This window comes from Ictidomys tridecemlineatus, chromosome 5 (genome assembly GCF_052094955.1).
Source record: "Ictidomys tridecemlineatus isolate mIctTri1 chromosome 5, mIctTri1.hap1, whole genome shotgun sequence".
Taxonomy (NCBI): domain Eukaryota; kingdom Metazoa; phylum Chordata; class Mammalia; order Rodentia; family Sciuridae; genus Ictidomys; species Ictidomys tridecemlineatus.
Genome location: NC_135481.1, coordinates 97425034 through 97544188, shown reverse-complemented (window position 1 = coordinate 97544188; position 119155 = coordinate 97425034). Strand labels below are relative to the sequence as shown.

Genomic DNA, 119155 nt, shown 5'->3' with positions numbered 1-119155 from the left:
GCCCTGTCCCCTGGGGGCTGGTGGACTGTGGTGACCAACCAGTACATGATTACACAGTAATGGAAGGTGGTTCTCCCACACTGGCCCTCATCCAGACAGGCCCACCCAAGTTGAAAGGTCTTGAGTATGGTCTAGGAGGGGGTCCTTCTGAAGAGCTGAAGGGCATTTGAGCAAGGAATGGAGAGATATGGGATGTTTTCCATGTGGGAAGAGGAGTCTCTGGGGATTGGTGCATTTCACCACATACGAAAGAGCTGGAGATACATAGGTGAGCATGAGACACACCATTGCCCTCTTAGATTTTGTACAGTCCCTGAGGCAAACAGATAAGCAATTGGGTAATTGTGATACTAAGGGTCAGATACCATGATGAAGGGTCAATCTCAGTATCACAGGAACCTGGAACAAAGAGAAGGGCTTGGATCTGAGGCATGGGGGGTCTGCAGGAAAACCCAGCCCAAGAGGCAGGAAGAAAAGGCAGAAGACGTCAACCAAACATCTCTTTGCTGGTTGGTGACTTTGGGTAACAGCTGGCTATAGAGCATGCCCAACCTATAAAGTGAAAAGGCCCTTGACGCAGAGCTGCCCATGGCTGCTCTCTGGCAGCCAGGAAAGGGAAGGGTTTAGTTCTTAGGCCACTTTTCAGCCACATTGGCCATTCCCAGGCTTGGAGCTCAGGGGCAAGGTCAGGGGTGTGTATTCAGGGCCACTGAGACACCTTACCAGAAGCAGATATCCACTATAGAGAAGGAAAGGTCACAGGAGGGGGAAGAGTTCAGAAGAAGCCACACCAAAATGGGAAAATGAGTCAGGAAGCTGAAAGCCAAGAAATTGGGATGGGTTAGGGCAGGTGTTTCAGACAAAGGCTGTGACTAATACAAGGTGTGGGAAGGAGCCTTGGGAGCCTGGCAGCAGAGCACGCAGACCGGAATCCATGGCTGCTCAGGTGCAGTTTCCACAGGCCAGCCCCTGGTGCTCCCGGGAAAGGTTCGGCTCCTGAGATCAGGGACTCCCCTTCCCACACATGACCATCCAGAGTTTGTCAAGCACTCACTCTGCTCTGGCAATAGGTTCTAGACATCAGTCCTGCCCTCAAGGTACTTGTACTCTGGTTGGGAAGAGAGCTCACACTCACTTAAAAGACCTTTGGAGAAAGATCTAGGTTGGGTCCCCATTGCTATTCCTTCCTTGGTAGCTAAATGGCTATTGGCAAATTACTTATATTCTCTAGGCCTCCATTTCCCCGTCTTCAAAATGGAAATAATTAACAGGCTGGGTGTAGTTCAGTGGTAGAGTGCATGCTTTGTACACGTGAGGCCCTGGGTTTGATTCCCAGAACCAGAAAAAAAAAAAGTGTGTGTGTGGGGGGATAATTAAAACCTGCTTCATGTTGTTGTGGACAGAGTTAAGGAGTTGGTGTGTAAAACACAAGACAAGGCATGCTGCTTCACACATAACAGGTACTCAATAAATATCACTTTCTGTTCCTGAAACAACAGCAAAGGATTGTCACAATGAACACTTAGGTGCTGAATTGTGAAAACTGACTCTGCTATCTTCTTAGCAGGTGGATCCACTCAGAGGACCTCCACCACAGCTGAGCACTGGTCACCCGGGGCACCATGGAGGGAATTAGTGTGTGCACATGCGCGTGTGTGCACGAATCTCACCATCCTATTGTTCCTCTGCAATTGGCAGAAGCATAAACTTCTCTGTTTCTCTTTTGTCCATGTTGTCAAGGACTCCACTCTATAACTGTAGCATTTTCATTTCTCTAATCAGAATCAAAACCTGAATTAGAAATCAGGTCCAAAGTTGGGCATGGTGGCACATGACTGTAATCCCAGCAGCTTGGCTCAGGAGACTGAGGCAGAAGGACTGTGAGTTCAAAGCCAGCCTCAGCAATTTAGTGAGACCCTGTCTCTAAATAACATATAAAAAAAAGGACTGGGGGTGTGGCTCAGTGATTGACCACCCCTGGGTTCAATTCCTGGTACCAAAATATAAAATAAATAAATAAATAGAAATCAGGGCTGATGTCTCCCAAGGCTGGTGCCCCAACACCTGGCTAGTCCTCACACAACCCTGGGAGTAAGCATGTTCTTCTTCTCACTTTCTAGTGGAGGAATTAGGCTCCAAAGCGAACATCTTGACTTAAAGTTACATGGCTAGTCAGCAGTGGGACCACAATACAGAGGAGTAGAGATCTGGCACAGGTACCCTGGCCTGGAAGTGAGCAAGAATAAACTACGCAAGCCTTGAGTCTTCTTGTTTTTTTCTGCCACCTTGCCTACCCTACCTTATTCATCTCAAAACCCAGAAGCTTGGCTTAGTGTCTTTTTAAAATTCTTCTTTTTGTGGAAACAGGGCCTGGCACATGCTAGGCAGGTGTTCTACCACTGAGCCCCAGCCCCAGTCCAGAAGCTGGGTGTGGCCTGTGGTCTAGTGTCCAGAGATTGAGGTGCCCTTGTGGGAATCATACACATTTCCTAAAGTATTGAGGCCACACAGGAGTGAAGAAGGAGTGCTTTGGCATTGCTGGCCATCTGTGCCATTCACACACATTTAATTTAATGTTGAGGGAATGGTGGTACTATATCCCCAGCACCTGGGCAAGAGCTTAGAGCACAGTAGGACTAAAGTAATATGTATCAAATGAATGAATAAATACATAATGCACACCTCTATATAAGCACAATGACAAGCAAATATGTTCAACACATAAGCACTCAAAATATTTAATATAGACAATCATATACGATACAGATAAATACACACATTAGTGCATAATACACACACATGAATCCAAATCCCAAAGAGACACAAACACGTGCACACATATACACAGATGTCATGGGCAAATGCATGATCCACCTCACAGCACAGAGCTTCTCACCTTCATGCACATGCACAGTGACTCTCCCTGATGACCGTGGGCCCAGGAAGAAATATATCCATCTTAAGAACCCTAGCATGTTGGAGCTCGTCAGAATGCTTTTTGCAGCCCCCGCTTAGCTGGCTGGTGACTGGCCCATGGATCCTGGACCTCCAGGCTTAGAGCTAACTGGGCAGGGAGGCAGCGTCTCTGGCAGCCCCTCGTGGGTGGGCAGGCAAGCAGCAGACCAGAGGTCACTGGGGTGAGACCCAGGATTGCCCTGGCCTCCCTGCTTCTGGCTGAAATGTGAGCTGTAGGGGTCACCTCCCAGGCCCTCTCCTCCCCCACAGTCCCCCACCACCCCTAGGCCTAGCCAACTCATGATTCCAAATCCTGCCAGGTCCTTGTAGCCAGGAAGCTGGGCACAGAGGGCTGTGACAGTGGTAGTGGTAAAGAATCATTGAGGACTAAGGGGGGATAAACACAAATGTCACCAACTTGCAGGGTTACATATAGAAGCCTGTCCAGGTATTCACAAACAGTGAAGGACCCACATATGCAGAGACATATCAGGCATACAGACTCATAATCCCACAGAAATACATGTTCAGACATATTTCCAAACATCCCTGGACACACACACACACACTCACTCATGCATACAGAGATTCTCAAAGACTGAGCCCATACAGAGTGTCCTATTTGGATGGTCGGTGGGCACACCACTGGATGTGTATCTTCACAGTCACACACAAATGCTCATGCACACGAACAGACACAGACCCAGTCACTACACCCCTCCCTGCTACATGGGAGCATTTCCTCCTCAGCCTGGGACCAGGAGATGCCAGGTTAGACCACTCCACCCCTGCTGGGCTGGCCTAAGCCCGCTCTTCCCCAGGAGGAAGCAGGGCTGGACCCCCAGCCAGGTGCCCTGAGGTGCTTCCTGTGGGCCGCCCACAGCTGGGCTGCCCTGCTGGCTGCGTGGGGGGCTGAGGGTGGTAGACAGGGTGGAGAGACGGTTCTGGAGTCACGTAGCTTGGGTTTTGTCTCTGCTAGTTCTCCGGAAACACAGGCACGCGCACACGCACACGCACATGCACTTTTCAAGAGTGCACGTGTGCGTCCAACATTGGCAGGCGGGGCACTCTCACAACCTCGGTTTTTTCGTCTATAAAATGGGATCACAGATCCTTTCACTCCCGAGGACCGTGGGGATGGCGTGACATGGCCACGCAGGGTCAGACCAAGGTGCTGCCTCCTAGGGATGCAGCGCAGCTGTCCCCGAGAGGCAAAGTCCCGAGCCTCGACGGCAGACGTTGGGCGGCGCACCTGGAGCCACCACCGGAGGTGGCCAGCCCAGAGAGGCCGGCTGGGTCCTGGCTCTGGGTGGGCTGGCCCGGGGCGGGCTGGGGCCCTGGGGTCTGTGTGGCGATCGCCCCGTCCACTAGCCCCAGGCACGGCGCGCTCCGCTCCGCGCCGCCGCCGCCGCCGCCGCCGCCCCTCGGGCCGCGCTCTGCGCTTGGCCGCTGCCGGGCCTCCGGCGGGAGGCGCGGTGGGCGGGGTGGCCTGGAGCCCCGCCCCGTGCACAGCCTTGAAACCGCGTCGCCGATCAGCTTCAGTCCCAGAAGAGAGCTGCTGTCTGAGCAGGAAACTGCATCCTCAGACTTCTTCTGCCCAGCCACGAGACGACTTGTGGTCGCATCGTGTCCCCGAGGACCCTCCCAAGGACTTGCCTGCCCCACGCCGCCCCGACCCGCCGGGAGGCTCCTCACCAGGTACCCAGCCACAACCTTACCTGCTGGCTCCTGACTCCCTGAGCTTCCAAAGGATGCTCGGGCCATCAGCGGGGACCTCCGGGCAGCAGTGAGGGGGACATTCAGCCCCTCACTCAACTCTTCTCCTGTGCCAGGAAATCCCCCAGGGGGACTAGCATGGTGATTTTCCCTTGGAGCCCCCTGGCTCAGGACTTCTGAGAAGATGCTAGCCCTGAGGCTGCTCACTTGCTTCCTGCAGCTCCTGGCTGGGCTGGCGCTGCCTGCTGTGCCCCCCCAGGTAAGAACACCCCCCATCCCCGGCCTGGCTCTCCTGATCTCCCGCTCCCAGCACTGGAAGCAGGGGGCTCTGAAATCACAGACCTGCTCCATGGAGCAGGACCTCCTAGGATGTACACACATTTCCCAGGGGCCAGGCTGGACCAGTGTCCTCTGGGAAGAGCTCTCAGACTGGGCTGTCCCCAGCTCCAGGGGGCTGTCTTGGTGGGGGCAGGGAAGCCACAAGGAGGAGGGAGGTTTCCTGTCTGGCCCCTGGAGCCCTAGTGGCTTTGCTAAAAGCATCTGTCCACTAATCCCAGGCAGTTCCCTGGCCTTGTGGTCAGGGTCGAGGCCCGGTGACCAGCCAGGCGCCCCCAGGACCTCTGACCTGGCCTGGTGGGGAGGAAGCTGGCTGAAGAGACTGTCGGTGGGGAGGAAAGGCCCTGCCCCCACAAGGGCTCAGGGGTGAGCTGGGGATGAGACAAGGGGTCCTGTGATGCCCTCTCCTCTGGGTGGGTGGCTGGAGGTCCTGAGTGCAGGGCCTGGGGAAGTGAGCAGGGCCCTTTTCCCAGGAGCTGGGTGAGTTTGGCTGGGAGCCAGCTTGGGCAGTGAAATCCTGACAAAGCCAATGAGCTCCCTTCCCACTGCACTGCCCTGCTGCCCTGGGAGTCCCCAGCCGCAGCCCAGGAGTTGGTGGACTGGACAGTCCCCTGCTGAGCAGCCCAGCCACCAGCCTGCCTGCTGCAGGGCTGGCCAGAGGTGTAACGTTACCGGCAGCACCAGCTCATGGCGCCGCCTGCTCCAGCCCCTCAGTTCCCACCAGCTGATCACCTCCCCCTGGGCTCTGGCACCCAGCCAAGGCGGGCTGTACAGGGCCCAGCAGGGCTGGCCTGGGGGCTGGGTAGAAGGGAGACCCCACAGGATCATAAGATCTTTGGGACACAGGAGGCCTCCAGAGGCCTCCAGCCTCCCATCCTTTTCCAAATGAGGAAACTGAGGCCAGAGAGAGGTGGGACTTACCTAGGGTCTAATTGGTTTTAGTCACGTGTAGAAAGAGGCAGCTCTGAGACAGGGCAGAGTGTGTGCAGAGGGTGGAGAAGAGTTCTGGGGGCCTCTACCTTCCTGCCATCACGTGGGTCCCAGAACACAGAGCCCCAAGGTGACCTCCGTCATTTCTGCACCTTTCTGTCCACAGCAGCGGGCCCTGTCTGCTGAGACCAGCTCATCAGAGGTGGAAGGTAAGCAGCCAGGCTGGGGTCCATGTGCTCAGCCCCTCTCCTTCCTCCCAAGCCCCAGCAGAGGATGGGATGGGATTGGCACGCAGAGTTGGGTACTGGCTGGAAATAAGTTGGGAGAGTCTATAAGCTACTGCTGATGAAGTTGGCAGGACCTGAGCAGTCTACCCATTGAGACCCAGCAGCATGGGGAGATGTAGCAGCCCTGGCCAGAGTCACCCCACTCTTGGGCTGGCTAGGAGGTTCCTAGCTTGGGGTGAGGGTGCAGTCAGGGTCTTGGAGGTTGGGGTAGGCAGTGAGTACCAGGGGCCAGACTGGGGGTCTGGGAGCTGGATGCAGTGGGCAAGCAAGCAAGAGGACCGGGTGGGGTAAAAGGCTTCCCCACAGCCCAACCCTGGTGGAGCTGCAGGGATCTGACCAGGCCTTTCCATTGATTACAAACAGACAGAACATGAGTCGCGCCCTCCCTGGCCCCAACACTCCCCGCCCCGGGTTGCATCAAGAGGGAATCTTCAAAGGGCAAGGAGACATTTGCCAAAGAGACATACGTGCAGAAGACAAGAGGCCCATGCCAGGCCCCCTGCCTTTCTCCTCCCTTCCTGCCTCTCCAAGACGTGCAGAGTGGCCACACACCACTGCTGAGGCTTCCCACCATGCTGTGGGAGGGGGGCGTGTAGAGACGTGCACACCAGACACTCGTGTGATAGCCATTCATGGGCTGGGACACCCTCTGTTGGCTTTCCCGCCTGGCTACTTGACTGCCAACCCAGCAGCCAGATTCTCTCACGCTGATGCCTGAGACCCAGATCCCTTGGCCACTGAGCAGGGGCGAGTTAGCTATCCTTGGCTTCAGTGACACCCCTTGCTATGCCCTCTGGAACTGCCTTAATATTATGCTCTCTGGGATTTGAGGAGGGACCAAACCCCAGCCCCCCAACTCTACACCATGTTCATTTTGATGCTTTGAGTGCAGTTTTGGCAACAGGTGCCAAAGATGTCTGAGCTTCAGTTTCCTCATCTGCAAAATGGGAGCATTCGACTACACGATACTGAAGGTTCTTTCTTTTTTTTCTAAGACTATAGGATTCTCTGACTCATGGAAGATACACAAAAATATACACCAGGATGTTGGGTGGGGAGGTTTGAGAGCATAGATTCATATAGGTCAGCTCAGCTGTCATTCTCATCCATCAGGGAGCTTGTATTGTGGCCAGGGAAGCACAGTGAGCTTTGGGCTCCAGTGTTCAAAACCTGAAAATGACATCTCTTCCTGCTAACACCGGAGCAAGAAGATAGCATGGTGTGGCTATGGCCATTGATTTTTCATTCTTCATGGGCATTTACTATCATGTCGTTTGACCACGGGGCTGTGAACTAAGAAAATATTCACATTATCCACTCTTTACAGATGAAGAACCTGGAGTTCAGAGAGGTCCTTAGGATTGCTTAAGCCTCAGGCACTTTGCAGTATATCTGGCAGAACCTGCCACCAGGCCCTCCCAACTGCTGGGTAGCTGAGCAGGCACAACCAGGGTGTCCCTTGTGGCTGGCTGGCTGTGTGCCCCATTAGTGAGGAGGACACCTGCTGGGCTCCGGCTGGTGGCCAGCGGCTCTGCCCAGCCCAGCAGCCCCTCCCCAGTGGCTTCTCCAGAAGCTTGTTCTCAGGATTAAACATGTCCCCTTCCTGGGTGTCCTCTATTCTCCATAAAATAGAAAGTTAGGAACAGATGGAGACGCACCCACAGGGCTGGAGAGAGCTGAGCGCCTAGGAGTGGCTGCAGGAGTAGCCTCCTTGGGGGAACACCCAGCCCTGGCCAGGTGCCTGAGGGGGCCTCAGCCTCCCCTTCCTCTCACCCCACCCCCACCCCAACCCCTGACAGACCAGGGGCCCGCAGAAGCGCTCCCTGGAGCAGCCCAGTGGAGCTCCCTCCTGAGGGGCTCGGCCCACACGTGAGAGCGGCCACCGCGCCCCCTCAGCTGGCCCCTCACCCAGCCAGTGTTGTTCCTCCTTCACACCCAGACAGGGGCCTCCAGAGATGAGCTACTCTTTCTTGGTAGCTTCCAGGTAAACCAGGCCCCTCTCCTCTGCCTTCTCCGCCCTTACCCAACAGTCTCCCTTCCTGGGAAGACAGATTGCAGGCTCTCAAAGCCCTGGTGCCTGGGTGCTGTGGACGCAGAGCCCTACGATGGGTGTGGGGTGGAGGAGAGGAAATCCCTTCCTCTGCAGCCCCGGCCCAGCCGGCTCTACTCAACCTGGCTGTGGCCTCTAGAGCCCCGCTGGGCGGGAATTTATTTATGGATGACAGGAGGCTGGGGTGCTCCCTTCTCTGCTCTTGTCCCCCTCCCTCCTGGCTGGTCCCAGAACAGGAAACCCAGCCTTCTGCTGTGCTTGGGCCCTGACTATCCCTCTGCTCTTATTTATGTTTCCACGGCAGAGATTAAATGTTCAGAGTCGCGTAGTGCTCACGAAGGTTCTAGACTAAACATACAGCTCATGGAGCTGGCGATAGGAAGGTGCTCTCTGACCCTGTACTGCGGAGGCAGGCTCCCCCTGGGCTGCAGGGTGCCTATGGGGAAAGAGGACTTGTTTCCCTCTTGGGCCCAGGGGGAGTGTCCAGTGGCCTGGAGAGGGAGTGTCAGGGGATCCCCCTCCAGCCCTGGTCCAGCCCAAGTGCCCCCTGGGCTGAGCAGGGAAAGATGGAGCAGCCCACACTCCAGTGAGCCGGGTCTGCTGCGCGGTGGCGGCCCCGCCATCTCCATGTGGCCCAATACTGGCTCTGGGTACTTTCCACCAGCTCCCAGCCTTCCTCAAGGGCCTCTGCTGTGACTGAAGTTTATTTTTCTTCTGAGATTGCCCTGAGACTCAGGTCCTCTCATAGGCTCAGGGGAATGGACTTTGGCCCCATCTGCCTCCTGGGAAAAGCCATGAGAGGAAGTGAAGGGGCTGCTGGGAGAGGCCCTTGCTCTATGCCAAGGCTGCAGGGCTCCCAGGTGACCCAGCTCCCTGTCCTCCTCCAGCAGCGGAGGATGACCATCAGATGTGGAGCAGGATGACCCGGGCCCAGGGATGTTTCTGTGCCCACATTCTCAAGGCTAGGCCGGGCTGGGTGGCACGAACTGAATCACACTCTGTCAGAGTGAGGGAGACCTTAGCAACCACCTCTTCCCAACCTTCTTTTTCCCTAGCCGAGGAAACTGATATACCCAGAAAGGTTAAGTGACCTCCCCAAGGTCACACAGTCAGTATAAAGCCAGGGCTAGAAACTGGATGTCCTGGCTCTGTCCACTCCCAGGGAACCTCTATTTGGGTCCTGGCACCAGACCTTCCCTTAAAGGAGTAGTGTCTTTTGAGAGATTCCAGACCAGTCCCCCAAAGATCCCACTTACCACAACCAGGACAGTTGAGGGTTCAGGGATGGCCCCCGGTAATCCTCAATGAACTGTCATCTAATCTGTCAGGAGTCATTTAGCCTGTGTTTACCAGCCCTCTGCCTCACTCCCGACTTCCCAGAGCCTCAGTTGGGCTGTAAAGGAGATAAGAGCCACCAATGATAAGAGAGAGGAGGAGAAGCCTGGGGCCAAGCTGTGCTCTGTGGAGGAGCCTAAAGAATCTCTGGGGAAGGCAGGGAGGAGGTGGGAAGGGGACCCTGGGAAGCAGGGGCAGGGCTTTCCTTGGGAAGAAGTGGAAGGGTGGGCCCAGGGTTGAGCTCAGCTGTAGAGCACTTGGCTGGCCCGCCTGAGGCCTGGGGCTTCATCCTTAGCCTCGCAAAGAAAAAAAGTAAAACAAAAAAAGAAGGAAAAGAACATCACCCTCCTCCTGCAGCACACAGCACAAAAGCCCAGACCTGGGGAAGGACGTCATGTGCCCTGGCTCCGTGTGCTGGCTCTGGCTCCGAGCGGAGAGAAGGCTGGGCCACATTGCTCCATGTGGTCTTGGTTGCAGGCAGAGGAGCTGGCACTGTGTGGGGCGGGACGCGAGGGAGCCCTGGTAGGCTTCTGGGCAGAGGACTAAGGGGAAGGCCAACCCTCCCTGCAGGACTCCAGAATGGTTTTCAGCACGTTCCCCACGATGGGAGGAAGTACCAGGTCAGGCCTGAGAAGGGTCAGAGGACTTGGGGAGCTGCCAGGCACAGTCCTCAAAGCTCCAAGGAACCAAGACCTGCATGGCTACCTGAGCAGAGAACAGAGCTGAGAGCTCAGGATTAAGAGATTCTGTTCTGCTGGGATCTGTACCCAGAAGAAGAGCCAAGGGTCCAGCAGGCATCCCAAAGGGATCCTGTCAGAAGCTCCGAAGAACAGAGGTGGCTCAGATGGGACTGAGGGCTGAGGGAGAAGGACACATGGGCTACCCTGGGAGCCAGGCCTCGGCTTCAGGGAGCCACCTGCTGGCCTGACCCACCCTCCTGCCTTTGTAGTGATACCCTTCCATGAGGTGTGGGGCCGCAGCTACTGCCGGGCCCTGGAGAAGCTGGTGGACATTGTGACCGAGTACCCTAGTGAGATGGAGTACATACTGAGCCCGTCCTGTGTCTCCCTGAAGCGCTGCACTGGCTGCTGTGGGGACGAGGACCTGCACTGTCTGCCCGTGGAGACAACCAACGTCACCATGCAGGTAGGGGGCCCTCTTCATGTGCCTACCCAGGAACATGCCCACTAGAAAAGATGTGGAGAGAGGAGGAGGCCGGCCAAGGCCCCGGCCAGGGACCCTCGATCCCCTCCCCAGCACGGGGTGCTCCTTCCTTAGCCCGGCTCAGCTCGCGGCCACTCAGCTGCACCCTCACCAGGCAGTTTTGCCTTTTTCTTCCTGCAGATCCTGAAGATCCCCCCCGAGGGTCCACCTTCCTATGTGGAGCTGCAATTCTCTCAGCACGTGAGCTGCGAGTGCAGGTAGGTCCTGGGGTAGACCTCGGGGACGGGGACGGGGTCCAGGCAGAGGTGGAGCTGCAGGCCCTGCGGCAGGCAGCGCTTGCTTCCCTGCTTAATGGAGCCGGGGCAGCTGCCTTTCATTCTCTAACCCCACCAGCCAGTTTGGCCTGGGGAGCTGATCCCAGCAGCTGGAGTACAGCTGCTGAGATGCCACAGGGGAAGGGGAAGCCTGGGTCCCTCCCAGACTTGCAGGGGCTTAGCGCACGTTGTTCCCCTCCTCTGAGATGGGAGGCAGCTGCCACAGGCCCCTGGAGGCAAAGGCATCGCAAGGCTGGGCTTGGTTCTGGGCCAGGTTGCATGCATGCCCACAGGAGGAGGCGACTGCACTGAGAAGCAGAAGGAAGGACGAACTCTGGTGGGAGCAGAGGGGCGGGAGAAAGGATGCGCTGAGGTTTCTTTAAAGTTGAAGCTCCTGCCACCTCACCCTCGTCCAACCCGCTAAACCTGGGCCAGCACCTGCCTTGCTGCCTGGGTCCCAAGCACTAGGAACAGCAGGAGCAGCAGGCCTAGTACTGACATCCAGGTCCAGAAAGAACGAGACAGTCTGAGATGCTGCTCTAGGTACCACTAGGCCATGGGGCGAGGCACTGGACTGGCCAGGCCTAGAGCCCCAGTGTGGGGTAGGAAGAGGCAGAGGACAAGCTTTTATCATGCACCTACTGTGCCCAGCCCCAGATGAGGCATTTGATTGTGTTTTCTCATTTACTCACATATGTTTATTACGTGTATACTGTATGCCAGGCACTGGCCTAGATGCTTGGGATACAGTGACCAGCAAGGCAGACGAGGTCCTGGCTCTTGTGGCTGCCCTGTCCCCACTGTATAGGTGAGGAAACCCAGGCAGATGCAGCTAGTGAATGTGGAGGAGGGATTTGAATTTGAACTCTGGCCTGTCTGATCTTAGGCCTCCCCTTTTTTTTTTTTTTTTAAAGAATTTTTTTTTAAATATTTATTTTTTAGTTTTTGGCGGACACAACATCTTTGTTTGTATGTGGTGCTGAGGATCGAACCCAGGCCGCACGCATGCTAGGCGAGCGCGCTACCCCTTGAGCCACATCCCCAGCCCAGGCCTCCCCTTTTCATGCTGCCTCTCTTGGTCATCACCACATTCTCCCATAGCCCCAGGACCACTTAGGCTCAGCCCTGCCTGGTGCCTGAGGCTCTGTCTACCCGCTTTGAACTTGAGCCCAGACTCCAGGCCCTCTTCACCATGTCAGCATTGGGGGCCCTGTTTCTGCTCAGCCAGCTGTACAAGCAAAAGCTCAGTCACGAACCCTCCTGGGTACAGTGCTGTACAGTGCCCGTCACCTTCTACATTACCTTTGCCTTTGCACCACTCTTGTGGCACGAGCAGATGAGGAAAGCGAGGTTTCTAGAGTGTCTCTGACTTGCCCTATATGGAGAGCAGGCATTCCCAAGGCAGGAGCAGCCCAGGGCAGAATTCCCTCCCTGCCCACAGCCCAGAACTGACTGTTATCCTGCTGCTCCCTTCCCTCCCCCCACTGTTCCCAGAGAAGACTGAGGCCCCATCCCCTTCCAACAGGCCTGGCAACAGGAACACCTTTCTTCTCTCTTCTGGGCCAACAGCCACATCCCCGGGAGGCAGAGCTGGGACATGCCTGGTGACCATGCAGCTTGTGTTCACCTCCCGTCACCACCCTCACCCACTGCCCCTGGTGTTGCCAGGGAGGGGTGGGGGTTGTGCCCTGACAGGCAGCCTTGGCTGGCAGCAATCATCGCCCCTGTCCATGGTTTCGTCCATCAATTACCATCCTTGAGGAAATTCCCAGAATGCACCCTGGAAGGAAGGGGAGGAAGTTAAAAGAGAAAGTAAAGAAGCAGAGAGTAGACTCAAAAGACCCCAGATTTGATGCCAAGAAGCTGAGGCATGCAGATGAGGAGCCCTAAGGGGGGATTTGTACCTCTCTTGGGGGCAGTCACCAGAGCCTAGGGTAGGAACCCCAGCCCAGAGGCCTCTGGCCATCTCTCCCTCACCAGCTCCATGCTTCCACCTAGTGGCCACATTGCCAAGTGCAGAACCAACCCGAGGGAAATCTGAGGGGAGGTGGTGTGGGATGGCAGGGGGCCCCCATTACTGCTCCCCTGATTCCCCTCTCCCCTCTCTCTGTTTCCCTAGACCTCTGCGGGAAAAGATGAAGCCAGAAAGGTGAGTGGCAAGAGGCTGGGGCATGGGGCTATTCTCCGACCTGCCAGCCCCTGTCCTAGCATGAGGGCCCCAGACGCTTTGTCCTGATGCTTTTGGCTTATTGCAGGAGGAGACTCAAGGGCAGGGGGAAGAGGAAGAAAGAGAAGCAGAGATCCACAGACTGCCATCAGTGAGTGAGTGGGAGCCCAGGGATGGCAAGGAGGCTGGGCCCAATGGGGGGCCTCTCCCTGCTGGCAGGGGTCAGTGGTCCGCCTGAGGACAGACAAGGCTCAGGGACTCTTGGGGACCAGAATAAGGGCTGCACCTCCCTCAGGCCCAGAAAACATCAGGGACCCTCTGTTCTTGCCTTGGCTTAGCCCCTAATCTCTGTGAGATCTTGAACAAATCACGTCTCCTTTCTGAGCCTAGTTTTTCTCTTCCTAAATTGATGGGGCAGGAAGTATGCCAAGCGCTGGGTCATTTGACAAATACTTACCAAGCACTTCCTGCGTGCCAGACCCATCAGCCAGCGAACAAGGGCTTAGGGCATTTACATTCGAATGACACAAAGTTGGCCAGGGCTGCTCCTCACAGCCCTGGAGAGGTGCAGCCCCTATTGGCTCCCAGTTGTGTTTCTACTCTAGGGTCCCTTTGCTTCCTCTTCCCCTCTCCATGTCCCTTGCCTATTTTGGCTTCACATTGGGGACAGCAGCTGGAGTCCCAGAGTTGAGTGTGGCTGGGAGAGAAGGATTAGAGAAGGGAATACCTAAATTTGTGAGAATAAATAGTAAAAATAAAATATTGTACATGCACCGTAAACCAGGGTTTCCCTTCAGGGCCTAGGTCTGCTTCTAGCTGCAGGACAGGAAACCATTTCACGCTGTAGGAGTGGAGCTTACCCAAATCCTGACCCCAGAAGCCAGGTCCTTCAAGAGTGGAGATCTCTACCCCATCTGGGAAGACAGGGATTTGGCAAAGGCCCCCTAAGGCTTATGGCCCTCATTTCTACCATGAGCCCGCATAGCCATTAGGGCAGAAACTGGCAGCGAAATCAAGTGAGCCAGGCAGCCCGAGGTACAGAGCGTCCCATCACGCCATCTCCCAGCCATCAGTCGTCAAACATTTCATTAGGGCATTTTCTGAAAGAATTTCCAGAACTCATGGACTTTCTTGCTCTCTGTGGTTTGACCCTTTCTCATCATAATTACAAACAGTTGCAAAAGGATATAATTTCTGGCACATTGTAAATAATAATATTTTAGTGTAAAACTATTGTAAGAGTGAGTCTATAACTCACTCCTCAGATATATAACTCACTCTTCAGATATATCCTATTGAATATGCTATCCTCATGTAATCCTCATCATCATCCAATTTTTAAAGCAAAAAATATATGCATAACCTCCCTTAATATTTACTTACGTATAACATTACTTCTATTTGCCTGGGACTTTACATTTATGTTTTTGTTTTTGGTACTGGGGATTGAACCCAGGGGTGCTCAACCATGGAGCCACATCCCCAGCCTTTTTTTGAATTTTATTTAGAGACAGGGTCTCACTGAGTTGCTTAGGGCCTCATTCACTAAGGTGAGGCTGGCTTTGAACTTGCAATCCTCATGCCTCAGCTTCCCAAGCTGCTGAGTTTATAGCTCAAGAGTGAAACAGCTCATTTCTGTTTCACTTCCCCTACAGAATTGCTGCCTAATATAATATTACTTTTAATGCTCAAAAGTCTTTTATTGGGCTGGGGGTTTAGCTCAGTGATAGAGAGCTTGCCTAGCATATACAGAGTGCTGTGTCTGATACCCATACTGCAAAAAGAAAAAGAAAAAATTGTTTACCACCTTGTTAGATTTGGCTGCCACAAAATGGTATATAAGTCCAAACTATTTTTAATATCCTGTGAGCATGAAACCAAATTCAATTTTCTCCTGGAATAAATTATTGAAATAATTATTGGTAGTACCACTTGACCAAAACAGCACAAATACATCATACTTTAATAAATGTAAAGCCTAAAAGTACAATCCATCTTATTGGGGATGCATCTCAATGAGATGGATGTGGCTGCCTCTTTTCAATTAGTTAATGACTCTGTTGATGAATGTTACCTCCTGCCAGACTGAGACGGGATTCAGCATAAATTGCATTTCTGTTTATCATTTTTTGTAAATGAAAAGGTTGAGGAATCAAACTCAGAAATAAGTAAATGGGACTGGATGCCACTCAATTACTTGAACTCCTTCCAAGTTATTTGCCAAAATCCCCAGGGTGATCTGCTAACAAAAATCACTTCTGATGATATATCGGCTGACAGCTAGCTTAGGTTGCTCTTCAATTCTGTTCAAAAATGTAGAAATAGCCTAACTTGCCGGGCTCGGTGGTGCGTGCCTGTAACCCCAGCAGTTTGGGAGGCTGAGGTAGAATGATGGTGAATTCAAAGCCCGTCTCAGCGATTCAGTGAGGCCCTAAGCAAATCAGTGAGACCCTGTCTCTAAATAAAATATTTAAAAAGGGGCTGGGGATGTGGCTCAGTGGTTAAGTGCCCCTGAATTCAATCCCCTGTACCAAAAAAGAAAAGAAATCCCCTCACTTGCCAAGGACTCGGTGACCCAGTCCTTTGATGTATTTCTGGTCTCAACACCTACACCAATATTCAAGTTGTCCTTCCATTTCGTGTCCTCAGAACACTTTCACCTTGCTGCAGAGCACTTTCACAGGATTTAGAAAGGACCAGATGAATCCCTTCCCTTCTACAGGGAAGAGGGGTAATGAAGCAGACCTCAGTCACTTTTTCACACAACCAATCTTAAGGCCATATACCCACAAAGGCTGAAAACGGATTTCTTTAAAATCATCATTTTTAGGCTTCACGGTCATCTAAAGGCACCTGTTCCCCTATTTGGAGGCTGCTGTCTTAGGGTAATGAGAGGTGTTCTTACATGAAGTCAGACTGAGTTCACCGGTGACTTTGACCCTGACTAGCTGTGTGATCTTGGGCATTTCTTGACCTCTCTGGGTCTCTCAGATGTGAAACTAGGTTCCTTTAGTTCCATGCAGATGAGGGAACATCATCCCACCAGGAAGGCAGTTCTTCAGACCTTCCTCCTGGGATGTTGTGACAGGCTGGGCACGAGGCTGGGCACCTGGGTGAGTGTTCAGGGAAGGGTGGCCCGCAGCTGCTTGATGGCCTTTGTGTCAGCAGGGTCCCAGGAGCACTGCATCCTCCCTGTGCACCCTGTCCAAGCTTCCCCTCTGCGTCCACCTCCCACCCCCCACAGTGTGCTGACACCCCTGCCTGTCTGTGTTTGGTCTTGGCAGGTGCAGTGACACTGTTCCTCGGACGTAACCACCCCTCGGAGGAGCGAGACCCCGCCCCCAGCTCGTGTATTTATTACTGTCACACTCCTGGTGACCTCCCTGCTGGTACCTGTCCTCTATTTATTAGCCAACTGCATCCCTGTTGAATGACTCCCTCCCTCCAGGACAAGAGGAACGGAGGGAAAGGACCCTCAGGAATTCAGTGCCTTAAACAGAACGTGAGAGAAAGAAGGAAGCCAGACACGGACCTGTGGGAGCTTCGGCTTGGGAAGAAGCGAGACATGTGGCCTTGCAAGGGGCAGGCCAGGCCCCAGAGGGGACCCAGAATCTGTTCCTGGGCCCAGCGCTCTGCACAGGGAGCCCAGCTCCTGGCCGAGGGCAGGGGTACAGGCGCGTGCTCCGGCCACCAGGGCCCAGGCTGGGTGGGAAGGAGGAGGGTGGGTGGAGGGGATCCAGACGGGTCCTCCTCTTCCTGACAGCGGCTCTTCACCCTGGAGACCAGGATGTTCAGTGCTGGAGAACGGCGCTTGCCTGGGGGCTTTTGCCACTCCTGCCCTCCCACTTTGCCACCTGCTTATTTTGGGAACATTGTTCTTTCTAGCCAGGGCACCACCACTCTGCCCCCCCGTCTCAGGGACTTAGGCTGAGTGGGCCCCAGGCTAGACAGCAAGCAGGCTGGACCAGGAGGAGCCCAGCAAAATGGGGATGAGGTCACCGGGAGAGAGGCCCTTGTGTCTTAGCCCAGTGGCTGCGGAAAGTGGAGCAGATTCCCCGAGGGCCCTGTGCCCCACCAGCTGCCCCGCAGGGCTGTCTGACTGCCAAGCCAGATTCTCTTGAATAAAGCATTCTAGTCTGGAAGCAGCCTGTCCAGGGTCGTGTGTGCTGGGAGCAGTGGGCAGGAGCGGAAAACGGGCAGAGCGCAGGGCCACCTCGGAGCCTCAGTTTCCCATCTGAGAAAACCTGCCCAGGTTGCAGCACAGCGAGGTGGCGTTCTCCTGCCTCCTTCCTTTGACAGCGGAGAAGCGGAGGCCCAAGAAGTTGAAATGACAGATGGAGCCAGAGGACATCGAACTGGGTGGGACTCAGAGGCCAGGACCACGTCTCCAACTCTGCAAGTCCTCCCACTTGGACACATTCTCAGAGTCCCCAGGCTCCAGTCTCTGTGTCCTGGGTCATCGTGGAGACCTTTTCTATATAGGCTATTCCAGGGCTGCCCTGGGGCTTGCTCAGGCCCACTCCCACAGCACCCTAGGTCCACACCTTCCCCAATGAGGGGCTCCCAGATGTAGTCTTACCCCAAAGTTGGGGAGAGGCCTGGCCCTAGCCACCTCTGAACACCATAAAATTCAATGGTCCCCTTCTGCCCCAGAGCCACCCTACCCCACCCAGCACAGGGCCTGGCCCTCTAGACCCCGGGTGAATGGAGCTCCCAGACTCCTCAGGCTGCAGGGACACCTCCTGACCTGGACCCCAGGGCACTGAACCGCAGTATCTCCACCTGCTCAGGCTGCTAGAAGCAGGGGTTCTCTGCCAATTTCTTCTTCCTTTACTTCCCAATTTCCTCTGCCTACCTCCTTAGTACCTTGGCATGAAAAAATGTTCCCCTCTATTTTTGAGTCCAAACCACTTACTGTTGGACTCCCATGTGCTTCTGACCCTCAAGTTGTATGTGTCCTTTTATGTCATGGGTATTGGTAGAAGGGGGTTCCCCGTTCTCTCCTTGGCCCCAGTTCCTCATTTGAGTCTGAAACACATAGGACCCGCCTCCGACTTTGGAGGGGGGCCATGAAGGGCCTGGCAGGGTGGAGCGACCTTCTCAGGCCCTTGGCGGTCTCTTCACTGCGGCCTGGGCCTCTCAAGGACACTCTGGTCTGAATGTGCTCCTGGCTGGTGATCACAGGGAGGGTGTGGGTCAGCCCCAGGGGACACTCTTAGCAGAAGAAATGCACTTTCCTGCTGCTCTACGCTTTGTCTGCAGCTGCTCTGTTTGCCTTTGACCGACTGAGAGTAGCCTTCCCCTTGGCCAGGCCTCCAGCTCAGCTCGGAGGACCCTGGCCCTGCCCTGGGCATCATCAAGACTTTCAGCTCCCTGAGGTCTCTCACACAGAGGGCAGCCTCCTGTAAAGACCCAGACAAACCAGGGCGGCTCCCGGAGATCAGGAGCAAAATCCCACATCCTTGGCCAGGAGCCCTGCAGCAGGAACAAGTAGGAGAGGAACTGAAAGGAACTGGCGGGTCCACTCAACCACATTGTCAGTCCATTCAGATCATTGGGTCCTAAAGGAAAGGGATCTTTTTATTTGTTTGACACCCATTAGGGAGCCTCCGCCTGGGTTACAGACACCGTCCCAGGCACTGAGGTGCCAGTGTGGAATCAAATGCATAAGGACTAGTTCTCACCGTCACATTCCAGTGGAGAGACAGACCCCAAGTGGGCGTTAGAGGGTATGAGGTGGCTCTTGGCTCTTTATATGCTTAAGCTGGTGACTAGACTCAGAGCTAAGGAAGAAGGGGCTTTTGAGCACCTCCTTCCCCCCCCCCCCCAATGCTGGGGATTGAACCCAGGTCTTTGTGTGTTCTAAGCAAGCAGCTCTACCACTGAGCTACATCCCCAGCCCTGAGGACCACAAATTCTAAAACAAAGAAATGATTTGGGGCTGGACACATTTGCCCATGGGATTTGTTAAGAGAGGGCTGAAGTCATTCTGTGACATGTAGACACCACCCAGCTCTCCTTCCTCGGCTCTATAAGCAGCAGCCCAGGAAGGGGAAGTGGGGAGACAAGGTCGCTGGAGTCCTGGGGTACAGCCCTTTTCCTTCCTGTCCCTGGGGCTGGATTTTCCCATGTGCCATCTGGATGGGGAGCCAGGGTTGTACAGAATGGAAGAGGGACGGAGAGGGAACCCTTTGGGGCAGCCAGCAGGAGCAGATGAACATGATAGAATGTCCTTGGGCTGTTTGGCCCATGTTCTCCTGAGAAGGAGCCCTGTGGGGTACAGCGGAGTGAGGGTGTCAGACAGGGAGCTGGAAGTGATCTCCCACATCAGGGGACGGTGGTGCAGCGTGGGCCTGCAGTGAGCCCACAGAGGGTTGGCTTCCTCGTCATGCAGGTGCATGCATAGCCAGAGAAGAAACGGCATAGCTGAGAAGGACTTCCCCCGATCCCCCGCTGTCCTCTCCTGCATTGTGTGTGAAAGAAGAGAAAGGGACTGAGAAAAAGGCAGGAGGGGTACAGGGGCAGGACACACCCCTCGTGGAGCCCCTGCACCAAATCCAGGCCCTGCCTGGGGCAGGAAAAGGATCTTAAACTGGATGGACCAGCTTAGGAGAGGCTGGTCATTTCAATACATTCAAGTGTCAAGGACATTAGAAGTTTTGCCCAAAATTCTTTAAGGAACAGAAAAAGGAGCAACAACACAGTTCACCTAGAAGTAATGATGGGAGATAAACAACACAAAATAAAAAACAAGTTTGTACCCTACTGTTTACTCAATAAGCAGGTCACCCATGTGAAATGAATTAACAAGAAAATACCCTGTTGCCAAAGTGTGGTTAAGGCATATTAGGGATGGACGTGACACTTTGGTCCAGAGGTGATCTCTCTGTTCCCTCTCTTTGCATCCAGGAGGGCCTGGTCCCTTTGAAATGATTCCAATCCTAGCTTTCAAGAGCACTGGTGCACCAGGTATGGTGGTACATGCCTATAATTCCAGCGATTTGGAAGGCTCAGGAAGGAGGTCACAAATTTGAGGTCAGTCTCAGCAATTTAGCAAGGCTCTCAGTAACTTAGCGAGATCCTGTCTCAAAATAAAAAGTAATAAAATAAAATAAAAAGGCTGAGGATATATCTCAATGGTAAAGTGTCCCTGGATTAAATCCCCAGTGGAGAGAGAGAGAGAGAGAGAGAGAGAGAGAGAGAAACACTGGCAATTCTGCTATGGTCTCTTGAAACACAGCTCTATATGAAGTCAACCACCAGCTGAGTTTGCCATGTTGGAAGGAAGCTCAAGTTGACCATGTGGAGATGGGGAGAAGAGGTCAAATGCTCAGTCATTGTGGCCATCTCAGCTAAGATCCCAGACCTCACAGAGCAAAGCTGAGTGGTTCCCCCTGAGTTCTGATTGATTTCCTAACCCACAGAATGATGGGATACTATAACAAATCGTATTGGGCAGGTGTTCATGCAATAATAGGTAACCAGAACAGAAAAACAGGGAAGGTGAAGAGACAGCATTCAGAGGAGGGTACTGTATACCTCCATCTCTCTGTGGAGGTGACACTTCTGACATGACATTATAGTCATGTGATGATCAGGATAAGAGTCATCCAAACAGAGAGCACTGCTGATGTAAAGGCCCAGAAGGGATCTCCGTGTGGCTGGCACAGGATGAGTGAGGGAGGAAGGGATATGAGCTGTGTCGAGTTTGCTGTAATATGAAGGGAAACCACTTGAAGTTCTCCAGCAGGAGAACAAAGTGACATTAAGTACATTTTGGTTGCCGGGAGAGTACTGGGGATTTAATCCAGAGGCGTTCAACCCCTGAGCCACATCCTGAGCCCTTTTATTTTTTATTTTGAGACAGGCTTTCTCTAAGCTGCTTAGGGCCTCACTACATTGCTGAGGCTGGTCTCAAACTTGCCATCCTCCTGCCTCAGCTTCTGGAGTCTCTTGGATTACAGGCATAAGCTACTGCACCCAGTGACATTAGGTACATTTTTAAAGGATCACTGTGTCCACTATGTGGATAATGATCTCTAAGGACACAAGAACGGAGGTACAAATATCACTTAGAAGGCTGTGACAAATCCAAGCAACCAATTATGGTGGATTGTTCTAGGAAGGACCAAGGATAGAGAAAAGTAGGGAATTCAGTGCATAGACTGGTTACTCTGAACATTCACCCATCCAGGAGTATTTTTCAAGTCTTCTAAGTCTAGGTATTTTGTAGTGGATATGTGTGTAAAGGGGCAAAATAGATTAAAATCCAGAAGTCTTCCAGCCTTCCCCAAAGAAAAGTCTATTCTGCAAGAAGTAAAGAGGTCGTAGCTGAGAGGCTGTTGATCAACCTAAGAACTAGGAGAGAGGCCAGTGGGGAGAGGGAAATAAACAAAAGTCTGGAACTAGAGAAGGAGTCAGGGATTTTGCTGCGGAGCCTATGATAAGGTAATATGGGGAGTGCCAGGCACGGTGGCCCACACCTGTAATCTCAGCTCTTGGGAGGCTGAGGCAGGAGGATCGTTGAGTTCAAAGCAGCCTCAGCGAGTTAGCAAGACTCTAAACAACTTGGCAAGATCTGTCTCAAAATAAAAAAGAAAAAGAGCTGGGGATGTGGCTCAGTAGTTAAGCACCCCTGCTTCAATCCCTGGTACCAAAAATTGAAAAAAAAAAAAAAAAAGGAAAAAGATAATATGGGGAGTGAAAGAAGGACTTTGGGGGAGTCCTTCTGCTTTCTTAAGGCTGAAGGCACTGGTGCTCTTTAAAAGATACTCACTCCATAAGCCCAGGTTAGAGCTCAGGGGGAAAGTCCTGGCCACACATGTGGAAGGCCCAGGGCTCAATCCCCCAGCACCAAAAAAATAAGAAAGGAAGGAAGGAAGGAAGGAAGGATCAGATTGTAAAAGAAAGGAAGAAAATTGGGTGGCATGTGAGCTGTGTCTTAAAGAATACAAAGTCACTTTGGTGATGACAGGGGGAAGCCCAGTTCCAGGTGGAGATAACCCACTAAGTCCAGAGGTGGGGACTCCCACAGCTGGACAGGGGTCTTAGGTAGTTCGCTTGACTGATGTCGGGGCGTCTGGCCTTTGCTGGGTGATGGAAAGCGCAGAGGTTTTGTGTTTATTTGAAGAGAAACCTGACATGGAATTCTGGGCTGAGAGAAAATCCCCACATTTTCACCTCCTCATTTTACAAACGAAGAAGCCGAGGCCCCGGTCGTCCAGAAGTGAGCCAGAATTTTCAAATGTGTCCACAAGAACCGAGAGAGAATCGAACCCAGCTCCGGCTCCAAGGGCCAGACCATCTGCGAGGTGGGTCCGGGTGGATCAGCAGAAAAGGCCCCTCCACACTCTCTGGGGGGACATGAAGGGCTCCAGACTGGGCGGCGACGGGACGGAGGCTTGGTGTGGAAAGATGGCTGTCTGTCAGCACCAGAGCCCAGCAGCTGTTTTCCTGGAGGAGCGTGACCCTTCTCTTTCCTGAGGGGAGCCTGAGCACGCCCCTCCCCCTGACATTGGCTGTGACTGAGGCACATGAGGCCACACCTCGGGGGCTCTAGGCCAGAAAGATGGTGTGTTTCTAGTCCCTGAGGAAATCGAGGGTCAGGCCAGGCAGGAGGAGAGGAGGTGGAGGCTGTCACAGAGTTGGGTGGCGGGGACAGGGTGCTCCCTCCACATGGACTTCCTTTTCCCACTGCGAGATCACTCCACACTGTCCCCAGTCAGGCACCCCCCTGCTCCCCCCTTCCCTCTCCTCTGTCCTCTAAGGCCCAGCCCCCAGCCAGCCAGCCCAGGCCACCCAAGTTACCACACAGGCACCATGGTAACAGGAGCCTCAGCTGCTCCCAACCACCCAGCCCACGGTGACGGTGACGGTGCTGGTGTTTACAGACATGGTGATGCCTGGTGGCCCCAGCCCGGAGTGGTGAAGCCGTCCTTCCCTGAACCCCTGGAGCCTTCCCACTTGCCAGACAGGCTGGAAGGAAGTCCTGAGGGGGTGAGAAATCCGCCAGAGGAATTCCCGCCCCAGCCTCCTAGAGGGTCAGGGGCTGACAGCTGGCCTCGGCTGGCTGCCCACTGCGTGTGCACACACAGAAGCCCAGCGCTGAGGGAGGGAGGCGCAGCGGGCTCAGGTTCACATGTGGTCCACATGTGGTCACCGTGCACCAGTGCCGGGCCTGTGGGGTCATGGAGCTCATGATGCAGGAGAGGTGGTGATGCAGGAAGGGGGTCCAGCCAGGGCAAACCCTGGAGCTGCTCCCCCACCCCCTACTCCTGTCCCCAGAGCAGCTGGAAACAGGGAGCTGAGGAGTGGCTGGGACTCCAGTCACATCCAAATCCAAATCCTGGAGGCCCCCCCACCCCCAAGCCTATAGGATCTTTTCTTAGAGACTAGCCCTGACCAGTCCGGATGAGCTCCAGCAGCCAGGGCTACACAGGGCCTTCACCAGGCTTTTGTTTTTATGTGTGTGTAGATTTGTCTGCCACCCACCTCCCTTCCCCCTGAGAATAAAACATTCCCATCCTCTTAGGAAAGATTAATTGTTATGAAGCTAGGATAACAAGTAACTCTTAGTACCGATTATAAAACTGGTTTATATGGCCACTTGGTTAAGTAACCAGGCTCCCAAAACCACACAATCAGTCATCGCCCCATGCTTCTGAAAACAACCAGTTGGCAGTAGCCTAACTCCAGTGACTGTGCTCCCAGGGCCAAAGATCAAGCAAAAAAGTTGACCAGTCCCTGAACTCCACACTTCCCCAAAACCTCCACAGTAATCCCCCTTATCTGCAGTTTTGCTTGCCAAGTTTTCAGTTACTTGTAGTCATACAAACAGTAAATACTAAATTGAAAAATTCCAGAAATAAATAATTCCTAAGTTTTAAATTGCAAGCTGTTCTGAGAAAAGTGATGAAATTTGTACCACTCAGCTCTGTCCCACCCAGGATGTGAATTATCCCTTCCAGTGTATCCACATTGTATGTGCTACCCACCTGTTAGTTACTTAGTCGCTGAATTGGTTATCAGATGTACAGTAGTAGTATCACAGTGCTGGTTTAAGGTGTTTGGTACTATCCACAGTTTCAGGCACCACTAGGGACATTGGAACCTATTTCTACGGATAAGGGAGAACTGCTTTATGAGACTGATTCTCAGCTTTGCTCAGAGATGCTGTGCCTTGCAAGTGCAGCTCTCCCACGCTTTAGCAAGCAGTAAATGCAGCCTCTTGTTTCAGATAATGAGTGGACATGTCTTCCTTCAATATTTCCACCCCAAATCTTTCTTTTTTTTTTTCTAGTGATTTTTTTTCCCAAAATCTTTCTTATAATCTTTATTACAAATTCTCCAAAAATCCAGAGAAAAAGCAATGTACTTTTTTCCCAGCATTGCTACAAAATTGGCCTAGATGGGAGCAAGAAGCCTTTTCCCCTGCTCTCTCTCTCATCCTTCTCCTCTTCCCCCAACTCCCAACTCTATCCTGGGGAAATGCAGTAGATCCTCCTGTGTTCCCACATAGTGCATCTACAAGACAAATAAGTCTCTCTTTTGATAAAGAGGATCATGTTCTTTGGCATAAATTTTACTATGCAGCATTATATCAAAAGACTTATCAGGATGAAGACAGAGAAGAAAAAAAAAGGGCAGAGGAAATATCCTGCCACATGCACTTAATTTTTGATACCTAAATGAGATTATAATATACCTTTTATTTTTTTGTTTTTTTTTTTCTTTTGATGCTGGGGATTGAACTCAGGGTTGCCTTACTATTGAGCTACACCCTCAGTCCTTTTTTAAAATTTATTTTGAGATAGGATCTTATTAAGTTGCAGAGGGTCTTACTAAATTGCTGAGGCTGGTCTTTAACTTGAGATCCTCTTGTCTCAGCCTCCCAAATTGCTGGATTATAGGTGTGCACCACTACACTGGACTGTAATTTTCTTTTTAAATCTAATGTAGTGTATAGACAGTTTCCCATGACATTAGATAGACTACAATATTATTATTATCATCATTATTTTGGTACCAGAGATTGAACTCAGGGGCACTTAACCACTGAGCCACATCCCCAACCCTTGTTATATTCTTATTTTGAGACAGGGTCTCCCTAAGTTGCTCAGGGCCTAAGTTGCTGAGGCTGGCTTTGAACTTGCAATCCTCCTGCCTCAGCCTCCTTTGCCGCTGGGATTACAAGCGTGTGCCACACAGTGCCTGGCTTACAGTATGAATTTTAATTACTGAATTGTATCGCATCTTTTGGGTATCCCATAGTTTGATTAATTGATCCGTTATTGGATATTTCGTTTCTTCTTTCTGTTGTCATAACTACAGCGCTGTGATGAGCATCCTTGTGGAGATGTCTTTGCAGAAATCTCTCCCTTCATAAAAATAGCAACAGTGGCAAAATCAAAACCATCGCTCACATGCACATTCTCCCTCTGAGTGTCTTATTCTGGTCCTGGGCTTCAGATGGATCCATTTTGAAAGACACATCAAACTTCCGGTCTCTGTCTCGGATTTTCCTTGCACCATGGTAACCCAACCCTTGCTAGTAATTTCAGGGATTTTGATGGCGCCAGCAGCATTTTCAGTTTTCATCTTGCTCAGCTGTTCACGTTACTCTTAGCCTTAAACTCTCCGTCCTTGCCTCCGCCTGAAGACTGCATGAAGTCTGACCCCTGCCTGCTCTCCAGCTCCTCCCAGGCCGTTCCTCTCTTTTTAATTTCTTTTCTCACTTGTCTTCTCTCGCTGCCTGAAATATTTAGTGCCCACACCTCTCCAGGGCCTTTGCTCAGGCTGTCTCCTCTGCCAGGAAATCCCGTTCCCTCCTGCATCAAAACTCCTCAGTTTTGTTGACACACACACACACACACACACACACACACAGTCATCTGAAACTCAGCTAGAAGGCACTTCCTCAGGAAAGCTTCCCAACATGGCACTCCTTCAAATTCCATCTGATTCTTCATTAGAGTCTGGCGGAGCACTCTCTGCTCTCATGTGGCTCTAACTGCTGTATTATAAAAAATAAGTATGATTCTGTAAATAGTTTTAAGGTGTTTTGTTTTCTTTTGTCTTGTTTGGGCCCCAGGGATTGAACCCAGGGGTGTTTAACCACTGAGCCACATCCACAGCCCTTTTTTGTATTTTATTTAGAGACAGGGTCTCACTGAGTTGCTGAGGGCCTCACTAAGTTTCTGAGGCTGGCTTTGAACTAGTGATCCTCCTGCCTCAGCCTCCTGAGCCACTGAATTACAGGCATAGGCCATACCACCCAGCCTTTAAGTTATTTTTAATATCACAAATAATATGTCAATTTTATTCTTTAAAAACATATGTCACTACCGATACCGCAAAGATCTATTTGATCTCTCCATCCTCCTCAAGAAGACCCTCCTCCCTGGAGAGCACCCTGTTAAGGGTTTAGTGTGGTCAGCCTGGTACTCCAAAATCTGGGTTCTAGAGCCAAACTGCTAAGATTTCACTCTTCTGCTCCCGGCTCCTAGCTGGGTAAGCAAATACTCAATCTTTCTGCAGCTCAGCATTGTCATCTGTAATGTAAAGATGAATAATAGTTAAGAGTAGTGTAGTGTTAAGATTTAAATGAGATGTTCTACGTCAAGTGCCTGGGAGAGTACCAGGCTGATAGGAAGTGCTGAATAGATGTTAGCTTCACTGCACGTGATGGTTAATCTTATGCATCAACTTGACCGGGACACAGGGTATCCAGATATTTCATTAAGCATAATTTCTGGGGCTATCTTTGAGGGTGTTTCTGGATTTCAGAATGTGAATCAGGAGTAAAACCCATCGCCCTCCCCTGTGTGTGTGGGCATCATGCAACGCGCAAAAGGTCAATGAGGAAAGAGAAGGTAGAAGGAAGGAGAATGCACTCTCTCCCCGCCTGCTGACTGCGACATCCAGCTTCTTCTGACTTTGGACTGAGCCTTTGGTTCTCAGGTCTTTGGACTTGAACTCTACCACCAGCTTTCCTGGATCTCCATCTTGCAGATGGCAGATCATGGGACTTTTAGCCTCTATAAAATTACACGAGCCAATTCATTATAAGGAAATAACACATCAGTCTATTTATATGTGAATGAGATATATGTGTATAGCACATATAATCTTTACATTATACATAGATTAATATTAATTATATATTATATATGTGTATATATACAAAATCTACATATTATCTATGCATATTTTTTTAAATATATTTTAAGTTATAGGGGGACACAATACCTTTATCAATTTTTATATGGGGTTCTGAGGATAGAACCCAGGCCTCCCATGTGCTAGGCAAGTACTCTACCACTGAGCTTCAGCCCCAGCCCATATATTATCTATATATTATATATGAATATGGATCTATGTGTATAAATACATGTATATATGTATACCTATATACAAGCTATATATACATATACATGTATACACATCCACAAAATTGACATATTATATATATATATATATAATCTACAGATTTTGTATATAACACACACATACATATATGTACATAGGCATGTGTGTATATAATCTCCTATTAATTGTTTCTCTGTAGAATCCTGACAAATAACCATAATATATAGGTAATACACAGTGTTGTTTTGTATATGTATTTTTAAATATATAAATATAAATGACATTATATTGTAGGTGGCATTTGGAAAGAATCTCACTCAAAAATATACTTTTGAGATGTGCGTGTTCACGCACATAGATTTAGTTCTGCTGAATCCACTGAATAGCCCTTATCTAAGAAGCTTAGGACCAGAGATGTTTCAGATTTCAGATTTGGGAGTATATATAATTAGATGTTTAGAGATGGGACCCAAGTGTGATATAATTTTATGTTTTGTATATATCTTATGTTTATAGAGTGAAAGTAATTTTATACAATATTTTAAATAATTCTGTGCATGAAACAAAGTTTCATGTAGAATTTTCTACTTAAGGTATCATGTCAGCTCTCAAAAGGTTTCAGATCTTGAAGCATTTGGGATTTTGAATTTTGGGGTTAGAGATGCTCAACCTATAATAATAATTCGATAGATGAATATACCACATTTAATTAACTTGAGATGCTTCCTTTTTCTATATTGATGTTATATATGATATTAAATTTAGGATTTGTTTCATTTCTTGATATTTCGAGCAATGTTAAGTGAATACCCATATATATCCTTATGTACCCGGGTGTTTAGTCAGACTTCCATTGCTGGGACAAAGTACCTGAGAAAATCACAACCCCAAATCCTCCCTTCTGAACATTGCTGCATTGAGAACCCAGCCTTCAACACAGGAATCTTTGAGGGATGCTTCATATCCAGACCATGACACTGGGCAATTGTTTTTCTAGATTAAATATCCAGAAGTGAAATTGATATTTGGTGTATTTCCACTTTAAATGGTTCTATAAATCAGCCTCCCAAATAGACCAATTTATAATTGCTTTTCCACCAGTAATATTTAAGAGGCACGTTTATCTGCAACCATATAGTATTCTTTGACACTTTCCTCTAAAAATTTAAGGCTGTTTTCTTTTTTAAAAAACAATTTGGAGTTTTTAACATGGATTTATTTTTGAATCTGGCATGTAGTAGGGATTGATTTTTTCCATAAGTTGAGGGAAATGTCCTATGAAGAATTCATCCCTCCCCTGGCTTGAAATGCTTCCTTTATCCTATGTGAAATCCCCAAAGAAGCATGAATGTATTTTTGGACTCTATTCTAGTGTTTCATGTACTTGCCATATGTTTTAAAAACCGATGCTTAATAATATGTCTTTACATCTGATATGGCAAACTCCCAGCCTCACGTTCTATTCTTTATCGAGGGGTAATTGTTTCCTATTTATATACTGTAAAATTGCCATGAGATATTATGTGTTCCTACGTTTATTTTTGCTTCTCTTACGAAAAATGTGAGTTTCATGGAGGCAGAAATTCTGTTCTGTTCACTCTTTTTCCGGTACTTAAGGCAGGTTCAGACCCATAGTAGGATCTCCGTGTTTGTTTATTTGTTTGTTTTTGCAGGTCTGGGCATTGAACCTGGGATGCTCTATCACTGAGCTACACCCCCAGCCCTTTATCTTTTTTTTGTTTTGAGACATTCTTGCTAGGTTTCCAAGGCTGGCCTGGAATTTGCAATCTTCCTGCCTTGATCTCATGACTTGCTGGGATTATGGGTATGTCCCATCACAACTGGTCATATGTTTTTGTTGAATGAATGAACAGACATATGAATTTTAGAAGCATCATCCAAGCTTTATGAAGAGTTCTTTTGGTGTATTGATTTGGGTTGCATTGATATTTTAAATTAACTCAGGGAAAATTGGTATCTTTACAATGGTTGCAATCCCGTTCTTGAACATAACACGTTTCATTTTATTTGATCCATTCTGTCCAGTTTTAATTTCACCACGAGGTTCATATATTTCTAAGTTGTTTATTCCTAAGGATTTAATAGTTTTTGTTACTATGATGAATGGAATGTAAAATTATTGTTGTATTTTCAAGTTGTTATTGCTGTATAGAGGAAAGCTATTGATTTGTTAATATTGATCTGTGTCCAGCCACTTTGCTGAACCTACGTACTGTTCCAGATGGATAATCACCTTGTAAACAATGGCAATTTGGCTTCTTCCTTTCCAGTCCTTAAGCCTCTTGTTTGTTTTCAGTTTCTTTTTGCATTTGCAGCAACTTACAATACATGGTTGAAGAGAAGAGGCGTTGATGGGTTCGTTTTGGCTACAAGGGGCATATCATTCAGGATGGGTCAAAGTACAGTACAGTAACAAATAATCCCAAAGTCTAATAGTGACTTAACACAACAAAAATTATATCTCATTCACAAGTCATGTCCAATACAAGTCATAGGGTAGAACAGGGAGTTCTCGTATTGCCAGAGGTCCAGGATGATGGAAGCTGTCTGTCTCCACACACAGGTATTTCCATGGTGACAATGGCAGGAGGAAGGGATGAGGTGAATGAGGCACTGGTCTTTGAAGTTTCCATCCCAAATGACAGATGTTTTGTCCATGAGTATTCCAAATCAAGTCCTGTGACTAAGCTTAACTTTCAAAGGAGTTAGAGAAGTGTGATGCTATCATAAGCCAGCAGGACAACTGGACTGTAGGAATACTTCTAACACTCCATTACATGCAGTGGTTGCTGGCCGGCCATATAGCTTAGTCGGAAGACTCCTTTCCTTGTATGCACAAGGCCTTAGGTTCAATCCCCAGCACCACATACAAAAAAGTGTATTTGATGGTTGCTCTGTTTCTGGTAGATAACCACTTATCAGGTTAAGAAGCAAATTCTTGAGCTTGTTTAGAGTTTGTTAAGCAGGTGTTTGTCTTTATTATGAATGGGCATTAACTTTTTAAATTTTTTTTTTAGTTGTAGGTGGACACAATACTTTTGTTTATATGTGGTGCTGAGGATCGAACCCAGGACCCCACATGTGCTAGGCAAGCACTCTACTGCTGATCCACAAACCCAACCCTAGGGCATTAACTTTTTTTATTAATTGTTTAATTTATATATGGCAGCAGAATGCATTACAATTCATATTACATGTATAGAGCACAAATTTTTCATATCTCTGGTTGTATACAAAGTATGTTCACACCAATTCGTGTCTTCATACATGTACTTTGGATAATAATGTCCATCACATTGTACCGTCATTTCTTCCTTTTTTTTTTTATAGTTGTAGATGGACAGCATGCCTTTATTTTATTTGTTTATTTTTTTATGTGGTGCTGAGGATTGAACCTAGTGCGTCCCACGTGCAAGGCAAGCGCTCTGCCACTGAGCTACAGCCCCAGCCCTCCACCATCATTTCTAACCCCCTGCCCCCTCCCTTCCCTCCCACCCCTCCGCCCTATCTAGAGTTTGCCTATTCCTCCCATGCTCCCCCTTCCTACCCGACTATGAATCAGCCTCCTTATATCAGAGAAAACATTTGGCATTTGTTTTTTTGGGATTAGCTAACTTCACTTAGCATTATCTTTTCTAACTCCATCCATTTACCTGCAAATGCCACGATTTTATTCTCTTTTATTGCTGAGTAATATTCCATTGTATATATATATGCCACATTTTTTTATCCATTCATCAACTGAAGGGCATTTAGGTTGGTTCAACAGTTTAGCTATAGTGAATTGTGCTGCTATAAACATTGATGTGGCTGTGTCCCTGTAACATGCTGTTTTTAAGTTCTTTGGGTATAGACCGAGGAGAGGGATAGCTGGTTTAACTTTTATCAAATGACTTTATACTGTCCCTTTGAGCCTGCAAATGTTATCTTCCTCCCTTAATTCATCAAAGTATTTATATATATCTTGTCCCTGCCAAGAACATTCTTCCTCCACTGCCCTCTCTGAACACTTTTTCTGGTTAATTCCTTCTTATTCTTTAGAGCTTGCTCATTCGTTCAGCCAATATTTCTTGAGCAATATTATAGACCAGATGCTGTTCTTGGCACTTGGGTTACAACAGTGAGCTAAGCAGACAAAGCTCTTGTCCATGTGGATCTTATGCCTAGGATAGAAAAAGTAAGAAAATAAATATACAAAAAATAAATAAATAAATTATAGAGTATGCTACAGTGTTAAGGCCAATGGAAAAAAAGTAGAGCCAGGTGTTGGCGGCCCACACCTGTAATACCAGTGACTAGGGAGGCTGAAGCAGGAGGCTCACAAGTTCAAGACCAGCCTAGGCAACTTAATGAAACCCTGTCTCAAAATAAAATATGTTTATGACTGGGCATGTGGTAGAGGACCTCTGGGTTCAACCCCAGTACCAAAGAAAAAGAAAAAAAAAAAGGAACTGGGGGGAAAAAAAAGGGTGACCAAGCACTTTGGAGGTCATATTAGGGATAAGTTCTTGGAAAAAAATGAGAGTCCTTTCAGGGTTTTGAGCAGACGAAGGACAGCAACTGATTTGTGCTTTGAGAGGTTCTCACTGATGCAAGGTCAGTCACCTTTAGGATGGCAAAGGTAGAACGCGAAGACAATTGGAATTTGCTACACTAAGATAAACATGATTAACATGATTTTTAACATTATGTAGTTTATACATGTATCCAAATATTACATGGTACCACCCTAATATGTACAAATTTTATGTTTTTAATGTATCAGTTAAAAAGTAATTAATTTTAAACCCTCCTACAGTAAAGGAGTCACAAGATATAGAAGTTTTCACCAAAGTCTTAGCAGTGGAGAAGGTGGGAAGTGCTGGGATTCTGGATAAATGTTAATGGATAACCACTTATGATGTTATGTATTATATATGTGACTATACATAATATATAATAATGAAATTTATATATATATATATGTGTGTGTGAGTGTGTGTGTGTGTGTGTGTGTGTGTATTGGTACTTGGAATTGAATTCATGAGCACTTTACCACTGAGCTACATCCTCAGGCCTTTTTATGTTTTGTTTTGAAACAGGTTCTCTCTGAGTTGCTTAGGGCCTTGCTAAATTGCTGAGCTGTCTTTGAACTTGTGATCCTCCTCCCTCAGCCTCAGGAGTCTCTGGGATTACAGAATGGATCATCCTGACAGAGGAATCATTAGGATGAAAAGAGCAGACTTCAGGTAGCTAGCGTTTCAGGGGAGGCTCAAGAGTTCTTTTTTTTATGTTGATTTTTTTTTTTTTTTTTTTTTTTTTTTTTTTGGTGCTGGGAATTTAACCCAGGGTCTCAAGAATGCTGGACAAATGAACCACACCCTAGCCCATATATTTGATTTTTAAACTGAGATAATTGAGATATCAGAATATTTACCCTTATAAAATGTATAATCCACTGGTTCTTAGTATATCCATAAGGTTGTACAACCATAAGTACGATCTAATCTAGAATGGTTCATGACTCCAAAAAGGAAACCCTTTATCCATTCCCCCTTTCCTGGTATGAAGGGATCTGCCTATTCTGGAAACTTCGTGTAAATGGCTCCATACGGTACATAGCCTTTTGCACCAGGCTTCTTTTATTTAGCACACTGTTTTTAAGGTCCGTCCATGTTGTAGCACACATCAGTATTTCATTCTGTTATTTTTTTATTTTTATTGTTTGGTGTCAGAGATTGAACTCAGAGATACTTAGCCACTGAGCCACATCCCCAGCACCGCCCCCCAGCACTTTTTTGCATTTCATTTAGAGACAGGGTCTCACTGAGTTACTTGGGCTTCACTAATTGATGAGGCTGGCTTTGAACTTGCAATTCTCCTGCCTCAGCCTCCTCAGCCACTGGGAATACAGGTGTGTGCCACTGCACCCAGCTAGAATGTCATTTTTTTTAATGGCTGAATAATATTCCAGTAAATGTATATATCACATTTTATTTATCTATTCATCAGTTGATAGATATTTGAGTTATTTCCTCTTTATAAATAATACATTATAAATAATGCAGCTATCAACATCAAAGTGCTAGTTTTCAAGTCAGCATGTGTTTAGTTCTCTTGAGTACCCACCCAGGAGTGGATTACTGGGTCATATAGTAACTCTACATTTAACTTTTTGAGGCACTGCCAAACTGCTTTCCAAAGCAGCTGCACCTCATCAGTGATGGATGAAGATTCCAATTTCTCCAGGTTCTTGCCAACCTTCATTATTGTGTTTTGTTTTGTTTTTTTGTTGTTTGTTATGGCTATCCAGCAGGCATGCACTTGCACTGTGGGTTTAATTTGCATTCCCCTAATGACTAAGAAGGTTGAATACCTTATTGGCCATTTGCATATCTTCTTTGGAGAAATGCCTATTCCAATCCTTTTCTCTCTTTTAAACTGGCTTATCTTTTTATTATTAAGTTGTAAAGACTTCTTTGTATATTCTGGATACAAGACCTTTATCTGATTAATGATTTCCATATTTTCTCTCCCATTTCATAGGGTGTTTTGAGAGTTTAGTTCTGGACATGTTGAATTTGGAATGTTTTATTAGACTACTAAATAGTTAAAGAGGCAAAGAGGTGAGAGCTGAGAGATATAAATACAGAATCAGCGGTACAGGAAAGGATAATATTTAAAAATCACGAGACAAGGTACGATCTCTCATTAAGAACACAAGAATAGAGGGAAAGAAAACTGAACCCTGAGACACTAACATTCAGAAGCTGACAAGGAAAAGGAAAGCCACCAAAAGAAACTGAGAATCGATGGCCAGGGAGAAAGGAGGAAACCAGAGAGGGTGGGCCTGGAGAGCTTGGGACAAGAGGAGGAGGACACAACCACCTGGTTCAGATACTCCCAGTAGGTCAAGAACACTGGCGAATGAGAAACCACCACTGGGTTTAGCATCCAGGAGGTGATCAGTAACTTGACCAAGGGCAGTTGTGGAGGAATGTGGGAGAGGACAGCCCCACGGAAGAGGGTTCAAGAAAAAGTGGAAGTGTACCTATCGTCCCAGCTACTCTGGAGACTGAGGCCAGAGGATGGCAAGTCGGAGGCCAGCCTGGGCAACTTATCAAGACCCTGTCTCAAAACAAAAAAATAAAAAGAGCTGGGGATGTGTCTTAGAGGTAAAGCATCCCTGGGTGCAATTACTGGTACAAAAAAAAAAAAAGAAGCGGACAATGAGAAACTGGTAACAATTATCTAGATCTCTTTTAGGGAATTTTGCTGCAAACTTATAGTGGTAGATAATTGGGACTGTCACCCGAAGGGGAAAGAAGTCCCTCCAAGGAGGTAGTTGAATGGCAACTTGGCTCCAAGAGGAGAGGGTCTGGGGTTCTTGACTCACACCACTGAAAAGAATTCCAGGACTTGTGGAAAGCAAAGCACAAGCAACTATTCATTGAAGGATTGCAAAGGTCCACACACCCTAAAGACAGGGTGTGGACACCCCTGCTTCTCAGAGAAGAGGAGATGAGGAATACACCCAAGGCGGAGCTCTCTGGCTTCATATATGACAAGTGCAGTTTCCCAGGCAAGCTTTGGTAAACATCAAATTCCATGTCAATCATTTGATATTTAGGATTCAGAAAGTTCTGGTTAAGCAGTCGAGCCACTAATCAGTTCTGGGCACATTGTGTGGGTCTTTGAATCTGGTGACATTTAAGTTGATTCTGTTGTTGTCCTAGTTGATCTGGTTCAAGCATACACGGAGATAACTGAGACATCAGGACAATTACCCTTACAAAATGTATAATCCACTGGTTCTTAGTATATTCACAAGGTTGTACAACCATGAGTACTATCTAATCTAGAATAGTTTATGACTCCAAAAAGGAAACCTATTATCTATTCCCATAGATAAGTTCCATATTCATGGAACTTTTGTTTATTTAACTAAAAAGGCAAGCGTGGCGGGTCCACTGGTAGGTCTCTGTCTAATTTCCCTGAGAACCCACCTATCTCAGAAGTAAGGCCCAGAGTATCTTTTATTTTATTTTCTTTATCCCCCCCCCTTTTTTTAAGAGATGGGTCTCACTCCAAGATGGCCCCAAATTCCTGGGCTCAATCCATTCTTCTGCTTCAGCCTTCCAAATTTTGCAGTTTTGCTTTTAAGAAGGGAGAGATGGTATTGTTTATATCAGATGGGAATGAGCCAATGGGAACCAAACGTTAATGACATAGGAAAGGGAAGAATTGCTCGAGTGGCCTCCTGGAGTGGTGATGGCGTGGGACTCATGGAACATGGGCTTCGATGGGGTGCAGGCCAGACCTTCTATGGAAGAGGTGAGGAAGTTGTGTGCATGCAAACCTGGCATGGGGCTGGGTAGGAATCTGTGGCCCACTGTCTTCAAGGGAAGGGGAAAGCAACAACTCTGAGAGTGAGGATGGAGAAGTGGAAGTGAGGAGAGGGGAACTGTATGGAACTGTATCCAGGGGACAACCAGAGCAGTAGGGAAGGACAGTGCAGGTACCCCCCTCCCCATTAAGGGCTCAGGTGAGGCTTGTGTTCTCAAACAAAAGGCTCAGTTCATGTATCACTTTCTCCTGAAAACTTTCTTTCTTTTTTTTTTTTGAATTTTTAATATTTATTTTTTAGTTTTCAGCAGACACAACATCTTTGTTTGTATGTGGTGCTGAGGATCGAACCCAGGCTGCACGCATGCCAGGCGAGCGCGCTACCGCTTGAGCCACATCCCCAGCCCTCCTGAAAACTTTCTAACCCTCAGACTAGGTCATAGATCCTTGTGCCCCTTCTCCCTCATAATAAAACCAAATCTGAACTCTGTTATTCAGTGTGCGCTTAACCACTGAGCCACATTTCCAGCCCTTTTTAATATTTCATTTAGAGACAGGGTCTTGCTGGGTTGCTTAGGGCACCACTAAGTTGCTGAAGCTGGAGACAGGAGATCCTCCTGTCTCAGCCTCCTGTGCCGTTGGGATTACAGGAGTGTGCCACTGGCCCCGAGTCCCCGGCCACTTTTATTTCTTATTTTGAGACAGGGTCCCTCCAAGCTGCTGGGGATCTCTCTAAATTGCTAACGCTGGCCTCAGAACTTGCAATGCTCCTGCCACAGCCTCCAGAGTCTCTGGGATTACAGGTGTGCACCAGCGAGGGGCTATTTTTTAGCTCTTAAACCCGGGTGTCCCTCTGGAGACTCAACCCCAGGAAGACATGCGCAGAGCTGTTTAGACCCTCACTGCATCTAGCCCCTCAACAGCTAGCCTCTAGGGCAGGGTACACTCTGGACATCTGATTAAATAGCTGAATGAGCGAGTGAGGTAAAGAATGAGAAAAACCTTAGAAGTGCCATGAGTGCTTTCGAGTCGACCCAGATTTCTGAAGCAGCCCGGCTCTCATCCCTGGGGGACAACAGACCTCCTCTCCCCACCCCACCACCTCCCTCTTCTAACTCCCAGCCCCACCCCCAAGCGCAGCACCCAGGAGCGCGGACCCTGCGACTTTAAGGGCCGGCAGAAGCCGAGCCGGGCGGTGATTGGTGGTTTATTCTAACGGGTGGAGGATGAGCTCATCGGCAGCCAATGGCCGGGCCGCACCGGGATAGACCCCCCGCACCTGACCTGAGGGCTGCAGGCAGCGGCCGGCTGAGCGCCCTCGCCGGCGGGGCTGAAGGGGCGGAGGCCGTCGGGGAGATCGGCCCCGCGGACCGGGCGCCTGGCTCGGGCAGGTACGGTGTTTTCCCGCTCCTCCATCCTCCCAGGCGATGAGGCCCCTTCCTCCCACCTCCTCAGCCCAGCCTTCCTCGGCCGTCCCTGGGGGACCGTGCACCCTCGTGCCGGGGACTGCACGTGCCGGTTGCGGTGCCCAGGCGTGGACATGCGGCTCGGAAGGCGGGACCCGGCCCGGCAGGGCCTGACCCGGGCAGCACAACCCCATCGGCCTGGGTGCTCCCAGAGCACAGGCCTCAGAGCAGAATGTCCCCTGAGCTAGGCAGGGCGGGGACGGGTGGCCTCCCTCATCCTCCCGGCTGCATCCTGGCCAGGGACCAGCTCCTCGCTGTCGGGGCAGAGGGGGGGCGGTGTGGGTTTCCTACCCACCCCTCCATGCATCCTGTTTTCGTCTCCCTCTCTGAACAGAGGCCAAACACACCTGGGCTTGGAAGTTCCCTGTTGACCCTTTCCCAGTGACTCCTGAGGTCAAAGGTGGCAGAGAGGCTACAGGAAGGTGCAGAGGCAGCATGGCTGGCCTCTCTCTGAGACTCTGCCTCTGCCGCAGCCTCTGCTCTTATCCTTTGCCCATCTGTGACACACATTGCTGAGGGAGGAGCTGCTGTCAGGCCCTTGGAAGCCACATGGCTTAGTGGCTTTCAGGCGGTCAAAGCCATCCAGTCCATAGGCTGGGTCACCCTGCCCTTCCTGCCCTTTGTCAGCAAACTCCATCTATAGTGGCACCAAATCTGCCACTCAGTTTTCTTATCTACCCATGGACTTCAAGGCTGGGCTCTATACCCAGCTCTCTGCTGGTTCCTGAAAGGTCCTCACTCACTGGCCACACTGACCTCAGGACCAAGAGAAACAAAACAAAGAACACACAGTCCATCTTGTCCTGGGAGAGGCGTCACTGAGCTGAAGCAAAGGGCAAATGAGATTTCCATAGGGGCACAGGGAGTGTCTGTGACAGACAATAATGATAGCTAGCGGGGAACAGTGTGAGGAACTGCTCAGAATGTGTGGACTCCACTTGTTTAACACGTGCTACACACCAGATTTGTTCTGTGGAGGTCCCATGAGGGCAGCTCTGGGTCACAGATAGCCTCAACCTTCTCCGGTGCTCATCATATAATATATGCTTAAGAAATATTTGTTGAGCTGAATTTTTCAAATATGTATATTTTTTTATTCCAGGGATCGAACCCAGGGGTGCTTAACCACTGAGTCACATCCCTAGCCCTTTTTATTTTTTTGAGTCAGGGTCTTGCTAAGTTGTTGAGGCTGACTTTGAACTTGTGATTCTCCCACCTCAGCCTCCCAAGCTGCTGGGGTTACAGACAGATGCCACGTGCCCAGCCTTTTGAACTGAATTTGAATGGAAAAAAAAAGCTGTGTTATTCTATCATAACCACCACTTGGGGAGGATCTGGCTCATTGGGGGGAACTTATGCACATTAGCTCTCATCGTTCTGGCTTTTGGAGGTGAATAGTCTCCCCAACTTTCAGGGTACAGAGAGTAGTGTCACTCCCAGCTAGGTCCTCCCCAATGCATTTGCTAATTCCAGATCCCAGCTGCAAGGCAGCCATGAGTCTGGTGGCCTTTGAATGCCTGCCTGGCCCAGGTCTGGAGCCTGAGCCCTGTTCGAGAGCACGATCCCAGGCCTGTGTATACCTAGAGCAGATTCGAAACAGGGTGGCTGTGGGAGCACCTGACATGACCAAGCGTGACTACCTGGTGGATGCGGCCACACAGATCCGGCTGGCCCTGGAGCGTGATGTTAGTGAGGACTACGAGGCAGCCTTCAACCACTACCAGAACGGTGTGGACGTGCTGCTCCGCGGTGTGCACGGTGAGGGGGGTCTGGGCAGCGTGGGAGGGGAAGGGCCAGAACAGGGCTTGCCCTGTCATGCATCTGTCCTGTTCTTTGTTCCTCTGCTGTTTGGCAGGGCACTGTGCTAGCCCTGCAGGGTGTCTGTGATGGACAATAATGATAGCTAGCATCTATTAAGCTGTTCCTCTGTACCAGGCTCCCTTCTAAGGGCTCTACCTGTATTTAACCTCACAGTAATAGAAACGATCATATTGGTTGTTGCATATAATTATGAATATGTAGGAATGTTTTCCTTTCTTCTTATCTTTTTTTTTTTTTTTTGAGATGGGGTTTTGCTGAGATGGGGGTCTTGCCCAGGCTGGTCTTGAATTCCTGGGCTCAAGAGCCTTCCTCCCACCTCAGCTACCAGAGTAGCTTGAACTATAGGCATTTGTAGCCAGGCCCCACAGAAACTTTTTTTTAGACTCATTTTCCAGATAAGAAAACTGAGTCATGGGCAATTAAATAGCTTGCTCAAGGCTCCACCGCTCCCAGGGGGCACAGCTGGGGTGGAAGCAGTTTTGGCTGCCAAGGCTGTGTGCTTGGCTTAGCATACTTGGCCACCCCTGGGTCTGAGTGGGTTGCTGTCCCCTGGAGCTTGCACTCCAGGGTCATGTGTGGCTAAGAGTTGATAATGGCCAATTAGTGGGAAGAACAATGAGGAGGAAGTGTGAGAGGATTGGGAAACAGGCCAGATGGGGCTAATGGGGGCATTTTCTAGAAATGAAAACCCTAACTTGAATGCTGAAGAACAGCACGTGCATTATCCGGTGGAAGCCCAAGGTGTTCCAGAGGGAGGGCCTGGAGAGGAGAGAGAGGCCTGCTCAGGGCAGAGTCCTGGGAGAAAGGCTAGTGCTGCGGCCAGTTTAAGACCCCTGAGGGCCTGTGAACAGGCCACAGGCAGGAGTTGCCCCCACTCAGCTTCCTATGCTCTTGCTAAAGAGGCCCCTCCAAGCCTGGGCTTTGGGCCTGTCTATGGAATTCTGATCTGGTCTCTACCCTGATGCCCTTTCACACTGGACCTCAGAGATGGAGGGCGCAATGCTCTCCAGGAACTTCATCTCCACTCTGAATAAATGGACATGGGATCCCCACCCTGACCCTTTCCATGGAGTAATAGTGGCCAGAGAGGTGGTGGGTGCCAACTGTAAAGTATAGGTGGCTAACTGTACCATAGCCCTCCTCTTCCTCCTCCTCACTTGGGGTCAGCAGATCTGGGGACAGAGGCTGCTGAAGCAGTCTTGGAAATAGGAACCATCTGCTCTGGAGGGTGAAGGGTGGGCAGCTAAAGCTGGGGGAGGGCCAGGGGTGGGAGACAGGGCCAGTCCCTGGTGACCCTCGTTTCCCTACAGTGGATCCCAACAAGGAGCGACGCGAGGCAGTAAAACTAAAAGTCACCAAGTACCTGCGGCGGGCTGAGGAGATCTTCAACTGCCACCTGCAGCGGACACTGGGCAGTGGAGCCAGTCCCAACACGGTGAGGAGACCCTCCCCAGGCCCCTTATCAGGGGAGAGCCCTGAGGGAGAGAGCTGAGGCCCAGAGTTGGCCAGCCTGTGGTGCCAGAGCTGCCCCTCCTGTTCTCCGGCTTCCTCCTTCCCCCACACCCTCACAGCTCATTCATTCTCAGGCACTCACTGAATCATCCCTAGTCCAGTCTCGCGTTGTCACAGGGGACTTTACAGACACAGCCACCCCAGCTTAAATAGGGCTGCATTCACGTGCTCACATGTGTGGAGCCTCTGGCCCGTTTCTCTTATGAATGAGGCTCCTGGTCTCTGGAGCACACATAAACACATGAATGCAAATGTACACATGTCTGCCCAGGGCTTTCCCCATGTGGCTTTTGCTAACCCCGTGGGTACTTGATCAGGGTTTGAAATGCATGCACAGTTCCTATGCCTACTTGTGTGCACAGGCAAACGTGTGCACCAACTAGGCTCACTGGATCTTGCAGGCTGCCTTAACCCAAGGCAGATGGCTTGGTCTTCAAACCATGTTCCCTTAACCCACATGTGCCCAGGTTATTTCCCATCCCTTACCCTGAAGCATCTGTCTCCTGTGGATGGGGCTTTTGAGAGACTTCTGAAACCCTGAGAACTTTGGGAGGCTTGGAGGGCAAGGCAGAAGCTGAGCCAAATGGTCAGCCTAGCCACCCTGGACCAATGTGGGCCCCCACGAGTCAAGGCCAGCTTGTTAACTCAGCCTGTCCCTGTGAGGTGGGGTCTGCCTGGACTCTGGTCCTACTCACTGTGGTACCCACTGCTCTCCCAGCTGCCAGGAACCCCTGAGGCAAGTCAACCCTGAGCCCACATGTGCCTGTCTCCCTCCTCCACAGGGATTCAGCAGCTTGAGGCTCCGGCCCATCCGCACACTGAGCACTGCCCTGGAGCAGCTGAGGGGCTGCAGGGTGGTTGGGGTCATCGACAAGGTGAGTGGATGCCCAAGGAGTGGGAGGGAGACACGGGTGTAGGTGCCATCCATGGTGGCAGAGGGGAGAGGTGGGTAGGATGGCCGTGGGTCTGAAGTTCTGCCTGCACTCCTCCAGGGGCAGGTGGACAGGGTCAGAGGAGAGAGCAGCTGAGTCCAGGGGCCCCTCCTTTCCCACTCTCACGCTCCAGTCAGGTCCTGAAGAGGGTAATGGGGGAAGGAGGAGAGGCAGCCAGCACCCTCTCCACAGTACTCTGACCCAGACACAGAAAGCCAGCAGAGACCACAGGGAGAAGCTGCTCAGAGCACAAGACAGGCACTTGTGTCCTGCCCACTCCCACTCCTCACAGACCCCCACCTACTCTCAGTCTGCACCCCAGGGGTGCAGCCCACCACACACAGCTGAACACTCCCTGTGACTGGAACGTGCTCATGCAAAGCTCTTCAGCAGAGGACCAGGTGGGCCTGCCTTGTCCAGGGCCTGGGAACTCTTCCCTTTTCTTCTGGCACCCCACCGTCATCTGAATTTCCTTACTTCAGGGCAGACAGGAAGACAGGAGATGACATCTCAACCCTCACTCAGGGCATTCATTATTAAAGTGGGGAATCAGTGGGACAAACATGTCAAATGAGAGCTGAGCCAGTCAGATTCCCCTCTGTCCTCCATCCAGGGCTCCCTGAGTATCCCTAAAACAATTTTTTCTCAGACTGGCCTTTTATCAGAATCACTTGGAAAATATAGATGCCTGGACCCCACCCCACATCTGTGGTGTTAGAGGTTGAACCCAGAGCTGAACCCAAGATTCTGCAACTTAAAACACTTGTTGGATGATTTTGGTGATTCTGGGTTTATAGAGAACAGACCAGTGTGGGTTTCCCCCCATGCAACAGGTTGGCATGGCTGCTGGTGGGAGGAGGGGTTGTGGGGAGCAGACCCCTGCCTGGCAATGCACAAGGTGATCACAAGCAAGTCCCTCAGTGCTCTGAGCTTTGGATTTCTCATCTGTAAAGTGGGGTGGGAATTCTCTCCACAAAGGATGATCTGAGAAGGAAAATGAAATCATTTGAGGGAAAGGCCTGGCACATGCAAATATATTCCATGCATGTCTGATGGCTCCCAGTGCAAGTGACATGAGTGAGTGAAGAGGCACAGGCTCCCAGCCCCAGGCTTTGCTACAGCTGCTTCTCCTAGGTCCCTGGAACAGACCCCAGACTGTCACCAAAGGCCCAGCCAGCTTCCATCTGCCAGTCCCCCTCCGCCTGCGCTCAGTGGATATAGCCCCAGCCTGACCTTGACCAAGCACAGCCACTCCCATTGACAGGCTGGGGAGGCGACCATTTCCCACTAAACCATAGGTGTTGTGATGAAGGGTGTTCCAAGTTAAATAAGTTTGAGAAACAGTGAGTTAAGGTTCCATTACTTTTTGGGGGGATGATAGGAGTTCTCTGAGCTTTTAGGATACAAATGTATACTTGGAGTCTTGGAGACTCCAGAAGGGAGGCGTGACACGCATCCCTCAAATTTGAAGGATGTGCAGATTGAAAGCACAAATTAAGGCCAGACTTAACCACGCTGTCTCCAGGTCGCCCTCTTTCTTTGTGACCCTTTCGTGCACACTCAGTTTATGGATTCAGCTCCCTCCTGAGACCCTGCTAACTTTTCCTGTGTCATACCCAAGACAGGAACATCACTTTCCCCAAATTAGGAAAGGTGTTAGGGCCACTGGGCCCATTCCATAGCTCTGCCCAGGCAGATCTGGGTGGCAACGCAGTGCCAGCCCATGGCAGCGGCAGGCCTAGGAAGGCAGCAGATGCCCTGAAGGTGTCCAGTTTTTTTTTTTTTTTGGGGGGGGGGTCCCTAGGGGCTGAAGAGAAGCTGGCAGGGGTAGGGGGAGCAGGGAGCAGGGAGGTGCGTGGGCCAGGGTTTATGTAGACAGCCAAGACACCCAAGGGTCCATCTTCAAGGAACCTGGGGACCAGGGAGATGTCACTCAGTTTTTGCTGAGCTTCTTCCAGAATCCAGCCTCTGAGTCAGGCATGAAGAAGAAAAAGGTTATTCAAGTCACTTCTTGCTTTATTTGGCTCAAACACAGGAGTGTTTTTGTTTTTGATTGTCACCAATATTTTAAAACATGCAGATTTCAAATAAGAAATCCAGATTTCTGGCGTCTCCTGAAAAAAATCAAAATACTTGGAAATTCAGGGTTTGCATTCCTACCTGGTTGGAGAAGCTGAGCACTTCCAAGGGGGTGCAGGCCCTCCTATTCGTCTTGTCCCCTTCTGTGCCCCCCACCCACACACTTTCACATACTCAGTGGGCCTTTGAGTTTGAGAACCTATTTGAATCTTTTGGATTATTTGCTCCGTTCAAGATTCCTCCTAGGACTTAGATTTGGGCATCTTTAAAGAGAGGGTTTATTGTGTTTCACCAAAGTTTTAATCATCTCTGTGTCCCAAAAAACTCAGTAGCGTTTTTTTCTAAAAAGAAAAAAAAGTCACCTTTTAAGAAAAGTAAGAAGAGGCACCCCAAACTGCCTTCCATCTTTCCAGTTATCAGACTCACCTGACATTCATGAGGCATGTTGTCATTTCCAGTGCAGTGGCAAGAGGTCCTCACAGTTGCTGTTCAGTATAGAAGCCATTAGCCACATAACACAATTTACGTTAACAGTAATTAAAATCAAGTATTCTGTCTTAATGGCACTAGCCACATTTTAAGGGCTAACTGGTCACATAAAGCTAATGGCTTCGACACTGGACAGTGCAGATATACAATATTTCTACCATGGCAGGAAATTCTATTGAACTTGTTGCATCATAATAATTGTCTGACAGAGAATGAAACTGAGGTTCATGGAAGTTGAGTACTAACTAGATAGTACTCGGTCCCTCAGGCCACTAAGTGAAAGAAGAAGGGGATTTTTTTGTTTGGTTGCATTAATGGGAAAATGCCCTCTTTGCTGCCCTTTAGAATATAATGAAATAGAAAGGAGTTTAAAACTGGAAAAAAACAAGTCAAAACTTACTGCTATCTAACTCCAAGATAATTGCTGTTAATGTTTTTGGCCTAATTCTTTCTAGATAAATAGTTAGGCTTTGATTTTTTTTTTTAACACAAAATCTTTCAATGTGTGTGTAAAGTGGCCATCCTGGCTTTGCCTTCACTGATGGTTTTTTGGACAGTAAATCAAGAGGGCCTTGCCCAGGACAAGGTGGTGGGGAATCCCACTTGGCATGGGATGGTGGGGAATTATCCGGGGTGTTGGTACTTGTGGGAAACTCTGGTCTCTGAAATGATCCCAGAATTTTCTGCCTTTCTTTTTCAAACATTGCACAAGTTTGGTCAAGGAGCCAAAACCAGGGTTCTGTCTCTGGCTGCTGAAGGGGAGACCTCTGGTGGTCAAAGGGACACCTCCCAGGCAAAGGGCTGGCACTCATTTAGTCTGCTGCTTTCTTTTTACTAATAGTGGGGAAAATGAGTCCCAAAGGGAAGGAACCTGCCATGGTCACCTAGTCATGCCCCCCGCTGCAGTGAGGTCTTCAGGACTCTGGGATCAGCCTGCCCTGAGTCAAATCCTGACTGCTACTTTTTAGCAGTGGGACCATAGGTGGGCAATATCACCTTTCTGAACCTCAATTTCTTCATCAATAAAATGGGCCACTAGTAACTGTCACCTGGTAGGTTGTGGGAATAAAGTAACCTGTGACAAGTACCTAGCGCAGAGTGAACTCTTCATAGCCAATATAGATTTCTTCTACAATGCCTTTTGATAATTTTGATATGGATTATGAGGGTTTGTACTTCGATTGACTGCTTTAATCAAACCCCCTAATGACCCTCTGGAGGAGGAACTGCTATGAACCCACTTTGCAGTTAAGAAGAGCAAGGTTCAGAGAGGCTACATGATTGGCACCGCGATAAACGCCATTCTCGCAGTCTGTGTAATCCCAGAGGCTTGCCCATGTGAGGCTTCATCAAGCCCATGATGCAGAGAAGGTGGATATTTGTAATTCCGTTTGGTGGTAGAAAACATTGCCTCACTTGTCCAATATGTAGATGCGCAATGCACTTTCCCCTACCCTAATCCTGGCTGCATTGTCACCACTGTCTGGCCTTAGGGTCTGGTTCCCACTCATCATCATGGCCAAGGAGTCACAACACCAGGGTGCTGTCTTGCCTCCACATGCCCCTTATCTAGGCTGAACCCTCTGCCTTCTTGTCCTGATACATCCATGTGCCCCCTCCTACAGCTGGGCCCGCCCTGTTGAGTCAATGACCCAACTCCAAACAAGGTGTGGACCAGCAACTGGCTGAATGCTACCTGTAACCAAAACTAACACCAGGAGGGGCTGCTTTCTGAAGACAGCCTCCAGAGAGAGATTTTTTCATTCAGGCTGGCCTTGAACTTCTGGGCTTAAGCAGCTTTCCTGCCGTAGCCTCCTGTGTAGCTGTAAGGCACAACCACACCTGGCTTAAAGAACTTTTTTTCCTTCTTTTTTTGGTACCGGGGATTGAACTTGGGGATGCTCAACCACTGAGCCACATCCCTAGCCCTTTTTTTTGTATTTTACTTAAAGACAGGATCTCATTGAGCTGCTGAGTGCCTCACTTTTGCTTAGCGCTTCGCCACACACACACACACCCTCGAGGTACATGAATTGTCATGTACCTTGACCAGTGCCTCCTGGACTTTGGCAGGTGCAGCTGGTCCAGGACCTACTCCTGGCTAGAGAACTTTATTTTTTTTAAAAGGAGGTGCTACAGGGCAGGGGGAGAGACCCCAAGAAGATTGCCAAGCCCAGGCATGGTTCAGCCCACATGACCTGGAGCTGTACACTCAGAGCCTCAGCTTCCTGACTTGTAAAACAAGGATCAGAGGAAATGAGGTCCCTTCTGGCCGTGACACCTTCAGACCCTGCAGAATGGGGGGCTCTGGGTGAAGTCTAAGTGAAGGGTTGATCTCCTTATGTGAGGCCTGGCCAAGCATGGGCAAGAAGGGGGAGAGAAGTTCTCACATCCAAGTCCTCCTAGCCCCAGCAGCTGGTACTGGGGCCACTCACCAGGCATGTGTGAAGTACCCACTCCATTCCTGTGCTGTGCTTGGCTCTGGGAATACAAAACTAGATAGTGTGGTCCCTGCCCTCAGGGAGCTCAGAGTCCAGGGAGCAAATATGTAATGAGACACGGTATGACAAGGCTTCCCCGAGGGTGAGCACAGAATGCACTGTTGATGGACTAGGAGCCCCAGATGCTGGAGGAAGTAGCCCCAGAGCTGAGACCTGCAGATCTAGCAGAGTAGAACAGAACAAGGTAGATGTCAGTTTAGAGGTGGAGGACATCTCTGAGCCACCAAAGCCTGCCCTCCCTGCCCTTCCCTGAAGGATCGGCTTGGTGGAGAAGCCTGGTGCGGGGGCGGGGGGGGGGGCAAAGAGCCCCAGGAATTGTCATGTACCTTGATCAGTGCCTTCTGGACTTTGGCAGGTGCAGCTGGTCCAGGATCCAGCAACTGGAGGGACCTTCGTGGTGAAGGCAGGCGCCGCCCAGCTCCCGCCATGCTGCATTCCCCTTGGAACTTCCTCAGAGTTCTTGAAACCCCTTCCTTCTGGGGAACCCCATCCTCAGAATGTGCATCAGGAGCCCATGCTCCCTCCAAATCTAAAAGCTGCTTGTTTTGCCCCTGAACATGGCCCCGCCTCCTAACCAGACACACACACACACACACACACACACCCTCACCTTGGCCAGGAGGGTGGAGGACCTGATTCCTGGGGGAAGAAGGGGAAGCCAGGTCAGAAACTGGAGAGGCATTTGCTCCTCAGAGTGGCTCCCACTTCTCATCTGGATTCCCCTGAAGCAAGGGCTAAGATGATCCCTAGAAGTGGCAGCCTCTGACCAGTCCCAGCTGACCTGCCCACCCTACTCCCTCCCCAGAGTCTGCCCAGGTGCCACGTGGTGAACCGGGAGCGGCTGACCATAATCCCGCATGGAGTGCCCTACATGACAAAGCTGCTACGGTATTCCGTGAGTGAGGACTCCATCTTCTTGCACTTGGAACATGTGCAAGGTGAGGGGGCCCCTCAGCAGCTTGAGCCTTTGGTATTGTTGACACCTACCCCCTTAAAATACTGAGCCCTGGGGAGGGTTATGGCTTTCACTAGATGCACAGTACAGATCAGGGATCCAGGCTTTCTGGAGATTGGCGGCAGGACCTGGCACCAGGCACATCTGGTGTCAGAGGGGCTGGGAGGATGTCTGCACGTAAGCAGATGAGACAGCATTTATACACTGTCTCCTTGGTCACCATTTCCTCTTGTCTTGGCTCTTCTCATTTTTCTGGTTGGTGCTCGTCTCTCAGAATGGCCACACAGGATGGTGGTGACTGAAGCCTTAAGGACAGGAACTGAGCCATGTAACTGATATTTTTTGATGATTATAGTGATTTTTTAAAAATGAGGTACATCCTTGAGTCATGACATAGAGCCATCATGGATTCCTGCCTGGTCTTTGAATGTCATTACATAAGTCTTCCTATGAAAAAGAAAAAAAAAATTAGAATATGTTGAACATTGGTGAACCCACCACGCAGAACAAGGCCATCAACAATAAATACAGCAGTCTTGGGGTTCAGCACCTATGCTATGCAGGCTGGGAGGCTGGGCCTTCGAGGCTGAGTGGCAGGCAGGGACAGAGGTGAAGAGGTTGAACAGGGAAGGAGCCCAGGCAGGTGGAGGTCCACACCCAGCATGGAGGGGAGGCGGGAGTGAGACCAGACCCCGTGTCCATGCCCTTCTTCTCCCTTCCCACGCTCACTGCTCCCTCTGCCTGGCCCAGGAGGCACTCTCTGGTCCCACCTGCTCTCCCAGACGTGCCCCCAACATTCTGGGCTCAGGTCTGGCTCCACCCAGGAGAAGGTGAAGGCCCAGCTCAACACCAGCCTCAGCCTCAGTCTCCTGACCCCAGCACAGCTCCCCCCAGGCCACACCCTCAGGCAGGCCAGCATCCCTCCGGAACCTCCTTGGACTTCTCAGAGTCTTCCTGCTGCCAAGGAGGCCCCCTCCTTCAGACCCCAGAGAGAAGCGGAAAGTGAATCCACAGGCAAGACCAGCACTTCCTGCTCCTTGGACCTAACAAAAGCCCCCAGTGGCTTGAACCTGCAAGCCAGGCGGGCTGGCCAGAGGTCAGACCCTGGGCCCCCTTGGGGGATCCCTTGGGTTCGCAAGGGGGCTGGCCGGGTGCTGGGGGCCTGTGGCCTAGGCAGAGGTCAGAGCCACCCATCAGAGGGCAGGGCCAGCCTAGGGGACAGTGGGGCTGTCTGGAGCGTGAAGGAGGAGAAGGTGAAGCAGTGGGCAGCTGAGATGTTGGTGGCACTGGAAGCACTACACGAGCAGGGGGTGCTGTGCCAGGACCTCAACCCCAGGAACCTGCTCCTGGACCAGGCAGGTAGGAGGCCCAGTCTCACTACTCCTGCCCTTCTCAGGTGGGATGCCCCCAGGGTCAAGGTGACCTCTTAGGTTATGTGCCACTTTCCCCTACCTCCATCCAGCCTTTCATTGGACACTGATGGAGTCTGGCTGGCCTTTGTCCCCATGAGACTGGGGTAGCAGCTCCCAGGAATATCCTGTGAGCCTCTGGGTCTCAGGGGCTGTGCTCTTGGGGAGACTGTCCAGCATGGCAACCTTTGGCTCCCACCATGTGACTGTGTTGGGGGAAGCCCTGGAACCACCTCCCCCATGCCAGCTGCTTGGTGATGGTACCCTCAACCATTGTCCCCTGTCATTCCTTCCTATTCACACTGGACATGAAGGTCACATCCGGCTCACATATTTTGGCCAGTGGTCAGAAGTGGAGCCCCAGTGCTGCCGGGAGGCTGCGGAGCTCCTGTACAGTGCCCCAGGCAAGAAAGCAGGGGGTGGGGCTTGGCCTCTGGTACTTCTCTGTGGATTGATTCTGGGGGCTAAGGATGACAGAGGGGATGGAGTATGTGGTAGGATGAGAAGAATGGAGAGGGCCCTTTTGAGTGAGGCAGGGATGTGTGTGTTCCTGTTCCCGCAGAGGTGGGTGGGATTTCTGAGCTGACCGAAGCCTGTGACTGGTGGAGCTTTGGGTCGCTGCTGTATGAACTGCTGACGGGAAAGGTGAGTAACTGGCAGGGTGTGGAGCCCTGGTGGGTACTGCTGCATCCAGTCATTCAGTGACTGGGCAGAGGCTGCATGGTTCTCTAAGATCTGGCCATGGGGCTGAAAGTCCTGCCTCCCCTGCAGGCCACCAGGGATATAGGAAGTCACTTCCACCAGGCCATGGGCACACAACACCCCACTGCACTAGCAGCTATAGCAAATGAGATGGTCAGCTTCTATGAGTGTTAAGTTGGGACAGTTAGGGAAGGCTTCTGGAAGAGAAACCAGGCTAAGGTTTGAAGAGAGGGTGGAATTTGACAACCCTCCTTCCCTGGATCATCCGAGCTTCCTCTGCCCACTGCTGGCTCCTCCTACCCATGCCCTTAGGGGCTTCTGCCCCAGATCTAAATGGGAGGATGAGAAAGAGAGGGGGCGGGCCTTTTATCTAGGGCAATAGCTGCCCTGTCTTGTTTGGGTTAGCCAGGAGCTCAAGGTTCCCCTACAACCCTCTTGCTCAGGATGATGACTGCCTTTTGTCCTCCCTTGGGATGAGCTCAGCACCATATCTGGGGCCGGTTAGGTTGGAAAGCAAGGAGAGGCCAAACTGCATCTGAGCAGGAAACAGTCGGAATGGATGCAGTGTGACCTGAAGTCCAGACCTGACCTCCTGGCTCCCTCCTGTTTTTGTCCCCTATCTGGGGGTCTCTGAGAGTCCTGGCTGCAAATATTCACCACCACCACCCACCACCACCACCACCACCACCAATCCAGCTCTCCTAGTATCCCACCACCTCTGCAGGCTAGGGTTCTTGGCCTTCATCCTGGAGCTCCTAGCAGCTAACCCTTACCTCCAAAGAGACCCCCTCTGCTCTCCAAAGCTGCACCTTTGGGCATGGAGAAGTCTATGTCACCACACCCTGCATAGCATACAATTCTTACCTTGGCCCTGGAGGCAACAAGACATGGTCAGCTGTCAGATGAGTAGCCCATGGAGGCTTTTCTCTGTAAGGAGACAAGTCCCAGAGCCATTCATAATAGTATGCCTATCCCGATTGCCACCCGAGATGGGTACTTGCAGCCAGAGGGACCTGGGTTCAACTCTGAACTCAGCACAAGTCCCTTTTCCTCTGAGCCTGCTTCTTGTCTTTAATGATAAGGTATGTCAGGGATCCAGAACAGGGTCTGGCACCTAGTAGATCCTGAGCAAAAGGCAACTCTCAATGTCATCATTATCATCATCCCTATGGAATGTGACATGAGGGTGGGGGTAGGTTCCTGGCTGCCACTGGAGTGTAGACTTTCCTGGGGCTGTCTACTTTTGTCCTTCCAGGCACTGTCACAGAGCCACCCCTCAGGATTCCAGGCTCATACCCAGCTCCATCTGCCTGAGTGGCTCAGTCCCTCAGCAGCCTCCCTGCTGACTGAGGTGAGGTGCAGCCCAACCTAGAGGTGGGTGGGTTCTCGGCCTATGGTTAAAGACTGGTGGCACAGCATCCCACAACTATGTGTGACACATGTGTGTTGCGTGGGTCGGAAGGGCAATGCATAGAAATCTTATACATTGGTGACTAACTGCCACCAATGACCGCCCATACCCTCTGGGGAAAACAGGGTTTACAGGCAGGGCTAGCAGGGAATGAGCCACCTAGGGCCCTGGTGAGTGAGACCTTAGGGGTGGGCCCCTGCCTCAGTAGTGGGGGCAGGGAAGGCCTGTCAGAGTACTGACCCCTGGCCTCTCCCAGCAGCTGCTACAGTTCGATCCCACACGGCGCCTGGGTGCTTCAGGAGGTGGAATCAGCAAACTCAAGTCCCACCCTTTTTTCAGTACTATCCAGTGGAGTAAACTGGTGGGGTAATGGGGTGAAGTGGGTGGTGGAAGCAGCTGGCCAGGTCTGGATGTCCTGCCTGTCAGAGCTGGCCCCTCTAATCAGTGGGCTGCAGAATGTGGGGTAGCTGTCTTTCCTGCCCAGCTCCCTTCATGGGCCTCAGGAACAATTATCACCACTGCCCCAAAAGGGCCAGCCCCTGAAGAAGCTGCAGAGGGGCAGCAAGGCTTCCCCTGCTAATAAGCAGCTTGACCAGCCTTCCACCCATCAGCCAGCAGGCACATGTTGAGTACACCCTATACTCTCATGGACCTACCACCTTAAAGGGCACCTTCTGTGGTACTGGCTTTGAACTATGGACCGCCTGCTGAGCCCACAGGAGATTTTGTGATGTACTCCTTCACTACCATGCTGTGCCTGACTTGGGACATCTCTGGAGACTCCTCCCAGGATACAGATCCACTGGCTGCTTGGTAGACCCAAACCAGGGCCCTCCCTGGCTGTCTTCTTAGTTATGCAGCAAGCAGCTACTAGTTGCTCCCATCAGAAGCTGTTCCCATAGGGGTAGGGAGAGTGGGAAGCAGGGGAGAAGGTGCAGAACTGGATGATCCACTCCTCACTCCTGTCCAGGACCCTTATCTGATGATTTCAGACTTGGGAGAGCAAAAGGGAGGGGAGAAACTAAGAAGATAAGGCAAAATGGGATGGGAACAGGTGACACAGTTTGCCACTTGTATCAAATTTGAAAACAATAAAGAGCTTTTTTAGCTGGGCATAGTGGCATGTACCTATCATTCGAGTGACTCAGGAACCTGAGGCAGGAGGATTATAGTTCAAGGCCAGCCTGGCCAACACCGTCTCAAAAAAAGCAGTGTGTGGGGGTAGAGTGAAGAGGCTTGAGATGTGGCTCAGTATTTTGTAGAGCACTCGCTGGGTTCAATCCCTAGTTCAAGAACAACAAACAAAACAAAAATTTTCTTCTCCAGCTGCCAGCTGGCCCACCTAGCAGGGGAACCCTTCCCAGGTTCCAAAAGGGGCTGAAATAGCTAAGACAGGTGTGCCTATGAGGATTCCCTTCTCAGGCACTGGATCTATTTACCATACTGCATTTTAGTTGAGGTTCTACTCAATTCACTGCCCACTGTGACTTCATTTCTGTTTGGAATAAGAAACCATGAAACACATTAAATTATTACTCACTTTTAGCCAGAAGCAAGATGTTTCTAGTCTCTGAAGAACTGGGGTAAGTGGGCACCTCAAAAGAGCCCAGGTATGAAGGTCCTTCTCACACCCCACCAACTTCCACTAAACCTATGCCCTCAGCTCCTTCCTGTCACTGTCTCCACTACCACCAGGTGGCGTCTCTGGAGGACCAACTCTCTGTCCTGGGGAGGTCCAAGGCTCCCCAGCTTCTCAGGAAGACTCTGGGAAGAGGATGGGGAAAAGCAAAGCCTGTGTATGATCATCTATGGCTCATGCCCAGGCATTTGCCCACCCCTAATAAAGTCTGCTCTTCCTACTGTGTCCTTGCATCATTAATGTAGTCAAAATACCTGCTAGAAGGGGCAGACTGCAAAGCTCAAGAATGAGCTTGGGTCCTGCTAGAAGAAGCTGCCTCAGGTCTCAGTGGAAGTGGAAGTGCAGTGTAAAGGGCACTGGACTCTGTGGGAAATAAGAGAGGAAGAGAAGCCTTGAAAGAGGGTCATGGTACCTGGCAGGTGAGGGGGGACTAGTTTAATCTTCAGTGACCCCTCAGGAGATGGTAGCTCCTGAGAAAACTGAGACTCTAAGAAAATTGACTCTATAGCAGCAGGACCTCAGAATTACTGTTCCTTCTGACCCACTCCCCAGTCAGGCCAAACTACTTCCATCCACTGCTTCCTAAAGTGCAGGTCACTTCTGAAGGGTCCCTTCCTGCCAGCACACACTGCACACTTGGCATTGTTAGGCCCTCAGTTTAGAATACTGTGGTCCCAGTACTAATAAGGCTTGAGGTTGATCTCTCCAAAAAAAAAATGTGCTTTGGTTTACTAGAAAATTAATAAAGCTTCTGGCACCAAGCCCTGGACTTGACACATAATTCTAGCTCTCCCTTTCACTGAACCATTTTCCTACCCACCAGCTCTAGTTCTGCCCTCTAGGACCTACTTCCTTCCTGCAACAGACCTCCAGACTGCTGGCCTCACTATAGGCAGGATCAGCAGACAAGGACTTTGTGTGGAAAGATAAAGCTGTTTAAGCATGGATTCAATGATGCCAGTCACCAGTCTAGCATAGTTATCAGCTCTTTTCACTGACCCTCAAGGCCCCTGCTCTGCGGAAACTTCCCCTCATTTGCTCATACTGACCTCATGCATCTTGGTACATGTGACAAGTCCAAGTAAAACTATAAGAGATACTGCCACAATCCATCCCAGAAATAATACAGCCCCCCAAAGTGCAGCTGTCCCCTGGTATCTTGAAGGGGGATCACAAAGGTGAAAACTGTAATTTCTTGTCAAGAGTCCAGCTAGCCATGGGGCTGGGGTTGTAGCTCAGCGGCAGAGTGCTCGCCTGGCATGTATGAAGCACTGGGTTCCATACTCAGCGCCACTTAAAAAAAAAAAAAGTATTGTATATATATTTACAACTAAAAAAATTTTTTTTTAATTAAAAAAAAAATAAGAATCCAGCTAGCCAGGCTTATAAGGTTCGCTAGAAGCAAGCTGGGGCACTAAGAGACTAGTGTGCTTCCCTGGCTGGCGGACTTCCAACTTCTGTCATATTAGTACAGTTTAACTTAAGTCAGAAGCATGGGACATTATGAGACCAGTGCTATTGACAACCATTAATTAGTACAACTGTCAGTGCTGAAGACTTACAATACCTCAGTAACCAAAAGGAGCACAGATGCAGGAACCCTGTTTGAGAACATGTGTCCTTTAATTTTCATTCAAAATCAGTTTCTTTAAATACTTTAGTTACAAGTTCTGAATGGTAAAGACAGAGTAGCAGATGCTGCAGGCACTCAGTACCGGCCCCTCCCCCCACCCCCAACCCTGGCCTTGCTTCTTGGCTCAAGATAAAAAAGGGCACTCTGCACTAACTAATGGCCCCGGTGTCAAGTGCCAGCAGTCTCAGGCATGGATGCAGTTGGATACAAAACCATACAGCAAAGTAGCTTTCACAAGATACTTGCATTTAACCATGCTCCAAAGGAATTCCAATGATTGTGCCCAGACTCAAAGGGCAGTACCTTAGAGATGATACCAGTCACTTCATCACTATGTACTAATATCTGGAGGCTGGGTCCCACCACAGTCCATCCTCCCCTAGATCTGTGTCCTATAGGGCAAGAGCCAAGGCCTGGCTCCCTATGGGCCACAACATGGGAAGGAAGAGGACAGCATCCTCAGTCCAACTTGAATCTAAAAGCTCGAGTCAATGTGAATAAGTCAGAGGACACCTCCTATCCCCAGGTTCCAGTCTTCACTGTGACCAGGCTCTGTCCCACTGCCATGATGTGCTAGAATCTGCTATAAATGAGGACAATGTGCTAGATGGTTCCTAGCATCCTGGAAAGGATTGACACAACCATAACTGTGATTATGCCAAAGTGGGTCTTACTGGCACGAATATATGACTGCGAGTGTGAGGGCAGGCCTGAGTTCTGCTCTCACTGACATTTACAACATGTTGCCTCAGGGGGGTACTCTGCCTTCTCCCCCCACATCCAGATCCCCTGGCCTGTGTTTCCTGGAAGAGGTAGAAGAGGCATCTTGAAGTCACTGACAACTGAGAATGACGGTGCCATTTAAGAAGCAAAACAGCACCTCTTTGCCTGTGTTCAATACCTCCACACAGATGGCATCAAGTGAGAATGTGCACAGCTGGGACAGAGGCTGCTCTGAGCCTGGGAGGCAGAGCACCCCCCTAGGCATTTCTGGAGAACAGATTTTCCAAAGATGAAAATTTAATCACATGGTCCCAGTGGTTTCCCTATAATATACTGGCAATGGGGAGAAGCAAAACTCATCTGTGCAGAGGCTAAATGGAAGAAAGGCAGGAATATTAATGAGCATCCATTAAGGCTCTCTCACTCTCTCTCTTTCTCTTAAGCCTAAGGAAATAAGATATTCAAAGGCCAGAGAAAGATTCAGAGGGAGAGAGCCTGACAGGAACACCAAGAGAAGACCTGCAACTGCTGGTTACATAGTACCCTGGCTTCCTTGCTTGAGGCCAACAGCAAATACCTGCCTGTCACAGGCTAACCTGGGACCCATGAGGGGACAAGGAGAAGACTGGTTTTAAGTTCCTGCATGGTCGATTTATAGGGTGTGGAGCTTTCTCTTAAAGGTCCAGGAGGAGAACTCTGGGATCCTCTACTGCTGCCTTGATTTTGCGGAGAAAAGTCACAGCCTCTCTGCCATCAATCAGCCGATGGTCATAGGTCAGGGCCACAAACATCATAGGCCGCACCTCCACCTGTAGAGGGGAAAGGTCAACAGGTCAGTCACCAATAGGTCAGAGAAAGCTCTGTAGAGGGAGGGAGATGGGAAAGTGCAGCCCTCAGGCAAGCTCTTAGTTCCAGAGGCTTTCCTATTAATGTGGCCACTGCATACTTATCATATTTTCAAAGGCCAATCTTTACCTTTAGTGCAAAGCTCCTCTACTTAGAAACAAAGAATAAACAAAGAGAAAATAGTCGCACAACTGCCCTTAAAATAAAACATCACAACATAATCTGCCTTGTCCACCCTCCAACTCATCTGTTGTCTACAGAAAGCCTTCCTCCTCTGTTTGGGCTGCCTGAAGCATTGCAATTACACATCCTCCACCCCTCCCCTCTGAAGTTCTAGGGATTGAACCCAGGGCCTCAAACCTGCTAGGCAAGTGCTCTACCACTGACCCACAGCCCCAGCCCATAGTTACAATTTAAAAGAAAAAATATTTAACCTGGGGTGCACAAATTCTCTTGACACTATGCAAAATTGGGTGACCATTTTCCAGGCAGAAGATCCATGGCTTTTCAATTCACAAAGGAAGTAATGATCCCAAAAGATTCTAAACCCAGGAGTCTGAGAAAGTTTTTTTTCCTATCAATATATCTTTTAAGGGCTAGCTAAAGCCCCTTTATCATCTAAGGCCTTAGAAAATTTCCAAGCCTTATCAGACAACTTCAAAGCTCCTAAATTCTTGTGCATTCTTGTCTTCTGTTTCCCAGGGACAAGGTCCATGACTGCAACTCTATCCCCCACTCTCTATAGCACCTAAACAATGAAACATTTTAATTGGTCCTAGAGGAAGGGCAAGTCTCCTCAATGGTTCTCACATATGCTGAGATGGAATTAAGAATCTGCATTTTTTTTTTTTAAGAATTTTTAATATTTATTTTTTAGTTCTCGGCGGACACAACATCTTTGTTGGTATGTGGTGCTGAGGATCGAACCCAGGCCGCACGCATGCCAGGCGAGCATGCTACCGCTTGAGCCACATCCCCAGCCCAAGAATCTGCATTTCTAACAAGTTCCCAGATGACATTGATCCATAGACCACAATTTGATAGTGAGTGCCTTAGCTGTTAATTATAAACTAAGAAATGAAACTTAGGCCTAAAATTATAGTGAATGCTCTATAATAAGCCTTTAATTGGACTGCACTCTCATCATCACCCAGCTATTAGGTAGGACCTTATAAGCAATAGTTCCTACCTTGCCTCCCACAGCCACTGGCCTGTCAAAGATGGCGTGCATGCCCAGGATGGCAGACTGAGGGGGATTGATAATGGGTGTTCCAAAGAGCGAGCCAAAAACGCCTCCGTTACTGATGGTGAAAGTACCACCATCCATATCTTCAATGGCAAGTTCATTCTTTCGGGCCTAAAAACAGAGAGTTCACAATTGAAACATTAAACAAATACAGGTTCCTTCACCTAAGAAAGTAAGTCCATATCTGAGGTAAGTAAGCTCATATCTGAGATCAGTACTACACGCTCCACCTTCAGCATGACAATTGCTTAGTCTTTTCTTGAAGAAAAGACTGTGTTAGTGCTCAAAAAAAAGGCATGATTGCATAGAATTGACCTTTTCTTCCCCCAGCAGGTCTCACTTCATGAGATTTCAGTCAACTAAGCATGCTATGCTTAATCTTCTCGGGCACTACTTTCCTCAATGGCTATGTATTTCTTAGGGAATAAAGTGAGGCTCCAGCTCCTGGAGCTCTGCCAGCTGGCTCTTCCCTCACCTGCCCAGCAGCTCTCATGCACACTTCTTTCTACCTTACCTTCTCTCCCAGTTCACTAATGGTTCGTTCTATATCTGCATAATTCATAGTTTCCACATTCCTGATGACAGGAACCACCAGGCCCTGAAAAGAATGAAAAAACATTTTCAGTTGCAAATTAACAGTACCCTTTCTAGTTACAAGTCCTCTACCCAGGATAATTTTATTAGTCACCATGATTAAAAGTCTAAGATATTTAAATCCGACATTAAAAGAACATGGTATGGTTTTAAAAAAAAAAAAAAAAGGTTACTTTTACTTAATACCTCCATTCCCCACCTCCTGCCCCAACATACCCGAGGCGTGGCCACCGCAACACTGATGTCAATATAATCCCTATAAACCACCTCTTTGGTTGCATCATCAATCACTATGAGAGACAGAGAAAAAAAAATGTTACATATAACTCCCCAGGCCAAGGCTAATAAGCTAATATTTCTATTAACAGAATAAAAATCTGCAGTTCTTGATACAGTGTGGGCTGACCAATCAGCATAAAAATAATTACATTACAAATGGCAACTGGCACACTACTTACTCCTATCCCAAGCAATGATAATATTTCCCAAGTTCCCTAACTGAGCATACTTTCTGTGGCAGCCCTCAGAAGTGCTCAATACACAGGCTACATGGGATTAGAGAGCATCAATTTCTTGTTATTACCCCTCTTAAGCCCTCCCTTAGCACGGGATGGCTAATGTTAACAAAAAAATGCCACTCAGCAAAGAAGAAGGGGCACAGGCACGCTGCCCATTCTGCTTTCAACAAGGGGAAGAAGGAAGCTTCTCTTTAGGAAATGGAGGGGGAACTAGTAGTCTGGCTTTTTTTTTTTTTTTTTTTTTTTAAAGAGAGAGTGAGAGAGGAGAGAGAGAGAGAGAATTTTTTTTTTAATATTTATTTTTTAGTTCTCGGCGGACACAACATCTTTGTTGGTATGTGGTGCTGAGGATCGAACCTGGGCCGCACGCATGCCAGGCGAGCGCGCTACCGCTTGAGCCACATCCCAGCCCAGTAGTCTGGCTTTTAAATATGCCAACTTGAGACAGCAAACCAGTAGCTGAGAATTTACGTCTAGCACTCATAAGAAAACAAAGGCTTGGGAACCTTCTCCACAAATAATAAGTCTATGTTGTACTTTATATAAGTACTGAAGAAAAGCATGTAAAGTAAAAAAAAAAAAAATCAGAGAACTTTTAAAAAATATATTTTTTAGTTGTACATGGACATAATACCTTTATTTTATTTATTTTTATGTGGTGCTGAGGATAGAACCCAGTGCCTCACACATGCTAGACCAGCATACCACAACTGAGCTACAGCTACAGCCCAGCCAAAAGAACTCTGAAAGATGCCTATGAGCATGGAAAGGCATAAAAGAGGGGGGCAGGGAAAGGGAGAATGCCAGTCAGGAAAGCATAAGAATGGAAGAAACAAAATGAGGAACACATTGGGGACAAAGTCCATTCTCCTATCTATCTAGAGCACAGCACTCTATGGAAGTGACTAGGCGCCAATTTCTAGATCTTTTGCTGAGGATTGCAAAAATATCACTGCTTGCTCTCCAGTCTTCCAGGGGATAGAGAAATGTTTTAATAGGAAGAAGAGAACTGCTTGTTAGGTCAACACTTCAATGACGTGGGTGAATAAAAAGTTGAAAGAAAACAAGTACCAAGTCCATGAAAGTGAGCTTCCCAGTGAGGCCCATCAACCTGAGATCAGAGGTCAACCTGGAGGACTATGTCAAGTGTGGAGGCCAGGCTCCAAGAAAACAGGGCCCACGGGGATTAGGGGTGGGCAGCCAGAACACGAGCTCCTATTCTGACAGGAGGCACCAAAGAGAGCTGAGCTGCCCCACAACTGCCTGCTACCAGAGCAAATGCCAAGATATGCATCAGGAAGAGAAACTGTTCTGCCCACTTAGTGGAGAGAAATAATCATGATGGCCTTTCAGAAAAGCACATTTAAAAAAAAATCGTAGCCAGACACATGGCATACGACTATAATTCTAGCAGCTCAGGAGGCTGAGGCAGGAAGATCGTGAGTTCAAAGCCAGCCTCAGCAACAGCAAGGTACTATGCAACTCAGTGAGATCCTGTCTCTAAATAAATAGGGCTGGGGATGTGGCTCAGTGGTCGAATGCCCTCGAGTTCAATCCCCAGTACTTAAAAAAAAAAAAAAAAAAGAAGAAAAGAAATCTCTGAGGAAGATGGTCAAGTTATGAAATAAAAGCCTTGGTCTACTAAATGTGGGAGCAGGTCTGTGTATAGACCTACCTTCTAAGACCTTTGCAATATTGGCCACCAGAAACTCACCTGCATTTACAACAGGCTGCTCCTGCAAGGCAAAGGCTGAGGCCTTCACAAATGCTGACATGAAGCCTAGTTTGAGATTATGTTTCTTCAGGAAAGCATCTTTGTGCCGAGCTCTCATATCCTGGATGTTACTGTAAAAACATATTACAAAAGAAAACACAAATGAAGGCTTGATTTTGATATTCAATCATGTTTCCACTCAAGTACACAAAGAGGCAAGCCTTTCCCTTACTCTGGACCATCTATGTTTAAGTTTTTGTTTTTTTTAATGTGCTGTTAAGGATCAAACTCAGCACCTCAAAGATGCTAGGCCAGCACTCGCCAATGGAGCCACAACCCCAGTCCGCCATGTTTAAGTTTTGAAATAGTTTACTAGAAGTCAACACCTTGTTCTTTCATAAAAACTGGATAGAAAGGAATCCGGGCAATGTGTCTTTAAGGTGGGTTGAGTCTTTATAGGGCTTCTTTATGTCCTCAAAGTCACAGATTTCAGTAACAGAGAATATGAATGAGATATAACAGCACAACATCCTTGCCCTGAATGAGAAAAGTATTTCTAACTAAAATAGTGAGATATCCACCTTGGGTGTGTGTGTGTGGGGGGGAGATGTTTTAAATTATAAGCAAAGTCTATAAAACAGAAATATTCTTTTCATTTGTCAGAATTATTTTCAACCACCACCAAACCATATTTTAGCTTCTTTGGGACATTCTCTTATCTGATTATCAGAGAAAAATAAAAACAAGCCAGGAGCAGTGGTACATGTCTATAATCCCAGCAACTTGGGAAGCTGAGGCAGGAGGATCTCAAGTTCAGGGAAAGCCCATGCAGCTTAGCAAGACCATCTCAAAATAAAAAATAAAAAGGGCTAGGGATATAGATCAGTGGTAAAGGGCCCTGGGTTCAATCCCTAGAACCACAAAAATAAAAATGACAAAACCACCCACAGGCTTATGGGTTTCATGTGAACAAAAGCAGTCATGATTATCAAGGAAGGGTAAACCTAGTGCTCTTTCAGGCTCCTGGGAAGTCCTTCATCTTCTCAGAGTTAGCAATTCCTTCCACTTATTCCTTGGAACAGGTACTAACATGCAGCATATGTGAGAGTCAGAGCTAGGCACCTGGATACAAAGAAAAGACAAACTGCTTGCCCTTAAGATTAGTTTAATGAATGTGGTTTCCTCGATATTTAGAAAAGTGGCCCTATGTAGAGTGAGACCTGCTACCTTCAGTTTCAGCAGCAGGACCTTGCTTCTGAGAGGCCTTTGCAACATGATCAGCCTTTGGTCTGTCAGGGCCAGTTTTTTTCATACATGGTGCAGAGTGAGAAATGGCTTTACCATCATTTTGCCTCAGAAACCTCTGTATTTATCGGAATAGCTATTCACAACGGAAATTGAATTTAACTTCATCTCGGGTCCAAATGCTTGGTTCTCCCTTTCCCCCTATAATGGCCTAATTTGACATTACCATGAAAGCTAAGATGTGATACAACTTTAAAATACCCCCCTTCAGATCTTTTATTTTTGAAAAAGGAAATTTTTTTAGGCGGCCTGATTGGGTTTAAAATGTTTGTTTTCCTGAGTCTAACCTTATTTAGTGCTAGGATTACCACCCTAAAGACATTATTGGATCCCAAGACACAAGGGCTGCAGAAGAGGGTAAGAGTAGTGATAAACATCTCTGCTCTCAAACCTGCAGGAATGCCATTGTCTGGTCATTAAGTAGTTTCTATTTCAGAACTCTGTCCTTGGAGGCAGAGCTGGGACAACAGGGAAAAGGAGGAGTCTCAGAAAGGCCCCTTATGGGTTAGCTGATGGGCACAATATCCAAAGGGCATTCAATCTAAACGAGATTACTGGCTGCAGTGAGAATCCAAGCCATTGTTAAGGGATACCTCAATTAGCCACTGAAAGGAGATCCAACTCTTATACTTACTTTCCAATTGAGGCTGTTGGAACAACTGCATCTTTCAAGACCACAATATTTACATGTTTTGTCTTAAGAAAGTGGATAGAATTTCAAAGTTTCATTCAATTTGTGTACAATTTGGACCTAATGCACTGAAACATAAGCTACAACAACCTTGTGATTCATTAGGCAAGGTCCTTCCCTACACTATTAACAAGAAATCTTTGACTAGAATGACATCCAGTCTCTTTAGAAAGCTTCCCAATAGAATGGAGATTTCTAGTACAATTAGCCACAGAGCCTTATCTGGTTAACAAAGCCCTAACACACTGTTAATAAACCACTCCCTCCTATTTTTCAGAACTCATCCAAAGGAAAACAAATTTCCCTAATGAAAAGCAGATGAGCAAACTTAACACTCAGGACAAAAGGAGGCAAGGAGATTCCCTGAAGACTTGCTAATACACCTTCTGATTAAATATAAATTTCTTTCTTGGCCTTCAAAACCAACCTTCTTTACCATTCTTTCCCATACATATTCCTCAGGGCAGAAATGATCTAACTATTTCTTGTACTTTCATGACTGTTGTCATGATACATACCTTTCGTTAACACTGTCTGGAACAACAATGCTGCTTGTCAAAATACTAGTCATTCCTGAAGGCCTGTTAAAACTTCCCCAGGAAACCTGCCCTGATCCTACCTTTGCAACTTCTACTCCCGACTTCCAAAACAAATGAGTTTACTCCTTTCTCTATTCATCCTTATTTTTATCCTTCTGACACTTCTTTCTAGATTTTACTTTGTGTTTATCCAAACCAAACAATAAGCTACAGGGAGTCAGGGCTTCTTTTTCACTCATTTTTATATTATACCCCCTAAATTCCATACTTTAGTTCCTCGTATATAGTAGGCACTGAAAATGTTTGTTAAATTTAACAGCTTTCTCTTCCCTACTGTGCTGATACTTGTATGCATTATTTATTATTATTATTATTATTATTTTGTGGTACTGGGAATTGAACCCAGGGGTCCTCTACCAACGAGCTACATCCCTAACCCTTTTTATTTTTTGAGACAGGGTCTTGTCAAGACAGGGTCTCTGCTGAGGCTGGCCTCAAAATACAATCCTATCTCAGCCTCCTAAGTAGCTGGGATTACAGGCATGCTTTACTATGCCAGCCATCCTTTTAATTTTTTGACACAGGGTCTCATTAAGTTGCCCAGGCTATAATCCCAAGTAGCTAGGATTACAAATATGTACCACATGCCTGGCTGCACACATCAAAATCTTGAAGAAAACAGGTGGATCAAGAATTAACTCACTATAGAAATGAGTAGGATGAATTAGTTCCTTTTACTCTTCTGAGGTTTTTATTTTAAAACAAACTGCTTTCCATTTCACTCTCAAAGCTGGGAAAGCAAGAGAGATGACAAGCCTCTACCTTTTGGCTGGTCTGATTCTAAACAGCTCAAGAACATGTATAAAGAAGCAGTCATTGTGGGAAAGAAGCAAGGTGTGTTGCCCCTGCTCTGGCGTGATGATGAAGGCTCTCTATCCAAAGGATAGTCCTGGGAACAAGCCCTGTTTGCCTGGTTGCTCATCTCTGGCAATCTAACCCTAGTCATCAGAATTTAAGACTATTAATAGCCTCATTTACCAGAATTCACAAGATTCAGGTATAAAAGTCTAAAAGGTTAAGTTTTTTAAGTCTTAGAGGAAACAAACATAATATTAGGAAAGTCATTTAGAGGATGAAACTGGTAAATTTCACTGTGTAAGACAACCACAAGCAAAGCAAAGAAGTACCTCTCGCCCATCAAGTTAGTTTTGGGAACAGCACTAGATAGTCTCTCACTGGGACAAGATCAAGGCATGGGGAGGTAGAGGGTCTAGACATCCCACCTCATGTCAATCTCATTGAAAGTAGTCAGCATTGCACACGTATTTTGGGCCTCCTTCAGACGCTGAGCAATGCGCTGCCGCATCCTGTTCATTTTTTCCTGAAAGCAAAAGTGAACAAGAATTGACAATCTGATCTCTCTGGGTCAAGTATTGCCCAAGTAGGCAGAGAGAGAACTCAAAAGCTTGCCAAGAGTCGAAGACAAGGACTACAGTATTTAATATAACCAGGGGAGGAATGATGTGCTGGGGAATTATATAGGCCAAATTATATTGTTATATCGTGTACATGCACAAATAGTAACAATAAATCCTATCATTATGTACAACTATAAGGTACCAATAAAAAATGTGGAAAGAGGAAAAATAAACAAATAAATAAGTACATATACATCCAGAGTTCTAGGCTTCCCCTTTCCTGTGGTGGTCTTCTTCATCTGAGCAAAAGCAACAAAACCTGGGCCAAAAGTACTACCTCAGATGTGCCTGATGGTTGACCAAGAATGGAGGTCCAGGAAATGGTGTGATTTAAAAACCAAAACCAATTTATGAAAAGGAAGAATGTGGTATAGGTCTAGACAGCCTAAGAATCATTACAGAATGGAGATTTCTGTTGATAGAGGCTTGCATGAGAGTAGCTACTTGTGGAGCGGAAATTCATGAGCAACATACTTTTGAAGCTATAATATTTTTAGGAAGTATTCTCAAGCAGAAGAACCCACACTCTTGACAAAACTTCCTTGAGGTTTATGTCTGCCCAGACAGCTATTGTTACTATATAGTAGTATACCCCTTAGCTTCAGTTACGTATCCTGGAAGTATAAGAATAGAACTCTCACTACATCATCTGTGTGAAGTATCTGTATCATTATGGAAGGTACTATTCCTTGCAAATATTTTACACCTAAAGCATTTCACTGATAGCATAACAGTGAAAAACTACTGGATAAGTATGCAGAAAATCTCAGGTTCTAGAGTTCTATCATTTAATGGTTATGTGACCACAAAAAGCCACTTCCTATACTCTGTCTTTTCAAGGCCAAGAGAATAAATTGCTAGCCATTCAAGGTGGGCACCATCATACCCAAACTCCATTAATCAACTAACAGGTAACATGCAAATGCAGTAGTTCTCAGATGCTTACCCGATGTTCTGAACGCACACCTTTGCCAGATCCTGGCTCAGCTAGTGGCGGGGCAGCAGTGGGTTTTATTGCAGACACTGAAAATGAAAAGAAAGGGTACAGCTGATTAAGAGACAGAAATATTTACTGAGCACATGCCAGTGCTTTCATACTGTATTTTCACTTGAAATATTCTGAGGTGTATTAGTATAATTCCCACTCCACATATGAACAATCTGCTCAGAAAAGTTAAGTAACTGGCCTAAAGTTACAGTGAACAGAAAGCTGGGATGCAACCCTACGTCTTCATACATAAAATCTAGAGATCTTTCTATAAAGCAGCCAACCTAGCCTTTTCAGAGCCACAGCTGGTCTCATACTATACCTCGTTCGTGAGGGAACATGGTAATAAACAAAGTATTCTTCTTTCACAGAATGACACATGGGAGTTAGAGGCTTACCTGGTTTGCTAGAAGGAGGTTGTGAAGGTGAGGGCACTGGTGGCATCTGAGTGGGTATGGGTGCTGCAGGGGGGGGAGGAGGAGCTGATATTGCAGGCTCTGCTTTGGGGGCTGTGGCAGGAGCTTCAGCTGGCTTGGCCTTAGCAGGAGCAGCTAGAAAACAGGAAAAAAAAAATTGTTATTGACACTGACTGGAATGGAAAGCAACCAAATCACAGAAACCAAGCAGAATTCAATGGCAAAAGCCCTATCTCCAATCCATTAACAAATGTCTACTGGGTATTTGCTATATTCAAGACCCTATCAGACATGCACAATGACATAAGGCATTAATCTCTATTCCCCAGAGTCATTAAATGTCCTATATCAGATAACTGCCTCAATTCAGATAACTGACTTTCCAGATTTCACAAATATCTACGGATCATGAAATTCTGCATGTACTTCCAAAGCATCTACTCTGAACCCAAGGAAATGAAAACTTCCAAGCAAAAAAACCTAGGCAATTTAAACATTAAAACACACACATAGGGCTGGGGATGTGGCTCAAGTGGTAATGCGCTCGCCTGGCATGTGCGGCGCACTGGGTTCAATCCTCAGCGCCACGTAAAAATAAAATAAAGATGCTGTATCCACCGAAAACTGAAAAATAAATATTAAAAAATTCTCTCTCTTAAAAAAAACAACACACACATAGACATATTTCTAATTATAATAGTATGGATACTCATCTTCTATTTCAACTTTACATGTAGAAGACTATTCTTAACCAAATAAATAAATAAATAAATGTTTAATCAAGGACTCATTTAAGCTTAAGAGTTCAAAGTATTTCTTCCAGGATGACTATCAAAAATCAATGAGGTGGTAAAATACTAAATCTACAACTTTAAATTAGATGGTTATTTCAATTTTTACCCATCTGGATATTATATCCAGTTTTATATTTAAATTACAACTTTCTTTTGATAGTAAAAAAATGAATGATTAGAAGATGAACTTCAAATTCATTGAATCTTGGAATCTGGAAGATTCATTCTTGCTTCCTAGCCTATACTAGAGATTTTCTCCCCAGTGTGAGCGTCTGGTCTTCTCTCTACTTGACTATTTTAACAATTAAAAAGAAACAGACCTTAGTAGTCACAGCATTTAGGAGTCAAAAAAAAACCCCAGATATTTTCTAATCTCTAATACTGATCATGAGGTTCAACAGAGATTCTTTTCTTTCTCATTTCTTCCCAAGAGAAATATAACCCTTCTTAGAGATGTTATGAAAGAAAAATGTGAAAAGAAACTACATGAAATGAAGGGCGGGGAGCCTGTAATCCCAGATATTGGAGAGGCTGAGGCAGGCAGATCAAGGCCAGCCGAAGAAACAAGTGAGACTTTGTCTAAAAATAAAAATTGTTTTAAAAAGGACTGGGGAAGGGCTGGGGATGTGGCTCAAGCGGTAGCGTGCTCGCCTGGCATGCGTGGGGCCCGGGTTCAATCCTCAGCACCACATACAAACAAAGATGTTGTGTCCACTGATAACTAAAAAATAAAAACATTAAAAAAAAAGGACTGGGGATGTAGGTCAGTGGCAGAGTGCCTGCTAAGCAGGCATGAGGCCCTGGGTTCTATCCCTAGGACCACCAAACAAACAAACAAAAGATGACAACTTTGCTTCATAATAGTCCCATGAAATAATTCTTTGTCCTCTAGCATACTGGTTCTCAGTCCTAGCTTGTATCAATATCACCTGAGAAGCATTAAAAACATAACCCAGGGCTGGGATTATGGCTCAGTGGTAGAGCACTTGCCTCACATGTGTGAGCACTGGGTTCAATTCTCAGCACCACATATAAATAAATGAATAAAATAAAGGTCCATCCAAAAAAAAAAAAAAAAAACCATAACCCAACTATGGCTGAGGATGTAGCTCAGTGGTAGAGTGCTTGCCTAGCATGGGAAAGGGTTCAATCCCCAGCACAGGAAAAATAAAGAATCTACCTATGATAGATTGTGACTTATCAGATCATATGATGCATGTGATTCTGATGCCAGGGTTGGAAAGGGGAATCACTATCTTTAGATATCCTCTTCATTTTCTATTAAATCTTTAAGAAAAGGTCCAGTATAAAAAACACCCATGGAGGGCTGGGGATATAACTCAGTTGGTAGAGTGCTTGCCTCGCATGCACAAGGCCCTGGGTTCAATCCTCAGCACCACCAAAATAAATAAATAAATAAATAAACATCCATGGAAAGAACAGAGAACTATGAGGTTTATTCTTTAAAAAAAAAAATTTATCTACCCCCCCTTTTAAACTACCCTTTTCTTTTATTACTTTTTAGTTGTAAATGGAAATACCACCTTTATTTTGTTTATTTACTTTCATGTGGTGCTCAGGATCCGAACCCAGTGCATCATACATGCTAGGCAAGTGCTCTACCGCTGAGCTACAACCCAACCCTAAACGACCCTTTTCTTTTAAACCTAACATTTAAAATTCCCTCTATATAAATAAAAATATTGTTCTTTCTTTTCCCTCAACTAAGGGCAAATGTAATGCAGGAGTCTTTGAGGTTCCGGGGAATTATTAGTACAGTATGCTCAGCCCCAATCCCAAGGGGGAACACTGGAGACCTTGACCACCAGGAGAACTTCTTTACCACCAGTTTTCCTGAGTGTGAAAAGAGGAGTGCCTCCTTCAACTTTTCCCCCATCAGGTACCAAAAGAGCTTCAATTACGCCATTTGCTGGTGATGGAACCTGCACAGATGTCTGGAAAAAGAAGAAAGATGGAGAAAGGGCTGACATTTTTACACAGCATTAGCCAATTAATTACACAGAATCTCCAACATGAGTTACAAGAGTTGCAACATGGTTAAACAAGGCCCTGCAAAACATCTGAAGTCACACTTTCAGAGTGGGAGCAAAGACAAGTCATTGCTACAGTGAAGATTCACCAGTTCTTGGAAACATTAAAGTAAAATTCAGTTAATGTGTTTCCAAGAGACATGTGGACAAACTCATGCACCACAAAGGAAAAAAAGAAAAAGCTACCAGGTTAAAAGTTAGAAAGTTACATAGTTCATACCTACAGAACAATCTAAAATTAAAACTTTAATAAATTGCTTCTTTTTAAAGAGTTACTCAAACACTTTTACAACTAAGGTTAGAGCTAGTTAAAAATTATCTTTAAAAAACACTGATGCTTTAAATCCTGCTTCTTCTTAGAGTGAGAAACCAAGGGTTGATCATGAAAATTTGTCACTAATAAAAGACAAACCCACCTTGTCAGTTTCAATCTCACAAACCACTTCATCTTCTGCAACTGTGTCTCCAACAGCTGAAAACCCAAGCAAAAGCTATTTATTAGAGGGGGACCTCCAGAAGCCACAAAACCCCTTTTGGCAAATGTGTTACAAGACTCCTCTCCTATAAGGCCAAGGGAAATAGGTATATATGTGGGAAAGGTACCACTGACTATCATAGGGAAAGTGGAGACTTTATTAAAACTTAAGAAGTTGATGCTTAGCATGGTGGCACATGCCTGTAATCCTTATGATTCAGGAGACTGAAGTACAATTGCCAGTTTGAGGCCTGCCTCAGCAACTTAGCAAAGCCCTAAATGACTGAGCAAGTCCAGAAAAATGGCTGGGGGAACGTGGCTCAGTGGTAAAATGCCCCTGGGTTCAATCAGGGTTCAACTTGAGAGGAAACTAAATCCTACCTTTCTCCCACCTGACATCTCCCTCTGTGACAGATTCTGCAAAAGCTGGTGTGTTGACTGTAATCACATCATCCTCTAGGAAAAAAGTAAAAAAGAAAATCATAAGTAGTTCATTTTTTTTTCTTTTCAATTAAACTCAGTTTGTTCTTTCCATTAAAACTCCATTCACAGGGCAGGTACTTACTGCACACAGCTGTAGTTCTGAAGAAGCGAACACTGAAGACACTACTGTTGTTAATGCTACAAAAGAAACATAAAAGTTAACTCCTTTAGCAGGTGAACTACTCACATTTAATTTAGTTTAGGTACCATGAGTCACCTTTCCTTTAAATCAGTGATTCTTGACCAGAGTGCCCATCCATGTCATCCAGGGGAACTTTGTCAAAGTACACATGTTTGGGCCAAAACCAGAGAGATTCTGACTCATCAGGTAGAGTCCCAGTGCCTGATGACCTGGCTATCTTAAAAAGTGCCTGTGCTGCAATGAAATGTCAGTTCTCAAAAAAGACAAGAGACTTACATTTGGTTCTCTAGAAGAAAAAAATTAGCATTTTCGTCCTTCCTTTGCAGACCCACCAAAATGACTTAGCTTCCAGATAGGTTTCTTTCTTAACTAATCAAATCCATGTAAGATGCCCTCAGGGATACATGGTGATGTGCCAGATATAATGGTATTTCTGTCCTTGGGATTACAAATTTAGATCAGATAAGGCAGCAAAGTAAGATAGTTACTTGCAAGTAAAACAAGGTACTCTGCCAAAAACAAACAAACAAACAAACAAAAAAAAACCACAAACCCACATATCTTGTATTTGGTTCTCTTTGCTAAGAGGCAGTGTACAGATCCATCCTGGACTCCTTCCAAAGAATGTCACTCAAAGACAAAGGCATTTTCTCATATAGCATTTACATTAAATAAAATAAACTAGAGAACGATATCATCTTTTATGCACAAAACCAAGAATAGTTACCTCTGGGGAGAGGGAGATGTAGCTATATAGGGTAACTTCATATAGTTTGAAAAAATGATTTGGACTGATAGGAATTTTCATCTTTTACATTTCAGGACTGTCTGGATATTCTACAATAAGATCTTTATAACAGAAAAGCAAAACAGATTTAAAATTGTCTTTTAAGATGTTTATAATGCCACAATAACTTTTTAAGGTCTATCTAAAAATCAAAGAGAAAAATAAAGTTATTTTTTAAAATACAGAATACAAAATGTATGTGTAAAGTTTGTAACCATGTGAAAACACATGCCCATAGATAAGAACTAATAGGTAACATGCAAATGCAAAGGAGAGTGCTCTGCCAGATACCTAGGAACCTGAAGCAACAGCTGCTACTGAGAAAAGGCATTCAACAGGGCTAGAAGACAAGAATATAGAAGTCTTCTCATTAATACCCCTTTTTTGCCTTTTGAATTCTTAGCCATGTAATTATTTATTAAATAAAAACATAAAAATTTTAAAAAATTGTTTGAGTTTGTTTGTGGTATTAGGGGTTGAACCATTGAGCTACGTCCCCAGCCTTTTTTATTTTGAGACAGGGTCACACTAAGTGGGCAAGAAATGGCTTTAATTCTGTGATCTTCCTGGATCAGCCTCCCAAATTGCTGGGATTATAGGCATGTACCACCATATGTAGCTTAGAAAATAGTTTCATAATAAAAGATTTTTAAAAAAAGAGAGAGCGCTCAGGTTGTAGCTCAGTGGTGCTTACTTAGCCTGGGTGAGATCCTAGGTTTGATTGCCAACACCTCAAAAGACAAAACTAAAACCAAAATAAAACAAAGTGGATAACTCATTCACTCATTCACATAACAAAAAAATGGGTATTAGATTAAGGTGACCCAACTAGGGTTATCCAACCCAAAGATTAGATTGTTGTTTTTTTTTTCCCCATAAATCACTTTGAAATACTTACTTGTTGTATTTATTATGTAGAGATTAATAACTGCCCCATTTTCATTTAAATTGCAGGTGAGTGATATATTTTGAATCTCTAAATTTTTTGCAGAGGCAGAGGGGTGTTTCAAGTTGGGGTGTGCAATATTGGGGACTGAACCCAGTGGCACTATACCACTAAGCCCCAGCCATTCTTTTGTTTTCTGAGAGAGGATCTCACTAAGTGTTACCAAAGCTGGCCTCCTGCCTCAGACTCCCAAATCACTGGGATTACAGGTAGGTACCACAGCACCTGGCATTTAAATAACTTTTAAAATTACAAAAGCATTAGATGTTCACTGCATAAGCCTTACATAGTGGTGCATACCTATAATCCCCACTATTCCGAAGGCTGAGACAGGAGGACTGGAAGGTTGAGGTCAGCCTGGGCAACTCAGCAAGATCTTGTCTCAAAATAAAAAGGGCTGGGGATGTAGCTCAGTGGAACAGTGTCCCTGGGTTCAATCCCCAGTACCACAAAAGAAAAAGAAAGATATTCACTGCAGAATATTAGGAATGGCAAAAAGAATGTTTATAATGGAATTGTACCAAACAACAGAAAATGGAATTACTTTGTAAAATGCTTTTTTCTACTTATCATAGTGTAAATGTGTTAACATTTAATGCTATAGCGTAATTAATCCCCTACTGTCATTTTGAGGGAAATCTGGGTACACCAGTTTTTCAATGTAGATTCCTAGAGGTGAAATTGCTAGATCAAAAGGTACATGCAATTAAAAGACTTAAAACTGCCAAATTGCCCTCCAAAAATATCATAGGAATTAATATTTCTAGTTGAGTGCAACATTATCTAAATTGAGAAAAAAAAATCTTAACTGTGATGCACAGTAAGAAAGCTAATCTGCTGACTCTTCACTTTGAAGATTCTCCCTGTAGAGAAAGCAGCTCATAGTTCTTGAACAAGTTGTTAGAGAGCATCCTTTAACTACCACCATGAAAATAATTGGCATACAGAGCAACATTCATGAGAAGTTAATCTGAAATACACAGAGGTGGCCCTTCTCCAAATGCAACATTATGCAAAAATAATATTTCTCCAATCTAATCAAAGTCCCAGAGCTCAACTAGTCTGCTTTTTCTGTTTCTAAAATGAGTAACTATGCTGCCAAGAGGATGCTCTCAATCTCCACAATACATGTCCCCTCCAGTCCTTCAGCTGTGCTTATATCCAACTAGAATATTTAGGAGCACTCTTCTGTACCTATTTCAATAAAAAGTGGGTTCCAAGTTAACTTTAGTTATTAACCAACCACCTGATGACAGGTACACTCTTGGTTCAAACCTGACATGAAGCTGAAGCCCAAGGTACATCATAAATAAAAAAATGATCATCAAAGTTAGATCTAAGGACTCAAGATACCACCTTGATTTCTAGGTCTCAAGGCCAGTGAAGAAATCAGATAGTCAATTTAGAATTGGATTCTGAATACCCCATGGCCACATATCTGTACTCCCCAGTGATACTTACACAATCTTCCTGCTGTCAGGGTAACTTGGTCCCTGACATAAGGAGACCCCTGCAAGAAACAAAACAACTCTTAACCAACAACTCTTATCTTACACAGGATACAAGATGGAAAGGGAAAAGAGATCTGCTCACCCCCTAACCCCAAGACAGAGCAGGACCAACTGCAGTTAATGACATAATCTTTATCAACCAAGAGTCCTGCTTCTCAAACTTTTCCACCAAAGTAGCCTTAGTGGCAGAGAGCAATGGGAAGAATAGGTATTTGGGAAGGGAAAGGGGATATATCTGATGACACAGCCCAAAAGAGTTTTACAATCTTATTTGCCTTAAAAGTTTACAAACTTTCATTATTCCTATGTAATAAAAGGTCTCTACTTCCCAAGTATTCAAATACAATCGAAGATTGGGGAAAACAAACAAACAAACAACAAAAAAAAAAATGTGATGGCTGATCTAGTGACTTTACATAACCTAACTGGAGACTCAGGGTAGTGGATCTGGGTTTGACTGGATTGGGCTGGAAACCTTACTCACTGAACCCTAGCAGCAAAGACTGAGCTACTTTAGACACAAGGTCTCCAGACTGTCCTAAGATTGAGCAAATCATTTCCCCACCTTTCAGTTTATTGTCTTCTTGTGTTCTTTCTGAAGCCCTTCACCCTGGTCACTCTCAAAAAGGTGGGAGCCCTTTTCTGCTCACCAACTGTCCTTATCATAAATTTTAACTGCATCTCCCTAACTGATGTTTAATAACTACAGACACCTCCCCTGAATATATTCTGTGTCTTGTGGTCTTTCCTCTCTCAGATCTATTAACAACTTTTCCAAAATCCTAGGCTCAGAAGATACCAAATGAGATAGCTTCTGCTTATGCCTACCTCCTCATAAACATTCCAAAGTTTTAATTCTCAAGTAAGATGCCTCTAGCCTAGCAGCCAATGACTATGCAGTGCAAACTCTTGAGTGCAGCATGTCTTTGAAGTAGAACACAATAGTATATACCAATTTTTGGAACCCCAAGTCCAATTCAGAGCTCAGTCTATAGCAGGTTTCATTTGTACAGTGCTTTTGGGTTATAAAAAGTTTTCACATAATGACCTCATTTTTATTTAAAGTTTCCCAGCAATTCTCTGAAGTAAAAAGACCATCTGCCATTATTCCTATTTCATCTACAAGTAGTGACTACTCTAAAGTAAATCCCTGGGGCTGGGGATGTGGCTCAAGAGGTAGTGCACTCGCCTAGTATGCGCAGGGTGCTGGGTTTGATCCTCAGCACCACATAAAAAAATAAAATAAAATAAAGATATTATGTCCACTGAAAACTAAAAATATATATATATATATATATATATATACATATTAAAAAATTCTCTCTTTAAATAAATAAATAAAGTAAATCCCTGAGCCAAGATGCAAACTCCCCAAGTACAAGGCTCTTTTTTTTTTTTTTTGGTCCTGTCAATCTAGAAAGTGGAGAAATGTTTTGACATCTTTCAGAATTCCAGTTGAAAAGAAATATTATTTATTATCAGGACTGGGAGTACAGCTCATTAGTAGAGTGCTTGCCTAGCATGCATGAGGCTCTGGGTTCAATCACCAGTACTGCCAAAAAAAAAAAAAGGTTTATTATTGAGAGTCCAATACACACTGTGCTGGATGTCATATGTTCTCCTGACTCTTAGGATAAAGTCCAAGCACTTTATACTGTCATGAACCATCCAGTTCTTTCTATCTTTTCAACCATACAGGCTTCCTTTCCATTTTTATAACTGGTCAAATTCCTTCTTGCGTGGAAACCTTTGCAAAAGTAATTCCCTTTGCCTGGAATATCATTTTCCTGACTAATTCCTATGTACTCTTCAAGTCTCAGCTTAAATGTCACCACTTTTAGAAAGTCTTTACCAACAAGCTGGACTACATCATGCTCATCACAACATGTCCTGATCTTTCCTAGTAACCACATATAAATATGTACTTAAGTGTGCATAAACACGTATTTGCTCTCTATCCAGCTAGCCCATAAGATCTCTGATGGTAGAGACCATCTGTATCCCATCACCTAGCACAGTGGCTACACACTGGAGTAAGCACTTAATAAATGATCTGTTGAGTATGTGAGCAAATGAGAACACAGTGGGTTAAGATTTGAGGAAGGAGTCAGGTGGACCTGGTTTAACCAATAGTTGGCTGAGTGACCTTGCCATGACACTTAACTCCTCTTTCTTGGATTATGCATTTTTAAAAGAGATCCTACATCTGTTGCTACTTGATGATGATTAACTAAAAAGCACAGAAAGCACTCAGGACAACACTTGACACAAAGAACCCTACAATAAGACTGATTCATTAAACATATATTTATACCAGGCATATAAAAATAATAAGCTATGTAAGATACATTATTAATAAGCCCACCTTAAAAAATACAAACCACTATTCGGATAAAATCTAAACTCCTTCCAACGTCTCCACACCATCTCTATCTCATGACAATGTCTCCCTTAACAAAAGTGGTCCAGCCAAATCACACTTTTCCAGCTCCAAAATACCATCAACCTTTTTCCCTCCTCAGGGACCTTGTAGATGTTATTCCTCCCTTTCTTCTGCTTTTTTCTATGCTTGCTCTGTCCCATCCTCCAGATCTCAGCCTTAATGTCACCAATTTAAAGAAATCTCTTCAGTCCATTTTCATATTTCCTTCTCAGCACTTACTACAATTTGTGACTGTTCACTTGTTTAGCAATTCACATCATGTCCCTCCCACCGGCCTGTAAGCTCCAGAAGGGCACGAGGACAAGAACTGTTAATAGCCACATCCCTAATGAGTGCCTAGCTGCACAGTGCCTGACACACAGTAAAACCTTAATAACATGGGCTGAATGATTAAATGAGAGCTATTATAATTAAGTAGCATTTTGCTTCACTCCTATGAACTGAATGGTCTTTGAAAATTAAGAAGAAACATACACCCAGATTTCCTCACACGCTGCTCTGCCCAGGAGGAGAGCATTTTAGGTGACGGCAAGGGCAGAACTTACCAGGCAGGGAACGTCTCCCTAGAGGGCAGTTCCCCTGTTGAGAAAGAAGACATTATCGACGTCACCCAAGATGAAAAGAGGGAAGAAACAGCTTTTTAGGTGCACACTTCCAATGCTGATGACAGGTGGATCTCACAACTCCAAAGGTAATATAAATGCAACACACTGGGTCTGCCAAACTATCTCAAATTCCCACTGGAATGGTACCCACTAATTTTAAGAAAAGAGGAGACGGACTTCGGCTCCAGCTTGGGGGACCGCACCGCGCCTCCTCCCGAACTGAGTCAGTCTAATGTTGGGACGGGCGCGGCTCCCCAAGCCGGGTGAAGGGTGGGGTACAGCAGGAAACGGCCGGCGCCAGCTGCCTCGGGAAGGAAAGGGGCCGCCGGGCTCCAAAGGTCCGGCATGACCGTCCCGAGGACATCGGCCGGGCCCCCAGCCGCCGAGCCCGCGGCCTCCGCGTCCCGGTGCCCTTGGTGTCCGGCCTGGCCACCGCGCTGCGCTCCTGCCCTTCAGGCAGCCCGTCCACCCGCCAGCAGGTTACCCACCTGCCGGAGCTCCGGCCCAGGCAGACCGTACCTTTTGGAAGGCAGCGAGCGAGCGGCTGAACGCCCGGGACACGCAACGGGACCGGGAAAGCATCGCGCCAGCGGAGGAGCCGAGGGCGGGCGGACACCGGATATAGGGCCCGGCAATAACCGGAAGTGGGGCGGACCGCCGCACCCGCCAAGCGGGGAGGGGTGTTCGGAGCGAACCATTGGCAGCGGGTGGTATGGGCAGTGCAACCCAGTGCTTCGCGGTTCGGCTTTCCGGAGCCGGTAGCGGGAGGGCGCAGTAGGAGCTCGCTGCGCTGCCAGACACCCAGGGCTGGTCCTCCTGAAGGTGTCTACACTACCCAGCCACCTCATCGCCCCCAGGTCAGGCCTTCCCCTATGGCTTGAGTTTGGCGCCTTTCTTTTCTGAGAACCTAGGGCACCAAGCCATTTCGCCTCTGCATCACCGGAAGAGAACGAAAAGGAGGGCGCAGGTTTTGGACTTGGCAGTCAAGCCTGACTGATCTTAGGCTTGTGTGGCTTTCATTGCCCTTTTATGAACCTCACCAACTAATCTTACTTCTGCATCATCTTTGCCAGTCTGTAGACCAACTCTCCAGGCAAACTAATTGTTCCCCATGTTTCCTGTGTATTTTTGGAATTTGTTGGTTTGTCTTCCTACTCCTAGAATATAAACCCCTAATCTCATGAGATTTCATGAGATTTACATTGTGTCTTGTTTACTGCTGTATCCCCTGCGCCTGCTGTATCCCCTGCACCTGAGACAGAGATTGACTAGGTTATGTGAGCTGAATTTCTTCCAGCTGCCTTAAAATGAAAGCTCATGGCATCCCCACTCCCTCCTTTTTTTTTTTTTTTTAACTCTGTCAAGTCCTCAGGACGCTGAGTAGTAGTCCACCTTCCTAAAAGAAAAGATGTTTCAAAAACGTCTGGTTGAATGAATAATGAATGAACATATGAATGGATGAATCAATCAATCGCCTGGTGCTTGTTGGTGTTGGTTCCTTTACTTGAGTTATTTTGCCTAATCCTCAAGACCTTCACAGAGCCTTCTCTGACTCAGACCCTACAAGCACTGCCACTGGAATTCTGGAGTAGTGAGTAGAATCCTTAACTAGAAATAGAAAAAAACATCCATGCCAGCTGCTGCCCACAGTCGATTTCAGCATCCTTCATCTGAAATATTTTCAAAGTTTCCTAAACAGTCCTGAGCCTATCACTCTCACTTTCTCTAGCCCATCCTTCACACCTCTATCCAAGATCCTTCTGAAATACAAACCTAATCCTGTAACTCCTCTGCTTAAATTCTTTTAGTTGCTTCTCCCTATCTATAGAATAAAGTCCAAACTCCCCAACTTGTTCAGGCACCTGATAATCTGGCTTCTACTTCCTGTTCTCACTGACCCTGAGTTTTAATCATACCACACTGTTTGTTGTCACCCCAATCTGCTATTTCACTCCTTCTCATCTTTGTGTGGGCTTTTCCCTCCTATTTGCCTAGGGACTTCTAATCATCCTTTAAGTCTCTTTCCAAATCCCTTCCTAATCCTTTTTGCAGAGTTGACAGATACTTTCTCTATGCTTCCAAAGTAGTGTGTATCTTTGCCTTGCATTATATGGTAATGTCCTTTTTATTATCTGTCATTTTCCTGAATGTTGTGTTGTACACAACACGGTGCCTGGTACTCTGTGGGTACTCAATAAGTATTTGTGAAATGACTAAATACTTTTGTGCTCACAACACTGCTGGACACAGCTGAAGAGTCTAAGAATAACCAAGAGCTATGGCAATCTCTTGCTGGGGTTGCTGTTGCTATTTCTTAGATAGTTGCTTGATTATTATTTATTTTTCAGCTGTGATTAAACCCAAGGCCTCACCCATGTTAAGCACATGGTCTACCACTGTGCTACCTTTCCAGTTGCCCCCCCCACCAATAACTGCTTAATTCTTTCTTGCTTTTTAATGATTAATTTTTAAGGTTCTTCTCTAAAGTTTAGAAGCTCATACCTGGTTACAATGTGGCAAAAATTTCTCCTGGTTTTAGTGATCACCCTAGTTTTATAGTCTTAGACAACTTTCACACAAATATATACAAACACACCTGTGCATAATACTATGCAAAGTTTCTTTCAGATTAAAAAAAAAAAAGGTTGAAATTTATTTCCTTGAGTTCTTCTAAGACCTTCCATGGGATCCAAGGTGCATCCCATAAGCTAGCACCCTCTTCTGCATTGGGAACCTCCCAGAGCACAGCTTTCCCTACTGGGACAGGAGTTCATAAATATGTTATAGTGTGGTTCAAAAGAGAATGTTTTTTAAAATATTTTCATTATATATATATATATATATATATATATATATATATATATATATATTCAACGGGGGATAAAAGTCTATGTGTATGTTTTATAGAAAAATAATAAAAGAGCTGGACGTGGTAGCACATGCCTATAACCCCAACTTGGCTCAAAGCCAGACAGCAATTTAGTGAGGCCCTAAGAAACTTAGCAAGATCCTGTCTCAAAATAAAAAGAGCTGACAATGTGGCTCAGTGGGTTGAGCACCCCTGGGTTCAATCCCCATTACTACTACTATTAATAATAGTAACAACAACAACAACAATAATAATAATAGAAGAAGAAATATCCATACTTCCCAGCTTAAGGAATGGAAAAATCCTGTGTGACCCTCTTGGATCATCATCCCCAGATAACAATGATTATATTGAATTACATATCAACCATTCCTTTATCTTCATTATAGCTTCAATATGCATGTGCTTAGTATTTTGCCTATTTTAATTTATCTATTTAGTGGTACAGGGGATTGAATGCAGGGGTGCTCTACCACTGAACAACATCCCCAGCCTTTTTTTTTATTTTTATTAAATATTTTTAGTTGTAAATGAACATAATACTTTTATTTATTTTTTCATGGTACTGAGGATCAAACTCAGTGCCTCACATGTGCTAGGCAAATGCTCTACCACTGAGCTACAATCTCAGTCTCTTATTTTTTTAAAATTTTGAGACAAGTTCTCACTAAATTGCTGAGAGTCTCACTAAGTTGCTGAGGCTGGCATTGAGCTTATGATCCTCCTGCCTCAGCTTCCTGAGTAGCTGAGACTACAGGCATGCACCACTTTCCCTGACTGGTTTTCATCTATTTTTTTAAATTGCTAAAAGAAGAAAAATATATATTTATATTTATTTATTTAAAATTACAATAAAGAACAATTTTGTGTTTTAAGAAAGGATTAAGGGATGGGGTTGGGTTCAGTGGTAGAGCACTTGCCTCAAACGTGTTTAAGGCACTGGGTTCGATGCTCACTTAAAATAAATAAATAAAGCTATTGTGTCCATCTACAACTAAAAAAATATTTTAAAAAGAAAGAAAGGATTAAATGGCTCTGTTCATAGAACATATCGAGGGGTCAGCTCAACTTGAATAAAACACTCAGCATTCATTTTACTTACTTCAAATTCCCCAGTATTTGTATGTGTGGTCTGACCTATACACTCACATGCTTGCTTATGTATTTATGAACATTACTGATCAGATGGTAGATGGGGCTTTACCCTACCTCTCCATCTCTCGGCTCCATAAAATCAGGACTATGCCCTGTAGTCACTCTGTATTACCTAGATTCCATCTATCTATCTCTATTCAGTTGTAATTAAAAATAATGGATAGAGGAGTACACAATGAAAATCTAAACATTTTGGGGGTGTTGCCTGGTTTTGAAATGGAATTAAATCAAATTTCTGCATCATTCTGTGACTTCTTTCACTCAACATTATGTTTTGAAGATTTATCCATGTTGAAGAGTTGAGCTGTAGCTCAATCAATACTCATTGACTTGAGTATTATAACATCAACTCCATTATCCAAGCTGAAGGAGAAGATAGCAAAATTTGAGTGACATTTGAGGGGTTGGATTGGGGTAGTGAGTTTTCCTCACCTGTCAGAGATGGGCACTTTTGGGCCTAGCAACCAGCCTTCCCAACAGTGTTCCAACCTCTGCTGCAGGAACAGGCCACACACACAGCCTCTCTTCTTCCTGCACGTTTGAAATGCTATGCTTTGGTGTAGGACAGAATTCAGTCTACTCAGGATGCTCTAGGGACATGGAGAAAGATGATCACTCTGGAGCTTCCTTGGGGGGATTTGGAAACAGTGTCCAGGAGCTTTCCAGTGGAGGCTGAAGGATTGGGAGAAGCTGGGTAATCCAGTCTCCTAATGTTCAAAGGGCTCTGTGAGTCCTTAGGCAAGGACAGAAGAGATGGCATTTCAGGAAGGTCCTCTCTGAGATGGCTTTCTTTGGGGGGGGGCAGGAGGAAATGACCGAGAGCAGCCAACCAGCTCTGGCCCCTATTTACATATTCATAAGCCCCCATGCTGGTTGGCTGCACTAAGCAGCCCCCAGTGTCCCCCAGCAGGGCTGGGTCTGTCAGATGGTGTCTTTATAGAGAAAGGGCCAGAGGCTCAGCCAGCCACAGCACCAAGCCTGCCTGGGGAGGAAGCAGGGAAACCAAAATCACTTCCTGAACCTAGCTTTCTGCCCAAGACTGGTGAAGACTGGGCCACTCTATGCTCCACTCCTAGGGCTGGACCTCCTGAGGACTCCCTCTCTGTGAGTTAAGCCATCCCTTCCATTTGCCTTCCTCTGTATTGTTGTTATTATTATAGAGTGTTTACTATGAAAGTTTTCAAGTATTAACAAATTGTTAATATGTTGCCTGCCATATTTGTTTCATCTTTTTTTTTTTTTTTTTTTGGCTGAAATACTTTCAGGTAAATCCCAGACATGGAAATATTTCGCTCCCTAATACCTTACTCTGTTAATACCCTGGATGCATTTCTGGAGGCCTCTTGAAACCTGGGGATGGGGCAGGGGGATCACCACCCCCATCTTAGAAAAGTGGAATGAGGAACACAGTGCGATTCTAGGGCTAATATCTGGGAGTAGGACCCAGACCCCCTAACTCCCAACCCAGGTACCTGGACAGCCACATGTGAGCATTTCTGATGTCCGGAAATGGTTTCCTAGGTACTGCAGACACTGTATGGCCCTAGGCAGTCACTGTACCTGTCCAGGCTTCTGTTTCCTCATCCATAAAGTGAGGGCAGGCCATGAAGAGCCGAGGATACCTGATACTGGTCTTTGCTGTTTTCATAAACATGAGAAAAGAGTTTTTCAAAAGCTAAATTTATCTGCATGTTGTGCCTTTCCTTCTTATTTAAAAAAAAAAACAGGATGTTAAGATTCTTTTCTTTTATGAAATATAAATAATAGAATATTGTAATCTTTTGAATCTTTATTTTTTCATGCTCTTACCTACAAAATATGATGTCACAACTCTCCAGGTGATTCAATTTTTTTTTTCTTTTCATTTTATTAATGGCTGAAGCCTGTAAGTCTGGAGACCACCCACTGTCCCATGCTTTCTAAGCCACAGCTAGCACTAGTGTTCTATGGTTGTGGGGCCACACAAACTGCCCTAGGAGGAGAGGAAGCTGCATTTGGAGGAGTACTTATCATTCATGCTGGAAAATGCAGGAAACTTGGCTTGTGTTACTACATGGGATCCTAACACAAGTGATTCACAGAGAAACTGAAGGGGAAGAGAGACAGTTAACTTGCATAAGATCACTTAAGAGCTAGCCATTCAGCTGAAAATCCAGTAACAGGTAAATCATTCCTCAATTCATAGCTGACAGTACCACAGACCACCCGGGCTCTGGTTCAGTTGAATCTGCATTTGTCTGTGGACAAGGCTGTCTGACCTGAGCCTGTCCATCTGACCTCCATTTCTTCCCATTTCTGCCAGTACAACAGAGTGCTGCTTGGGGCTAGACTACAAAAGGATGAGGTGGCCTTTGATTGGTGGCACAGTGGGGACAAAGCAGAGAGCCTCTGATCTTAGAAAATGAATACAGATGAGGTTGTGTTTGAAAACACCTTAGCTGAGCATAAACCTGCTATAGGACTTTGGGATGTGCTATTCTGAACAAGTCTTATATCAGCAACTAAAAATTATCTGGGTCTGGTAAGTAGATGGGAGCCCTGTTAAGAAGAATATAGATGAGGGCTGGGATTGTGGCTCAGTGGTAGAGCACTCGCCTAGCACGTGAGAGCCCCTGGGTTTGATCCTCAGCACCACATAAAAATAAATAAATAAAATAAAGGTATTGTGTCCAACTACAATCTAAAAATAAATACTAAAAAAAAAAAAGAAGAAGAATATAGATGTGACAAAAATGTATACATTTAACCAGGAGCGGTGGCACACGCCTGTAATTCCAGCAACTTGGGAGGCTGAGGAAGGAGAAGCATGAGTTCAAAGCCAGCCTCAGTAACTTAGATATCCTGTCTCAAAATAAGGGCTTGGGATGTGGGTCAGTGATTAGAGAAGAAGACAGAGGAGAAGGAGAAGGAGAAGAAGAAGAAAAAGGAAAAAAAAATATACATTTAGAAATGTGATTGAGTGATCATTTATGAATTGCCAGTGAAGGTCCCTTAGATCCTGTGACATCTGCATGAGATGAGGCATTTTCTTCTGTATTTCTCTAACCATATGTAGGAGGCATCTACTGAGGCACTAGGCTGATCCAATTTAGAATGTAACTGAATCTAAGAAATGAATAAGCAAATATTGCAAAGAAAAGCCTGAAGTTTTCCCAACAAAATCTTGACTAGAACTTTATCAAGGAAATGACAATATATCTTCTTGAAAAAGTCTTGAGCTTCAGTGGCAGTGATGAGAACAGGGTAGGTGACTTTTGTCTAAGGACACCCGCACCCCCATAATCCACCTTGCTATATTAGCCAGCTCCTTGCTCCCTAGCTGGAGCATGCTAGTGCCTAAATGTATATGCACCACAGAAGAGGAGACGCAGCCTGTGAGCTGCCGGTGGCCCCAGGGACATCCCTTCCCCTTTGTCCCATTTGGACAGAGCTTTGGGAAATCTCCAGGGAAAGCCACAGAAGGGCATAGACTGGCAAGGAGAAGGACTGCCATGTTCAGAGGAGATTGGTGCAATCGACAAAGTCACAGACTCCGGCTGTCCCTTTTCAGGGCCTGCCCCTGGGTTCCAACCCTTCAGCTGAAAGGGGACAATGCACAGCTTCTCTCTTTCCTCTTTCAGTTACTTGAAATTAACCTCACTCTCATTTTACACTCTGTAGCTATAAAATTCTAACTTTGCCATTATCTCAGGAGATCTGTGTTCTGCACTTGGGTTTGTAGCTAAATTTGTTCTTCCGGTGGTTTTTTTTTGGTCTGGTACCCAGGAATGTATATCTAGGAAGGAGGCGATGAGAGAAAAATGCAGATTGTTGTTTTATATTTTTTTATTTATTTTTTAGTTGTAGTTGGACCTAATACCTTTATTTCACTTATTCATTTTTTTGTGGTGCTGAGGATCGAACCCAGGGTCTCGCACGCTCAAGGCGAGTGATCTACCGCTGAGCCACAACCCCAGCCCCCAGCTTGTTGTTTTACTTAAAGCAGTTTTATGCTCACAGTAAAATTCAAAGTACAGAGGTTACCCATTCATCCCTTGCCCCCCAAATGCATAGCCTCTGTCATAAATGTAAAAAAAAATTAATTAACAAAGGCAAAATTTGTCATTTTTAATTAAAAAAATGAAATATAAACTAGGCATGGTAACGGTCCTGTCATCCCAGTCCTTCTGGAGGCTGAAGCAGGAGGATTATCAGTTCAAATCCAGCCTCAGAAATTTAGAAAGGCCCTAAGCAACTTAATGAGACCCTGTTTCAAAATTTTAAAAAGGGGGACTGGGCTGGGGTTGTAGCTCAGTGGTAGAGTGCTTGTCTGGCACTTATGAGGCTGGGATCGATCTTCAGCACCATATAAAAATAAATAAATAATATAAAGCTATTGTGTCCATCTACAACTAAAAATATTTTAAAATAAAAATAAATAAATAAGGGCTGGGGTTGTGACTCAGTGATTAAGCACCCCTGAATTAAATCCCTGGTATTTTATATATATATATAGTGTGTGGGGAACACACACACATATTTATAAATAAATATATATAGAAAATATGAAAATGTAGGAAAGTAAAAATAAGAAATAGAGAAAAAGATTACTCATGGCTCCATCATTCATAATAATGATTACTAACATTTTAATATATTTCTTTCTCATGCTTTTTCTTTGTATTTTTATATCTAACTTTCTCTTAACCCCCCATTATTATAAAATAATGTTACACAAACTCTGCTTAATATAATTTTTTGAATAGTTACATAGGATAGCATCATGGAGATGGCATCATGCTTTATAATTTATTTAATCCGTTTCTACTCATTTAATATGGGGATGATGATTTTTGACATAAATTCATGAGTATAACCATGATTTTTTTGGTTTAATTACATAGACATTGAAACATGACTCAAATTGTATAAACATTTTTAAGTTTCTTCATATATACTGTATAAATATGATCTTAAAAATATGTGAAAAATGAGCAGGCACTGAGAATCAAAGAAATGCAAATAATGATATAATATTTTCATCCATAATATTAGCAAAAATCAAAGAGTGTTGTTAAAGATAAAAGGATATGTGCTCTTTTTTTAAAAAAAAATTTTAGTTGTAGTTGGACACAACACCTTTATTTCACTTATTTATTTTTTAATTTTTTATATGGTGCTGAGGATCGAACCCACAGTCTCGCACGTGCAAGGCAAGTGCTCTACCACTGAGCCACAACCCCAGCCCCAGGATATGTGCTCTTTTATAGATATATTAACAGGAGAGCAAATTAGCTATTTAAAAGTATATTTAGTGCTGGGGATGTAGCTCAGTGGTACAGCACTTGCCTAGCATGTACAAGGCTCTGAATTTAATCCCCAGCACCATGAAAAAAATATTAAAATAAAAAGTATATATATATATATGCATATTCTTATAAAAATTCATCTATAGAAATATAAGCAGTGAAAACTGAAGGTTTTCCTTCCATTTCTCATCTCCATCCTTAGTTGATACATTTCTGGAAAGCAGTTAGGAAAGAAGCATAAAAGTTTAACATGTTTAGTCTCTGACCCTGTATTTCTGCTTCTAGAAAAGTATCCAAAGAAGCAAATAGGTTAAGTCCCCATATGTAGATGAAGGAGTGTTAAGATTATTCACAGTAACAATAGTTAACATTTATGAACAGTTATTCTGTACCAAGAACTATTTTTAAAACATAACATTTATTAACTCATAAGATCCTTAAAACAATCCTCAATAACACCAGGTATTGTGGTTATTCCATCTTACTGCTGAGAAAAGTGAACTATAGAGAGGTCACAAAGCTAGTGAAGTGGCTTGGGGGTTCATGCTTTCACCTCCATATGATATTGTTTATTTTTATGGTGAAAATTAAAGGTAGGAACTTATCAATCCAAAGAGAACTTACTAATAAATTACAATATGTCTATACAATGGACTGTAGATTTATACTCATTGATATGAGAGAGAAAAGGAGAGTATAGAACTATATATCTACAATTCCATTTTGTTCTTTTAAATTATACAATTATGAGAAATTATGAAAATTTCATAAAGACAAAAATGTTTGAAAAAAGTGATTCACACTAAAATGATAACTGTGGTCTTTCTCTCGGAGAAAAATCTTTTTTCTTCTTAATATATTTCTATATTTGGGAAGTAAAATAATCCTGCATTATTTTCAGACTCTAAGAAAAACAATAATACTATTTTTAAAGGGTTGTCGCCATTGCTGCTTCTATCAATGCATATGAAATTTCTGCTATTTAATTTTCAAACAGAAACCTCTCTGCGGGGTGCAGGTTCGCCCCCAGATAGGGGATCTGGGTAGCATACTGGTCTCAATACAGAGGTTTCCTGTTTCTCTGCAGCCCAGATGCAGTTTCCATGATTGTCTTACAGAGATGGCCGTAAATATCTCTGGACACCTGGCTGGAGTTCCAATTTCTGGTCTCAAGATATTTCTGTTGGTTCTTACTTCATTAAACATGCTGGCTTTGTCTCTTACTCTGGTAGTTCTGCCTTCTGGAGCACACAGACCACGTGGAACCTTAGAAACAATAACTTTAATAAACTTTTCTATGTACCTATAACCTTGTTCAATTTCAGAAAATGAATATTAGCATATTTATTAAGATGTGTTAAAATTATAAATTTGCTTAGGGATAACTGATATCTTTCTGAGTCTCCCTATTCATGGGAATTGCAATGCTTAATCTGCAAAGAGCTTTCAGGAAAGCAGTGGTTCTGTGTTCTCTGTCTACACACCTACAAACCTGTCTGTGTATATTGATTTTGTTCCATGCACAGGGCTCTATGTTAGGTGCTTGAGGAATCTGAAATTTAGTACAGTCATCCCTTGATGTTGGTAGGGATGTCCTTGGTTCCAGGACCTCCACCGATACCAGAATCCTCAGACACTCCATTCCTTCGTATCATATAGCACATTATACATACCACACTGTAAGCTTTAAATCTCTAGATTGCTTATAATTCTTTTTTAAAAAATATTTATTTTTTATTTATAGGTAGACACAATATTTTATTTTTATGTGGTGCTGAGTATCAAACCCAGTGCCTCACACATGCTAGGTGAGCACTCTACTTCTGAGCCCCCAAGCCCCAGGATTGCTTATAATTCTTAGTACAATGTAAATGTTATATAAATCGCTGTTACACGGTGTCTTTTAAAGAAGAATGACAAGGGGAAAAGTCTGGACATATTTATGGAATTTTCTTTTAATATTTTTAACCTGGTTAGTTGACTCTGTGGATGCAGAAATTGCATATATGGATGGCCAATCATACCACAATTGAGGAGACAAAAATCAGTATAAATGACTTGTTTATAGAACAATTTGTTCAACTGAGTGAGTGAGCAATTGGCAGTCAACCACTATTAGGAGACCAGATAAAAAGGGAGCTCACAGTCTAAAGGGAAGGCTTCAAAGAGGATAAAGTAACAATTCAGTTGGATTTTGAATGAGTAGGGGCTAGGCCATGAGGAAGCAGGAGAAGGGCTGTCTAAACCAAGGGAATGATAAATGCCAAGACATAAGAAATGTGGCCCATTCAGGAACACAAAGACAGCTCACTCTCCCAAGTGCTAAGGACAGCAGCTCCAGAGTTAGAACAAGACCATGTTTATGAAAAGCTGAGGCATGAGAATGTCACGGTTGCTGGGAATCCAGGAAAGATTTTGATTCCACAGAGGGCCATAGTAGATCACATTTTAGAAAGTCGATGCCACTGTCAATGTCACTGAGAAAACTGAAATAACCAAAAGGGAGCTTCCACCAACTGCCATGGCTACATTTACCAACCTGCCTGCCTGTGTGCAGACACTGCCGTCTCTCCTGCCCTGTGGATGAACCTGAAGCCAGTCCCTTCAGGTATGTATAGACCTCACCCACTCCTTCCGGCCCAAGGACACAGGACTTTCTCACTCTTGCCTACATTAACATATTTTATCTTCTTTTTTTTTTTTTTTAAAGAGAGAGTGAGAGAGGAGAGAGAGAGAGAGAGAGAGAGAGAGAGAGAATTTTTAATATTTATTTTTTAGTTCTCGGCGGACACAACATCTTTGTTGGTATGTGGTGCTGGGGATCGAACCCGGGTCGCACGCATGCCAGGTGAGCACGCTACCGCTTGAGCCACATCCCCAGCCCCATATTTTATCTTCTAACAGTCTTCAGGAATGCTGTTGTTATTTCTCCTATATTGAAAACCCATCTGTTGACACTACTTCCCCTTCTAGTCTCACTGTCCCATTCCTCTCCTCTATACAAACCCCCTTGAAAGTTGTCATATTCAGTGTCACCAATTCCCCCTTCCTGTCTTCTCCCTTCAGTCCACTCCAATCAGACATTTTTTTCCCTCTGTGCCACCAAAACCACTGATCAAGACCCTTAATAACCACATCACTAACTTGAATAGTCACAGACCCTATGGTTCACCTCTCCCTTCTACAATCAACTTCTTCGCTTGGCTCCCAGGACTCACAGGGACCTGGATTTCTTCCTACCTTACTGCTTGCTTCTTCGCAGTTACCTTGGTTGGTTCTTCCTCCTGCCCCCAGCCTCCTCACATCACCATGACTTTGCCCTCTTCTATCTACCTTCACCGCCTTGGGCTCATCCAGTTACCATACTGGCAACCCTCAACTTTATATTTCTAGCCCAGATCGCTCCCACTGAACCCCAGGCTCATTTGTCCAACTGCTTCTTTTTTTTTAATTTTTAAAAATTTTAGTAAAGATTGATGTGGGTTTTTTTATACCTTTATTTTATTTACTTATTTTTACGTGGTGCTGAGGATCAAACCCAGCGCCTCGTACGTGCTAGGTGAGCGCTCTACCACTGAGCTACACCCTAGTCCCTTTAATTTTTATTTATTTATTTATATGTGGTGCTGAGAATCGAACCCAGTGCCTCATACATGCCAGGTAAGTGCACTACCGCTGAGCCCCAGCCCCAGCGCACCAATTGCTTTCTTGACATTTTCATCTTCATCAAGCTATCTATTATCTCAAATGCAACATGCCCTTAACAGAGCCCACAGTATTCCTCCAAACAAAGCCTGCTGTTCTGCAGTTCTCCCATCTCAGTTCGTGGCAACTCCATCCTTTCTTGCTCAGGACAAACACCTTGGTGGTGTCAGTGCTGTTTAATTTTCTTGCATCCATTCAAGCTGTTAGTAAATCCCATAATATAAAATAATGAATCCCACTCCCACTATTATATATAATTATAATGCATCAATTAAACAAAAGAGCATTTCACTTATAATCCTCTACTGGATCCTTATTTATCTCAGAGTAAAGACCAACTTTTTACATGGCCAACAAGACCTTACACAATGATCCTCCATTTTTATTTCTCATGTTATTTCCTCTGTTGCCTCTGCATGAATGTTAGCTCTACACAGGCAGAGGATTTTGTCTGTTGGCAGCACTCAATCCATATTTGTTGAATGAATAATGAAAAAAGGCCAGAGAGAGGAGAGGCTAGAGGAATGGAAGAGGTCATGAGGTACTGGAATTATCTTGGTGAAAAATGGTAAGATCCTGAATCAGATGGTAATGATGGGAAAGGTATGGTGGGATGGAGTTTAGAGCCATTTTACCATAAAGCTATCAGCCAATCAATGCTAATGATGAGGAGTTAGCCACCCCTGGCTTCTGACTTGTAGAGCAAGAGACTGGTACAAGGTGAAGCAAGATGAAGGGGCAGCTATAGAGTTTGGGTTTGAAGATGCTCAGTATGAGCACAAACTGTTCAGTGAGCAGTTGATGTAAGCAAAAATAACCAAAATGGTTTTGGCACATAATGAAAACATAAATAACCAGGACTTCATGGATCAGCAATGTTTTTGTTGTTTTTTTTAATATATATTTTTGGTTGTAGGTGGACACAATAGCTTTATTTTATTTTTATGTGGTGTTGAGGATCGAACCCAGTGTCTCACATGTGCTAGGCAAGTGCTCTACCACTGAGCCACAACCCCAGCCCCTCAGCAATGCCTTTTATTCAGCAACAGAGTCAGGGTCAGACATTGGAGGGGCTTACTTTCTGGGTAGAAAATGACCACTGGTTATAGAAGGGGTCTGGGTTTGTTTTTTTCTTTTAGTACTGGGAATTGAACCCAGAGGCCCTTAACCACTGAGCTACAACTCCAGCCCTATTTTATATTTTATTTAGAGGCAGGGTCTTGATGAGTTGCTTAGGGCCTCACAAAGTTGTAGAGGCTGGCTTTGAACTTGTGATCCTCCTGCTTTAGCCTCCCGAGCTGCTGAGATTAACAGGCATGCACCACCACACCCAGCCAGAGGTCTGGATTTTATAGGTAACACTGAGAGATGACTTAATCACTTCAACAGAATGTGTCAGTTTGGGCATTCAGGGAAAAGACTGTAAAAATTTGAAACTTTTTACTGGGAAAGGATGGAGGGTCCAGAGCTCAGCATTCTGTTATCTTTTTCCTCTGGGGGTCATTGTATTGTCACTGGGACAGGATTAATGTGTGGCTTCACTGACACTGGGAAAGGATCAATATTTTCCCAAGAACTGCCATTTTAGGATTGATGTTCACCTCCTTCCCAGGGACTGTCTTGTCGGTGGGAAAGGATTTATTGGGGAAGGATCAATGTTTTGCCTTCTTCCTCTCTTCCTCCTCCCAGGTCACACAGTCTTGGGAGGTTGTCATTTTCCATATCCTTTTTTATGGAAGCTGCCTAACTAAAAATAAATTATATAGACTATATCATTATTGTTCCATTTCTCTTGGTTAATTTTTTTTTAAATTTTTGTAGTTGTAGGTAGACAGAATGCTTTTATTTTATTTTTTTTATGTGGTGCTGAGGATCAAATCCAGTGCCTCACACGTACCAGGCAGGTGCTCTACCACTGAGCCCCAACCCCAGCCCCGGTCACATATGTTTAGTGATCCAGCCAAGCTCATCATATGATAAAGATCTGTTTTTAAAATAAATTTTTTATATTATACAAATATTATATATTCATTGTCAAATTATCACAGGAAGTCAAGAAATGCTCCTCTCTCCAATAGGTAGTAAACTTAGTAAACCAACTAAACTGTTGGTATAAACATGACAGTAACACATTTTTAAATTTACATTAGTTTGACAAGTCATCTGTTTTTATTTTAATAATTTGCAAAGATCTTACTCAAACTAAGACCCTTCTAATTATTCTGACCCAAGACTCTAGCTTTCTTTCTGTGGCATTTTTCTCACAATCACATGCAGCTGCCATACCCTCTCAGGCTCCATCCTTAAGCAGACCACCAGGACTTTGTGTTGGTGCCTGTCACTTGATAGCCCCAGGGGAGGCTTGAGGCCAAGTGTGCTGGTGCAGGCAGCAGGCCTCCACCCCACCTGTTGCAGAAGGCCCAGGAGGATTCCAAAGGAGTTTCAGGATAAAAGTAAAGGTGGGCAGAAGAAAGCCAGTTTTCTTTAGCCAGCCTTGTGTATAGAAGCAAAGGAGCTGGGTGCCATGGCACATGCATGTAATCCCACCCGCTCTAAAAGCTGAGGCAGGAGGATCGAAAATTCAAGGCCAGACTCAACAATTTAGCAAGGCCCTAAGCAATTTAGTGAAACTGTGTCTTTTAAAAAAAAAAAAAAAAAAGGAGGATTGGGGGATGTAGCTCAGTGGTACAGCGCCTCTGGGTTCAATTTCCAGTAAACCTCCCTCCTTCCACCCCACCCCCCCTACAAAAAAAAAAAAAAACCGCAAAGGAGAGTGGAAATCTACAAAGGGAAAAAAAAATTCATTGACCTCCTCCAGGAAAGGATGAATCTGTTTAATGGACAGAGAAGTCAAGCTCTCACACAGGCCCTGCATCTTCAGAGATTCGGCCGAGGCATGGTTGGAATTAGAAGGTTTGGAATCTGGAAACTGGGAACCATTCTTGGTTTCATGGAGCCTCCGTTTATTCATCTGTAAAGTGGGAATATGATGCAACTGTAAAGGTCGCCATGAGAGGCAATGTGGTGAATGTGTAAGGACGCTCTGTAAACTCCCAGCTGTGATCGATTTTGTCTGAAGCCTCCTGGGTGGGGCACAGTGTACTTCCAGACTTTGTGGGAATCAAACAGCTTCAGGCAGCCTTTCCTAAAGTAGCTCCCTCCTCCTCAGCCCTTCACCCCAGTTTTCAACCTTTCGCTCTGCTTTTTCTTCATGGCAAGTATCATGCCCTGAAAATATCCTGCCTCCCCTAATAGACTGCCCGTTTCCTGAGAGCAGACTCTGCTGTTTTGATCACTCTGTCCCTCCAACTTCCCAGAATGTGGCCTGACATATAGAAGGTGTTCAATGAACAGTTGTTAAATAGTTGAGTGATAAATGCATAATCAGATTTTCTTCTTGAAAGCAGGGTAGTATAGTGGGCAAACAGCACTGATTCTTCAACTTTTAATTGGTATGGCCAACGCAGGTGCCTGTCCCAACACTAAAGGTCCAAGCAGGTCTGACTGGGCCAGATGAATTTCCTATATATATATATTTTTAAAGTTTTGTTTATTGCTTTTATTTTTTGTTGATTTGTTTTTGCACTACTGGGGATTGAACCCAGGGACTTGCACATGCTAGGCAAGTGCCCTACCACTGAGCTATGTCCTCTAAATTTCCTATTTTTAACAAGTGCCCAGATAATTCTGTTGCCCTTAGTTACTCCAGATCTGGCAAATCTTGGTTTGACTCCAACCTGCCTTTTACTAGTTGTTTGATCTTAGGGAGGTAACTCCTTAACTTCTCTGGAGTCTGGTTCCTGAATTGTAGATAATAGGGATGTCAGGTCATGTTCTTGGCATAATGCCAGACGCTCAATTGGCTGCCATTATTATTATTATGTATCATTAAGCCCAGGCAGAAGATCTTTCCTCCTAAGGGCTCACTCTTGGAATCTCCTCAAAGTGGGGTCCTGACTGTTGGGTGCAGAGCAGGCTGAACTGTGTTGTCTGCAGGGCAGGCTGAACAGATGTTGGCTGCAAGATAGCCCACGCACTCAAACCCCCCTCTATCTGGTCCTTTATCACCTGTTTGCCTCAAGTCTGAACATTCAACCCTGCTCAAGGCTGAACACTTAACCCCCCTTGGGCCAACAAGGCAGCTTGCAGACCCAGAGGCCCCATTAGATTTGGGCTATAAAAACTCCCTCCTGCCAGGCCCCCCTCTCTTGCTCCCTCTCTCTTGCTCTCTCTCTTTCTTGCTCCCTCTCTCTTGCTCTCTCTCTTGCTTTCTCTGTCTCTCTCCTGCATGCGCTTCCTCCCTCCCTCCCTCTCTCTCTCTCTCTCTCTCCTTCTTTCTTTTCTCTTTGTTGCACTGCTGCAATAAAGATCTTTTGGTTGCTCCAAATGTTGTGGTCCCTTTCCTTTCACTGACCAGCATGGACTTCAGAATTTCTGCTCCACTTGAGATCTACTGACTTGAAATCTGTTTTACCAAGATCCCAAGGCCTTTTTCTTTGTACACTCAAGTTTAAAAAGCACTGCTCCAAGTCACATGTACTGTTTTCTTGCTGTCTTTAATTTCAGGAGTCTGCCCAGGAGGTTCCTAAGTCCTGGCATCCAGAGCCTCAGTCCTCTGCAGCAGAAATTTTTCACCCTGCTGAGGGCAGAGGAGGGACCTCCGGTTCATTCTGGGTGCGTGTCCCACTGAAGAGGGAGGAGGGATTCCAGAAGCCCCTCGACTTCTTCAGAGGGCTCTCAGCAATTGCCTGGGAAGCCAAGCGATGGATCCAAACTCTATCTTGATTTCTTCTCAGTCTGGGACCTGCTCCCACCTGGCCGAACTCTGTGTGGAAGGTGAGAGAAGCCCAGCCTCCCAAGAGCTGGAGAAAGACTCCCCCTTTCCCTGGGGCCAGGCCTCCAGTTCTAGCCTCACTGATACCAACTGGTTTGGGGATGAGCACATCCAGGCCAAGAGGGCAAGAGTGGAGACCATCGTCCAAGGCATATGTCTCTCTCCCAACCCCCTGGTGCCAGGCAATGCCCAAGCCAGGGACAGCCCATGCTGCACAGAGAAGCGAAAGAGGAAGCAGAGTCTCCCCATGCAGCAAGGCCCCCTGAAGCCAGGCCCTGCCTGGGGCAACAGGAAGGGGGGTCCCGGGGTAAGAGAACAATTTCATCGGCTCAAGCAACAGCTGAGACATCTGCAACAGCACATCCTGCAGACTGCCGAGCCCAGGGCTGCAGCTCAGGACCCCAGAGGCTCTGAGCAGGGGCAAGGCTCCCTGAGGGAGAAGCAGAGGAACAGCTGTGAGTCTAACCCCTGGGCTACCGACAGTGACCGCCATCAGGATTGTAGTGCGTACCTTTGTGGGGCAGAAAAACACAGAGTGTCTGAGCCTGAACATCGGTCTGAGGAGCTCAGGTTCCTTTCTTCTGGAACACAAGCTTTGTTGGAGATTCTGAGGAAAGAACTGACCAGGGCAGTATCCCAGGCTGTGGACTCTGTTTTACAAAAGGTGCTTTTGAATCCACCAGGCCACCTGACCCAGCAGGGCAGAAGTTTCCAGAGACTAGTGCCAGAGGGCGGAAGTGAGCCCTCGCCTCCTATGGGAGGGACCTATAAAGATCTATTTACTCTGGCCACCTTGCCCAGAAGGACCCAGCCACAAGTTGGGGTCCCTGTAGGAAACTTACCACTAGTCAAGCCTCTGGATTCTCTGAGGTACCCTATCTCACCAAGAATCTCCAAATCCTATCAGGGTCCCGCAACAAACTATCCCTTGGCTATTCCTTCCCACGTCCAGGAAAATCAGATTCTTAGCCAGCTATTGGGTCGTGGACCCAATGGTCATTGGAGCGACAATCCTCCTCTGGACTCATCTTCACAAAGTCACCCCTCTATAGAGTCTGCTCTGCAACCTTGGGTCTGGAGCCAGCAGCCGTGCCCGCTGCCTTTCACCACAGTGCCCCATCTGGAGAGCCGGCCCCTCCTTCCCTCCGTGAAGACTGAGCACAACAGCCTGGAGGCTATCACAGATGCAACTCCCTTCTCTTCCGTGCATATATCCTTTCCTAGTCATTGAAATTCTCATGGCTACAGCCCAGAGAGGCAGGAAAACTGGAAGTTGAGGAGGAGGCGGGGACAGATAACTGTATTGCATAGGGACCAACTTTATTTTCCACCATCTTCTTAATATGGTCTCTGAACCTTCCTTCCCTATTAATTGTGTGACCAAGTGGAAACCACATTCTAGGAGTGAGGGATCCTGGGAAGGTTCACTTAATTACTTCTGTGACTCATTGGATTCCACCATGACTAACTTGTTCCTTTGGGTCTGAGAGAGTTTTGTTTGCTTTCAAACTCAAATGGGCTTCCACAATACAGTACATACCCTGTGGAAGAAAGAGCTCTGACATTTGATTACTAGCTGCTCATAGCCCTGGGCAGAGAAGGCGAAAGGAATGTCACATCTGAGATATGGCTTCCCCAACCTCATGGATCTACAGGCAAAAAACCTGCATGTTAGATAATTCATGGGGAATACATGAGGATCCAAGAACTTCTTGGGGAAAAGAGGAGTTTTTCTCAGAGACTAGACATAGAGAGATGTCCTGAAAGAACCAGAAGTCTTTGATTTAAGGAACAGCTTCCAGGCTACAGCCAGGTGGGATGAAACCCGAGATCTGGGCACAGGAGGGAGAGGACCCCCACCTCCACAACTGGGAAAGTCTGAGAGGTCCAGGATGGCCTGTGGTAGTCTGAATTTTATCACAGCCTTTAGACAGAGCCCCCTCCCCAAAACAGTTTCCCAGAGTAATACTCAGGATAAAAGTTGTTGAGTTAGAAGAGCAGAGGAGCTGGGTACAGTGGCACATGCCTGTAATTCTCGCGGCTCAGAAGGCTGAGGCAGGAGGATCAGGAGTTCAAAGCCAGCCTCAGTAATTTTGTGAGGTCCTAAGCAACTCTGTCTATAAATATAAAAAGGGCTGGGGATGTTGCTTAGTGGTTAAGTATCCCTGGGTTCAATCTCTGATACCAAAAAAAAAAAAAAAAGTACTTTTGGCAAATACTAGGTTATTCTTTCTTTCCTTTTTTTGTGGAGGGAGTACTGGAAATTGAGCCAGTTCTAACACTGAGCTACATCCCCGGTCCTTTTTTATTTTTTATTTTGAGACAGTGTCTTGCTAATCTGCTGAGGCTGGTCTCAAACACGTGATCCTCCTACCTCAACCTCCCAAATTGCTGAGATTACAGGCATGTATCACTGCACTTGACTGGGTTAGTTTCTTCACTGCAGCCATTTTCAGAGACTTTAACATGCTGAAGTCTACATGTGAAGCTCTAAAAGGAAAATGTAAGCAGTTCCAAATTCTTGGGACCAAAGAACCCTCTTCCAACAAGCATCCTGCAGGACTAAACCTCCTGAGAATGTATTTTTGGTGTTGCATTTTTAGTGAGCTGTGTTCACACGCTGAATTTATTGTGGGCAGCTGTGAGTACAGATTCCAGAGGTTAATGTGTCTGTGAAGTCATATCTAAGTGCGCATAGTCCAAGTCCAGTCCCCTGTCTGGCAGCTGCAGGGCAGGATGGGGTGGGGCTGGCTCATTGCCCAGCCTGAGGTGGTCTTGTGTCCTAAGTGCTCTGAGCGCCCCCTGCTGGTCCATGGTGTTAGAAACATCCCATGGCTTGGGTTTTCTTGGAAGGCAGTGAGCAACCCTAAAACCAGTGGCAAGAACATCATTTGCCAGCACTGATTGCCTCTTCACGCAGGAACAGTCATCTTGGAAGTACACATACCAGTATAGACTGACTTTCACTGTGAGAAAGGCTGTCTGGGCCTTTGTTAAGAGAGCACTGGCTAAAACTCCCTACTAAATTTGGGCAGCAGGGGGTCCCTCAAGAAGGCTCAGCCCAGTGGCACATGCCTGTAATTCTAGTAACTCAGGAGACTGAGGCAGAAGGTTCTTGAGTTCAAAGCCAGCCTCAGAAATGACAAGGCGCTGAGCGATCCAGTGAGACCCTGTCTCTAAATAAAATTCAAAATAGGACTGGGGATGTGGCTCAGTGGTTGAGTGCCCCAGTATCAAAAGAAAAAAAAGAAGGCTCAGCCCCTAAAGATTTTTTTATTTTGTCAACTTGTCAGGCACCCTCATGTGCCTGTTCCTGCCCTGTAAAAATGAAGATCGGGCTCAGAGAGCATCAGGAAGTTCTGGGGCCCATCCTAAAAAAGACCTAGATCAAGCCTTGTCACACAGATGAAGATGTGGCTGTCTTTACAATGATTTGAGGATCCCTCCAGGTAGTATCCTGCCCCCAGTGACTACTCCCTCCTTCCTGCTGCTTGTATTCTGCACTAGAGATGAGTCTCCATGGGCCATGAAATCCATCTAGCAGCTTTCGTGAAAGAGAACAGTCACTAGGAGTGCAGACTGGAACAAGGGGCACTCATCAGGCACTTTCTCCTGTGGCAGATCACATGTACATGCCCACTGCCATTTAGCCACAATATAAAAACCCAAAAGCTCTGAAGAGCCCTCTAGCTTTTTCCTTTAAAAGTGAGTCAATCAGTTTTGGTGGCAAAACTTGACCTACACAGACTGGAGACTATTTATGGACTTTATTCCACTTAGCATAATTAGTCACATTTTGCTGTAGAGATATTAGTGTGTTGTATTACAGACTGCCTCTGCTGTGTTAATTAACATGTGACACACACCCACACCCTCACACCATATTAACTTTATAACAGAATTCTGAAATCTGCACTTCTTGCCCCAGTATTTCAGATAAGGGGTTTCCAGCCTGGTTTTTCTCACAATTCCCTAGTGTCCACTCTCGACCCAGGTATCTGAGAGGTAAAGAAATAGAGCAAACTAACTTTGGTTCAAAGTCACAAGGCAGACTAGAGAGGAGCCAGGATTCAAACCCAGGATCTGACAGCCAAGCAAAAGCTTTAACCATTATATTCTAAATTTTAGAAAGTAGGCCCAGAGAAGTTAAGTGGTTTGCCCAAGGTCAAATAGCTAATAGCCAAATCAGCCTCTGAATCTGGGTCTTTGGATTCCCAAATACAAGATTCTTTTCATAGCATTCATCAACGTAAGGATAAGAAGCACAGCCAATGAGAGGACGTTTGTAACTTCAAAGCCAATCTAGGCAACTTAGCAAGCAACTGTCTCAAAATAAAATAGGAAAAAAAGAAAACAGGGAGGGGGTGCTGGGGATGTAGCTCAGAGTTAGAATGCCCTGGGGTTCTAGTACTAAAACAAATAAAACCCAAAACTTTAAGGACAACAGATGGGGGACAGGGGTTTTCATGCAGCAGCCTGAGTGCCTAGGCCAGCTATAACCATAGTTAGTGGGTTTGGTTTCTTTTGGCTAAACTGATTTATCCTGCAGGAAAGTCTGAAGTTTGAAAGCACTCAGATCTAATACCCAACGTTATTCTTTGGAAGGCATCTCACCCAGTCCTTTCCTGGGAATGCTAAGCATTAAGTGACAGTCTTTCTTTCTCTCCCACTCTGGTGCTAAGGAGTTGCACCACAGCTCCCTGTTCTTAAGGTGAAAGGAATCTGTCCTCAGGGTGAGGAATAGGTTGATCATCCATTCCTTCCTCATCCAGTACACATTTTTTGAGCATCTTCTATGTGCCTAGCCCAGTGCTAGATAAAGACATGGAACACAAAGTTAAAAAGACATGGTCCTTGCCCTCAAGGAGCTCACAGTCTAAATGGGGAGACAAACATGCAGTAAAAATTCCAATAAGGTAATTGTTACAACAGAGATTTGTACAAAAAGCCTCAGGAGCACAAGGTGAGGAAGGCCTAAATTGGTTTGGAAAGGTTCCACATGAGATGGAGCTTCTAAACCGGAGCTTGACTGATAATAGAAAGTTCTGCCAGGCAGATGGAAGGCAGATACAGGCACAGTTCAAGTGTCTTGACGGAGCAGAAGCAACACGGGTGCTGTGCTAAACTTGGCTAGATGCTTGGGGCTCACATACCTGCAAAGACAACTTGGAGAATGAGAACCTGAATGGAACCAATCTAAGCTACTTCTCTCATTTTACAGATGAGGAAACTGAGGCAGAAGGGAAGTAAATCTCTACTTGGGGTTTCAAAAGGGCTTATGTGGGATATAAGCTGCTGTCTCTTCCCATCCCATTTTGGAGAAACACAAGAGTACATCAACTGTTTGATATCATGCCTTCACATATCAAGATGTTTCTAAATTTTGCATCTTGACTGCCTGTAGACATTCAGGTTATATAACCAGTCTCCAGAGATGGAAAAAAGAAGCAAATACTCCATTCAGTCAGAAAAAGAGAAAAAGAAACCACAAGGAACAGGACAATTGCTATTTGGATAATCTGATAACATTATTTGGTAACTGGTTTTTCAAAGTTACTTTTCCTTGACACTGAGATAAATCCAGGAAGGACTGAACCCTGGTCACTTGAAGAAGGCCAAACTCATGTTCTTCTTCACAAGGTACCCCAGCTCCAGCCTCCTGAAGGCTTATTTCCCCGATGTCCAGGTAAAGTCAAAGTTTCAGCCCCTGCAAAACTCCCAGCTCTGTATGAGGAAGGTCCAGACCCTCACATGTTAGCTCCTGTTCATGCTGCTGATCTAACTGGTGTGGTTCCCAGTTCTGGGAAGAGACTGCCCAAATAATCACTGGCCTAGGAAGGTTGGGTGTCTGAATTTTTAGGCTGCTGAGTTATGGATAATCCCAGAAATACATGGAAAGGGAAAGTAGGGGGAGAGAGAAACACTAATAATTGGAATCTTTGGCCTAGTTTTGTCTCTGCTGGGAGCCTTATGAAAACCTTATGAACAACTATATACAGTGTCAGACATTGTCAGACTTATATCAAGTGTGACAATAAGGAAAATGAAAGGAATCAAACCTTGCCTGTTGCCATGGAAAAGTTTCTGGGGGCTTCCATAACAGCTAAGGGCTGTTTTTTCAGGTCTTCCCCCCTTATTCAGTTGTTGGTTGATCCCTGTAGCAAATTCTGATTTAGATTTCAATTCATTTTGTAACTCTAAAAACTGCCCTTTGACCTATACTCTTACCACTTCCCTCAACCTTTTACATAAGTAGAAGGCTCCCTGGCTGCTCGCTAGCACCACAGTAACCTTGACCCTAGACTCTTTCAAAGACCACTTAGACACCATGAAAATATTCTCTATAAATCTAGTACTTGAAGAATTATTTTCTAGTGGGCATTTTAGACCTAATTCAGATTCTGAAGGCCAACTGAATAGGCCTGGTAAATAGCTCCGGCTTCTTTCTCTAAAGGAAGTCCCATTATTTGGTTGAAGCTATTAACATCAACCCTGTGTTGAATTTGATGCTGACAGTTATGATTTGGAGCACCTCAGGGCAAATGTTTGACTTGATGGACTCCTTGTTTGCACAGTTCAACCGCTGCATCACCTCTCAGATGATCAAGTGGTTCAGCAACTTTCGTGAGTTTTATTACATCCAAATGGAAAAATTTGCCCGTCAAGCGGTTTCAGATGGTGTCACAAATCCCAAAGTGCTGGTGGTTCTCCGTGATTCAGAACTTTTTCGAGCCCTCAATATGCACTATAACAAGGGAAATGACTTTGAGGTAAGACCATGTACCAGGGTCCCATCAGGTCTGAGCAGTGTCTTTCCTATGGGACTGGGTGTTTGAGAAAAGATCCCCTCGATGGTGTCTCTCCTTGTCACTGAGAATCACAAGGCCCTGGAGCCAATCTCTGTATCACCAACAGAGATCTCAGCCTAAACATCTGCACTCAGGCAATAGGTAGATGCAGCAAATACCGCCCATCTTCATGCTGAAACATAAGCAGAAGTCTACCAGGAGTTATGCCAGTCTAGACTTATTCTGTAATTATCAAATTTCAGAATTTGCTTGACCCTTTTATCTTTGTCAGGAGACTCAGGATTAAATGCTAGCAACGAGTTTTGGCCTAGATTTCCTGAACAATTTCTGTTCATCATTTGGCTTGTATCTATATTCTCACTTGTACAGTTTTATAACAAATAAAAATACTCAAGCCTTGGGCTGGGGCCGTAGCTCAGAGGTAGAGCACCTGCCTCACACGTGTGAGGCCTGGGTTCAATCCTCAGTACCACGTAAAAATAAAGAAAATATTGTGTTCATCTACGACTAAAAAATATTTTAAAAAGATGCTCAAGCCTCTGAGCCTTGGGATCCCTATGAAGGCACACTGGTGGCACCTTAGGGGTGATAGTGAAGGGTGAGCCTCAGTGTCATTAGTGTGAATTCCTATCAGGAAACAGGTGGAGGAGCCTCTTGGACAGCTGGCAGCTGTTAGGATGCATCTCATTCTGGAGATGCCAGGTGTGTCTTGTCTTAGACTGCATTTCCCTCTTGCTTTTGTCTCGATTGTGATCACAGGAGCAGTTTATTGATATCTCTAATGATGTAAGAACTGCTGGTGCCCACTGGCTGGATGCTCAGGCTGAATGCTGGGAAACCTAAGCCTACCTGTGGGAGGAAAAGGAGCCAGGGCATGTGGGACAGTGGCACCACCACACCTTTCCATGTGGGGGTGATTACTTAGCAGGTAGTGGCAGCAAGTCCTAGGCCAAGCCGGATCTGGACGCTGTGTCCCACAGCGTCACTTATGGTGCCAGTCTGGGTAAGGGTCCTGGAACAGCTCCATTCCATTGGCTTTGGAAGCAGGAAGGTAAGCCTTTGGGATCCAGCCCTAAAGGGTAGTGGGGTAAGGTATGATAGACATGGGGGATACATCTTTCCACAACAGGTCTGAGGAAAATACTACAAACCTCTTTGAATCACAGATTTAATTTCAATTAATTAGTTTCTACTAACTTACTAAAAAGCCCACACAAATGAAACCAGATCCTCCTACAAGGGGAGTGTTTCTTAATACACTTTCTCCCAGGGCTCTCTCACTGGAGCTGTCGTTTCAAGGTTTGTGTTTGGAGAGGGAGCAGGGCATACCTAGGCTGCAGCAGTCAGGGGCTGCTAGAGCAGGGTTGCTCTGATCCCACTACCCAAGAAACAGGTAGCATCTGTCTGGGGGGGGGGCAGGGCTCCGTGGCACCAGTGCTTCCAGCCTCATGTCTTTCCTTTCTTTGGGGTCTCCTTGGGAATGCAGGTCCCAGATTGCTTCTTGGAAATTGCCAGCGTGACATTGCAAGAGTTCTTCAGGGCTGTCTCCACAGGGAGAGACTCAGATCCTTCCTGGAAGAAACCCATTTATAAAATTATTTCAAAACTGGACAGTGACATCCCAGAGATATTCAAATCATCCAGGTATCCCCAGGAGGTGTTTCGGAGTTAAAGTCAAACAAAATGAGGAGTGACTGGCCAGAGTTTCCTGAGTTTGTCTTAAATGGTAACCATTTAGCTATAGTCATATAAAATGGGCACATGAACTCCCTGCCCTTGAATAAGTACTATTACCATTCTGATCGCTTATTTCCTTTCTAGAATCATCAAATATTTAAACTTAATTATAAAATACATCAACTGAATATATCAATGTATCGGTATATTGTAAAAGAAACACAAGTTTGGAATAGGAAGACTTGAATCTCAATCCACTGTTGCCAGGTGTTGAGACTGACAACTTCCTGTTAGCTCTGCATCTGTAAAATAAGGTTGTAAGGATTAAAGATACTATGTCCTGAAGTGTTCTGTGACACGTGACACAAAAACTATTTTCCCTCTCTTCCTCTAGCTATCAGGGTATTTGGGGCTTTTACAAATGACTATTTTCATTTTACTTACCTGTTTCTCAAGCTCCACCTATCTGCCAGACACTGTCACATTCATTAAACTTCTGCCCTGAAAAGCAGCTATTATCCAAACAGAACCTTGAACAAACCAAGGTTTTTGAACTATGAAGTAATTTCCCAAATGTTGTAAGGCCAGGACAGTTGGGTTGGTAGACCTGGTCAGGAACACGGAGGAACCCAAGACATTCTGAGCAAGGCTGCATGCTACTCTACACTGTCACTCAGGATCTCAAACAGGAAACCACCACTAGAGCAAGCATTTAGCACTGATGTGGCACTGACAACGCTGCCTGGTGCTCCACCTCACAGGTGATGAATAGCAAAACAGAGAAATACAGAAATGGAAATTCTCCAATTCCAAAAGAAATTACAGTCCGTGGACAAACTTCCACAGGTGAAGCAATTTGTGAAATCCACACTTTCTTCCTCCCTTCTGGCCCAACACAAACTGACTCACTCTGAACAAACAGCAAGAGATCTGCAAAGCTGAGTAACTGTATCTCTCTTCTTAACTAGTCAGAATGAAGCCTGTAAACGTGGCCAAAGGCATGCAGGATAGAGTAGGATAATACATGGCTTGGGCTTTTTAGTCCTGAGAGATGTCTGTGACTGCACTAGCTTCCTTTCTTCCCATCTACACAGAACAAATTCCATTGTGCAGCTACTCCACTTCCATGACTTAGAGGGTGAGGCGCTAGCTGGAGCGGATAACTCCCTAAACTATTGCTAGATACTCAGCACAAAAAAGATGATATGACAGCATAAAAAAGATGAAAGATGACTTTGAATTTTCTCTTACTTCAAACAGCTGAGAGAAGAAACAAAGCATACACAGCCTAAACCAAGACTTGTAGGTCATTTTTGGTTTTTGGTGCTGGGGATAGAACCCAAGGCCTCCTGCATGTCTAAGCATGTGCTCTACCACCCAACTACAGCCCTAGCTAAGGGTTATTTTTAAGTGTCCTTCAAGGCATCCAAATATTCAGACACACTTTACCCCATTTTCTCCTCATTTTTATCAAAATGAAGGAATCTGCTCAAACCAAAATTCAGACAGTGGCAATTATTGATTACCTCAGTCAAGGGCAATCAATTCTGTTTGGACACAGAAGAATCCACTGTCCAGAGAGGCATCACATGATTATTGAAGAAATCCATGGAAAGCAACTCCAAGTTGACATGATTGTCCAGTATGGAGCAGCTGTCCCAAACCTGAAACTCATTAGTATGTTTTACAAGCTGAGCCAAGCCACCTCAAGGGCTGTCAACCTTGTCCTGAGGACCGATTAGATGAAATATGTAAGCTCAAATTTAAAACATTCATGTCCTGCAGCCTTTCCAGGAAGTGTTCTCTGACTACTGAGCTAAACACAGAAGAATGTATAAATACGTGCACTCTGCCAACAGAGGAATTCCATTTTATTAGTTTTCTGTTTCTACCAAGTACATGTCTTTCAGTGTTGGGAATATAGACTGGGTGTAAGTGGAGCTGGTTATTATGTTCCTTCAGCAGTCATAACACTGCCAAAGGTCTGGTCAATTTTTCCATTAAGGTGTATGTGGGTGCTGTTTTCTCCCAAATGAGACATGTTCAATATTCTGGTCAAGTACTGCATAATTGTCTTTCAATGGTGGATGACAGGCCTGTACTGTGATGTGTGATGACAACACCTCCGAGAGAATGCTAATTACAGATGAAAGCAGGCTGTTAATTAGCATTCAGTATTTTAAACATGGTTTTACACAGTGCACACAACTCCAAACTCAACTCAAACGGTGAGAGGTATTTCCTGGACCTATCAGGGGTGCCTATGTGATTTTTTCCTTCCCCATCAAAGAAAGGTCAAAGCATGAATAACAAACAACACTATTATAAAGTTCTACACCTCAGTCCCATTAAGGAAGTTCGCTTTTAAAACGTTTTCAATGAAAAATGTACAATCCTCAAAAAAATTAAAAAGCACTCCTATAATCTAATTTTATACATGTCTCTTTTAAAAATATTTCTTTAAAAATCCTTTAAAAAATGGCTGAAGTTTTGGTAATCAGTTTCCTGTGAATTTTCATAATCATTGGTCTAGCACTTTTATACTTTTGACTATTTACTCTGTAAAGCAGTTTGAAGATATAAAACAAATTTTAAAAATCCTTAGATGATTTTATAAAGATTCTCTTAAGTATATACATAGATCTTACATAATGCAAGATCATTTTCTCAGTACTGAGAGAATCAGAAAAAGATAAGAAAATACAATGATGGTTAGAGAAGAGATAAAGAACACTTTAGCTGTTATACCTCTATCAGGCTGATGATTAAATTATGTAATTTGGATTTGGTAAGTGCTCTACAATTATTTTTTTTGGGGGGGGTAGGGATCAAACCTAGGGCATCATGCATGCTAACCATGTGCTCTACCACTGACCACTGAGCTATGCCCCCCAACCAATGCCCCATAATTCTTAATTGTTTTGGCCTTGATGCTTTGGAGAGAAAGATAAGCTTGTGATACTATGGCAAAATATAGTACCTCTCACAAAAGTATCAAAACCTTCTTGGTGAGATTTCCCATAAGTACACAGGAATACATCTCTAAAGAATGGGCTCTGATGACCTATTTGAGAGTATTACTAAAGCATGCTTATATCTCTAAGGCCATGGTACCTTCACTTACAGATTTATTAAGTGGTCACCTGTGGAAGAAGATGATTCATATACAGTATTTTCCAAGATTAGACAATTCCTATAAAGTTCTACACCCCAGTCCCATTAAGGAAAAGCTACACAAACCTTCACCAAGTGCCCAGGAGTTGAATGTTTAATCATCATCATCATCATAATAATAAAAAGCCCACTAACCAAACCGAATGTTAGCCTCCAAAAGAGGGAGTGTCTGATGAAAGGTGAAGGCAGGTATAGGAAGGAAAACAATGGCAGCTCACAATTCAGGCCTCGCTCGCTTCACGGTTCTATTTCCTCTAGTCTGTTTCTCTTGCACCAAGCCTTTTGGGGGCTATTTATTTTTCATAATCTCACCTCTTCATGCTCACACTTTTTTTTTATTTCGCCATTTCCAAATTCTCTAGTCACTCTTAAATGCATCTCTCTTCCTTTCCCCACTCTATCCTCAGGGATCCCAACTGATGCCCGCCATTCTCTACTCCTTTGGCTTTCTCCTGCAATCATTAACTTTCCTGAGTAGAGTCAGTGGGAGGTACACAGGCTCAGTCACTTACAGCTATGGACCTCTGCAAGGTACTCTTGGCCTCAGCTTTCTCATCTGTGAAATCATAATAATAAAATAGCATCCATCTCAGTGCTATTCTAAAATTGAGGTAAAACAACACATGTAAAGTTCTTAGAACTTATATATCCCTAGTGCATAGTATGTTCTCAGTACATGTTAGCTGTATTACTCAATGATCATAAACCATTAGCAAAGTCGTGAATTTGTACTGCTTTTGTAGTGAAAGAAGAACTATTCCTTAGGTTAAGAATGGCACCCATGTGGGACATCACTGATATAAAATATTTTGACCTTTGTTTTTACTACAACCATACAGTAACATATAGTAACACCTATTGTACAGCATGAAACTAATGTAAACTGATGTTAACATATTTTGAGGGTAAACAAACATTATATGCAGCTCCTCCCTGTTATTACAACTGTATGTGGATGTGTTTGACATATGACATCACTACTACTGCTGTTTGCTAATTGGTTGCTAAGACACTGATCTGCTTTTGCCTTTTACATGCCACTATAGTACAATGCACTACTGACATCCTTAACATTATAAGCTTAGTGACTAATGTGGTATTTCTAAAATTATTTATCATTAAATTCTGCTCTTTGAAGGCTATATATATATTTCCATTGAATAGACTGTTTTCAACCTAATGTTTTTTTCATTAACTTCTGTACAGCCATTCAAAACATCTCTAGTTGTTTCACTTGTTAATTACATGAAAAGTAGGGAGGGAGTATTAACTGAAAAAACCCTGGTTTTCTTCTGACATTTAAAATCTACGTTCAGAATGACTTTTCCATAAAAATTAGTTTACTTGTTTATTGAAAATAATCCAGGGCTGGGGTTGTGGCTCAGTGGTAGAGCACTCGCTTGGCACGTGCAAGATCCTGGGTTCGATCCTCAGCACCACATAAAAAAATAAATAGCAGATTGAATCAATGTATTTAAAAAGAAAGAAAATAATCCAGCCTCCTTTCTCATTCTTTTCATTTATAGTCATTAATGCTGATTATCTTTTCCTGTGAATAAGGGTTGGTGATCACCTTTTCCAGAATATTCAAAAAACGTAATTTTTTGGCTAGTCTTTCTACACAGACTTCCAAGTCAAGCTTTATGAGACGATGGGATTTTCAATTTGAGGTTCTGCTGCATTATCACTATATTAAATTCCTAACAAAACCTCACAATTATACTGGCAGAACATATTCTTTATAAATACCCCAAGTTGCTTTTGTTCAAGATCACTATCTTCTCAACACATATCCTACTACTTAATCAGAGCGGAGCTTAGTGACTCTGGACCAATCAGTTTAAACTCCAGAAACCTCTCTCCCCTATAAACCTTGACAAAAATGGTACAAAAAAAAAAAAAAGAGTTTGTTCCTAAGTAAAATAGTGAGGTTATAGTATTAGAATAGAATACAAATTGTTTTCCTAGATTGCAGATTTATCAGCAAATACTGGGCACAGAAAGTTTAGTAACACTGGACTTATTTCCTAAACACTTTAATTTTTATATACTAGGTACAAAAATAATTTAGATCCTCATGTCACATAAATAATAGGTATGATTATGTATTCTTAAGCATTGGACTAAGTAATTACCTGACAATTGTGAGTGAGGCAGAGTTCGGTGTGCCAACTCAATGATTAGTATGCTGCTAAATGACTGCTGTTTCTTTATTAGAAAGCTAGGCCTATTCAATTCAAATACATCAGAGCTTTGTTCTGGGACATCAATAGTCTTCTTACTGTTTTAGGAATTAGAATAAAGGCATTGACTAGTTACTGAGTAGGTCTCAAATGTTTTGAAATCCAGCACTAAAAGAACTTCTTAGTATTTAACCCACTGCTGCTGTGCCAGAATTGGTGGATTTGCTCCAAAACTAAAATCAGCAACTTAAATACTTATGTTTTGGGGCATATGCTCATTATTTCACTCCCTTCAAATAGAGCAAATAAACCATGCTTTAACTACTGAGAAGACTACTGAGAAGAGAACCAATAATTATCTCATAAAAATAAAGAAAATGCCACTGTGTGTTTGCAAAAACTATGCTAACAAACGCTCAAATCAGTAGCCCCCAACAATATGAAGTCTTGATCTGAAGTTGGTGATGGGACTACAAGGAAAGTGACCTACCAAGTCTACCTTCATTGTTGTGGTGGTTACATGAAGCTACATGAGAGAACACCACATGGAAATGTGTTGTCTGTGTACACTTGTGCATGTTTGTAAAATTGGATAAGCTTGGCTTTGATACATAATTCTCTTTATGTTATCACTGGGTCAGTGTGGGTGAAGAACTGGAACTAATCTGTGTACATTTTTTTTTCCAAGATCCTATGAATCTATAATTACTTCAAAATAAATTTAAAAAAATGTTAAAATCAGAATCTTTGAGAAAGGTCTACTGAAGGACTGTCCCTGAAAGGAGAGCAAAAAACTTCCACATGATCATGGAATAGAATGCTTCTATTTTGTACACTTACGCCACAGATACTTAATTATCTTATAAAGCACTAAAGCAGATTAAATTAACCTAATAAGATACATCCTAGCCACTTGATAACAATTTGAATTTTTGGGGGGTACTAGGGTTTGAACTCAAGGACACTCAACCACTGAGCCACATCCCTAGCCCCAGTATTCGTAAAAAATATGAATTTTTAATTTACAGACAGAGTCTCACTGAGTTGCTTAGCATGCCTCATTGTTGCTGAGGCTGACTTTGAATTCACGATCCTCCTGCCACTGGTATTACATGCGTGTGCCACCTCGAGCAGCTAACAATTTGAATGGGGGCGGGATGGGATTTCTTCAGTTTGACTGACTATACAGATAACTGGAACCAAGAGCAGAAATCTTCTTTCCTGAAAATCACAAAGGAGAAGCCATAGACATATTCCTGCTTGCCCTCTCTGCATTTCTCTTTACCCTCCTACAACTTTCCATAAATCAAACTTTTCCTTTAAACCTTCAAATTTGACTCTGTACCACAATCCGTTTCCATTGTGAGGAATCTTCACAACTGCAGAAGCCTACACTGCGTTCAAGTCCAGGGGCACACATATGTTTTAGATTAGAAGGCATTTTTAAATCTTGGCTTTATCTGCTCATAGTAAGACTAATTCTCCCTGTGCCTAAGCTGTTCCTTGGCTATGGAACACCTTTGGAAAAGCATTAACTTTTTCAGGCTAGGTGGGTTTTATTTTTACATTTTAAACTGTTGGTTAGTAGTAATCTTCTAATAATGCCATCTTCATAACTGCAAAATTAACGGATTGAACTTATTTTTACTTGGAGAATAAATAAAACTTAAAACCTCCTTTCCTCCACTAGTTCTAAACTTGGCTGCACCTTAGAACTACTGGTAGCCAATAAGAATCACCAATGCCCAAGCCTGATATGGTGCTGCACACCTATAAGCATAATGAATTGCAAGCTGAGGCAGGAGGACTAAAAGTTCCAGGCCAGCCTCAGCAACTTAAGTGAGATCCTGACTCAAAGGGCTGAGGATGTGGCTCAGTGGTAGTGGGTTTAATCCCTAGTACTAAACAAACATCTCAACAACAACAACAAAACAACCCAAAGTATCAATGCCTATGTGCCACTTCTAGATACTAATTTGTAAATATGCAATGTAGCCTGGCCTACAGGAATTTTAAAATCTCCCCAGGAAAAACCACTGCTCTAGGTAGGACACAACTCTTCACAGGGTACACTTATGCTATTTCATCGTTCTAAACACAATTGTATGTTTGAGTGCTTAAGAAATCTCAGCAACCATTTCACTAGGAACAATGGATCCGTAAGTTAGAGCCCCAGTGGCCTTCTCTCTCATCCTAACAATAAATGTTGGAATAATGCTTTTCAGGTCTTGTGAACCTCTACCAACACTCAGATTCACATCTAGTGAAAGCAAAAAAGGCTCATGTGAGAAGCAAGAGAATCCTTAAAGCATGTTTTTAATAAAAACTTGAATATCTAAGTAAATGAACTGGTTCCTAAGAAGAAAAATGGATGTTTCAGACTTCACTACTTTTTGGGGGGGCAGGAGGTGGGGGTAAGGGTTGCTAGGGATCAAATGCAGGACCTTGCACATGTAAAGCACATACTATCCACTGAGCTTACAGCCCCAACCTCAATGCTACTTTTCAAAAAAGGGAACAGAACCCAAAACATATATTTCAGGACAATACAAACTAATATTAAAGAAGAGGAGGGATATAAGAAAATATTTTCATAGTACTTGTGGTGCAAGTTCACAACTGCAAAGGGAATAGAGAATGACTTGGAGAAAAAGAACTGTATTTTATATACACGATTATGGGAGATTATCTTCTCAATTGACATTTTAGTTTCCCCACAATTCAAACAAGTTTCTATTCCAAAGCTTATTAGTTCTGAACTACGGATACTACTCTGAACCCATTTTGTTTATCTGTATCAATTCTAAATCTAGACTTCAGAGAAAAAAATTCAAAGGAGGGCAGGATATAAAACTGGAATTTAAAAACACCAGAATATTTTTGATACCTCAAATATTAAGTTAAAATTCTTTCTAAACACATGCATACACAAATAACTATTAGGAAAATCTGTTTCCCTATAGCTCAGTAATTAGATCGTTCTGTATTTTCCCTGGGACAACTAGAAAATAAACCTATAATAGTATTTATAAGGGTGTTCAATACATTGTTAGGAAAATGAAAAACTCACTGAAGAGGAAGAAATATTATGTATGTCATGGAAAAACACAATTTTTACATATACATGCGAAACGAGCATGTATGCATCCAAGTCAGTGGGACTGTCTGCAGAATATGTAAAGAGTATCACTCATGTTAAAAAAACAAAAAACCCCATGAAGACTGTATTTTATAGCTAATATATATGTATACAAACTCAGAAAAAGGATTGGAAAGCCACACTGCAAAATATTAACAGTCATCACCTCTAAGATTTAAGGTATTTGAGCTTAAGGCAGCTAAGTGTTGTATTTTGTCTGTAATGTTTTAACTTGTTTACAATGAATATGAATTCATTGTAAATGAATTTTAAAATAATAAATGCCCCAAACACACTTTAGGAAATGAAACATATCAAAAGTATACCCACCTTGACAATGAAAGGTGCCAACAAAGCAGCTTTAATGACATTCATCCTCTTTCCCCAGTGGAAATAGAAAGCAGTGGAGTTTAGAGCAGGATATTCTGACCAAATTCACATCCAAAGCCACTCAGCTGCTCCACTTAACCAAAGGGCATTCTGTCTTCTTTCTCTGGCACAGGTTTGTGCCCACTATTTAACAAAGTACATACAAGGTACTTACCTGCATCTTCAGAAACGGAGGCACTGGAAGGATATGTGTGTGTGTGTGTGTGTGTGTGTGTGTGTGGTGTTATTATTCATGCTCCCATGTGAAAGCAAAAAATTAACCCACTGTGAGTTCTGCATCAGTATTGTATATTGCCATCTGACTCAATGAAAATAAACCGCTTTTCTATAATATCAGTAAGAGGTGATAAGTCAAAATATTTATATAGATATTTTTCTGGTATAACTTGAAGTTTCCCTTCTTACAAATATCTTCATTACAATAAATATCTTTCAGAATTGTCACTATTCCTTAGGGTATACATTAGAAGCCCAAATTATGGCCAGTAATATTCGGCCTCCAAATGTGATTTTTTTTTTTTTTACTGTTTTCTCCACGGTATTTTGAAAAGACTATTTCACACAAAAAAATCAGATTTCCAATTATCTCTATATGGTAGCCTTAGGTCTACATTTCTTCAAGTCAGTCACTGGCTGGAGAATTGTCCAATTAAGATGGAACAAGCATTTTGCAACAGCCAAGTCCCCATTCTATTGCCTCTCCAATAGAGGCTGAGAATCAGTTGCCATGTACCATTCTTCTCCTGCTGTTGTTATTCCTCAAGGTACAGCTAAGAAGAAATTAATATTTATACTTAAATCTCTACCTAAAGTGGTTAAAGTAAAGATAGTGTCATAAAGAAAACAGCCAGGGTGTTTTTCCACGAGAGAATATTCCTGCATATCTAATTTGCAAACAAAGTACGATTTTGTTGAAAGAATATAACATGAGATCATGAAACTATTGGCCAATTCTTTCATTTACAGTTCCTTCCTATCCTTTGCAGACATTTGAATTTGCAATACTTGGTTTATATATAATACATACGGATATGCCACCAGCTGGAAGATACAGAGGTAGTGAAAAGGCAAACACAAGATTTGGTTTTATAAATTACACGTATATGGAGCTACATGAATTAATGTTATATTTAAAACTGGGTTATCAATTCTAATTATGCTTATTGAACACCAAATGAATATTGCATATCATGGTGTTACTAGTTTGGAAGAGAAGGAAACCATAGTTCTTACCTTCAACGAGTCTGCATTTAGGATTAGGAAAGAGTGGGATAGGTGCCTACGATATTCTCAGAGGCAAATAAAGGAATATTGGACAAGTACAAGCAAAGTTCTGTGAGAGGTGGAGGATCAGCTGCCAGGAGGAGGAGGCATGTGAATGGAGCCTTCAGATAATTATATTTCTAAAGGATAAGATACGGGAAACACAAACACCCCAAACTATAGGGAACATTCAGGGGACAAAAGTCACACAGTGCCTGAAGTGTAGAGTACATGTAGTAAGAACAGAGAAGAGGAAGCTGGAGAAGAATTTGGGATCAGGTTACTCAGAAACTTCAAACGCCAAGTTGATGAGTCTAACCTTAATAAGGGAACTACCAAACGAAGTAGGTAACATACTCATTACTGGAACCAAAGAAAATAAGCTATTACATTACATAAGGAATTAGAGTATGAACATGACATATCATACTATTATATATAATTACAATGCAACAATAAAAGTAAATAAAATTTTTAAAAAAGAAATAAAAAACCCAATTATTTCTAGGAGCTGTCTTTGTGGCAATACACAAATGATTTTCCCTATTCTGTAGGGAAACTCCACTTTTTTTTTGTATAATTGAATTCAATATTCCTGTTAGTTTTTAAGTTTCTGTGATTAAAAAGAAACACCAATCTAAGAAGTAACGAATGTTCAGGTGAGATCTTAGGTATACAGCTACCCCCAGGAAGACTGTTTCAAAGTAATCATAATGAATTCCTGATATATTTAGATTAGAATTACTTCCAGGTTCACAGAGTAAACACATGTGCACACACACACAACATACACAATACCAAAAATTCACATCCTAGAATTTACAGATAACTCATAACGGAGTTATGGACCAGGAAACCCAACCTCTAGCCCTATTTTGCCATAGAATAATAAAATTTGGGCAAGTCTCTTCCCTTCTTTCAGTCTTAGAAACCTTATCTGTAAAAAGAGTGGATTTGTCGAGGATGAAGTCTAAGGTCTCTCTAGTCTATTCTTTGAAGTACCAAGTGTTTCAAAGTGGCAGCCCTCAAGTCAGATGCAGGGGGCAGGGCACGTGGGTTAAAGTGCTCACAACCCCATTTCCCCCAAACAAAAGTTCCTGGTGCCAAAATATTGGAAGTTCTCACACAAAAAAATCCAGAATAGCAAAATCTTAAAAATCTGGCAAACTAAAACTTGCACCCCTACCTGACCACAATCTGATATGCCTTATGCCTTTAAGCAGACCCATCTTGCTCTACAATTTGCCAGTCTCCATCCTCTGCTTCACTCATTTGTTACTTGCTCAATGCATTTGTGATCCCTTGCCATATACACAGGAAACACACCTTTGTTACTGCTCTACTGATAAGCTATGCACTGAGCTAAGATGCTCTACAAGAAATAAACATTAGAGGACACTCATTCTGTTTTATAGGCTAGGATGTTACCCAAATAATTGCAAATAAAAGGGCAGCTGCTGTTTTTAAACGTGTGATATTGGGGATTGAACCTAAGACTTTGCACATTCTAAGCAAACAGTCCACTATTGAGTTACATCTCCAGCTTAAGTTCTTTAAATTTGTTATAATCCTGTCTTTGTGACAGTTCTGGTGACCACATAAAGAAAGCCAAATTATACTGCTGACTCCTGAGACCCCTTGAAGGCAGGAGAAGTGATGCTAACTCCTTTTGAGATCACTTATCTTTTTCAGAACCCTGAGGGTTCTAAGAAAACTGAGGGCAGAGGGGGGGGATTACACATCTAGCTAAAAAACAGGAACTCAAGTGTCAGAAATAATAGATCTGAGAGTGGGATAGAGATTATTTCAATTTCTCAAATATGGTTAAGATTTCTGATTACTGGTCTACAACCTATTGTCAAAAACGAGAGTATGAATATTTAGCAGAAAATTTAAGATTCTTAAGTGGAAGCTCTTCCCTACACTGCAAGCCACTAAATTCACAGGCTCCTATGAGATCAAAATGCAAACCACTCCTGGCACGGTAGAGGACTATCCATATTTGCAGTAGCTCAGCCCCAGGCATGAGGATGCTCCTTGAATCCGGTTGAATGTGAAAGCAATGGAGAACTGGGATCAGGTTAGTCCGAGGTGCAGACGTAGAGAAATAATCCAAGTTCCAAGGACAGTGGCCTAAGGTCTTAACTCTCAGTCATGTGTGGATGAGGCAACCATCAGAGTCTCTGGCTGTTCTGCTCCTTTATGATATACTTGACTTTGCCTTTGTCAGAATCCAATCATGTAGGATTTTCCTGAAAACAGAATCAGCCTTTGTCATTTTATTACTGTCATGTACTCTTCATAGTAGTCTGTGGCTGTGCTGTGTTGGTTCCTGGAGCACTTGTCACTTTCTGAGGATATTTATATAAAGGATGCCATCAGTATTGTTCCTTCATTGCTAGAAATTAGACAGGTGTAGGAAGTGGTAGAGTGACTGAGTATATATGAAAAACACAATTTGCAACAGCAAAAGACAGTATGACATTAACAGAGACCTGGTCAATTAAATTCTGGTTAAATATAAAATGTTCTATAGTCGCAAGAGAGAAAGGGATGGAATGCCACTCAGTAATAAAAAGGAATAAACTATCAACCCACAAAACAACTTGAATGAATCTCCTGGAAATTATGCCCAGTGAAAAAATCTAAAACACCAATCCCCAAAAGTTGTATATTTCATGTGTTAAACATCCTTTAAAGGACAAAAATTATAGAAATGGAGAGATTAGTGGTTGCCAAGGAAAAGAGATGGATGGGAGGTTGGAGGACGGTGGGAGTAGTTACACAAATTTACACATGATAAAACTATTACATCCAGACCATAAGTTTCATAAGACCATGCTATGAAAAGAATATAGCTGAAACAATTTCTAAATAATTTCAGGAAGCCTCCTTATAATAATAAAAAGGTACCTCTAGAAAACATAAAAGGGGAGAGAGGAAATAAATTATATATATATATATATATATATATATGATTTGAATGACCACTAAGACATACTATTAAAGGAAAACAAGATAGCGAGTGTACAAAAACCAGGTAATAATACTAACACTAAGCTAATCCACAGAAATTTTCTCAAAGAACACAAAAGAAATATTTAGCATTTATCTCCTCTACAGATAGGGTAGTGGGTAGCTGAAAGCAGGGATGGGAAGGAACACTTAAATGTAGATACTCTTGAAATTTCTTAATTTATACCATATGAATATATTATGTATTCATGAAACTACTACTTTCTTTTTGAATATGTGAAAACCAAGGTAAATCAATGCTTTGTTCATGGCTGTGGTCTGGCAGTTGCTTTCTGTCACTACTCACACCCTCACAAGTCTTTGCTCCTGAGCTTCCTAAACTTCCATGCTGGTTCAGTGTCACTGGTTACCTGAAATTGCTTTTGAGTCATCACTCTGAACTATTTAATATGGCACAGCTTAGTCTATGGTAGCTGACTAAAAAGGATGACAGAACTATCTTCAAGACAGCTGTATTCTGAAAAGGGCATGTAAGAACACATCAAAAAGGAGTAATATGCCACTGATTTTTGACCTTTTACTGTGTGCTTGGTACTGTGATAAGCACTAACATGTTATCATATTTAAGTCCTCAGCAACTCACACAGTAGGTGTGTCTTACCATTTTTATTTTATAGATGAAGAACCTGAAGCTCACAGATTAAAAAATTTGCTTAAAGTCACACAGGTTCTAAGAGAAGAACCTAGACTTGATCCAGGGTCTGCCAATACCAAAAATGGGGAATCATTCTTCTATTACTAAAACATTTCAGTTTTGAAAGCTCATAATTAAAGCTCTAAACTCTGAAAAGCTGTGTTGTCTCTTTGTAGCCAAGAATTTGTTACAGTCCTAGAGTTAAGCCAGCCTCTAGAAGCCTATTAACAAAACACATGTAACTTTCAGTTGGCAGGATAAAATAATACATAAGCCAAGGGACTTCCAAATTAAGTAAACTTAAGCTCAGGGGTTTCCAACTTTTAGTCAGACAATTCAAAATAAATCCAATTTAAGATTTTATTTTATTTTTTGGTACTGGGGATTGAACTTCATGACACTCAACCACTGAGCCATATCCCCAGCCCTATTTTGTATTTTATTTAGAGACAGGGTCTCACTCAGTTGCTTAGTGCCTCGCCATTGCTGAGGCTGGCTTTGCACTTGTGATCCCCTTGCTTCAGCCTCCTGAGCAACCGGGTTTATAGGCATGCGACACGGAGCCCGGCAAGATTTTATTTTTGCTAATGAACTCTTCCTGGATTATTCATTGATATCTTAATCAAAAATGTCAGGAAAATGTAAATCAACAACAATCACGGGCTGGGGATGTGGCTCAAGCGGTACCGTGCTCGCCCGGCATGCGTGCGGCCCGGGTTCGATGCTCAGCACCACATACAAAGATGTTGTGTCTGCCGAAAACTAAAAAATAAATATTAAAATATTAAAATTCTCAAAAAAAACCCTCAAAAAACCAAAAAAAACCAACAACAATCAGGTGTCCAAAACCAGACTACTGTGTATTATTGATAGCTTCCAATTTTGGGGGGCGTGGGTGGGGTACTAGGGATTGAACTCACGGGCACTTGACCACTGAGCCACATCCCGAGCCCTATTTTGTATTTTATTTAGAGACAGGGTCTCACTGAGTTGCTTAGAGCCTTGCTTTTGCTGAGGATGGCTTTGAACTCCCAATCCTCCTGTCTCAGCCTCCTTAGCCGCTACACCCTGCCAATGGCTTCTGATTTTTGTTACTCGATCATTAAAATGTTTTAAATGTCAACATAATCCTAAATGATTCTCAAATAGAAAAATTTCTGCATCTCATCTACCAAGTTCCTTGTACAGTTATGAATAGAGTTAAATCAGAAATTTTACATTTAACTTAAAATATCTGAAACATCAGACTATTTTGTATTAAGACAGAAGATTGAAATAAAACTAATATGATTAGGGGGCTGAGGGATATAGGTCAGTTGGTAGAGTGCCTGCCTCACATGCACAAGGCCCTTGGTTCAATCCAGCACCACAAAACAAACCAACAAAAACCTAATATGATTAAAATAAAAAATTTAAAACATACCAAACAGCTTTCTGAGATAAAAAATAGTAAGTAGATAAACTGAAAATATCTGTCTTATCAAGGCATTTTCTCCACATACCAATTTTTACAAAATACTTTTTTGAGCTTTCTTTTTTTTTTCTTTTTTTTTAAGAGAGAGAGAGAGAGAACTTTTAACATTTATTTATTTTTTCTTAGTTCTCGGCGGACACAACATCTTCGTTTGTATGTGGTGCTGAGGATCGAACCCGGGCCGCACGCATGCCAGGCGAGCGCGCTACCGCTTGAGCCACATCCCCAGCCCCATTGAGCTTTCTATTCTATTCTGCTTCTGGTGATAATGTAAGTTTACAAATTTCTTAACTGTTCATACTGGCCTACAAAAATCAGTATTAATCAACTGTATCTATTATTTTCTTTTTGGTCCCAATCTTTTTTCATAAATTTCCTAGCATTGAGTTTATTTGTCATACCAATTTCCTAAAGCAGGTAATGCTGCATTAATGTTAATGTGTATCTTCTGAAAACAGAAAGAAGCCATGTCTGACTGTTGATTCTTCTCCTTCCCTCCGGTATAGGAACACTGACACCAACCTGATTCACAGGTGACCTTCACTCCTTATTTCATTGGCATTCTGAATACTATAAAAAAATTAAGGACAACTGAAATAAAGCATCTGCTAGAAGAACACAGAGGCTTCCTATTTCTCCTGAATTAGAGAACACATTCTGGAAGTTTTATTTTTGATGAGGAGACACACTGGCTACCTTTAGTAAGTCTTTGCACAAACAATAATTCTATGGCTATCTTGTACCTTCTCCCATCATAATAAAGGCCCTGAGAAAGACTGGTATTTAGAAATGTATCATAGGCTAATAAGCAAATCAAAAAAGCTACTAAATACTACAAACACTGGAAGTTATTTAATGAAGCAAATTATACATTCAATATTGACTTGTTAATGAATTTAAAGTCTTAGCTTTAAACATTCAGAATTCCAGGGAAGATACAAGTACAGAAAGTTGTCAGGGTTTCCATTAAATCAGTCTTCAGTACTATAATATCAAGTTGGTGAACCCAAAGTGATATTATTGGGCTGCTAGTAAATACTTCTATGTACACGGTATTTACTGTAGATCATAAAACAAAATGATTTTCATCTGTGGGCTGAAAGAGAACACTTCAAAATGCTGAAGTCTTAGGTGAACACATTTACAAACTGCTTAAGTGGCTAACAAAGTGAAAATGGCATTTAAGGAAAAAGGCTTTTTTTCAAGCTAGAAGATGTCTTTTTTTAAACTGTAAAACGAGAAAGGGAAGAGTCCTCTTTCTGGGTGTAAAGAAGGATGGCATTTGGGTTTTAGCCTTTGTGTTCCTGGGCTCTACCTTGCATTACCACAGAGAGGAAATTCTGTGCAGAAGGCCACATGTTCCAAAAGTGAGCAATCTGGCAAGAACCTGAAAACCTGACAGGCTTCAAGGCTGCATGTCAGAGGGCCCTGCATCTGCATGTTCCTGCCCTGTGATTTTGATTCAAAAATCAACATTTCAAGTTCAAAGTAAGGCAATAAGCTTGAGTTCTGTGGAGTACATCAGTTATGTTCACCAGGATTCAAATCTAGATCAGGGGAAAAAAAAATCAAAACATAATATAGCATTAAGAAAAAGGAAAGAAGAGTGGGAAGAATAGAGACCCCACCCCCTGAAAAAAACAAAAAACAAAACATTATGTTACAGAACAAATATGCTCCAGAGAACTGGATGAATATTTGAACTTGGTCTCTA

The 119155-nt window shown here is 44.9% G+C and overlaps 4 protein-coding genes across 10 annotated transcripts; 3 read left to right on the top strand and 1 right to left on the bottom strand.

The window, feature by feature from the left end:
- Positions 1–4462: 4462 nt before the first annotated feature.
- Pgf (placental growth factor) lies at positions 4463–17396 on the top strand. 4 transcript variants are annotated; one of them, XM_021723783.3, is made up of 8 exons: positions 4465–4653; positions 4788–4930; positions 6104–6146; positions 10559–10755; positions 10954–11030; positions 13207–13236; positions 13343–13405; positions 16539–17396. In XM_021723783.3, the coding sequence occupies exons 2-8, from the start codon at positions 4856–4858 to the stop codon at positions 16564–16566; spliced, it is 513 nt and encodes a 170-aa protein (XP_021579458.1). In that variant the 5' UTR covers positions 4465–4653; positions 4788–4855; the 3' UTR covers positions 16567–17396. The 4 variants fall into 4 exon arrangements, with proteins under 4 accessions (XP_021579459.1, XP_021579460.1, XP_021579458.1 ...); XM_021723784.3 differs by having other exon boundaries at positions 4463–4930; positions 13343–13409; XM_005321332.5 differs by having other exon boundaries at positions 4465–4930.
- Positions 17397–37216: 19820 nt separating this feature from the next.
- Rps6kl1 (ribosomal protein S6 kinase like 1) lies at positions 37217–53644 on the top strand. Of its 4 annotated transcripts, none has more exons than XM_021723781.3 (11): positions 37217–37358; positions 38878–39191; positions 40565–40689; positions 41549–41641; positions 47123–47170; positions 47573–47705; positions 48473–49081; positions 49446–49535; positions 49694–49776; positions 51089–51184; positions 52940–53644. In XM_021723781.3, exons 2-11 carry the CDS (start codon positions 38888–38890, stop codon positions 53126–53128), a joined length of 1770 nt encoding a protein of 589 aa, XP_021579456.2. In that variant the 5' UTR covers positions 37217–37358; positions 38878–38887; the 3' UTR covers positions 53129–53644. The 4 variants fall into 4 exon arrangements, with proteins under 4 accessions (XP_021579456.2, XP_005321298.3, XP_021579457.2 ...); XM_005321241.5 differs by lacking the exon at positions 52940–53644 and adding an exon at positions 51504–52357 and having other exon boundaries at positions 37222–37358; XM_021723782.3 differs by having other exon boundaries at positions 37227–37358; positions 38907–39191.
- An 843-nt stretch (positions 53645–54487) lies between these two features.
- Dlst (dihydrolipoamide S-succinyltransferase) lies at positions 54488–76469 on the bottom strand. The gene is made up of 15 exons (XM_005321240.5): positions 76331–76469; positions 75752–75785; positions 72714–72762; positions 69460–69515; positions 69276–69350; positions 68836–68891; positions 68212–68323; positions 65557–65709; positions 65117–65193; positions 63976–64073; positions 60158–60288; positions 58142–58215; positions 57846–57929; positions 57275–57442; positions 54488–56048 (listed from the first exon to the last, which is right to left on the bottom strand). Exons 1-15 carry the CDS (start codon positions 76391–76393, stop codon positions 55914–55916), a joined length of 1365 nt encoding a protein of 454 aa, XP_005321297.1. The 5' UTR covers positions 76394–76469; the 3' UTR covers positions 54488–55913.
- A 16839-nt stretch (positions 76470–93308) lies between these two features.
- Prox2 (prospero homeobox 2) lies at positions 93309–102493 on the top strand. The gene is given in 4 exon segments (XM_005321331.5): positions 93309–94868; positions 99237–99348; positions 100238–100432; positions 101958–102493. Coding segments are annotated over 4 exon segments (1770 nt in total). The 5' UTR covers positions 93309–93591; the 3' UTR covers positions 102144–102493.
- The last annotated feature ends 16662 nt before the right edge of the window (positions 102494–119155 follow it).

What these genes read in the sequence shown, in the direction of transcription:
- Pgf (XM_021723783.3), top strand. Translation starts at nt 4,856, where the DNA reads ATGCTAGCCCTGAGGCTGCTCACTTGCTTCCTGCAGCTCCTGGCTGGG. An exon ending in TGCCTGCTGTGCCCCCCCAG is followed by an intron (nt 4,931 to 6,103) that starts GTAAGAACACCC and finishes TTCTGTCCACAG; the next exon opens with CAGCGGGCCCTGTCTGCTGA. An exon ending in CAGCTCATCAGAGGTGGAAG is followed by an intron (nt 6,147 to 10,558) that starts GTAAGCAGCCAG and finishes CTGCCTTTGTAG; the next exon opens with TGATACCCTTCCATGAGGTG.
- Rps6kl1 (XM_021723781.3), top strand. Translation starts at nt 38,888, where the DNA reads ATGCATTTGCTAATTCCAGATCCCAGCTGCAAGGCAGCCATGAGTCTG. An exon ending in GCTGCTCCGCGGTGTGCACG is followed by an intron (nt 39,192 to 40,564) that starts GTGAGGGGGGTC and finishes GTTTCCCTACAG; the next exon opens with TGGATCCCAACAAGGAGCGA. An exon ending in CCTGCTCCTGGACCAGGCAG is followed by an intron (nt 49,082 to 49,445) that starts GTAGGAGGCCCA and finishes CTGGACATGAAG; the next exon opens with GTCACATCCGGCTCACATAT.
- Dlst (XM_005321240.5), bottom strand. Translation starts at nt 76,393, where the DNA reads ATGCTTTCCCGGTCCCGTTGCGTGTCCCGGGCGTTCAGCCGCTCGCTC. An exon ending in TTAGTGAACTGGGAGAGAAG is followed by an intron (nt 57,443 to 57,845) that starts GTAAGGTAGAAA and finishes CTCTGTTTTTAG; the next exon opens with GCCCGAAAGAATGAACTTGC. An exon ending in CAGTGGCTGTGGGAGGCAAG is followed by an intron (nt 56,049 to 57,274) that starts GTAGGAACTATT and finishes TCCCCTCTACAG; the next exon opens with GTGGAGGTGCGGCCTATGAT.